We start from the raw sequence: 117,149 nt of genomic DNA on the forward strand, positions 1-117,149 counted from the left end.
CTACGTTCCTCAGGGAGCAATCCTTCAGGCACAGCCTGCTCTATCGTGGGACACTCATGGGGTTACAAATCCTGCCAGGAAACCTGTTCTAGTGTGAGCTCCTCTCTGCCAGGAGACACAGGTCCTGCCAGGACCCTGCTCCAGTGTGGAATTCCCATGGTGTTGGAGCACCTTTGGGCATCCACCTGCTCCAGCATGGGCTTCTCAGTGGGTTGCAGCTGGATCTCTGCTCTTCCATGGACCCTCCATGGGTGCAGGGGCCCAGCTGCTTTGCTGTGGTCTGCACCAGGAGCTGCAGGGAAATCTCAGCTCCAGCATGTGGAGCATCTCCTGCCCCTCCTTCTTAACTGGCCCAGTACCCACTGAGCTGTCTCTCATAGTCTCACAGTCCTCTCTTCTCTGGCTGTAGCTGCTGTTGCTCAGTATGGGTTTTTCCCTTTATTAAATGCGTTATCCCAGAGGTGCTCTCATCATCACTGTTGGGCTCAGCCTTATCCAGCAGCAAGATCATCTTGGAGCTGGCTGGCACAGGCTCTACCAGACATGTTGGGAAGTTCCTGGCATCTTCTCAGAGAATCCACCCCCATCCTCCTCCTTGAAACTTGCCAAGGACTTTCCTACTTGAGAAATTGTCTCATACAAAGTTTTGTGGTTTTTGCTTTCTCTGTTTTCTAAAACAGAGATTGGTATTATAAAGATGAGTATCCCTTAGCCATAGAAAATTAAGCAGTTTTGTTGCTCTGAAGAAACAGGAGTGGGATAGAGTGCGTAACTGTCAGCTTGAAACACTAAACAGCACTGGGGTACTTTGAGTACAGATTTACTGCATCTCAGTAAGAGATCACATTGTTCTGAAGTATCACTTCTGTGAGTGGAGATTATCACCACCAAGAACAACCCAGGTTTTGTAAAAACATTGAGTTAAAACAGATATTATACCTGAGATAAAACTCAAGGTCACACTGAAAACATACATTAGTGTGCCACATATGCTCCACATTTGCTGCCCAACTACTAGTTTTCTCATGTTTATACATTCTGATTTAACTGCCATAGTAACGACATTGTAGTAACAGAGATACTCAACAGGCCAAGTCTGTTTTAATTACAATTACAGATTAGATGTCTAATTCCTAGTCTTTCCTTTCACATCCTTTTATTCCCATGACAAAGAAAATACATAGTGAGGCATTTATGTTTGTATATACTATTCTCCAGATTACATGTCTAGCCGAATAAATTCATTAACAAGACAAGTAGTACAAATGTTGCCTCTGCATCTCTTTCACTAAAGCTCATTATTTCCTTTTCTTCCTTACTTAATTTGTCTGTGTTGGAATGCATTCAGCATTTTTCTGTATATAGACACTAATAAAATGGTGAGCTGGACATGTACACCAGTGCTGACACCAGGAAGAGAATTATTGCTCTGCTTATGCATCCTTCCTGAATGGGAAAACTAGGTCAACTGATAGTCCAGATTCTCCTCCATGTGGCTAGCACAGGGCAGGGTGGGTGGAAGAGGGCTAGCACAGTGCTTCTTCAGCAGAACAAATACAGAAGAAACCAATATGTGTAAATATATGTGTACTTCAAAATTGTGAAATAACATAAAAAGGGAATCTCTCAGAAGTGAGGAAAAGAATGAAGAGGAAAAAGGAAATCTTAGTTTTACTAAGGAAAACAGAATAAAATCAACAAAGAAAACACCAAAAAAGCCCCAACAAACCATGTGAGAGCAGGTAAGTGGCTGTAAGCTAAGTTTCAGCTGAAATAAAATTTACTTGTTTTGCCATAAACTAGGTTCAGCCACTTTCCTCACAGAAAGTTTCTGTATCATGGCTTGGGTCCAGCAATGGCAGGCCTACCTGTGTAAAGAGTAGTGATGATGAAGATGTTACCCAGCCCTGTAGTCTAATCACTTAACTGTGATACAGGCATCATTATGGCAACACTGCTGAATGCAAAGCCAAAAAGCAGAGAGAAAACTATTCAAAAGTTAAGACACTTATATTTTGACTCTTCTTTTCTTTGGAAACAATGGAAAATATTCCTCCTTCCTTAGAGATCTGAAAGAGTCCCTGGAAAACCCAAGAAACGCAGCTCAAATTCAGTGTTGATCCTGTTGTGAGCAAGAGGCTGGACTAGAGGATCTTCCAGCCTCATAAATCCAATGACTGATTTTTGTGAACTGCCTTTCTACAATCCTGAATAGCCTTTAAAGTTACTTTCAGAGAGCAGAAATACCCAGAATTCATTAGGAAACCAGCACTTCATAAAGCTGCAGCTCTGTCTGTACCCCTCCACGTCCCCATCTAGCAGACACACTGCGGGGATGGCTGATGCTGCCTCACACTCTGCCACCTCAGAAGAACAAGGTGCCTTCTTCCAAACTAGTTAGATGACAGGCACCATTCAACCCAATTCAATTAAAATATCACAAAGTTGCATGTTGATTAAAATTAGATACTTCAATGAAGTTTAATGCGCTGGTGGGGTTTTTTTATAAATTTATGTCAGATCAAACAACTACAATTAAACCCAAACGGGTATATGTGTACATACATACATAAAGCCAGTTTAAATAAATACAAAATTTTGAATATATCATTAAGCATCAATTTATATGTACAGAAGGCTATAGCTTGGCCCTCTGGGATCCTAACATTCTCTTTTATTAACCTTTTTGCCACACGAGGACTCTATTTAATATGCAAGTAGTAATATATGAATCTGTAAATAATATCAATATTTAATTTTCTATAAAGTATTTATAAATTACATCAAGTCAGGACAACCTTGGGCAGACATGGCATATCACCGAAGTAAGCAACACAGATTTTAAAAATAATCCCCATTTATTTCAGAAACAGTACATTTAAGAAATACTTGACCTGTGCAGCCACAGACTCCATAAATAGTTTTGTGGATAGTAAATTATCCACAAAATAAGTTAATACTAAATAATTAGTATTGTGCAACCAAACCCACAACACCCACAGGTTTCAAAGTGCTTAGCAAGACAATAGAAGATTATGGTTCCCATTTTACAATGGGAACAGCTGAAACAGAAAACTCAGGTGGCTTGTCTGAGGTTTTGCTTGAAACTCAGTGTCTCGAATGTGGAAAAAGGCCTGAGAATCCTGACTCTCAAACCAGTCTTGAGCCACAGATGACTTCACTGTGACTAAATTTATAAACTTAAATTTACTTTAAATATAGAAACTGAGTCCAAAAAGCCACTTGAACAAAGATTTCTTATTGATATGAGATATGGTCATTACTTCAGCAATCTGTAGATCTGTAAGACCAGATACAGATATCACAAATTCACTCATGGGAAAAGACTCCCCTAATAAAAGACAGATGAAAGAAGACTGTGGCATGGAGAAAGCTAAACCCTGGGATCCACTGGAATCATCAAATCTGAACTTGTGGCAGGGCAACACTCCAGGGAAACTCCCAAAATGCCAAGCAGCATTTCTGAGTTTCAGGAGTTTCTGCAGAGACCCCTGCACTTGCAAACACTTCCCTCATGCTGGATTGTGGGGACCCCAGCTGCGAAAAGGCTCCTGAGCCACTTCCCTACCAGGAGCTGGCAGGGCCATGGCAAGCAGGGGCTGTTGGAGAACCCTTGCTCTACAGCTGAACTTGTCAGCCTGGGGTCATGGTAGTGCACAGCCAGGGGACTTGCACAGAAAGACACTTCATGCGGTCTTCATTTCTGCAATATGGCTATTCTTATGATTACTGCTCAACTTTGTGTGTTCTACACTGCAGCAAAGCACCACACTGCTGAACACCAAGTAGAAACAGCACTTGTTATCCACTGTGTGTAGACATACTGTGTCAAGAGGACTGGGATTTCACAGAAAGATATTCCTACAGGCAGAGAGAAGAATGAAGATTGACCTCTTTTGGCACAGATACCTCCCCCAGGTGGCTGCAGGGACTGCCATTAGGGCGGGCATGTACTCTGCCTTTGGAGAACATACAGCTGCGTGTACTCAACAGTGCACAGCTGCTTCAATCAACTTCCACTGTTTGTGAAACCAATGGTGTTGGCACAGCACCTGATCACACGCTTCGTACAAGGAAAAGCAACGCACAGGTTAGCGGGCAGAAGAGAACAACGGCACACACAGCGTAGGATATGGGATCTTCTTTCTCTTATGTCATCCAGTCATATTCACATTGCAAAGATCTGTGCAGTTCCCACAGATGAGAAGTGTGGAACTTCAGGTGAGGTCACATGGCTCATTTGGTGTCATGCTGATCTCTTGGTTTTTTCTGTGAGATGGGCACTTGCAGTTTTGCTGAGGTAGCAGATACAGAGGTCTTCCCTTTATTCCCTTAAGAAAAGCAAAAGTGAAGGAAAAGAGGATAGGCAGACAGAAATGCTGGAGTTTCTTATAAAAGATACAAACACACTTGAAGTAAAATACATTTCTGAAATACTCCACTGGGACAGACAGGACGAGAGCCTCCAAGAGCAAACTTCACCATCTCAGAATCACCCTGAAGACAATTACAGGTTTATTGTGGCAAAGCAGTTAATCAGAGAGAAATGAATTTTCATAAATAAATAGCCAGGCACCTGGCTCTGCAGGGCCCTGGACATTATGTAGAATGGACATTTTTCTCATTGTCATCCTGGAGCAGGTCAAGGCAGCAGAACTCCAGGTGCTGAGCACACAGCACTGACAGTAGAGAACACAGCACTGCTATGTCAAGGCATTTGTAGAACTTAAGTGCAGAAAATGTTCATCAGAGGACAAATGTACCCACTCCTCCTGTTGTTCTGCCACTTTTTCTGCCAAACATTTTACCAGGACAGGATCTACTTTGGAGTCAATCTTGTTGGCGAACCAGTGTCCATAATTCAGAAGCCATCTTAATTCTCCAGCCCCATAGATGCAGACACTGCGAAGGTGGGTACCAGTGCATGGAGGATACAAATAGTCTTCCAGATAATTCCATTTCACCAGACGAGTTTTGCTTTGTAAGTCTGTTACATCCTGGGATGACCTTGGAACTTCCCCAGGGACCCCGGGGACACGAACAAGAGTGGCCCAGAAATGTTCATCTGGAGAGTATGTGTCCCTTGACCACTCAAAAAAATCTTTTGCAAGTGAGCTTTCAAGGGTATATTGAATAAATTCTCGGCTTAAAACAAAATAGGCACTGCCTACAAATATCTCAATATCATGAGGTGGCGGATTCTTGGAAATGTTGGTTTTAACAGGCATCTGCATGTACTCATAAGGCACTTTCATAAGCTCATAGTGATAAGTAAATCGTTCTCTTTTGCTGCTGCTTGGCTTTGAAGTTTCCAGCATGTTTCCTCCACCGAGTTTCTTCAGTTCAGCAACCAACTCAAAATTTGATCTCAAAGGGAAATCTTGGCCACACAAATTGATAGCATACTTCCAAGGAACTGGAGACTCTATCAAATCAGACAAACAATTGAAATCTGCTTGCAGACGTGAAATATGTGCATAGTCCACTGTCTCCAATTTTGATGCAATGAAAATATTTGGGAAACATTTAGCTAGATTGTTCAAAGCAGATTTGAAACTCTTTGCTGCTTTTTGGTCATAATGGATGCAGTAAATGTTTTGATGACTGTACAATGAATGTATGAGCCTTTCTACCATTGCAGCATCTTTGTGAACAACCAAAGAATAGGCAATTGGAAAACTCTCCTCCTCTGGAGAAACAAGTTTTAGCTGGTATTTCCTAAGTGAACGATACACATGACAGTCACTTGTCATTGCTACAACATCTTCATCAGTTAAATCAACTATTTCTTTTCTTCTTATCTCTAAACTCTTGCCAATTTCATGAGGATCTTGTTCATATATAGACGAACAATTAATTTCATACTGGAACTCATTTCTAGGGTATGAGTATCTGTTTCTAACATAAGAAGAAGTGCTCAAGAAGTGCTCAACTAAGTAAATGCCTTTAGAGGGAAAAAGGTGTCTTTCGACATGGAGGAGCTTCAGCAGTGCAATCAGCCACCCAGTAACACACAGAATCAAGATCTTCCTTTGTGAGGGACATTTGTAGGACCACTTACGTCTCTTCATTCTACAAGATAAAAGAGACATGGTGTTATTTTAAATCAGAAATCATCAGAGACCATTCCAACCTCTAAGATAGATACGTGCACACCAGTCTGCCTACAACATAAACACCACCTTATTAGGAAGGGCACTGGTAATCTCTACTTTCTTACTAATCATAATTTTAAAATTTCATTCCCCTGAATTAGCTGAGTGAAGGCAATAAACCAGACGATTTCCAGTCAAATAAGAGTATCAGAACAAGACTCCCACTGTTTTTTTTTCCAAACCTTTTTAAAATTTCTAATGAGCTACTGAAGTACAGCAACCTCTGGACTGGCAAAAGCATTACTGTCATCCACATGAGTAGGAAGGATTATTTATTTTTCTGAGTAACTACAAAACATTCAATGGGAGCAGCACAGTAATGTCTAGTAAGTCTGCAAAGAATGAGTTTCTAGTGTTAGATATTACTATTGTTTTTTAAAAAGGCATGAAATAGAAAGTTTTAGAATTCAAACACTGCGTTCTCATTATCACTAACACTGGAGCTGGCTCATAAAGACATCCAGGAAATTAATTTCCTTCCTGTTCTGTGCCAACAGGATCTGAAAAGCCCAAAGTCCTTTCTCTCTTCAGATTTCTTCTGGGAAATACTTCTAACTTGCCCTGAAGACAGAGGTGGATGAAGACATAGCACTTTCATCCACTGGTGTGAACATATAAGGAATGTACCCTTCTGAAGGCAGAAGGGGTAGTAGTAAGCAATAGCTCATCCATCCTGCTCTCTGTCAAGTGACATAACCTCGGACGTGACCACAAAAATACATGTGGCCCCTTTTTTATACAGCATGTTATTTAATAACATTCCTGTGTAGCACATCAACAACTGAGGTATTACCACAACAAAATCTAAATACAGAGATCTTCTTTCATATAGCTTTGCTTTACTGGCTGAGGGTAATCAGCATTCTTACTATCCCTGAATTAAAATTGGACCAGAACCACATACAAGTGCAGCAGTAAACTTAGCTCTACTTAGCTTAAACCAAGCTCTTCTTTGTCTTGAAATTGAACAGCTCCTGGTATTTTCTTTTGAGTAGAAGCTGTTTCAGAGTGCTTCCAGAGCCAATAAAATGGTGGGGCCAGCAGATGTGGCTCAGATGCCTGCACATCTCACATACGCATGTAAAATCAAGTACTGAGATGTGCATTCAAATATACTGCAAGACTAACTTGGGCATCTTTAGCATTCCCTTAAATGTCAAGTCTTGCAAGCTGTAGCTACATTTAAATTGAAGCGTGTCAAGGCAGAGCTTTTTCATTTGTCTGTTCTCCCTTGCCTTTGCCTTTCTGTGTGCATCTTTGCCCTCAATATTTCTATTCTAGGGCAACAAGAAAGAAGGAAATGTTATCTCCTTGTTTCACCTGGAGGTTGCCAGGTGCAGACTAGGGTAAGCCAATACATACCTATTTCGTAGAAACCAAAGCTGAGCAACTCTCTGCAGGTTTTAGAAACAATCTTCAGGTATGCTAACAAAGAAAGAGAAAAAACAGATCTTACGGAATCATAGAATAGTTTGAATTGGAAGGGACCTTAAAAATAATCTCATTCCAAAATCCCTGCTATGAGCAGGAAACCTTCCACCAGGCCTTGAAAAATTCCAGGGATGGGGAATCCACAATTTCTCTGGGCAACTTGTTGCAGTGCCTCATCATCCTCAGAATGAAGTGAGGCATTCATATCCCTATGAAGCCAAAAATCCCATGTTCCCTCATAGCAAGTAGGTGCTTTCCTTCATCTCTTCTTCAAATTAATCCTAGCCCAATGTCTAATCTGGGTTTCCCCTTTATGTATCTGTGTTCCCGGAGAAAAATCACTTTTAAAAGCTGCTCCTAACCAAATGCAGGTTTTCAGCCATATGAAAAAAGCCCTGTAGGGGGGAAGACAGATAACCTGCCCTGGTATTTCTTTGGAGGGAGAAGACTTCTGTGGTGTGGCCTTTCTGTGAAGCCCACCCCATGCCTCTGCTCATTGTCTCCCTGGCTACCAAGGACAACACCTACCACCCCTGGTTGAAAAGGGATTGCTTAAACCAAGGAGTGAATCTTCTCTTACTCTCTCCTTCAAAAAGGCAAAAGAAAAAGGAGGAGAAAAAACCAACACTTTCCAAAGTTCTCCCAAACCTCTCTATCTGTGTCAGCTCTGGCCAGCTTCTACCCAGTGCCAAACATTCTGTTGCTATGAAACCAAACAAAGCCATAGAATGTTAGAATGTCCTGAGTTGGAAGGGGCCCACAGAATCACTGAACTACAACTCCTGGCCCAGCACAGGATACCCCAAGAGTCATACCATGTGCCTGAGAGCATGGTCCACCTCAGAGGGAACTGAACTCTGTCAGGCTGGTGCTGTTTCCCATTCCCTGGGGGGCTTCTTCCAGTGCCCAGCCACACTCTGAATGAAGACCCTTTTCCTTACACTTAAACCTCCCACACAACTGCAGACTGTTCCCTTGGGTCCTGCCACTGTTCATCACAGAGAAGAGATCAGTGCTTGTCCATACACTTCCCCTCACAAGGAAGTTGTAGGTCACTATGAAGTCTCCTCTCAGTGTCCTCCAGGCTGAACAGACCAAGTGACCTCAGTCTCTCCACATACAGCTTCCCCTCAAGGCCCTTCAGCATCCTCGTGGTCCTCCTTCGGACACTCCCCAATAGCTTCATGTCTCTCTTATTCTGCACCTCCCAGAACTGTCCCCAGCACTCGAGGTGAGGCTGCCCCAGTGCAGAGCAGAGCAGGACAATCCCTTCCCTTGCCTGGCTGGTGATGCTGTGCCTGATGTCCCCCAGGACACAGGTGGCCCTCCTGGCTGCCAGGGCACTGCTGACTCATGTTCAACTTGCCACAGACCAGGACCTGCTGGTCTGCTTCCACAGGGCTGCTCTTCCAACCAGTCTGTCCATACATCCAGGCTTGCCCTGCCCCAGGAGCAGAATCCAGCACCTGTTTTTGTTAAACTTCACATGATTCGTGATTGTCCAGCCCACTAATTAGTTGAGATCTCTCCTCAGGGTGTCCCTGCTTTCAACAGCTCCTCCCAATTTAGTGTCCCAGTCTATAGCTTTGAGTTTATCTTGAGTTCTATATCCAAGACATTAGTGAAGACGTTGAAGAGCACTGGCCCTAAGGAGCAGCCTTGTGGAACCCCACTGGTGACAGGTCACCAGCCTGATGCCACCCCATTCACTGTAACACTTTGTGTCTGACCTGTCAGCCAGCTGTTGACCCATCACGACCTATCCAGAAGGATCCTGTGAGAGACAGGATCAGAAGATTTACTGAAACCCGAAAAGATCACATCACATCACATCACATCATCAACTAGATGAGCTACCTTGTAATAAAAAAGAATTAGTTTGTCAAGCAGGACCTTCCCCTCGTGAAGCCACGCAGGCTATGACCAATGACTGCATTTTCCTTCAGAAGTTTTTGAATAACTCCCAGAGTAATCTTCTCCAAATTTAACCAGGCACTGGAGTGAGACTGACAGTACTGTAGTTAGCAGGGTCATCCCTCTTGCTCTAAAGGAATTATTCCTCATATCCAACCTGAACCTGCCATGGTGCAGCTCAAGGCCATTTCTTATCCTGTTGCTGGTTGCCTGGGAGTAGAGGTTGACCCTCACCTTGCTACAACCTTCTTTCAGGTAGTTGTAGAGAGCAGTAAGGTCCCCTCTAAGCCTCCTTTTCTCCAGGCTAAAAAAACTCAGCTGCCTCAGTCACTCCTCATATGACCCTTCATCACCTTTGTTTCCCTTCTAAATCATTTATCAGTATAAAGTTAATTTCAGCAACTGGGATTTCTTGATGAACAGTGTGAGACCGGAGAATTAAATCTCTTGGGACAAAAAGGCTATCATAAACCTCATCAGGTTTTGACTCAGCTGCAAAACTTTATATTTTACCACATGCAGACTTAAAGCCCTACTCAGAGGTGTGGTGTACCCACAATCCTCTCCAGAGGAGCACAGAACGCATGAACATGGCAGATGAGAACAGCAACCTATTGCTGACCAAAGCACCTATCTTGGGTAGAACTGACCAGATGCTAACTCTGATTATCTTGCTCACAAAAACCTTTTCCTCAGGTGATGCCATGCACTACACAGGCAAGATTCCATCTTTTGTATCAAGATTTTATTTTTATATTATGAGCTTGGCTTTGACATCTTGCTTTGTTCTGTAGAATGTGTTACTTGTCTTTTCTACATGTGAGAAGATTCCTGAGGCACATTTGCTTGTAGCAGGACCTGAGGAGGGCAAGAGCCCCAGGTCTTCACCCAGTCTAAGACTTCTGTTGAGATGCTCCCCAGGTTATACAACCCTTTAATGAACCTGGGCTCCCAGGGAAATCCTCTTCTCCTGCCTCTGCACCACTTTATTAATAAACTTTCCAGATTTTACCCTCTCCATGTTGGCCAAAAATAAACACATGCACTTGTATCTGATTAACAGACCCATTATCAATTTATTATGTCAAAAAATCTGCATTTCCCTTATCACTAGCACTGTAATGCAGAACACAAAAAATAATTTTATTAAAGTCTGGGAATTGTCTCTCCACAGCTGCTGCTCACATTCAGTCAGAGAAGATGGATGAAGGTAAAGCATCTATCCCTCGAGACCAACTACAGCTCAGTGTCACAAAGATAATGTCCTGAACTGCAAGGACTGCTGTGTCAAATGTTTCTGAATTCATAAAGCCATCATGCCCACTGCTCAGGATTCAATCCCAAAATTAATATGGGTGATGTTGACAGGAAAGGGAAGAAATCCTCTCTCCAGTTCCCCAGGCTTCACATGGGAGGACTCTGACTTCAGGAGTGTGGTAACTGGGAAGTGGCCCAGCTAAAAGCTTCCAGTCATGAACCTCAGGCATTAATTGCAACTCTTCTGACTGACAGCAAGGCTCTAAGTGTGTCTTCTGTGATACTGAAGTTTAAAAATGTTAGGCAAGAATAAGGTGTGCTGCTAACATCAGATGTAATGTAGCTGGAAAACCCTGAACATGCTGTTCTCTGAACCATGTGAACAACTGAATGATTTTGCATTCCACTAGCACTCCTAAAAACTGCACATCGCCTCAATTCAATGTATGTCTTAGAAACTCAACAGAAGTATTTCCTGTTTCAGGATTTTCTGTTTGAACTGAATTGAGCTCTAAAAGAAATTCAGTTATGAATGAGAAAAAATACTGCAGAGGGCAACAATCCATATTTTGGCTTGTTTTACAGATTAGAGTATTTTCACCAAAATTAGGATAGATTAGAAAAATGTTTGCTTCTTCATTTGTATATTTTAATAACTAAAAAAAATTCTGTAAAAATTTGTAAAAGGAGAAGTGGGACTTCTGGCCTCCAAGGCCTAAGAAGGAGTGATCATCTGCCTACCTGAAAAACTGTTCTGCTGTTTCACCTGAGTGCTGTGTAATTTTTTCTGCATTCTGATCTTAAATATTCTGTCTAAGGCCACTGTGCACTATCATATATCAGGTATCAAGGTTATTTCAAGATTGAAGTTTATGACTCCTATGTTATTTAATTTTATAGTTCCATAATATTATATCTAAGATGCTATCTAAGATAATATCTAAGATGTTGTGGAAACAATACCAACCAGTGTAAGCAAGCTTTAAATTGTTTTTTGAGTGTGCCCACCAGAATTTTCTCTGTATTTGCCAAATCAGTGAAAAGTGAACTTAGCTAACTTTGCATCTTCTCAGTGCTATGCAAAGAAATTGTTGTGGGCCAGCTGGAGAACTGCATATCTAGGTAGCACTGGATGCCTCACACCAGTCCACATCTTTTCCCTGGAGGGAAGCAGACCACACATACAGAAAGTGGCACAAAGTCTTATCTACCTCCTTGTAAACACACAGCCCTTAAAAAAAAAAAATATAGGAACTGCTGTTGCTTTTAATTGGAAGAAGAGCACAGCGATCAGGTGAAACTGTACATTATGAGATGTGGTGGTCCAAATTGAACCACCACTTGTGAGCACATACATTAATTCATTGGGAATAACATTTTTTACAAAATATACCTCCATTCCTTCAGGATAAAATCAAGTTTAAACAATCACTCCTACTGAGAAAACTGTATCACCACAAAGAACCTGGCAGGCTTTGGGCTCACACTTGTCTCTGAAGACAAGTTTTCACTTTAGTAAGATTCTAATAATATACATATGGATACTTGGTTCCTGTGAGAGACCAGGGCTTCTCACACTATTATTTTTGTTTTTTCCACAAACCAATGTACCCAGACTCTCAGTCTGTGCAACTTTGTGATGCCAATGTCATTCTTGCACAGGAGGAGTATACAGCTCCCTTCACCCTGAGCAGGAACAAATTACCTACTCTCACATTCCTCTTGCTCGGCATGGCAAGTCTCCCCTGCCATCCACACAGTGCAGAGGTGTTCCCAGTTTGTCCAGTTTGTATTCAGAGCATACTGAATTAACAGCTGCTGAGCTACCTTGTTTAAGAAAATACAGAATTTTTCAACTCCCTAGCATTCCATTCCCTTTCCTCATCGTCTTTTCTGATATAGCCTGTGCTGCATTTAACTCATGTGCTTCAGTGATTAAAAGTAAAAGCTTCCAGGTGGATCTACATTGCCCACAGGCTCCCTGGATGTTGCCTGCAGGTTGGAGACATTATGAATCATCCATCATCACTCCATCCTGTGAGGTCCATCACAGGAAGCACATAGCCTTGTGGAGCTAAGGTATCAGATGTACCTCCAGGTAGAAGAATAAAACTCCTGCTTTGAAGGCTGGGTTTTGCTCAGGGGAAAAAAAAAGAGATGTCTGCTCAAAGAGAGCTGACAACACAGAGAGGGAAAGACATTCCTTTGGTGTTGGAAGCAACTGGCTTAGCAGCAGGCATGCAGGCAGGACTACCTGAGGAAGTCTGTAACCCGCCTGCAACAACCAACGCATCACAACTTTCCTGAGGAACACAAGTATGTATCAATGTCCACTGGCCCTCCTGCTCTGCCCCGCCCTCTGCCAGTCCTTCCTGAAGGACCTGCTCAGCAGGCAAGCAAAAGTCCAATCTCAACCTCCAGCTACACACAGCTACAGAAAACAAAAGCCAGGATCTCTCCTAATGCATATCATTATCAAATTTATAATACTTCTTTTGTACTTAAGCAATACCAATCAAAGAGGCCTGTGACTCTTCTACAGATGCCACAAATTGCTTTTGGTGTCATGCAAGACAACCAGCTGGCGGGAACCATCTCTTGTCTGTTGTCACATCTGCTTGGGACTGGTTTACCCAGAGCATAGACTGAAAAGACATGTTGACTGGAATAGAGATTCTTGGAAAGTTCAGGCTGCAAGCAGGCAGTGCTCTCTCCTCAGTGGATCTGAAATACACAGTGCTCGCTGTGAAAGCCATTGTGAGGCAGCCTGCTTCTGTGCTTGCCACAGAGCAAGAGTTAAGTGAAAAGGTCAATTTTGAGTGCAAGTCTGTGGAAGGAGATGAAAGAGGGAGAGCAGATGTAGGGGAACAGGAGTGCTTTTACCCCAACATGTGATTCTTTCTTGCATGAAGAAACCCTTCTGTGTACATAAAGCATGAATCAAGCCCCTTGCTGTCACCTAGGTTAAAAAAAATAAAAAAAATTAATAAAATAAAAAAATAAAAAGGGAATGAGTGCTGAGAAGAGCAGGAGCAGCAGAGGTTGGGAAATTACAAAAGAGGACAATGGCCAGAGAGATTGATAAGGGTAAGTACTTTCATGTAGGTAGCATTAACGACAACAACAAAAATCAGAGTAGCAGAACAAAGTGCTTTCTCTAACCCGTTACTCCCCCATCACTCAAAGGCGTCTGAGGTAAAAACGGTGTCTACACCTCTCCTTGGAAACCAGGTCATAGTGTATTTCAGCAGCCAACACCATTACTACATAAAGCAGGAACTATGGGAACAATTCCCTCTCTGCCAAGTAAAAACACTTCAGTAAAGTTCTCCCTGATAAAATATCTCTGTTTAAAGCACACCTGCTCACACAGCAATGGAAACTTGGTGGTTTGAACAAACAACTCTGTGCAAAAATTTAGTTAGCTCCTCCTGGTTTTCCCTCTGGTTTATACAAATGAAGTCTGGGTCTTGATAGGTCTATGGGAAAGACAGAGGAAATTATGTTCCTCGGAAACTAAGGAAGAGGAAAAGTAATCATGTGCTTTCCTAAGCTATTTATTTTACTTTTTTGTAAACTATCTGCCTGAATTAAACTTTTAACATTACTTAACTATTCAATGCAGCTAACTGGAAAAGTTAATTTATTAATGTGCTTTTTTTTTATTACCAGCTGCTAGCTGGTTATTTCCATTGCAAAATTATTTATTGATAGAGATCATGGGATTTCTGTAGGAAAATTGGCATTAAATCTCGATCAGTTATTCAGTTATTAATATTAATTATATTAACTGATATTAATATCAGTTATTATCAGTTGATTCTATCAAGTTTGTCTGGTTTTCTACCCACTTGCCCTGCACAGGAGACTCAGCCTGTGCCCCTCTAACACAGTCACACTTTAGCACCAGCTTCATTCTGCACATCTCACCCCCTTGTTTTGGCTCGCCCGTCTGACCTAAGATTACTTACGTTTTCTCTGAATGATGGACAACTAAAGAGCTAAGTAACTTTCAACTACTTAAACACTTAATTGCAAGATGTGGGAAAATATGTCATTACTTTCAAAGGTAATTAGATGATAAACCTGCCAATTTTAAGACCCTGAAGACTTAAGACAACAGTGTCCCAATGAAAAACAGTAAGAAACTACTACAGTTTATCATGGTGTGGTTTTTGCTTCTGGAAGTGGAAAGACGGGTTCTTGCCACACACCAGGGAAACACAGGTTCAGCAAAGATCTGGCAGTTAGGATATCACACTCTACTTTGTCTCAGTACTAATCATGAGGACTCTTTGTGGCACAGGATCTGTATTTCCTAGCAGAACTTCCTGTGCAGACAGTAGGTTGTTTTGCTTGTCTGTACAGCTCTCTCTATGCTCTTTAGAGCATACATTTCCCATAGCGGGGAAACTATCCCCATAGTTTCAGTAAAATACCTTACATCAATTTCAGCATATTTTTGAACTAGACATACCTTAAGGTAAAGAAAGTCAATGTCTCAGCTCTTAGGCCAGGAAAAGAGGGAAGCAACTTCTGCAGGGTCATATAAGCAGCACAAGAGAGAACATGGTTCCTCTGCAACCCTAAATAATCTGAATTGCTCCATAGTAACTTTTCATGAAAGCTCTTGCTGGAGGCCTGAAAAGTCTCTCAACAAATCACTTGGTACATCTCATACTACTATGTCATGGCAGTCAGAAGATTTGCAGCCTTCTTATAGCAAGAAAGTGATAAGAAGGCCCAGAGAGTCAGTCATGACAATTCCCAAGCCTGGCGGGTATACATTGAGAATTTAAATTCTCTGACTTTGTGACATGGGGTTATCTGTGCTTGGCAAGGACAGAGTGTACTATAAAGGCCGGAGTCAAGAAAACAAACAAACAAAATCCCACTAATAAACACATACTCCAACAAATAGAGTTTAGCCCCTTCTAATTTGTGACAATCCAGCTTTTTTCCACCTCATATGGGAGTTTAAAGCAACAGTACTACAGTGGAGAGAGGGTTAACCTTTAAACTATAGTATAACATAAAAAATTAGACCCAAAGGGACAGAATTTGTGTTCATTGGCAAGGAGAAGCACTGTAAAAGAGGGTGGAAATTTCCTGTTAGACAGGGAAGCAGGAGAAACTGCACCGCACTGCAGAAAAGCTCCCATTAACAACTCAAAATATTTCTCCATTTCGTTCACCCACCAAGCTGCCTGCAGACTCTTGTCTGCAAACCCCCACTGTAAATCAAGCTGTTTAAGTAATTTCTGCCCCCCAAAAACACAGCTTGTCACATCAGCAAGATCACATCAAAGAGAGCTGCAGACCTACCTCCTGGACTTTGCTGTGGTCTCTTCTCCTCTTTAGGATGCTCTGTCCCAGGACATCAATATGGTTACAGCCAGCTCGGTGGGCAAACAAAGTCCTAGTGTCTGCTCCATCCTGCCACTGCCAGCAGCCTCCATCAGTATCAGTGCTTCAAGTGCATATGAAGTCGGACATACAGAAGCGGTAGGGATGACATTATTTCTTGTACAAATTAAAAAAGAAAATTGTAAAATGTTAGCTCAAAAATAGTGAACATGGAGGCTTGGCATGGTAAGTCCCAGGGGTGGCTATGGCTGCAGTTCTGAACTAATAAGACTCTGCTTTTTAGCAGGTTGGTTGGGAAAGTTTTATTGTTATTATTAAGCTGTGGAAGGCATTATCTGTATAAGAAGCATATATTTTTGTTTACTCACATAGCATTTCTAAGCACCAAGAAGGCAGAGAGAAAGGAACACCATAAAAAGAACAGATCACATCAAGGCAACCTAATTTCCTTCCCTTGCAGCGTAAAGAGGACTGGGGGAGAGGCAGGAAAACACTAGGACACAAGGACTCTGTCAAAAGCCTCACCAAGTTTAAGATGCACACAATACTTCGGGTATCAGGACTCCAGGTCTCAGAGGCCTTGCTCCCTCCAAAAATAAAACACTAAGCCGAGGCCAGAAGTTTGGGCTACTGTAATGAGATCTGCAATCCTCATGATGCATCCCGAAATCCTCTTTAGATATGACAACAAGATATGACTTGCATTGCAAGTTCACCTATACATAAATACTTTGTATGGTATATGAAGTCTGCATGGCAAGAAATACATTTCTGGGCTATTATACCTAACCTTTCTGTGCGTAATGCTTAGAAAGAAATTTGAGGAACTAAACACTGTACTATTTGCATAAACCACAAACAACTATCATGGTATTTTCCCTCTAGGAAAGCACTGCAGCAGTATTCCTAAGGCATATGTAGCATTCTCTTCCTCTCTATCCACATTTTGACCAAAATACACACACCAGCTTCCTGTTCATCACCAGTCTCCCAGCTGATACAAAATTATAAACTGCACTTTCATGACTGAAGTAGGCTGAGTGTCATAAGTCCCAAAGAGGGCCCTTGGTGTCACAGATTCAAGGGATCCTGCAGTCCTGCCTTAGCTCATTGTCCCCAGCATTGCAAAATTATACAGAGATAACAGTATCCAGATTCCTTAATATGGAATATTAATACTTAATATTGGCACTCTCTGTTTGCATAAGATGCAATGTGGCAAGATAGCAGTTGAGTCAACTTTACCTCTTTTCAGTATGATGGGAGGGTACAGTGGCCAATTATATAATGTGTTATAAATTGATAAAAAAAGTAAGGAAATGGGACATTTTCTATGAGACAAAATCTCCCAGCACATGCAAAACTGGAAAAGGTCTGCAGATAGCTAAGAATCTTTTGAGTAAGATTTAGGATGCTGACTTTTCCCAGCCTGCAAATGCAGAAAGACCTCGCCCAGAAACAACAAAGCACCACAAAAACACACACAGGCCACTCCACAGTCAATCAAAAGGAAAAGGTCTTTGATTGGCAGCAGGGAGTCCTGAATAGGCCACAGGCTAGCCACTTGACCCAACAGACAAGCCACGCAGTAGTTAGATAACACAGCAGAGCCTGTTGCAGGAGGATGGGTGGGTCTCCGACAGGCTGGTATCTACCCCATTACTACCTTTACCTGGGTGTGGTGCAATCACATCTATCTCTCTTGTACTAAATGCAGAGTGACCTTTGCCTCACACTTGGTCACATCACATTACAAACCCTAGAGAAGCCTTCTTCATTTCTGAGTGTTTCAGGGAGACATCTGATAAGGCTTGACTTGTTGACAATTATGCAAAATGTATTCCCTTGCCGGATTCAGCACCCTGCTGTTTATGTTGCAGAAATGAGCTTTTTATGACTCATCTGGTACATTTCTTAGTTCCTTTATCAATATTTCTTGGAAGACCTCAAGAGCTGGAGTCACCATATGACTCCTGATGACTCTTTCTGTAGCTGTAACTGCTATGTAAATGCTTTAAGCTTAATTTCTCTGAACTTACCCGGACTACGTATTTCAGATACAGTCTCTTGCCTCTCAGCAAGGTATTTATAGGATAGTCACAGCCAGACTGTTGACTGACTGGAATAATTTGCATATATTGAGCCATAAAATAGCACGCATGGTACAGGTTATGAAGCACAAAACCTACAGAACCTGTTAAACAAGCAGTTTTCAGTGTGTTGACCCCTTTCTTGGAGGTCAGGATACCCCGTGTAATATCACACAGAGGTGGTGCCAACCCAAGCAACTGAAACCTGAATGTATTCCTTATCATCATTACTGCTTTTCAAAAAGTTATAATCCTTAGGAATTATTAATTTATATTTTACATATGTCAAAAAGCATTAGCCAGGTTTGTTGGTAATCTTTAAATGCCCTTACAGCTGGGCAGCATACACAAAAATACATGAGAACTGGGCCAAAACCTATCACTATCAGATTTATAAAACCAGAAAACACAGTTGCACAACTGTAGTAGCATTTCACTTCCCTTTCTATGACTATCTCAGAAAAGTTACATGCATGAAAGAACAATCACATCATATCCATGGAGCCCATCCAGCCCAGGATGTTGTGTCATAGTAGTCAAAAGCTGATGCTTGGAAACAGGAGAAAGAACAAGTACTCTTGAACACCTTCTCCACACGTCCTTTCCAGTTCCATTTCCTTACAGCTTAGAAGTTTTTCAAAGGCAGGTTACAAATGTCTTCTTCTTATGAAATTTTGAGTTCTTTCATCCAGTCATTTTTGGACGTTTTTAAGCTTTCTGACACACAGAAACTAGGGAGTGTGGGGGTGGGGGGCAACACGCTACAGCTCACTTGAGCATAGTGTAAAAACCCACTTTCTTATACTTGCTTTCAATCTTTTGCCTCCCAGTGTCACTTGACTGTTGTAATTCCCTGGATGAAAGAAGCAAGCAGCTCTTTCTTGTTAATCACTTCTATTTCAGTTGCAAGTTTATCTACCATATTCTACCCCTCAGCAGTTTCTCTCACAAGCAAGCAGATGTGAAAGGACTACTACTAAGGAAATTTATTTTTGCAAAAAGGCTACTATTAAGGAAACATGCCTATCTCAAAATGAAACAGGTTTGTTTATGGTTTAGATATTTGGAATGAGTTAGAGGATGTTCACTGGAGCAGATTCCCAGGTAGGACATAGGGGAGGCTCCCCGTAAGGTCTTCTATTTCTAAGTCTTAACTCTGGCACTAATAAATCTGTTCACCCAATAATCAGAGACAAGACGCTACCGTCTCTCTTCGATGAAACAAAGAAAAAAAGTTCTGACAGATTCTTGCTGTTGTTACTTTTTGTTTCCTCACAAGGAAAAAGAGCCTCTTTCTATACTAAAGAAATGATTAAGAGCACTTGGCAAATCTGAACACAGTTACATGAACGTTTTGAACAATATAGTGAGAAACGAAAGAATGCCAACATCACAGCAACTCTGATTCCTCTCACCAAACCTTACTCTAAGTTGGTGTAACTGTTGCTTCTGGAGAGAATCGTATGAGACTACAACATCTGGGCACACCGCCTACCAGCCGGGCTGCGGGCAGGTGTCCGCCCCGGCTCCGGACACGTGCACCCTGCTACCGAGACACAAAATCCCCCTGTAACTAACTTTCAAGACAAACGGCACCTTCTTACCTGAGCTCTCCCTCAGCGCTGGCACCGACCCTCCTCTTCTTCTTCTTCCTCCTCCTCCTCCTGCTCCGGCCACCTCCAGCGCCGCGCCCGGCCCGGCCCTCTCTCCCCCGCGCAGCACCGCCCCGCTGCGCTCCCGCGGAGTTACACAGTGCCGCCCTTTCCTCCTCCTCCTCCTCCTCCTCCTCCTCTCAAACTCCGCCGCCACGGCCGACAATCCCAATCTGCGCTTAGGGCGAAGCCTCCGGGAGAAGGACGGGAGCTGCTGCCACCGCAGCGCGCCGCTCCCCGAACTTAGGGTTTAGCTTCGCGGGCCGGGACCCCTCGCTGCCGCTGTCCCGGGATGTCCCCGCCGGCCGCGCACTCACCCGAGCGGATCGCGGCCGTCCCGGGCCGGCGCCCTGCTCGGCTCCAAGGGGCGCTCGTGTGTGCGCGGGGCGTGTGATGAGTGTGCGGCACAGCATTTTCCTCCATGACGTGGAGGAAAAAAGAAGGGCAGCCGCCCGCCCCGAAACCTGGCGGGCAGGAGGAGAAGGACGAGTGGGAGGTGACGGCGAGGTGCCCCGCCAGCACCTGGGAGCGGGAGGAACCCGCCGCCTCCACGCTGACCCTCCGGCGAACGCGACAACGACTTCCCCACGGCTGCACCTCGGGGGCGGAGCGGCCGAGGAGCTTCCCGAACACTACGGGCGGCTCGACCGGGCGGCAAGGCGGGGCTGGGGCTGGGGACGGGGACGAGCCCCGGGCTAGGCTCCTTGTGTTCTGGTCGGCTGTCCCGGGAGCGCACAGCCGTGAAGAGGGATGGGCTGCTGCGGTCCCGGGGCGGGCGGGCACGAGGCGCGGCGATAGCTGCAGCTCTGAACTCATAAGCTGCAGCCTGGCGTTAAGCCTCTGCTTTTTAGCAAGTTGGTTGGGGACATTTTACTATTTTTATTTAGCGGTGAAATAACCTGCCGCTGCACTGGAATACTGCAGCTCCCCAGCCACTTCCAGGCTAAGGCCGGTGTTTTAAGGTCAGGCCGAGCTGTTGGCTCTGCTCGCAGAGAGCCTGGGGCCCTGGTACACCAGCTCGGTGAGAAATGTGGAAGACGCCACCGCACCGGAGAGCATCTGTCTGCTGCTGTAGCACTGACCCTGCAGCTGAGCACCGCTGTGACAGCTCGGCTTAAGGCTGGTAATTGCATAAGCCACTGTGACCACGTTATATGTAACTGAGTGAGTTCTCACCACAGCAATGTGTAAGGGAAATCAAAAGGCCACAGATGCTGGAAAACTCACCTGTGGGTTACTCTGCTACAGCAGTATTGGTGTAAGTGGTAAAACCTCCTGCCACAGACAAAGACAAAGCCTTAGGAAAAACAAACAAACACCAGAACAAAAAAAAACCCCATATCCATAAATCAGAAAAACATACAGATATAAACATCACAAAAAAGTTCTTTGAATCCTGTTCCAAAGTCCCATTCCTTAGAAATGTTTTACCCCCTTCCTGTGTCATGTTTTTCTAGATATGGCCAGTAAATTAGCAGTTCAAATTTCAGATCACCTACATAATTTCCTACCCAACTAGTTAAATGACTACTGGTGATAATAATAAATATTGGGCCCAAGTCTCATGTAGGCAGTTGCTCATTCTATTGATTTAAACGGACTATTTTCCCCCAGTTTAGTATTAAGGTTTAAAGACCAGGAAAAAAGTCTTTGTGTTATCATGACAAAAAACTCAGCAACTGCAACTGCTTCAAGAATTTATCCAAACTCCTATGGCAACATTATTTATCCCTCTCCCTCCTCCTCCTCCTGCATTTCCACCATTAAAAATCCAAGGAGTATTTGTGCCTCAGAGTACTGTAAATACCTTTCCCAAGTTGGCTTTCATTCTCATTATTCTCTTCTCTGACCTGCTCTGCTTTGCTTGGCAAGAAGGTGCAATGTTTTGTGTTGATCCTCTGCTTAGAATTTTAGCTCTCTCTGCACCTGCCTTTACTTCTTCTCTCTCCTGTCCATGTGTTTCCCTTGCTTACAGAGCTTCATGACCTCTGACCTGTGTTACTCAGGAGGTCACATTGGTTCCTGATGGCCTTAAAATCTATAGATCTTATGTTGTACTGTCTGCCTCCCAGCTGCTTTTCCTCCTCCTCACTCATTCTTTTGTTTTGAGTCTTGCATTCTTCCTTACTGGTATTAATCTCCCTATTGATTTTTTTCAATTCCATGACAGCAATAAATAAATAAATAAATAAATCAGTGGAAATATGAATCTGAATTTGTGGCTTTTGTTCACTGCATCACCTTTTTCTCCTTTTATTCCACACGTGAATATTAACAGCAGTCAGAATGCCAGAATGTCTTACTATTTGCAGTTTTTATCCTTTTTTACTTTAGCTTGCACACATAAAGTAAGTGCTAATTCACAGCCTAGGAATGGAGAAGAGGGCTACTAAATAAAAGAAACTGAATTATGAAAGCAGCAGAAGTGGCACTTGTGAGCCAAAGCTTTGTTACTCTACTGCAGTTAGCATCACTAACGCTGCCTATCTTTGACCAGTGACAACCACTTACATTTTTTATGCAAAAGAGAACTTAAAAAGCATAAATTTAAACTAAGAAAACATGATGGTGTAAGGTTTTTTTCTATCTCTTAATGGATATTTACATTAAGATCAAAGGATTCCAGCAGGAAGATTAGAGAATATTCACATTTTTAAGATTTGGGGAGCAGAATCCTACCTACATTTGTTAGTCATATTAAGCAATACGTTGACAAACTAATACCTTTCTCAAGATGCTTATATACAATTTAAAAACTGAAAAAAGCCTCACTTTTATATGCAGCATCTCTAAGAGACAGTGGCTTTCATATAGCACTTTGCATTTTTACCTCTTTGCCCAGCTTGCTCATTCAATTTTCTGTCACTATATCTTAGGATTGCCTTAGGTCATGTAATCCCATTAATATAATGGACCAAAATATTACTGTCAAATTCTTCCAGGCTTTGTACATTAATTTTATTAGACATCTTGCAACAAAGAAAAACGTCAAACAAACATGTAATTTGGAGGTCATTTTAACAGTCAAATACCTTTTACTTTTCAGTGAGAGTGCAGTATGTGAATGAGCACTTCCTTTGAAACAATATGCCTTCAGGTTTGTTTTGCTACAGCAGTTGTGAGAACACTCCATTTTCTTTCTTTGCGAAACTGATTTTACAAAATACCTGTCAAACAGCAGCTTTTACCTTTTTTGATTTCCAGGCCACTGGCATTTCTTTATTCTTATCAGCCCATCAGGCTATGATTGCTCATGCATCCTAGGGCACAGTACTAGCTCTCTACACATCAGACCCCTCTCACTTCTCTAAACCACCTTCTGTTTAAGACACTAATCAGATGTTTGCAGAAGAGCTCTTCACACTCCAAATAGCTTCCTGACATTATGTATTAACGGGAGATACTTCCCATCCTATTCACTGGAGTTAGGAGTAGCAGGGACTATTATTCCATCTCTTTTTATAATCCAAAGCACAAAAGACCAAGAATACGACTTGAATGCAAGTAACGCTTGTAACAGTCAAATGTGTACAAATATGCTGCTAAAGCAGATTCAAACATTGTAAAATTAAAACAAATCGAAATCCCCCAGAGATTGGGATGAATATCTAAGACACTGTTACCTGGAAAAATTGTTCTGCAACAGGCTAATTGCATTTCCTGTCACATGCCAGCACATTTTCTGCCTACCAGAGAGATCTGTCTGGAACATGAATGGAATTTTCCTGAGCATTTCCAATAGCTAAGATTCCTCCATGAGCACATGCCCCCTTCTGATATATCTATATATCTATATATAGATATATAGATATGCCATATAAAGCAAAGCTGATGATGATTTTCAAGGCTGCTCATCTTGATTTTTTGCCTAACCTCACAGTTTATGTTATTACACAAACACACACTGCCATTTTTGATAGCTCATGCTCAGCCACAGCAGTTCCAGATTTAGGTGTAAGAAGTGACTGTGAGTGTTGATGCCTGTCTGCTTTTGTCCTGCCCCACCAAGCATGAGCAATTATTTTAATCTTAAATTAAAACTTAAAAGTTCAAACCTAGCAATCAACCTGAAATATAATTCACAATGAGCATCGAAGTCCTATCTACTTCCCCATTTCTTAATCTTGCAGCACAAAATTAAATATCAACAGTTATTCTTACCTTCTACTAAGTACTTCCCTGCTCCTCACTTACCTGAACAATCTTTCCATCATCCCATGTGCTGGAAAAATGATTTCTCAAAATGACAGTAGCAAACTACTTAATTCTAAAAGCTCAAATATTTACTTCTAAGTGATGGCAAAGGAAAATGTATTAGCACTCAAGAAGTCTTTAGAATCCAAAATCTTTGCATTCTTTGTAGAAACTCCAGTGCTTTTCCATTGCAGAGCATGGTAGAAACTCCTCTTTATGTGCCATTACTATCTCATGGAATTGAAGAAAATGTGTCAGACTTTCCACTGAGTTGAACTGAACAGAAGAGCCTGTTGAAAATGCAAATTATTACAGAGTGTAAATTAAATTAATGGAAAGCAGTCACTGGCACAATTACCTTAAAAGGTGTTTGCAGTTTGTCAGAACCTTGTAAGCCTTAGTGATCCCTAGGAATCTTGTGGGGTAAGACTTGTGACATCTTACCAGTATATCTCACTCAGACCCAGTCTTCAATGAGGCAAGGGCCACACTACACCTCCTGGTGCCCAGCCCGAAAGGACAGCCATCCGAGACATTTCCAATTATATAACAGGAAAATGCAGTTCCTTGGTACTGCTTGAATTTCATGTATTATGTCTACAAAGAGGCAGGTTTAATGCACTTTCCCAAAATAAGGAATCTCACAGAGAATGCCTGTCCTGAAATGACTTTATAAAAACATGTACACCCGCACAGAAGAAACTGTGGGACTGAACTATAGGTATTTTTAATATCTGAGTATCTGCTGGACTGAATTAATTATTGCAATGCATAAATTTAAAGCACTTTTGTCAGTACAGGAGAAGCTGAATTTTTCTCACTGTTAAAAATCAGTAACAAAGTAACATTGTAAAGATCCAGCAGTAAGAACTATTAAATGGCATTGATCCATAACAGCACGGACTCCAAAAGCCACTTGAAACTTCAGATTTCAGAGTCACTTGCCTTCATATATCTTTCATCCCCACTTTCTCCCTTTGGTATTCTTTCACAAACAGAGCTGCTGAGATGCCACAACCAGCCCAACACAGAAAACTGCCAGTGAGGGCAGAACTGTCACACATATGGTGTCAAGAGAGAGAACTCTCATGAAAGTGGAGATCGCTTCTGTTTAAAAAGACAAAAAAATCCAACAACAAAACCTAAACAACAAAACACAACAAAATATTGTGTCCAAACAACATTCAAGTGTCTCAAGAGGCAAACCAGCAATCCAGAAAAAGTCAAGATAAATCCTTGTCAAAATGCAGAGAAAACATGTTTGAAGTGACATTAGTTGGCCATTTATCTTGTAATTATTACTGGGCTATCATATGCCATCCCAAGAGTCTTTCTTTGTTATCACCATTTTTCATTTGTGTCACCAACATAGATTCTAAAAAGCAAAATATAATCACTGACTGGATAAGATCATTGGTGCCTGTGCTAAAAACAACAGTGCTATTTGCTGGTGTTAGACTTTTTAATTCCATGTCTTGGTGACGATTTCCCTGCCATTTCCTGAGCTCTAGGAGCACACCACCCAAAGCCAGTGAAGCAGCAAATTGCTATTAGAAGAGAGAGGCTGGTGTTCAGAAGTGCAAACAGAGTCTTGTGTGTGAGGATGTGTGTTGTTCCACACCCATGACTCCCTCAGCAAAACTTCTGACTCCAAAGAGGACAGGATTGTATTTGGTATCTTACAAGCTCAGTGCATGTTCAGTACACATAACACAGTACATACTGTAACAAAATGTATGATCTAATGTCTGGAATACATTTGTGTCACTGACTGCAACCAAGGCTGCACACAAGACCCACGTTAAAAGTTACATCACAACACTCCTCACACTTATGAAGCAGCAGTCAGTCACACTAGCAGAAGCCAACGTGTACACTCATTTAGAAGTGATGTTTTAATGGGCACAAGGAATGCTTGGATAAAAAAAATCACAAAATAGTTTTAAAGACAACTTCAGGTAAAAATGATCTTAAAGTAGGCCTGGGATTTTTTTTTAAATAAAATAAACTGGCAGAAATTGAGATGAAATGTTTTCATTAATGCTGAGTATAGAGTGGCATGACAGGCATGACTTCAACCTGCTCTAGTTTGTTGAAAAAAAATGCTTTTTGTTTTATTCTGAAATGTCTATGTTTTGTATGCAAGTAGAGGGGAAATTCTTAGCAAACCCTGAAGTTAATTTAACATCCTGTATTGACAGATCATAATTGGAGAAAAGATGCTATTTTCTTACTTTGGAAATGCTCTTCTCTGTACTGCAATGATTTAACTTACTGACTAAAAATTCTCAACTCAACTAAAAAATACTCAACTCAAGTGTAAGAGAGATTAAGACCAAATAAATCGATTGAAGTCACTTTTTTCAGCACCAGCTAACAGCTTTCTTTGTTGATTCCTTTGTGTCAAATTTATGTTTTACCTATTGGATTCACATTTTGTCGATTAAACATCACTATTCCACCATAAATACTTTACCTGAGTGAATAATTAACATATCTAATCTCTATGTTCTCGACTTCTCAGTCAACATCTAACAAAATCACAGTAATTTATCTATCCTAAAGCTGTCTTCCTCAGTTCTGACACCAGTATTTGGTAACAAAGTTTCTATATCCACAGACAGTAATTTTTCCCCAGTGGGTATGAATCAGTATTTTGGTCCTCGTGTTTCTTCCTCTGACATCAAGGATTAATGTCCTTTGCATTTTTCATTCTTAAGTCTTTCTCTCCTTTCTCTCTCCCTTTGCTACTGTATTTAATCTTCTAATACCCACTTTGATGTTTTCTTCCTGCAATTTGCTGACTGTTAACTCTAATCCCCTTGAAAAAGACTGGCAGTTTAGAGGCTGTAAGTGGCCTCTAAACTGAAGAAAAATTCCAATACTGTTATCCAAAACTCAATGCCTCAGGTACAGAAGCGAGCTTAGTAAATTTAGACACACAGGCAGTTTCTTTCTCTGCTTTTTCCACCCTTGCTGTCCTATTCTTTCAGGTTTCTATCATCTTCATGAATTGTAAGATAAAGTATCAATATCAGAATGGGGTTTTTTTTCCATAAATATGGGGAAAACACGTTTTCTCTTGACAGCTTTTCCATCCTGCTTATCAACATCCCTTCTGTCTTTGAAGGCATCTATTTTAGTCTTATAGTTTTGAAACCACTTCAAATGTTTTCAACTTGTGTTTCCATTTTGGTGTGTCTCTACCAGACCTCGTCTGCTGTGGCTGCTCAGAATCTGAAATTTGTACTTAAGGAGAATTTCCATTAATGGTGCAACTACATGAATGTCAGATCATAATCTCCAGTTGCATAAAGGTTAGTCAGTGAAGATAAAATTGTTACTTCAGTGCAGTCACCATTTCCTGATCATTAAAATAGCTCAAAGATCAGGTCTTAAAAATCTCACTCATATCTACCTCATTTTTCCCAAGCAAGAAAGTATGGGGACTATCCAAAAATATGGTTAAGTATTTTATAACTATCTTACTGGTGTAAAAGAATTTAAATGCTCTTGTAGTTTAGGCAACATATTTGAGTAAATTTACAAGCATCAGTAAATCCAGTTTAACTGCTCCTATAAAACAGATAATTATTATTATCAGATCTGAAAGAAAGATGAACTGATTTGCAGTATCTGGCAAAGTCACAGGAGATGTTATTCTTCTGACTCGAAAGGATCTGGTTCAGCACAGCTAGTCTAGACACAGGCTAAAGATGCATAAACAAATACAAGATCTAAGAACAACACACTTAAAGATGACAGCATTTGATCTAGAGTGCCACAGAGGAATATTAATAGAACAAAAATCTGTCTTAAGTGCTTTCAAGTTCCTTGGGCCTTATCCATGCTCCCCTCAAGAACTCAGAGATCAGTCACAATCCTGAGGTTCCAACAGGTCTTGTCTATTCAGACCAAGTAAGGCCTCAGAAATGACAGCAAGCATTTCACATAAACATTTTTGGGCCTTCTGAATCTTTAAAAAAAGGCTGCTACTGGATTGAGGCACAATAATTCTGCCCATCCTAGTGATAGTTTTGAAAATATCTTTTCTTATTACACTGAACCTGGACATTAGAACCTGGATTAATATCTGAAATTTACTAACTAAGCTGAAAAGTTTACCAGAGCAGTTCAACATGGTACTGGTTCATTATATTCTACAATTATTAAGGATAAAGAAGAAATCTCAGAGAAATATAAGCTTTTGGCCAGTTTAGCCTGACACTAAAGTGTGCCTATGCCTTATTTCCCTTTAACCCAGATAAGTAGTGGCCTGGAACATATAGCTCTTTTTCTCTCCTAAGATTAGAATGCATCAATGGTTCCCATTACAGACACATCAAGAACTTATTTTACTTAATATTTTCCTGATGCTCGAGTGAAAGCAAGTAACTGCCTTTTGTGTTCTTCAGGTTTTTTAAAATTTGTATTTATGATCTATCAAATGGAAAGAAAAGCTGGTCAAGACCTGGTATTTTAGAGTAAGAGATGTGTGTGGACAGATTGCCATTGCAAGACCAGAACTTTATCTGACAAAATAAAATATTTTCCCAGTAATTTAGTAATTTTTTCCCTGTAAATGCATTCACTTTTCTTCAGGTCTCCCCACAGTTCTTGATTTACTTCACATGATATAGATGTCAATTCTTTCTTTCTCTTGTAAATGCTGCAGTCCACAATCTCTGTCCTTACAAACTAATCAGTAAAAAGACATCTTTTTCTAATTAAGAGATTAATCATGTCAGTTAGACACCTACAGTTAAGGTGGTGTCCACCCATTACAAGATACAGGCCAGCAGAGATTTTTGACTAATTCCATTGTGATCCTTTGTGTCCATCTCCATCCCAATGTTGAAAGTACCTTTTCCCCAAGAATTAATCTATCAAGTGACCTAAATCATGCACACTGCATCGTTTGCATTGGTAATTATGAACCTTTGAAAAAAATATCAAAGGTTATTTATAGCACCATAATAATAAATAAATCATTTCAGTTCGGAAGCTCCTTAATGGACAATAACGACCAGATAATTCATAAAACAGTTATAACAGTTCCAGAAGGACAAAGAGCACCTCCTGACAGTACCTTAGCCTATGTTTTTTTCTTCACATATCAGGAATGACTCATCATGGATGATCTACAGGTTCAGGTCATCATCTGCCTATAACTGAAATTTGTATAGCAGTAAAGTGGAATTTAATTCATAATTTCACAATTCATTATTTTATCCTATTCCTTCTAGATAAAATGGTATATTTGAGAAAGAAATATTTCTTTCTCCACTCAATAAAGGATAGTATTCCTCGGAAGTTCATGTTCTCTTTATGTCCTCCAGTGACATTGGCAAAAATAATGTCACAAAGCAGAAAAAAAAGATTAGGCATTTAGACTCATTCTTCTTTCGCAGTACTGCATAATACTGGCCTTTCTTTTTGCACTGTGTCTGCATGGGAAAAGGACTTGCAGGTATGATTAGAGACCAAGTATTCATGCCTTTTATTCTAAAGCATCAGTTTCAAGGTTTACGCTGAAATCTCAAATTACTTTATGTTTCATATGGTAGAAAGTGTTATTCCCACAAGTGAACCCAAACATGACATCCTTTTTCAAGAGACAGTTAATAGTTCATCTGTTTCTAAATGTCTGAAAAATGTGCAATAGAAATATTGCTTTATAGTTTTCTTTAGAGCATTACCCAGATAAGTGATATGAATATATTATTTCCATTAACCTTCTGTCTACATCATGATCTCACACCGTAACAGTTTTTTGTCTTTTCCTATGTATCCTGGGATATATGGCTGTTACACAGTAACAAATGCTTAGTATGTGACACATCCTGAATTACTATTTTTCAGGGGCCTGGGACTGGTGCATCAAGATATTGTTACATTATTCATTTAAACAGTGTGACAAAGTCAAGTCAAGTACTGTAGAAATCCAGCAACGTATCAATAGCCTCTCAGAGAAACAAAACGACAATTTAAATCTTAGTGGCTCTTTTTTTGCTATAGATGTAAAAAGATTTTTTCCTTATGGTGGGGGTTGAATTGTTCCCTTTTCTTTCTGTAGAATTCTCCCCATTGTTATGCTAAGTATTTGTGGCTACACCTTAGTAGCAACAGTTTCCTTTCGCAGGGGGTGGGGATAGGGGGAGACCAGAAAAGGAAAGGTGGGACAGGGGCCTGGGCTCTCTCTCGCCCGCGGAGTAGAAGAAAGACGGCTGGAGCTCCTATCTAGCATCCTCCCCGCCATCCCAATGCTGGGAGCCACGTTCCCTGCCACCGAACACCGCTCTGCTCCTCTCCCACTTCATCCTCCTGCCTCCGGACACTCTGCCGAGCACCACGACCGACACCGTGAGGGGGGAGCGGCTCCTCCATCCCTCTCCCCGCTGGGCGCTGCCGCCATCACCCAGCGCCTTCAGCTGCGCGGGCCCTGCCCTGCCCCCAGCACCGGGAACTGAGCGCAGGGAGAGAGGCCTTGGCCAAAGGGACTGGAACTGAGCTGCACTGCTCTGGTCTGTTGTCAGTTTTTATAGCTGGTGTTGTTTCTGCTGTGTGCCTTGTTAGATATCAGTAAAGAACTGTTATTCCTATCCCCATATCTCCTGCCTGAAAGCCTCTGATACGAAAATATAATAATTAGAAGGGAGGGGGTTGCACTCTGCATCTCAGGAAAGGGGCTCTCGCCTTTCCTTAGCAAATATCTGTCTTTCAAACCGAGACATCCTAAAAGGTGAGAGAGGTATAATTGACATACATGCCAATACTAACTGAGAACAGTGCACATTCTCCCATAAAACAATCTATCTTCAAGACTGAATTTATAAAGAAATAAAGTAAGTACTTCTAAAATAAAACAAAATATCTGGTTTCATTTTTCTCCCAAAAAATATTTTTTCACAGCTGTCCAGACGACCTTTCAGTTTCTCAATTAAGTGAATCACTCTATTTAAATACCAATATTACAGAATTTGCGCTCAACATAAACAAAGGCATATATTAGTATCCTTTCTTAAAAGACCCTAAGATTGCTTTAAAAATAATTGTAGGATACTATTTCTTGGTACGACTAGAAGGTTGTGGATTATGAATCTTTCTTTTTAACCTATTATAATACTGTTGTAGATTTGATTATATAATGATTCGCTTGTATACTCACTTGAAAGGAAAATGATTCTCTAAAATTATTTCTAATCATTTTAGAAATCCTGAAATTAATGTGCCAAGATAGTACAATAAAAGTTCCAGCTCCAAACTTGGGCAATTAAAATCAGAAAACTTTAAAATTCTTGTAGTTTATAGCAGACTGAAATGCAGGTTGGAAGAGCACAGAAGGTAAGTTATTAATCAAGTTCCAGTTCCGGTCAGAACATCCCTTTGAAAAACCAACATCTCCTTTTTTTCATACACTGGCAAAATCTACAGTGGCTGTGATTCATTTGTTGAGTTTTATGTACAAACTCAGAACAGCTTCTAGAGCCTTCTCCTACACTGTTATCATATGGTGATTGAAAGACTAAATTGTTTTGTTTAAAAGCTTTGTTGTAACTTCGTTAAAAGTGATTCCTGAAAAAGAGCAAGACAAGAATGTGATAAAATGTGAACACTTCCCAAGGTAAAATCGCCAGGTAATCACATAAATATTTTCACCTCATGTTGCCAATGTGATGTCAAAATAGTCTGTCTTGTCTATCTAAAGCAAAGCAGCAGGTGAGTCCCTCTTGAGGGTCGATGTGTATCACACTACCTTGCATTCATTGCTTTCATAAGTAAGACAAGAAAAGACGTTCCAGAAATATAATCTACAACAGTTCTGTTTGTCTCAGTCTTTTCTCAGTCTCCATGGGACCACCAAAGCAGATGAAAATGTTATAGTGCACCTAATTAATTAAAAAGATGGGTCAGTTATCAAAGGATTTTTTTAGCACTTGTTTCACAAAGTAAAAAGGCCAGAAAGCCAATGTTCAAAGCACTCAACTTGGAGTCAGTTTTAACTACTGTTAGCTGGACTTCTCAGGGCAACATAGTTTCTGTATCAAGAAAAGGGAGGAAATTTTTAACAAGCAAGTTTCCAACTAGATAGATGTTGGGGGAAAATTAATCTTGACCATGGTTAAGCATAGGAATATCCATCCTGAAAATATGCAGAATTAGACTGGACAAGGCATCAAGCAACCTTATCTAACTCGGAAACTGGTTCTACTTTGAAGAGAAGGTTGAACTAAAGACCTCCAAAGGTCCCACTGAACTTATGTTAGCCTATGATTCTGTGCAATCACAGTATCATCTGGTTTCTTCTGCAGTAATTTTTCAAGTTCAGAAAAATCTGGGTTACAGATAAGAAATACAGACATTAGATATTTATAATTGCCTTCCATGGCATGCAGTCCCTGATAATTGTTTCTTCCTCCACCCCCCTCCACCTACACACAATTTTTGGCTCTCTGAAAAGTGATTTTTGTTTGGCTCTTGCTGGCCACATACTCAAGTCTGAATCAATCATGTGACATTTTAGCTCCTACATTTACCTCCTCCTGCTGACAGTCAAATAACAGCAGGTACAGGATTTTGGAAAGTAAGACGAAGGAAGCCTATACCTAAGCCACAGTATGCAGTTACTGGAAAAGACAGCTTTGTAAATTCTGCAGACAGAACTGTGTACTTTTTTGTAAAGCATGTAATCACATAAAGCAAATGCTGGATCTTTACAGTACTGGAAAGTACTTTCAAGTATTTTGTCTGTAAGCCATAAAGAAGAGAGAACACTGTAATAGTTGCACCTTGAAATACCCCAGAGACTGAAAAATGTTATGGATAGGCATTTTTGGCCACAATCTCACTTTTCTTCCAAAGTACAAAATACAAAGAATATATAGTTTATCTCTCTGTCTTTTAGAGTCACATAAATGGGGGCATAGTGTAGTTGGTGAATATTCTACTATAGGTGAGGAGGAAAAAAATATATATTAGTTGTCAGGGTTTTGTTTTTGCTTGTATGTGGTTTGTTCGCTGGGGAGGTTTAAAGATTTCAATTACTATCTTTCGCATCACTGTTGCCATTATTGATGGTATGATAAACTACTACTTCAATAGCACCCAGACCAAAGAAACCAGATATACAGAATCAAGTTCCTTAAGACATGCTATTTTTGTTAGAAATAATAAACTTGGGGTTCTCAGTTTACATCTTGACTTTTCAACCACTAACGTTATTCATCATGTTTTCCTGCTTTCCTCCAAAAACATGAAGAAGAGATTAGTAAAATTCTCTAGTGAAAGCAGTTTCTGACATAATTGTCTGAACCTAACCAGAAACAAGGATGTGGAGTATAGTACAGCACAAAATATATTTTTGTATAATGGGCTAGATTTTTGTTTGGATTATGTCACAACATATCTCCAACAGTTCAAATATGCATATGAGATCCCTGTCATGAAAAGTTTACAATTTAAAGTATAATGGAAGACTGTTGCAAATATGCATATGCAGTGTTTTCCAGTAGCTTGATTTTACACTAGTTTAGGATGGTACTGACAAATACAATAGCTAAGTTTCATTTTACTGGAATGGTTCACATGGATTTAAATACTCTCCTGTTAATTCAGCCATTTCAGCATCACAACTTTGTACTTGTTAAGAAGACAGGACAACTGACTATGAAGAAAACTGAAATTAATTACCCTCCTATCATTTTCCAGGAACAGAAAAGCCTACAAAGTAAACTAGTTTAAAGCCAATTTATACAGCTGAGCTTTACATTCAGATTTTATTTAGAATAAAGCAAACATTGTGTACGTGCCTAGCTCTTTGGAAATAGAACTAAAGGGCAAACCAATGCAGTAAATCCATCTATGGGTTATGGGCCTTCTCACAGCACTTACAAAATTTCATTTAAGAGACTTATTGAAGTACTAATCCTGAGATGCTTGCAAAGAAATTTCCTTCTGAAATAGGAGTTTCCTTTTTACAGTTTATTTTTTAACATTTGGTCAGACAGTGAAACTTGAGAAGCTTCTACTCAGACCTCTACACAAAAGATTTGAGATCCACAAGGCAGAGATGTCAAAACTGAGATGGTTATATTCTTACATATTGTACTGCATGTTCAGCAGCTGTTTTTCTTCAATTGACAGAGTAATTATAGTATTCATACATATAATAGGTATGAACAAAAATTTATATATGGAACATTCCTGTAAATTTCCGTGTTACTAACTTTCATTATAACATATATCTTTAATTTTGCATCATCTCCACTGTCTGTTAATGGTTAGTTTTGCTACAGAATTACTCTACACTGTTACGGTAACTGCTTCCATTCAGGACTGAGCACGCAGATGGTAGGGTGACAATGACCACACATGCTACAAGACCATTATTTTGGCAAGTAGAATATAAATAGTAGCCATATCTGAGAAAATTTCAATGTGGCTTTTCATTTGTTCAGCAGAGAAACATAACTCCTGTAAACCATAATCTTTGTTACCTTTCAATTAATACTAAAGAGCAGTTCAATCTGTGATTTTTATATAAATAAGTAGCAATCTAGTACACAATATATTTTTTGTAACTTTGAAGAGCACCTGCCTCCAAATATTCTGCCCTGTCATTTAAGATACTAAGCCTATTTGCTTCTATTTAAAAACAAACAAATAAACAAACAAACAAACAGGGGTAACAAAGCATTTTCTGCAGAGGTTTCTCAGCTTAATTCTTTGCAAGGCAGGGCCTATGTACAGAAGCATTAAGAATTGCTTTAATACGTGGATGCACTTTTAGTTTACAATGACCAACAAAGACTAGATTCACTTCTGTTTTCTGTCTTACTGCCTCCCACAGCAGACCTGACTCGGCACTGTTACCCACACCAGTGCAGCGTTATCTGGCACTGGGGTTTGAACTGATCACTCTAACTTTGCACTGTGGTCAGTCAGGGTCGTCTCCTTGTAGTGCAATCACAGGCAGTACAGGCAAAAATAGCAGATCAAGTGCAATAGCACCGTTCAAATCATACAAGTACTACAGATAGGATTCAATGAGCAATCGATGTAAAACTGCAATATTGAAAACACAAAATTACAAGCTTGGTCAAATACACAAAGGTCAGAGCATCTTCAGGAGCATTTCCACACCACCCTTTAAATTAGATAACACAAGATTATTTAGCAATGCTTATGTATTTTGTTTCTCCATCTAAATCTAGAAGACATTTCTCTATGCTATTAATTTTTTGAGATATTTAATGGATTACTCAAAATGATATGAAGTTATTTTGTTAACTATACCAAGATAGCAAAATGTTTCTAATTTGGACACAGGAGAGTTGACCATATTGAGCTCTGAAAAGCATTGCTATTGGGTCATTTAGATCAATCCAAAACCTCAGCAGCATCATCATTTTTCCCCAGCACTCCTTCCCTCCCACACACAAATCAATTCCATGCCACCTACTTTTCTTTTTTGTATCATATCTCTTGCTTAGCCCTTGAATCCACCATTAGCTTTTTTGACTGCTAAGAAAGCACTTACTCATAAATTCCCTGGCAACAGCTGTTTCTCCTTCAGCACACAGCTCTCACAACTTGTGTTTGTGGCAAGGACGTAGTGTTTGGCTGCATATTACTCAGGTCAAAGCTCCTAAGAGGCTAAGCAATGGAACCACTACTAGGACTCTGATTGTGCTGGTGTCCCTTCTGATAAATTTTTTTCCTAGGAGCATGAAAAGATACTTTTGTTCAAAGAACAAAAAAGCGTCACTTAATACTGATGGTTTAATGCACAGAGAACTTACGCTTTTTATTTTTCTTGATTTGTTTCTCTACATTTTCACTTAGCCTTACACCACCTAACACATGTAAGGGCAGACTTTCCTTTGCTCCTTCACCAGCCCAACAGTTGCTGCTGTAAGATGACTGGGGCTTGGTGTTTTGGTTTTTTTTTTATCTATATCTTCCTTGGAAAAATTATAATAGGCATCACAAAACTCTAACTTGAAAAATAGAGTACTAAATGTAAGTGTTTCATTGCTTGCCTCAAAGAAAACAGAAACATACCATATCACATACGATCATAGCACAACTTTCTTACTTGCTTTCAAGCATTCCTACTGAGTTCCACTGAAAATTTAATACTCCATACCTGAAATAACACTAACATAAACCTTTCAAAACAGCTTATGGTTCAGCCATTAAGAAATCACTTGGATTCCCTTGAAAACACTCTTCTTCCACAAAACTTTGTGACCTTTCATGAACTAAAGGTGAAAAAGAGCTGTTTTAATCTTTACAGGTGGGCTAATGGTATTAAGGCAGTAAGGGATTGCCTGAACACAAGAATTGGACAAGTCAAGCTGTTTTTCAAAGGCTGGCTTCCCTGCAAAATGAATGTGCATATCACACTTACTGTAACAACTGAATAAGCTTTCCTTTTAAGCCACTTTGCTGGAATTTCAATGCGAAATATTTAACACCAACATTGCTCTGCAACTTATAACTGTTCTTCAGTTGACATCTGATTCTGAATCTTTGTTATTCTTGGTCATTTTTAGCAAACATTATGTCATCATTTCAAGTATCAGAAAGCACAGAGAAATTCTAAGCTGTTTTTTTCTGTTTTCCTATATTCTGTTTTCCTAGATACTCTAAAAGTACTGCTTATTTGCTCAATGTTTACTTTTCACTCAGGCTTGAATACAGTAATTCTTGCTTTCTGCTAGCATGATCCTAGAAGAGAGTAAAGACTCAGACTTAAAGAAGACAAACACACTGAAATTTAGCTAGGATTTAGATGACCAATTCAAAAATTGCAGTCTCTAATGCTTCTATTAAATTGGTCTGTGACTGCTTTACTTCATGGGCTCATCAAGTTTTCTGTACTAACACCCCTAAGGTGTGGCCATGGGCCCAGAGAAACCTCTTGTGAGAGTTTTCCCAGTTCGTGTTTCTCAGGCTTAGCCAGAGTTCTTTCCCAAAGCCAGCCACTTTATCTATTGTAAACATAACAGAAAAATTAATAATAGAAATAATACACCTGTTAGGTACGTGTGAGAAGAATGAGAAGAAGTGTCATTCTCTCTGCACCAATCAGCTTTATCCTGTCTTTGAAGTTTCAGGAGACTGTACTGAAGCAGTGTGTTTTAGAATAAATTTGTCTCTCTTTCCTATCCTGAGAAGGACCATGTAGCTGTGTCTTATTTCCGCTGCACCTAAAGGGTGAAATAACACTTCCTACAGCTACACTAAGGTAGCTTGAAGGCTGATGCTATATAAAACTTGAAGTACCTTAAAATCAACCAAGTTGAAAAAATGGATTATTTCTTATGTTGGCTGCCACAAAACAGCAAATACTTCTCTCCTTGCCAAGGGACCTTAATTTGGTCGAGGTTCTTAGGACACACTTCCTAAACTTGGCAACAAAAAGTTCGTTGGTAGCTGCTTCTCTCTATTACAAGATGGTATATATATATAATTTTCTTCCCACTTCTCCATGCTCTTCATAGAGTATCTCAGTGAACACTGGGCCAAGGGATGGGTAGCTACAAGAAAAGTGAGGAAGGGGTATTTAAAATAATAATATTTTCTCCAAAATCGCTCAAATTCCCAGGCCTTGTCTTCTTTTTTAACATTGATCTGGGACGCACAGAAAAAGAAAAAATCATTAATACAGTAAGAAAAAAAGAAGTTTGGTTCACTAAAAAGCAGAAAAAACTTCTACTATATAATATGCACAGGCCCTAAGTATATTAGAAAGATAAAAGAGTGCCTGGGAATGTCTCCACGCAAGTGGTACAGAATAGTTCACATCCATATCAGCAGATTTTCCTCTGCTTTTGAGCAGGCTGGCTGCACACAAAGTGCCTCTTGGAAAAAGCACTTGGAACAAGCTAACTCATGAACTGAGCTTGGAAACCATTTGAGGGTTGCCTAATGACCAGAACCATACTCACAAAACAACAGTGCAGATTAATCCTCTTCTGAAACAACTTAAGACACTGTTTTATATCCTACATATCTGGCCATGAAGTATCTGAAATGGAACTGAAATAGAGAACACTTTGACTTTCCCTCCCTCAACTTCTCACCTAAGACTAATGGTTAGGCAGTGGTTACCGTCATCTTAAATCACACGTCACAAAAAAACTTCCTTACTTTTTTCCAGATGACTTTGGACTACCTGGGAAAAACACTTACTTATCGTCAGACTGATTTCTGTTTGTCAGGAGTAGTTTTAAAATAAATTGATTCCTCTGTTCTAGAACTTACAATGTTTATCATAAATTTTTCACAATACAAATAATTCAGAAGAACTTGTGAAATTTTCAAAGGCCTATCAAAAAGTTTGGAAACTAAATCCAGTTCTAAGTCACTTACACCTGGTAGAAAGTGAAGTTACTGAAATAAGGAAAAATAAACTCATCATCTGGAAGCTCTCAGCCTGAAGCAAATACCAGTAGAATACAGTAGGTTGAATACCAAGTCAGTCCTTTTAAACTATTATCTTTAAATTTGCTTTCAGTATGTTAAAAACTACCAACCCTGGTATCCCAGTTCACATGAAGTGCAATGCGTTATCAAATTAACAGAGCCAATCCCAAAAGCCCAAAACCTTTATGGACTCAAAGCTGGCTGTCAAAGAGACTTGTGTTTCCCTGAGAATACATTGCTTATTAAAATTAGATTGAAGTTCTTAAGTTTGCTAGGCAGTTCTGAAAAAATTGCTTAGTGCCATTTTGTCATATCATGCACTTTGTTTCTTTTCACTATTTATTTTAGAGAATAAAATATCCACCTAGTTATTAGTGTTGCCTGGGCACACTGGGATTTTCCATCACACATATAATTCAATATGATTTGAAGATGTGCATGAGATTAAAGCTTATGCTAGAGTATCTGTTTGCAATAGAATAAAAAATATTAAAATAGCTGACTCAGAACTTCACTTTATAGTAAATACTTTAATATAAAGTGTTACATAGAATTTTTTTACATAGCAATCAAATCATATTGTCTTCACACAACAAATTTATGTGTACTTTTTTAGACTTCATGTACAAGTTCTGGCACTATTTACATTTCAAGATCAAGATCCACGATAACCATATACCCCAGGAAAAAATCAGAAAGCAATAGAGGAATTTTGAGCTTTAAGTTCTTTAGAAATCACTTTCTGCTGCTTTCTGTTATGAAGAATATTAGATTTTAAGTGGTACGTACTCAAAGGGTTTCCTTTCTGCGTTGGTAACTCCAGGTCACTGGAAACTGACGCTTCACCAACACTGAATTTTGACAACTCTGTCCCAAGATACGTAACCTGTAAAAAGAAATCTAAGTGGGTAACTGATTGTCTTAATTTTTTTTTTCTGATCGATGTAGAAACTTCACTTTTCTTTTAAAATCTAGTTTACACACTTGAAAACCTAACCTAGATCTGTCAAGATCAAGGAGAAATTATGCCAATTTGAATTCTAATTGAAAAAAAAGTCCAAGCATAATATAGCCCATCTGTAATGCCCTTTAAACTCTGTCAGTGTTTTTGCAAGAGTTGTGCATGAATAAGTTTGCTCCTTTTTATTCAAACTACCTTACAGCTTTCTCTATCAGTCTTAATAATCTTTAAAGCTCCTCTTTCAATTTCCTGGTACCTTAGAGTGTGAGCATTCTTTCAACACTCATGACTTGTTCATCACAGTACAGCCATAGCTATGTAGCTCTTTCATTGCTGCTCATTCATTCAAAGTAAGAAGGAATTTAAAATTAAGGCTTGTAACCTCTTTTGCTTTACAAAGAGTAAGGACACCTAGATTAGTGAAACTTATTACAGCCATTCATTATTGCTAACTTCAGGAATCAAATGAGGCCTACCTTATTCCACACATAATTCCGTGTCACAGAAATACCACTTCCTAGTAGATCTTTAACCCACTGAACTGGATTCTGTAGTATTTGTCCTCTACTGGTTCTGATCTTGCCATTCTTTAAGAGTGTAGCTTTATGACTAAATTCCTAAACAACGAATAAGAAATCATTTCAATTAATAAATTAACATACATGAAATAAGATCCTTGAAGGATGAAAAATGCCAAGGAACAATACAGCTGAAAAGTTGCAGATACTTCTGCTTTTCCCTGAGAAAAAGTTAAGTAATTTAATGTCATTATCAAAAACTGTATAAAATAAGACCATTTATTCCACCAGAATAAGATGCTTTAGCCAATCAGAGGACAAATCTCCCTATGTGTATTTGTCAGAACTGTATTTGAATCTTAGTTTGTCATTCACATAACAAGGCCTTGAATAAATTAATTTGCAATAGTGAACTCAGGCACTTACACAAGGCAAATGTGTGCAACAAGAAACTGCTACACAAGGTACACATATGTGAGAGTGAAGTTTCAGCAATTATTCAAACATGAACCATATTTGCACAAAAATTTCACTTATATCAAGGGGTATCACTTGCATGTCTTAGGAGAAACCTTACAGCCTTACCTTATGCAAAATTAAGTACAAAAGAACTTATTGTTAATACTTCCTTCATAAAGTTAATACAGTCCAGTTCTGCAAACATTTACACCTCTCCAGAAGCACAAATTATAGCTGTTTATAGTTGAGTAATGCTTTTGTCATATTGGCCACAGTTGGACTAACACAGCTAAATAATGCAGCAATTAGCTCTCGATCAACTCTATTAGAACTCAGTAAGGTTACTTGTCATTCATAAGTTTAAACAACCCGAGTAAGAGAATGATGCACCAGCAAATACTGAACCATCTCCTACCATATCCACTGGCTTGGGGTTGCTTTAAGAGTTAAATTAAGACGATTAACCCAAATATTTCTATGACCACTCAACTGAGTTCACAGTTTCACAACCTAAGTGTTTCAACAACTACATTTTGCCTGCCCAAAGCTAACCTTAATAAGTACTATGTACAAATGTACTACGTACTATATGTTGTTATCAAGTACATCTCTAAAATGATAAAGAAGGGAAATTTACTGATTATCTCTTTGCAATGCAACAGACACTGACTTCTAAATTTTGATTTCTATGGCACTGTCTTCCAAGACATAAATGTCATTTTCATCCTAGTAAAGATCACTGACTTCTCTATATGTTGAACACTAGTACTTGCAGCACTGGGCTATAATTCCTTAGGATCCACGTGCATCAAGCTGCTATCACAGACAACTCTCCTAAAAAATTACAATAGGCATACTGAATATTTCATCCTTCTACTTAGTTATCATGCAGTTCAAAGGAATATTACATGTTCTTCAAAAAAAAGAGGCATGTCTCCATATTCATCACATGGTCTGATGTACAGCCTTGTGACTTACACTGCCCTACGTTCCAGACAACAGGACCAGAAATGGCAGCTCTCAGCAGAAAAGCATTCCTGAGATTATAGGTGTAGGAAAAGGAGTTCTTTCTACATTAACTAAGCTGGTGAGTTGGCTGAAAAGAGCTTTTCATGTTTTTATCAATATGCTGCCCTGGAAATTAACTAGCTGTGTTGGTTTTGCACGGCCTGGTTTTTGGTAATGGGGCAGGGGCACAGAAGTGGCTTCTGTGAGAAGCTGCTGGAAGCTTCCACCATGTCTGGCAGAGCCAATCCCTGATGGCTCTGAGGATGGACATGCTGCTGGCCAAGCCCGGGTTTATTACAGATGTTGGTAACACCTCTGTGATAGCATATTTAAGAAGAAAATCACAATAAAGTAAGCACAGTTTTTCCCAGTCAGAGAAGAGGAGGAGGTGAGAATGTGTGAGGGAAACACCATGGAGACACCAAGGTCAGTGCAGAAGGAGGGGAGGAGGTGCTCCAGGCACTGGAGCTGAGATTCTCTGCAGGCCATGGTGAGACCATGGTGAAGCAGCTGTGCCCTGCTGCCCATGGGGATCCATGGGGGATGCAGAGATCCACCCACAGCCCGTGGGGATCCACGGGGGATGCAGAGATCCACCCAAAGCCCACGTGGGAGGTGCCCATGCCAGAGCAAGTGGATACCTGGAGGAGGCTGTGATCCTGTGGGAGACCCAGGAGAGAGAGGGGGCCCTGCTTCCAGGCTGGAGCAGCCTGTCCTTGGAGGACTGCACCCTGTGGAAGAGTGACCCAGGCCACAGCAGTTTTGGGAGGAGTGCTGCTCATGAGATTGGAACCATGCTGGGAAGTTCATGGAGATCTGTGTCTTGTGGTCCGTGGTCTTACAGGGGAGGACTCCTCTGCTTGAGCAGCAGAAGAAAACCACGGGCAAGGAACTGACCAAAATCCCCACACCCTGTCTCCCTGTGCTGTTGGTGGGAAGGAAGGAGGGTACTGGAGGAAGGTGTTTTAAAGACTCATTTTTTTTCTCATTGTCCTTCTCTGATTTTGATAGTAATAAATTTACTTTATTCTGCATCTCTAAGTTGAGCCTGTTTTGCCCTTGGAGTGTTTTCTCCTGGTCCTTATCTCTATCTTTGAAGCTTTCATTAAATTTTTCTCTCTCCTCTGCCCAGCTGAGCAACTTTTGTGGGTGCCTGGCATTTGGCCAGTGCCAAATCACGACACTAGCTCACATCTGGGAGCTCAGTTAATGAGTCTCTCATATGCTCAATACTAAGCCAGGCCTCTGGCAGCTGCTGTGCAAATCTGCTCTGTATTTGGAGGGACAGCGAAATGCTTTTGTATTAAAAAAGGGTTTTCTTTTTTTTTTTCAAATTTGGTTCATACCATACTGTATGTTTATAGAACCAGCAAGCATGCAATCAAATAATTTTGCATATATTCATGCCTATTACAGCACTACAAAATCCTTGATGTCACATTTTTTGAGGGACTTGAAAGTTGTTTCCAAGAATAACATTAAGTCATAACAACAATTACATTCCTGCTCCTTTCAGTACAAAACCTACGTATTACACAATGTAGATCAGCCAAAGATTCAACTCTGGTTCCAGCAATAAGAAATATTAGTAAACTGGTAACACAAATTTAAACATAAATTTTACTTATGCAATATTCCGGGTCTTAAAATTACAGGCTAACAGAAGACTTCATCTCATTTTTCTTTTAAACTGATGAAGAGTTATCTATAACCAATGAATAAAAATATTCATTAGAAAGTGATGAAGATGCAGACTAAACCGTGCGACCTGCTGTTTCCCCATTTTCATGTGTGGATTATTTCCATTATCCACTAATATTAATATTTCTCAACAATTACCTGCAGCTTGAATTCTAGAACATTTTCTCCGGGCTTTATCCTTCCTAATTCAAGCAGATCGATCAACTCATGCTTTTTCTTACTCTTCCATCCATATGTCACTTGTTTTTGTTCCCATTCCTGGTTAGCATAACTCTGTGAAGATTTCTTACTGGTATTTGCTGAAGAGTCTGTATTTGAGGTAAGATTAGTAAGCATCGGGTTGGCATTAAATGAATTCTCACCACTCTGAAAGACCATTTGCTGCAAAGTATTAGAGAAGTTCTTTGTAGATGCTAACAAAATTGCTTGCTGCGGCTGCTGCTGTAAAGATTCTTTCTTATTCACATATCTGTGCAGATCTTCATGTGAAAGAACCTGCTTGCAGTCACTACTTGTCTGATAGACATTCCTATTGCCAACAGTGCTTCGGGGTTCTACAATATTTAATGTGTTGGAAGTGGGATTTAAAGACTTGTTTCTTTGTCCTACAATTGCTACACAATCAATGTCTTTTTGCTGTGAGCACTTTGTTTTAGCAGCGGAAATAATAGGTTCTGAAGGCAATGTCATCACTTCTGCAGCATTTGTCAGCTTTGACATGTTGTCAAAGGGACGGTCTCTTACCCAGTTTTCAGATGCCAAAGCACAATCAGAAGCCTCTTTCCTTGCAATTGCTTCTTTATTTGCTCCTGTCTCATCCAAGCAGATGTGTGGATGCTGGATGCACTCCCGAGCTGAAAATCTATTTTCTAAAGAGACATGTGCTTCAACTCTGTTTCCATTAGGCGTGCTGGCATCAAGCCCCATACTAAATGTTACTGCATTAGGACATATGATTTCATTAGCAGTTAAACTTTGTCTTGCATCACTTCCATGAAAAATAACTAAGTCTGAGATTTGCTTCTCTGATGATGAATTGAACGTCTGCTTTGTTTTTCTGAAATTTTGTATTTTCTGCACTAATTTTTCCTGGTTTTGGGCAACAGTCAACAGGCTCTTTTGCCTAGAAGCAAGGTAAACTAATTGTTTCCTTAGTGCACCTTTTTTAAATGATTCCACTGAAGCCCTATAGAAAATGAAAAATAAGGATATTGGAGTTACTGTAAATACAAAATTAAAACAGTTTGATAGACATAACTCACAAAGAACAAGAATATGTTCCAAAGAACTCATCCAACATTTAAAATTTGAACAATATTTTTATCATGTATGGCGTTTAATGTTCAAATCCCAGGTTTATGGACAACAAAGTGCAGAATCCCATAGTAGGATACAGAATAAAGCAAGTGGGAATCCCATAGAATTAAAATGTTAATCATCAAAACTTCAGAAATAGCCTTGCCTATACCACTCCCTAATTCACAGGATATATACTCCTATACCACCCTTAATTCAAAGAATCAAAACTGTGCCTGCAGTATCACCAACTGCTTTTATCACCACAAATCATAGTAGCACATTGAATTCCATGTATTGAAGGTCTGCTTTGTAGCCTTTTAAAATTAGTTCAGTATAAGCTCCTGAAGGATACTGTATGATACTGTAAGGATTTTTTTATGGTGTACATAACAAAAGATTTCATAAAGCTACCATTGTAATAATGCCACATGACCTTTAAGTAAAGAGGACAGAACAGTTCAGGATGTTGCATGTGTAATCTAGGAATGCTGCACCCTTCATCAGATCCTGTTCCCAGACTGAGCCTCCTTCCTGTCAGACCCCTTCCCTGGGGGACTTTACCTCCTTTCTGGTGGAAGGGAATTCTTTATTTAACCCACTTTTTTCAGTACAAGAGCCATCAACTCAGCATAACACTCTTTTCTCCTAATTTCCCTTCATGGGATAAGTGGTATCACTACCACTGTGGCACAATTTTAGGAAGATAGAGAAGTAACACAAGTTGTGGGGAAAGAAGCTGCAGTATGGTTTGCTTTTAAGGCCACCCATTGCAGAGGTGCCATGCAGGTAACACCATTCCAGTCTCAAAAGAGACTGTTGAGGGGATCAGGACAAAGATACACTAAGACTAGATGGCTCAGAACAAGGACAGAAAAAACACAGTTTGACAGTATAGCTGTCTGTAGTGTGGTACTGCTTGGTATCTCATGCGCTTATACATGTACCATCAGCATATCACTGAGTAATCCATGACAGCTCTGGACTTCTACACAGGCCAGTGAAACTTTCACACACTCTTCTAGCAGTTTTTGCTCTGGGAAGTTTTATTGTTCTATTGCTATACAAGTACAGAAAAAGCTGCAACTGAAGAGGCAAAGACAGTGTGACTAAAAGGACAAAGTAACTTTCATCCACTAACAAATACAATACTTCTTTTTTTGCTAATTTTTCTCAAGTAGAAGATATATCTTAGTACCTTAGTACACAAGATGCTAATACCTACATCTTAGTACAGAAAAAGAACAATGGAAGTAGCATCTCTCTCTGAGACAACTAACTGAACAACTGGAAGATGGAAAATGTGATGATCTTCCATGGCTTGTGTGACAAAAGTTATAAGCCAATTAATTTAAAATAAGATGTTCAGTATTTTTTATTATTTTTTAAATTATCTGTGTAATCTTACATTTTATAGCTGGCAAAATGGCTCGTGACAGAAATATTTCAGTCTCTTTTCTCAACAACCTTTTATATTTTGCCATGGGACTACCTGAAAGCTTTATGCTGCTGCTTTTACATGACCAACCAAATCCTGCCCACACAAGCAAGAATGGAAACATCCTCATCAGCTGGCCTAGAGGAATCTGTTGAAGAGGATGCTGCATTGTTAGGTAGGCTCTCACCACATGACCAACCTTGAGTCCTTCTCAAAAGGAAGTAAAAAGAAGCCTTGTGAGAGCTAGCATCATGAAGCTTCTAATTCACACAGTCCATGCTCACACTAAGATGAGCAATCCTATCTCACTTTTCAATTTTTCTCACAAAAAGAATGAATATCTGCAAGCATGCTTCAAGCCATTTCTCTAAATGGCTCAGCCATTTCTCTAAATGGCTCTTGTTGGCCATTGGTAGAACACTCCATTCGAGGAGTCCTAAAGAAATAAATCAGAGGCAGAGACCCTCCAAGTAACATCTTGAGTTGCTACTACTTTCTTCCATGATACTGCAAAATGAATGTAATTGCTCAATATCCCCATTTTCTAACTTCTGCTTATGTATCATGGCTCCATGAGGGAAGAAGTCCTGCTTATCAAACCCGATTTCCTTTTACAACAAGGTAAGCCATCTAGCTGATCAAGGGAAGGCAGGTGATGTAATCTTTTTAGATTTCAGTAAAGCTTTTGGTACTGTCTTTCACAGGATCCTTCTGAACAAAATGTCTGGCACACAGTTGAATAAACCTATCACACAATGAGTGAGCAACTAGCTCATAGGTTGGGCTCAGAGGCTCCTAGTGAAAGGGGTAACATCAGACTGGTGACTTGCCACAGGGCTCCATCTCGGGCTCTGTGCTATTCAACAATCTTCACTAATGACTTGGATGCAGAACTGGAAGGGATACTAGTCAAGTTCACTAACAAGACAAAACTGAGAGGAGCTGTTGACTCTCTCTGGAGAAGGAAGGCCTTGCAGAGAGGCCCTGTTGCATCTCAACAAATCATAAGATTGGGCAATCACCAACCATGTGAAGTTCAATAAGGAAGTGATGGATTCTGCACCTGGGATGGGGCAATCCTGGACATATGGACAGACTGGGGAATGACAGACTGGAAAGCAGCAACATGGAAAGGGACCTGGAGGTCCTGGTCTGTGGCAAGTTGAACATGAGTCAGCAGTGCCCTGGCAGCCAGGAGGGCCACCTGTGTCCTGGGGGACATCAGGCACAGCATCACCAGCCAGGCAAGGGAAGGGATTGTCCTGCTCTGCTCTGCACTGGGGCAGCCTCACCTCGAGTGCTGGGGACAGTTCTGGCTGCCACAATAGCCTAAGGTAAGGCTACAGAGGGTCCAGAGGAGAGCAATGAGGATGCTGAAGGGCCTTGAGGGGAAGCTGTATGAGGAGTGGCTGAGGTCACTTCATCTGTTCAGCCTGGAGGACACTGAGAGGAGACCCCATGGCAGTCTACATCCTCTCCTTGTGAGGGGAAGGGGAGGGGCAGGCACTGATCTCTTCTTTGTGGTGACCAGTGACAAGATCGGAAGGAATGACCTGAGGTTATGTCAGGGGAGGTGTAGGTTGAAGGTTCTTCACACAGAAGTAGCTGGGCACTGGAACAGTCTCTCCAGGGCAGTGGTCACAGCACCAAGCCTGCTAGAGTTCAAGAAGTGTTTGGACATTGCTCTCAGGCACGTGGTGGATGTGGATAGCGCTGTGCAGGGTAGGAGTTGGACTCGATGATCCTTGTGAGTCACTTCCAACGCAGCATATTCTGTGATTCTGTGTTTTTCAAACATTTTGTATTGTTCACTACCTCATTTCAATGCTCACTATGAGCACAACAATTGATTAGTATGCATTAGCTAAATTCTGAAGTTCTTTCATGTAACTGAGGTAACTGAAGCCAGTACTGATCATGCTTCCAAAAAGTCTGAATGAAAATCACACAGATTTACTTTTATGCCACTATACCCTGATCTCCTAACAACTTCTATCACTACTACTGCAAAGAATAGCTTTCTATGAATACAACCCTTGTATTCTACTTACCTGTATTTTTTAGCAAGGGTATCCCTCTCTGTTTTCTGGTTTGCAAGTATTTCATTCAAATTATCTTGTATCTGAGACAGCCTTCGTATATACACATCTGTTCAATATTTTGAAATAATCAAACTTATAATGGCAATAAGAAGTAGAAAATAATTACATTAATAGCATTTTCAGTGTAGCAAATACACAGCCAAAGAATGAAGACACTGTTAGAGCAGTTCCTTATACTGTAATTCATGCTGGTAGCTCCTTACAATTGGAGTACTTATAACGAAATTATTATAGAAAGAATTAAATACAAGTTTCACTTTAGAAAAATTAGCTGAAGTACTGAAATATTTTGAAGTGCAAACACCTTGTTCAGGAAATTACTAAGAGAAGAAAGAAGAAATTAAAGAACTGGTAAACTCTGAAAATTTTTAAGCTCTTTGTGTCGCAAGTAGCTACATAATGTAACAGTTATACTGAGGCTACCTGCAGAAGTTACACAATCTTAACAAGGTGCCTAAAACTTTCATTTGAAGTAATATGAAATAGCTTAATCAATTTCGTAATGAAGCAATAGCTAGACTGTTTCAAGTGATATACAAAGGTAAAAGCATATCTATCCCAGTTTTACATAGTTTCTAAGTCATATAATAAAGTTAAATGATAAAGGAGACAATTATACATTCTTCTTTATATACCGTATATCTTAGACATATAACATGAGGGTTAGAAGTCACAACCAGTGGATACCACTGGGATAATTTGCTAAAATTGTAACCTAATTCCTGAAATTCTAAAAGTCTATGTAAGCTTTACATAATCAGGAAAAATGAGAAATTACTGTATTAAATTGAAATTAATAATATGCTTCCCCACACCTTTTTCATGGTACCTACCAGTATTTGCCTACTTAATAATACGAAATATTGCTCTTATTAAGGCAGTTTAATAGAAAATTTGAATCTGTTATTTATAGCAGATTTTACTGCATGGAAATACCTTGAGGTTTTACTTTACTTTTTAGTTTGTCAGTGTATTCTAAATACTTACTTAGTCTTGTGCCTCATCAATAGTGATGACTACGACTTAGTTTAAGAGGTGCTACATTACTAATGCTTTTGTCAGTATCGGAAACAGATCACCATGTCAATTTCTCTCATACCCTTGAACAGGAGAAGCCTGACTAGCCCTGAAAAGGAGAAGTCTGATAGTTCCTTTTGCTCATTCATGAAATTGCACTCATGTCTGCACACAGGCATCTGTCTATTGTATCATCTACCAATATGTCAAACATTTTTCAAGAAAATATCTATTTTAACTAACAGTCCATACACGATAAATTTGAGTTTTCAATCCACATAATTCCATATTTCACATTTATTTTTGAAGGGCTAGATTTACTTGTAAATACCATTTGAAAGTTCTAGTCTCTATTTAGGAATATAAATTTAAAAACAAAGCCTTTCTTTCTGTCAGGAAGCAAAACCATTTTATAAGTATGAGATGCTCCAATTAAACAGCCCTGCCTAGATAGGGAAGGGCAGCTGAGGAGAGAGAACTTGGTCAAAGGCATTCTGGCAGCAAGCTACGCCTCTTGAAGCATTGTGGCACGGGTACAATAGACTCCAACAGCTACACAGGAGCAGCATCATGACCGCCTAGGAAGTCACTGTTGCTTAGTAAATTCTTGAGATTAATCTGAACTGAGATTTGATAGCCTAAGACAAATTACACCCCTGGGAATCAGCATTTCTGAAACTGCCCATCATTCACACTGTCTGCTGTAAAGAATTCTCTTTTTTCCTCTCATAAATTATTTCAGGGTCCTGGAAAGTCCAGCCACACCAGAATGAAAATGCTGCATCTGCTACTTTACATACAGACATAGCTGCTCTTGATCATGCAGGGGCTCACGTGCTCATGACTGAATAATGCTATCAGAAGTATGCTTTCTTAATTAATGATCCCTTTTTATATGATTAGGTTGACTTGAGACACATGCCTCCAAGTGGCATGCCTCTCTTTTTTGTCATAATATTCACTCCTGTGCAATAGAATTCCTTCTCAGGAAGTGCCCACACCTGAGAAGTGTTATTAAAATCTTATTCTCTGAAGCTGTATTTTCCAGAGGAGATATTCAAATATATTATGCGCAATAATGTTTTAAAAACAGTTATATTGCCAAAGCTATTTATCCACTAAAAATAGGTGAAACACTTCAATTATGTCTACCTGCATCTTTGGAAGTTCTCAACTCAAACAGCAAGAGTTCTTCCTGCTTCTTTTCTGTATCCTGTACAGCAGCAACAGACTCCTGTTAACAAACACAGAAATTACTGTAAGAATTAGAGACAAGTGCACCGTACAAAACAAGCCATGGTACATGGCCTGCAGTTTAGATATTGGTGGACTCAAGTCATTCCAGGCTGGGAATTACTGTGTAAAGGCAATGGGGCCCTGGTAGGACAGAAGTACATAGTGTCAAGAACATTGCTCTGCAAGGGGCTGTCACAGCCCGGGTTTGCTGTGGCATTCAAACTAGTCCGTGCTCGGAGTCCTCCAGAAACCTCTGAATGCACAGCAAAGATTGGACAGTGAATTTCATCATGACAGAATCATCCAGACAATGTAAACATAGGTTACAGACACCAGGAAGAGCTAACAACTTGTGCAAAAATCTTCCTTGTTGTTTTAAGAGAAACAGTATCTGAATACCTTCATCATTTTGATGACAATTCATTACTGTTTCAAAAAGAGCCATTCTGGAAACATGCTTAAAGCTTCAGAACTCAAGACCTTTTTTCTATTTTTATAAGCAATAAGAAATGTGTGTCAGTATTGACTACTGTTTGCACAATAAATTTAAATGCACAGGAATAATGAACAGAGAGAGGTGACAATAAACATATTAATATATGTAAACCACAACTTATCTACTATAACTCTCTGCATGATGCTGTTTTTATTTCTATTTAATGGTTTCTTTTTAAATTATATTATATACTACATTTTTCAGTAAGCAAATGTCTCTATGCAGTCGTACACCACAGAGCAGTTTAACAAAACTGTTATCTATACTTACCACACTATAGTTCTCATGTTGTGTCTCCAAAGCTGCATCATCGTTTTTATGACAGTCATAACAATGATGTTTTGACTTCACCTCTCCACAATTAAGAAAAAATAAATAAAATTTAAAATTAATTTGCAGGAGCATCATAGGGTGGATTAGCTAATATAGGTTGCAAAGACGTTATGGCAGATCAACTACTGAAAAGTATCGAGTATATGCAAAAGAGATCAAATTTAGGTAACGTACAGAAATGAAAGATACCACTTTCTAAATTACTTATTTCCCTTCCTGTGAAGGGAAATATGGATAATAGCAAAAATCTGAACAGCCAAGTATGTTATTTTACTTCATTCTCTCAGAAAAAAACAAAACCCATTCATGCATCTTATTTTCTGTAAATAAATAAATAAATAGCATTCAGTAGTTAATAAAATTAAAAAATATCAGTGTCATACTTTGAATGTATGATTTTTGCCTTAAGACTACTGGATAATCCTATGATTTATATTACAAAACTAACATACCAGAAACTTCAACAGTTTGAATAGGAACAGAGTCCATAGCACCATAAGACTTCAGCAGTTCTTTCATTTCTTCACTACAAGCTTGATTCAAAGCACTCTCTCCTGAACCATTCCTCTCATTGGGATTTGCTCCATGCTGCAGCAGAATCCTGGCTGCCTAATATGCATTTTTGTTATTTGTATAGTGCTAATTCTTGTTTCAGACTTACACAAGTAATACATACATAAGACATACAAATAATACAGGTTCAAGTAAGATACTCTACAATTGTTATATTTGCAATCCAAATTAAACAAAACAGATAATTGGCTATTATCAACACAGATTTCTATCTTATATTTCTTCATTAAAATATACAAATAATTCACAAATTTTCACAACATGTAATTTTTATGATTTCATGATCATACAGAACAATTACAAAACACCAGGTATCTAAATTAAAAGGAACTGGCCAATTGCATTAAGACCAAAGTGCAGAATAGAAGTGCATTATCTTTCTTTAATACTGTTTTTGGTTTCGTGAACCGATAATTTTTTTCCTAATTCCAAAAAACTTGCAAGTTTGCTTCATTGTAAAACGTGGAAATGAGACTAGCGGCATCAGTGGAATCATCTACCCCCTAAATTCAGATCGTATAAAAGTACTGATGAGGTCAGAGCTTGGATGATAAAAGAATTTTCATATGTATGATTTCTCAGCTTTAGCATTTCTTCTTATTTCTTACACTTAGAGTGCAGTTAAGTAGGAAAAGGCATCAGAACAACATTGTTCTGATATTGAGGATGTTCTCTGTTGATTCTCCCCCAAAATACTGAATAATACACTTACATCTTTGCAAGAACCCTACTGATAATTTGGCTCCAAGCCTGTGAAAGCATCCCTCTTGTTTTACCCTTGCTCACAGAAAAAGATAAATGTGACGAAACATGAATTGTCCTGACAGAAGTAGAACTATGTTTGAGCCAATCTGGCATCACCTTTACACTTCAGTTCCCCAAAACTCACTCTGTCAAAAGAACATTTTATTTATTTCTGTGCAGTGCTGGGCACCACAAGTTAGGAAGAATGTGAAGCTCCTTGAATGTGTCCAGAGGAGGGCAACAAAGCTTGTGAGAGTGTCGGGAGAGGTGTCCTGTGAGGAGCCACTAAGGGCTTTGGGCTTGTCTAGTTTGGACAAAAGGAGACTGAGGGGTGACCTCACCGCTTTCTACAGCTTCCTGAGCAGAGAAAGTGGGGAGGGAGATATTCATCTTCTCTCCCTGGGATCCAGTTATAAATGAGTGGGAATGGGTCTAAGCTGTGCTAGAAGAGTTTCCTAGAGAGGTGCTCAGTGTCCAAAGTCTGTCAATGTTTAAGGAACACCTGGACAATGTTAACATGATTTAACTTCTGGTTGGCCCCAAAGGGATCAGGCAGTTGGACTAGATGATCATTGTAGGTCCCTTCTAACTGAAATAATCTGTTTTCTAAAACCACAGAATGGTTTGAGTTTGAAGGGACAAGTTAATAAAAAATTGTTTATTTTTAAACAACGGCCTAGGATATGTTCTTCTCAAAAATAATTTTTTTACAGTGAAGGTAGTGAGACACTGAAAGAGATTAGCCAAAGAAGTTGTGGTTACCCCATCTCAAGAAATGTTTGAAGTTCGATAGGACAGGGCTTTGGGCAAGTTGAGCTAGTGAAAAATGTCCCATCCATAACTGGGGGCTTTATGGCTACGTGCTACTCTCCTCTCCTGCTTCAGCCACAACCAGCAGGGGCAGCAGTGATATTTGCATCCAGCCTACTCTGGGAGCGGTGGGGGGGGACAAAGGGCATTGTCAACATTGAGCCAGGCATCTTATTAGTATGCAAATACGACCATAAATCAATCACCTTACTTCATAAACAGTGCACAGCCCAGGGCCCCTTGAGCTCTCTCACACAGCAATGGGCTGTCCCTTGAGTAGAGACACATCTCAGCGTTACTCCTCAAGACAGAGAAATTCCTTGTCACAACAGATTTTCAGTAATTGACACTAAACTTTGAAATCTTAGCTAAGTGATAGAAAGGATTGATTGTGCACTTATAGTCCTTTATGACTGTGCACATATAGCCCTTTACACATGAACTGCTGACTGAGTCTGGCATGAAGTCTGGATCTAGCCATCTGAGGAGTTTAGAAAGCAAGGGGGTCCTTTCTGAACATCACGACTTAGCAGGAGGTCCCTCCTTACAGTTGGGACCCTGTTCTCTATGCAGTAAACAATATAACTGTCACATCAGTAAACTTTGTTAATTCACTATTTTATATCAATATTTTATATCAATAAAGTGTATTATTGCTTCTCTCATAAGTGTGAAATGCATCATTCCCATCTGTGGCAGCACTGAACTATCAATAAATTGAGAATGTTCAACTTTAATACTGTTTGTAAGAAGCCCAAACCTGACACAGAACGGCAGAGGGTTACTGAACTTTTATGATTTGTCTGTTGTATTAAAGAAGTCAACCAACTGTACAATTTCAACCATCACTCTGAAGAATATTTTTCTCTAATTTTTGACCACTTTAAAGAACACTGGTTTACTTCCTAAATGCAAACCTACCCTAAAATTTTGTTACTAACTTTAAAGAAATGAGGATTTTGCTTTGCTGACCCTCTGTTGGAAATTGGTGTTAGGAAATCTTATGTAAAAGAAAAATATACCTCCAAATAATTGCCAGAAACAGCATCGTGTATTGGTAAAACACCACAGAGACTTCTGCTGTTAACATCAGCACCTGCTTTCAGTAATTCTAAGATCACATCAGTAAATCCTCCATTAGAGGCTTCATGAATTGCTGTCCAACCTAATAAAAGCAAGATAACACATGCGGTATGCATCTGATTTGGAAAGTTCCAAAGTTCACTAATTAGTAACTGTACATTTTGCTGCATTTAAGATAAATCTGACACAAGCAATCATTTTGAAATGCCAAGGTAAACTATTTTGTGTGTAATTCAGTTTACATCAAAGAAAAACACCCAGTATTAAAGAGAAAGACATGGCTTTCTTTTCTACTGCAGTATTAAAAATAATAGAAGAAACGAAACATTGGAGAAGAAAAACTTTAAAAACTCAGAAGCACAATATTAATAATCTGATTTCTAATACCAGTAGCATTTTATAATATCAAGTCTGCCAGACATCTAATATAGAATAGTATCCATTTTGAGACTATGAAAACAGAAGCATGTTATATATTTAGGTAAGAAAAATGAAAACATATTCTTGTCATCTGGTTTTTGTTCTTATTTCCCAAGGAAATAAGATCTGTCTGAATGTGCTTCACACATGCATATACTGATGCACATAAACTCCATCAAACTTTCAAGGTCCTTTCTGTACACATCTCTGAAAACGTGCTCTTCAGCAGAGTAACAAGACTCTGCTGAGAAACAGTCTGCATTACCTCCATGCTGACACAATAACCTGTATTCATACAGTGTACTTGCACTTGTTTAATGGCTTCCTTTCCTCCTCAAAATTTTAAGCCAAGAATCTGTAATTTTATCAAAATCACGCAAATTATATAATATAGACATATAATATGTCTATATTATGGATTATATAAAACTGTAGTTCAAAACAAGCCTGTAACAGAGGAATTTTCAAACCTGCATAGTCCTGTTCATTGACACAAATTCCAGATGATATTAGAGTTTTCACCAAAGACACATCTCCTCTCTTAGCAGCAATGTGCAGCCGAGTTTCCCCTGTTGCATTTCTCCTAATTTTCGTCTTTCTCCCAGCTCTTTTCTTATGGGTACCATGAACAATTACAGCTTCTTCCCTGGTAGATTCTAAACATTAGGTGTTCATTAGAAATTATTTTCACAAAGAATGCATAAGTATAAACAGAAAATTAAACTCCATAATTCAATTGAATTACTGTAAATGTGTGTAACACTGTCACTCAAATTATTCAATAACATTGACTGTCTATAACAAAAAGTTAAAAGGAACTGTAGAAGGTCCTGTGCAACAGGTCAGATAACAAGCAGATTCTATACTTAAGAATTTCCAGTTAAAACCTAGATTATTCAACAAGGGTACAACAAAACAGGAAGCCACAAGAAAGGTTAAAAGGTTGAAATTTTATATTGTATAGAGGTAGAGAATATGTCAGGTTTCTCCATGGACTGGTTTCAGGTCACCAGGCTGCTAAATATATAAACTACATACATATAGATACTTTAAAAACTATTTAAAAAGTGGAGACTTGAGCACCACTCCTTATCAGTTCCTAATTCTGTATCAGGAAAAATACAGGTGTGTGATTGATACACATAAATATATAGATAGATATAGATAGGTATGTATATGCAGCTTGATAAATATATATATACACACACAGAGAAGTTTTTTTTACAACTGTGATGTGAAAAACTACTGTACACTGATTATAAGTCTTTAAGTAATGTTTAGTGGCATAGATAATCTGTCATTTAAACCTGCGCACAACTAGACCCATAATTGCAAATAAACTTGATTTAATCCTTATTGGTTCACAAAGCAAACAACATTCCCTTTAATGATAGTATGTGGTCATCAGAGAGGTTCTAATTCTGAAGTTTCAGATAATAAATCTACTAAATTCTATGAGATGCAACAGAAAAAAGAGATTAACAAAGTACTTATGATGTGTACAGAGTAAGGGCAACCCCCTCCTCAAAATGCTACCAACGAGACAGGATATATAAATTTTCTAAAGATCTATCTATCTATCTATCTATCTAATCTATCTATCTATCTATCTTTTAAACTCCTGTTCCTTCTTTTACATTATCATCCAGATATATTTTAAAACTTTGCAGTGTTCTTTGTCTGATTTCTTGAAAACATGTAATTTATTCAAAGAAGTTTAAGGTTTTAAATTAGCATTCTGCAACTCTTATCCATGGTTTTTGGGGTTTTTTTCCTTTTATTCCTCTGAACAATTAGTTGCTGCATCTTCCTCGTCTCATCAAACAAGCTCTTTTCTCAAATATTTCCAGTCAGCATTATCCATTAGTATCAAACGTCTTCTGTACTTGACAGCTGCCTTTCTTCAGGTACCTCCTGGCTTCCAGAAAATTGGCTTTTCCAATGTTTCCTTCAAAGTACACTACGGATCTTGTTGTACAAGACTATTTGGAAGAATATGAAAGACTATTGGTTTTAAACGAGCTTGTTCACTGTAGCCTGTTCAAACCTGTGAGAAAGCATTCAGGCAAATCTCTTTGCACTGATGCTGCTTGGTCTACACTATACTGGCAACAAAAATACTCAAGAGTTCCTTTTTTAAATGAAAACTTGAGATTCTAGAGCACACAAAGGCATCATATTATTAAAACAGTCCTCCAATTTGAGACCTGCTTTACCATAATGTATTGTCTTTTGTCTAAAAGCTTCTGAGTCTGAACTCCCAAAGCAATCATCTGCTTTCAGATTTTTCCTTTTCTTCCCTTTTAATTCATGAGTGAATGTCCTAGGGACTTTTTAGAAACGTTGAAGAAAAGAAAGGGTATACAACAGCCCATTAAGCTAATGAACCTTAGCAATACTGGCTGCAAGTGAACAGAAATAATTGCAAAGTTTTCCAGTTAAATTGTCATGCACAACGGTTTGCTTCATGGCTGTTAGGAAACACTTGCAGAAGCATGATGGGACAATGATGTGAAATACAAAATACTGGTTCTCTGTGGGATGCATTGCCAGGTGGGTCATACGAAGGAAACATCCAGATCTTGGCAAATATGAAGTCCAGTCAGCACAGTACAAAGATAAAATGAAGAGATTACCATAACCAGTAATCAAGTTGGATTAGGTTGACATACCTCAGCAACTTCAAGGACATTGTCCTTCAATACCTCCACATGGGTCTATGAGCAATTATTTCCACAGGTTGAACTATAAGAGAAGAAGCAAGCTGTTTGTACCTTCCTTCTATATAAGCAGAATGGAAACGTTGGGAGCCTAGTAAACAACTGACTGTAGATGAAAGTGATACTGTGTCACTTATGAAGAAAATATTTTTATTCAATAATAGAAGGAAGGAAAATAGAAGGAATATAAGGAAGACCAGTGGGACATAGAAACAATCAGATGAGATAAAAAGGCCAGTTAATGACAAAAAATGTAGGACAGCAAAAAATCTGAAAACTCACAAGTCAGAAAACATCATCTCATTTTCCAGCTTTATTTCTACATCAATCTGAATGCCATTGTCCTGGACTCCAAATTGATTAAGGCCTTCAACTGTACGAAGGTGGCTTCCACCACCATTGAAATGGCAACACTCTCCTGGTATGAAGGAAATAACTAATTTTATCAAATAAAATATTACCTGAAGAATCTCTTACGTGGAAAAAAGTAGCCTTGGACATGCTATCCCAGAGGAGACCAAAATATAAGACACGTTTGAAACAAAGCTTTTTAAAATCATAACAGCAAAAAATCATAGGAGGAAAAACAGATTTTAAGAGATGAGGGATGCTATCAGAACTACAGGTTTTTGTTTTAGGAAGTCTTGAGTACCATGGTTCTCTGGTTCCAGAAAGAACCAAAGTACACACCATGAGTGCCAGCTTTATCAAAAAAATCAGTAAGTGAAAATCTATAGAGATTAAGATGAGTTGGAGTAGGGCTCTATTGTGATGCTAAGGCTACAAGATAAATGCAAATCTTAGACATGGGACGAAAATGCTAAACAAAAAGCTGCATGTGCAGGCAGAAGAGAATACAACTACTGGAGGATGTTAGATCCTTACTCTCATGGAATTAGGTTTGTATCTAAACTAACCCAGAGGCACCAGTAAAATCAGGGTTCATGCTGATTTGTGCCTGATGAGGATATATCCTATATATTATTATATTCCATAAAATGTAAGTGGATCTTAGTGTGCCAAATATATGGAGGGCCCTGTTCTTTGATCTGTGACACGTAAAACAAATAAAGACCGATCTAATGTTATTTTAAACTGCTGTTTATGTAAGATACTTAAGTAAGGCTGAACTTGAAGCTTTCACTTAAAATCCTGCATTCCCTCAACCACAATGCTGAAAGACTGATGAACATAAACAAAATGTGCATTCTGTAAAATGGAGCACAAATATTTCTGGAACTATTTAGGTATTCACTAGAGTATTTGCTCAACATGCTATATATTTCTTGTCAAACTTCCCCTCACACATTTCAAAAAGCATTCCTTATGTATATTTTGAAAAAAACTCCACTGGTTTATAAAGCATTAACTTTTCACCTGACTTCTTAGATGTTTGCTGTTCTGATGCTTGACTTAATTGTGATTGATTAGATGAAACCTTGTTGTTGCTGCTACTGAAATACGAGGCTGCTTTTGCTTTTTGGCTTGTCTTCTGAGGATTGGCACATACTTGTTCTGACTCCCCTGTCTGTAAGGAACTCTATCAAAACAAAGGCAAAGAGAGTTTTAAACTTAGGACTGATCCATTAGTTTTATTTCCATTAGTATCAGATTACACTTGATTTGTCAAATTTTGCAAAAATCATTCTGAAGGTGTTCTCATATCGGTATTTAGTCTCCTGTCACTCAAACTACTACTGTTATTCTGCAGGAGACTATGTTGACCCCTGTCACATCCTGTTGCAACTTTAAAACAGACACATTGTGAGAGGAAGTCAAAGCAAATCAGTATTGACTGCGAACCAAGTGCTCTTAAATAGGCAGTCTGAAAATCTTGTACACACTTTTTCTCCAGAAACCATAGATGTGAGACAACACAAACTAGTCATCTCTTCCCCTTTACAAAGAAGGTGCTGAGCTTCCACCAGTGCTACGTTTTTATTCTGCAAATGAATTTTCACTGTACTATTGCTGAATTACATTCCTGTTGTAATACCACCTGATAGCTCAGTTTCCTACAACATAAAGTGGGACACAACAATTAGGAGCAGATATAGCAATAGTCCGTGCCATTTCATTAGGTCCATCATGAGGGAAACATGTTTTCTGTAAAGCTCCTTGGATTGTAACTGGAACTAAATTTGATGTCCATAAAATATGAGATGTTATTTCTTATTAGTTTTACTCTTCATTGTAGCCTTTGCTAGAAGAATAGCCTTCTTCGAACTTGCTTCTGGTTTTTTTTTTTAATTTTTCTGCCTTCAGAGAAAGGTTCCTAAGAGCCTTATTACTGTGGTTTTCACCAGGTTTGTTTTTCTGCTTTGTTCATGCCTGGCAAGACTTCTTTTGATGCTCCAGTATTATCATGTTGAAGTACACCTGCATTTGATTCTATCTCCAAAATAGGCCATACAATTAACTTCATTTTCTGATAAATTCCTTTATTATATAGTAAAAGAAAACTGTGCTGCTCTAAAATTAACTGATTTCCTCAGTGCTGCTTTTTTGCAGGACCAAGAAAATAAGGAACTAAGAAATATGTGTATAATAATGTAAAAATTCATGGGCAAAATCCAACAATAAATATTATTGAAATGCTTTAAACTTGTATTTATTTTTGAAAATTGAACGAGTTTGAATTATTGATCTGCCTTTTAAACTGCTTCACTTCTGTGGTCATAAACCAGAGCTCTAGTTTTACATTTCTGACAAGCCTGTCTGCAATTATTCCAGGAAATGAAAAAGAAGTGTAAATAACACATCAAAACCACACAGAATTAACTCCTGGTAATATCAAAACATAGCTGGTCCAAAGGCCAGTGACTAACTAGCATTATCCTTCTGATTACTTTATATCTGGAGACAAAACCAGAACACACACTACAACATCTGACACAATTATTGAAATTATCAGTTACAAATCTACAGTAATAGGTTTACGTAATTAAATGTTTACAGCACCATCTTTATATCAATCATTTCATGTTTTAAAGCATATTCTAAGACTACACACCATGGATGCAGTTACACCATTACATTTCAAAGGACACATAGACTGCACAACTGTGAGTAACAAGGATAGTAATCATCATCGCATAAAACTTCAAAAGCTCCAAAAGATGTATCAATGCACACTACAGTTTACAACTCAGATATTATCTGTTATCATTGTTGAAAGGAGGAAAACAGAAGGAGAAAATGCAGCTCTTAATGCTAAAAGCTGTTGCACTACATGCAAACACCGGTCTAAGTGACTCATCATGGTGTCCGTCTTCACACGAGGCACCAGCTCCCCCACCCTGCTGAGACCTCACAGCATAACTGTGCAACCCCTGTGCAAGACAGTGTCTTCCCAACCCTTTGCTCTCAAAACCCAACACAACTTACTCTACCCAGAGGCAAGAGATAATTATCCTACTGCTACAAGACAGGCAAAAAAATGGCAGTTTCAGTAAGGTTTCTGCAAGTACAAACAGGCACTAATGTACCATGTTCTCTGTAATTAGCTCTGCAGCATTTGCAAAATCAGCAAGAACCACCATCCATGAGACACTTGCCTCTGTCTGGCATACTCATGAGGTTGTACCTTATTCCAAGCACTAGTAAGGATGAGCTTTACACTATTACTCTCAGTCTCTGCTGGATATATCTAGTACATTGTGTGTTGGAACTGAATCATAATTCAGAAATAGTCATCTGCTTTAGTTCAGTGAAGACTGTCACCAAGCCCTTAACAGTTTATGATCAAATCAGATTTCTTTATAAAGATGTACCTGGTGCTGGTTTGTTTCTTCTACACACTGAGTATTCAACATGCTCTTTGAATCACCTGCACCTGAATGAAAAGGAAATATGGAAAGAAACCAGAACTGAAAAGATTAATAATTTACTTAACATATATACCATCTTATGTCTACAATACTGCATGTAACATTACTTACAATATTTAGCTTTCAAGAAAAATTATCAAGCCCTTAAGAGTTTTATTGGAATCTAAAACATATCAATATATAAAACATTGATCAAATTTTGGAGTCTAATCTTTGTTGCAAATAGCATCTTGTTCAAACTTGTTTGGTGAGAGTAAAGAATGGCATCATACTTTCAAATTTTCTTGATGATTAGTGATCTGAGCAATTATTTTTGAAACCTAGTGTAACCTCTGTCTCCTCTCTGTAAGTGTGTTCAGGTACCCAAAGAATCTCAGAGCAGCAGGCTGAGAGCCCTCACTAGTACCCCATCCATCCCATCTTCATGTCACCTGACAGCTCCTCATGGGCAAGTCGGATATTATCTCAGTCTCCCTTCAAGTCTAGTTTTGAGCTTTGTCAATGAGCCCTGCTAACTTATGAGCAAAGATCGTCTTCCTTCTCTGAGAAAGGTGAATTCCATCTGACACCAGAAGGCCTGGGGACATCCTGACCACCCCTTTACTGAAAAACCAGAACTGTGACAGTGACATTAGCTACGGAGTCATGCATTAATAGACTGGGTTTGTCTGGTTCTTCCAATGTCCCTGCTCACAACAGGAAGAGAGGAAAAAACTACCTGTTTACCAGATTCCCTTACCAACTAACCTGAGGCCCTGAAGTTTCTTTTGATTATCCCTGGACTACATGTTACAGCTTTATTACCATCCATGTGGAAAACTAATAATGGGTAATAGTCCGAGGGATTGAGAATCCTTCTGACTTAAACATACTACAGCTCACACTGGCCTATGGGTGTCCATGGTCTTAATCCTAGCTCTAATCAAGGCTTACTTTGTACCTGCTCCTGATCAAATAGCCTCCTCCAAACTTTCTTCACAACTTAGTTCCCAAGACAGTACAAGACCCTACTCTCTCCTTCGCCAATTGCTAGCTCTAATCCAACTTTCTCCTTACAAACTCACTAGCTGTTACCTACAGGTAATATTTTCCAGTACCCAGCCCTAACAACAATTAAGGCTTGGCAACCCCTAAGATCCAGATCTAATCCTAGTTTCCCATTTTTTATCTTATGGATCCTTTGAAATTTAGACTTTAGCCAGTTTAAAGCCAAATTTTATCTCTACTTCTAAACCATACCTCATCCATCAGCAAGTCAAGCAATGCTGCATCATCCATTTAGATAGACAACTGGTGTGTTTCACATCTTCATTTCAAATTGAAACTCCAGCCCCCCAAAAAGCTGGACATCATTACCTTTTACACTTTGTCAACATATAGCAACTGTGGAGTGTAAGGAGTGGTCACTGGTAACATAAGGTGTCATAAGGTCATAGAAGTACTAGCAGCAATTAAGGAAACATTCAACAGATGTTCTAAATTTCTCCATTTAGCAGTGATGCTGTGTCAGAGTAATTCTTTCCTACCTGCTACTGAGCGTCTTCTAGATTTTGCTACATAACTTTTAAGAAGTTTCATCATAGATGGGTTAGAAGCTTCGTCTAATGCACACCTTCCCACGTGATTTTTTAATAAGGGATCAGCTCCATACCAAAGTAATAAGTTTGCCACCTAGAAAAATAAGTTTTTCAGATAATTTATTTTCTGACAGTATTTTTCAGGATCCTCATACGGGCTTCTTTCTCTTGTACTTGACAACATGAACAACTAAAAACCAAATCCCTCTTTATTCTAGTTCATACATACCAACCATCCCCCTAGATGCATCATTATCCTATAGTCCTTTTATTTTTATAAATTGTTCCAATTATTAACCTGGTGCCATTAAAACAAGGTCTCTCAAATTACAGGGTGGATTCATCCACCCACAGGTCTTAATTGGCAGAAAATAACAGGTGATTTTAGGGTTCGTCAGCTTATCCATCTAGGATATCTACTTTAGGAGAAAATAAATTGTGCTCTAGATGTGTCTTTTGTGACTCCTGTGACTGCAAGGGAAGTTTTGACAGCTATTTCTGATGTACAACATATATATCTGCTCAAATAAAACACATTCAGATGGTCTTGCTACCAACATTATGATTTTTATATAAATATAAAACCTGGATTCTGTGGTTACTCAAGAAATTAACACTTTAACAAAATATTCCTTCAACGTTTGCAAAATACTTTTTTAAGATATGGGAAATTTACAGTCTGATTATTTCATTTCTGCGGGTAACTCTGCAATCTTATTCCAGGATTAGCATGATTTTACTAGTACCTCTGCATTTCTTTCCTGACCATCTGTTATCATTTCAGACGGAACTTGACTCACATCCTTCACCTGTGTGTTCAAGGCCCTCATTACTTCTAACCAGATTGTTAATGAGAAAATTCTTAATGAAGTTTTCCATATTCATACATTCTCCTAACAACAGAGTAAAATAAAAAGGGTTCGGCTGGGAGCAAAAGGCCTTTTGGGTTTCACAAGTTGTCCCAAGTCTTTAGATTTTTTTCAACCAGTAATATTGAGAACACTTCTTTCATAATAGGATCACTGAGAGCATCACCACATATGTATGCTCTCCCCTTTAACCAGACTACTAGAAAATCTTTCCTACACTTAGCATTTTTTCTGAAATAAATTGATTTTGCATATTGCAAGTACAGAAAACGATAACATAGTCAAAAGTTGTGTTTCCAATCTACTTCACACAGAGAAGATAGCTTTGAAAAACACCATTCCAAATACCATGTTAATTAAAGTCATATTACTGAATCACTATCAGTATTTCGTTGCTAGTCAAAAAACAACAAAATGAAATCTGACAGCCCACTACAGTATGACAACTTTACTGCTACTGAGTAAACAGAGCAATGAGTAAATACAGTACCACCATGTAGTACCGTTCACCCCGGATATACCAGCTTGCATAACTTTAACTCAGCTGTGTGCTGAATGACCTTGGTGTGTCTCAAGTGACATAGCTGAGATCAGTGCTCTTCCAATATCATTCAAGTTGCTGGAGCCTAAGTATTACTTGAAGAGATACAAAGTCCTTCATCCACAACTGTCTTAGGTAAAGTCACAAAACTCAGAAATATTTAATGAACCTGCAACAGTCTTTATGCACATGATGCAATTATTCTTGGGGCTTTCAAGTGTCAGAAAAAATATTAACCAAAAGTCCACCCTTCCTCTTTGCCCCAGAAAGACTCTTTCAGGAGAAACAGAGTAGTTCTCATCGTCAGTTGTGAAGAAGACCAAATGTTCAGGAACAAAATTTATTAGCCATCCAAAAAAAAAAAAAAAATCTTTACAATCTTGGATGTCAGTAAGAATTAGGCAGCATATATGCAGGTCTATAAAAAAACCCCTGCCAGCAGATAAAGGGGACACACAGAACTCCTACATAAATTTGAGACACCCTAGGAATATGTACAGACAGTGGAAGTGACCACTACCACACTTAAAGAGGATTTAAAGAGGATCTGCAATTAGACACAGGCTTATGAAACCACTGCATTTGGCAAGAAATTTTGCCTTTAATTCAGACTGATTATTCAGTTAGCATTCAGTTTAAGACCCTACAAGATATAAGGCTATTTCTTCATAATCCTCCGTGTTCTGTGTGCATGACTGTGATAACATGCCATATAACCATGACTCCTAAATTATGACCAAAATCTCATTAATAGAAGATTCCTCAAGTCAAAAATTACTCTGCAGGGTGATTACAAAATCCGTGAATGAAATAGTATTAAACGGTAGCAATCTACTCCTCAGTAGTATAGCCATTGTCCAGAACAATTAGAAAAAACTTCTCCTTTCAGACAAATCTTGTTAAGCACAGAGTGGTTTGAATAGCAATCAGGCAGAGAAGACTTGCAAGCTCTTGAATTTACCTACAATCTAAAAAGACCAGCCCCATACAAAAACATTATGTGACATTCTGGACTCAACAATAATAATTTCTATTCCTGAATCATTCTTTGTGTTCAGCTAAGAATATACCTCATAGTGGCCTTCTTTAACTGCATCTTGCAAGGGTGTTATTTGTTCCTTTTGTGTAGCATTAACATCAGCTCCTGCTTTCAAAAGCAGATTTGCTATCCCATAATAGCCTTCCATACTTGCTATATGTAGTGCAGTCAAGCCTAAAAAAAAGAAAAACATGTATTTCACATTTGGGTGAAAAACATTCTAGACATTTATGTCCATTTCAGGTTGTGTCTCTGATGAACACTTCACAGAGTATATTGAAATGGTAAAAACGGATGCATTCCAGTAAGATGTATGAAGAAATATTTATGAGAACATCACAAGGGTTGGGAGATCTCATGCTTTAGACAAAATTAGCACCTACTGAGGAAGTAAATGCTGCTGTAACAACATTAGTTTTAGATTTGCTAGTTCTGTTATGAAAGCCGAGTATAACAATTATTTATCCCATATTTTACTCATTTCTCCTGGAGTAAACCATATATGCTATTTTAAGGACAAGGTGATTTTTCACTGCACTGCTTTATTTACATGGCTATGCTGAAGAGGGTAAGTAAGAAAGTGGCAAAAATGAAGACATTAATTATTTACTACCAAACAAAAATGTTTCTAAGACCATTCAAATAAATGAATGTTAAAATAAATGAAAAATCTCTCATGAAATTCCACATTCACATCCAGGTATATGCAAAAAAAGCCAGTATCACACGAATTCCACTCTATGAAGGAACTGTTTAGGAAAAATATGGAATCTAGGTCTTTGAACTGAGTTTGGCATAACCATGCATCAGGTCCTCAAACATGCAGGGTAAGAGACATAAGGGAAAAACACAGAGGATTTTCCACTTCCTAACTTCCAGCTCTGAAATTAACATGGCCTCCAGAATGTTATAATAACATCCTCCACTTTGATGGATAGTCTTACTCTTCAACAATTTTCCATTATCAGAAAGTTGTCAGGGCTTAATTCACATACTAAATATGTGACTTAATAAGGCTTAATAAGATTGTTTCAATCCCATTAAGCAAAATTATCTTAATTTCACTAGAGAGAGATACTCTCGAGGCTTTTTTATAAGCACCCCAACCCTGACTATTGTATATTCCTAGTAATCAGGTTTGTTATGAAATCCGTCAAGGAGATAATAAAACTTTGCATTTAGGGGAATGTACTCGTTTCTCCGTCAGTAAAGGGTATCCTCTACCTGATGTAATAATAAGACCTAGGAAAACTGCACCTGCAACACATTCAATTAACAATCACTAGAGAGTAGCAACATGAGTCTGCAAGGACACTGTGCATGCCTCAAATCAAGGAGAAACACAAGTTTCAATGCAACTGTTTCTCAGATCCCTCTGACACTGTGAGTCAAGACTCAAAACACAAGACAGTATCTCTAATATGCTGGCCATATCCTACATGCTGATGTCCAGAATTAAAAAGGAGGAAAAAAAACCCCAAAATTCAACAAACAACAGCAGATCCCAATAACTCAGTAAACTGAAGCAGAGTACCATAGCATAGGAATAATGAAAAAAGACTAGGCTAAGATATGGATAATCATTGGGGGGAAAGCTTTAAAGGATGAGAACAGACACAGAGGCAGAATATAATATTCAGAATTCAAAGAGACCAAGATGAAAGTGTGTGCCAAAATGACACAAGTCTGTTCAAAGTGTACTTCTTTCTGATTACACCTGCCATACTGAAAATGAAAGAAGCAGGGCCAGGTCAACCTCTCATCTCTTCAAGGAGTACAATTAAAATATATTTTGTGCAGCTCTGCTCCTTTTGCACCAAAAAAACAGCAGCCAGAGTCTGGGGGATGAAAAAAATGGTGGCCTAGCAAAATATGCAAAGGCAGAAAAAGGAAGCAGCTGTGACCCCAAAAGGCAGAAAAAGGAAGCAGCTGTGACCCCAAAATCTAGAGCCACTGCACTTTAGTACACTCGCCTACTGTGGCTGCAGCTGAATCCACATTATCGGCACTTCTCAGTTGTCAACACAGGGCTTTGAATCCCATCAACAAAATATTTTCTCATCTGCCTCCAGCACACATTAGTATATATTATAAGTCACTCTGTTAGCTCAAATGACTGTGCTGTCAAAGTATGAGACTGCTGCTGACCCAATCTATCTCTCAATATATTCTGGAAGACAGAGAATTTCAACCTTAATTCTGGTCCATTATATGCCTGCGTTATGCAATAGCCTATAACTGCATGATGTGTTTTTTTCTTTCCTATAGGACAGTTGTGAAATCCTAGCTGCTAGCACAACATGGAAAGACTGCAAGAATGAAGTTTTCTAGCAGAAGAGCCAGCTGTCTGAAACAATTTTCTTTTTTTGTTACAGAAATTTTTCAGAAACTAATGGATGAGACAGCAAAGTGAGGATTAGGAACAGTCTTATATCTGAAAAACTAAACAGTAATTAAGGTGTAGTGAAGTCTTTACCACAGAGTAACACCCACGAAGCTAGGTAAGGCAAATTTCTTGAACCAAAACATTAACAGATAGCTACTCTTTTGTCAAGTTTTTTTTTTCCCTGACCAAGTCAAAGAAAAAATGGAAAATACCAAGTAATAACAACTTCAAAAATTCAAAACAGTGCTCAACTTCTCTCAAGATGTAAAGGGTGAAATGAAAGTTCCTGAAAAAATTAGCCAAAATCTTGACATCTCAAGTTGGCCACTGAAATGGACAAAAAATATCCTCCAGCTTTAAGACCTCTGAAGTTGATTATTTTATCAGGGACATTTTTGTGATAAGCATGCATGGAATCATTGAACTAAGGCACCTAAACCTAATTACATCACTTTGTAACTTTTTCAAGTGCTTAACTTCTCCTTCAAAATTTCCTTTCTTGTATACTTTTATAACAAGATCTACATGTTTTCCCATGAACAAGTGCTAAGTTAAACCAATGAAAATTTAATAATCAATTGACTAGTCACAAACTTACAGTCTTGTCCACTGCACAAACTCATAATATATGTTTTTATTAATTATAGGCAGGTACTTGTACTGAAAACAGTATTTTAGTACAATTACAACTTACCAGCATAATCCTGAGCATTTACATTTCCACCGGCTTTTATTATCCTACGTACAAGGTTTATGTCTTGATGAGTAACAGCTCTATGCAGTAAGTTCTCACCATACGCATTCCTCCTGTGGATTGTTGAAAGTGAAAGGGGGCGAGTTGGATTTATGGAATTCCTACCAAAGGCTTCTCGTCCTGAAAAATAATGTAAAAGATTTGTTACACAGAGAAGTATCTTTTCTCTCTTATCTTGGCCTCACTTTATATCAAAGTTAGTAAATAAGCTACCTGAAGAAGCAAATGTTGATTCAATCTAGTAAAAATGAAAATCTCAAAAAACACATCACAAATTGAATAATAATGCCATTTAATAAAGGATGTCATAGTACATTTCATAACAAAACCCCAACTGAAATTCAAGACACAGAAATATGACTGTGTAGAAGTGTTTTAACTTCAGGCTTCTTTTCTAAAGACATGTTTGCAATGTGCATTGTTTCCCCATGGATAATAAAAAAACACTCTTTTGCATTAAAATCATTATAAGGTCACCACTTCAATAACTAGTCAGTTATTCAATAATTAAACATTTCTTAAAAGTCAAATCTATCCACCATTCTTCTTTACTCATCTATTTTTTAAAAGTTTTGCTTTGTGAGCAAGTATTTACACTAGGATAGTGATTGAGACTATCTCCCTTAGGTTATCTTTTCTCAGTACTTCACAACCAGCTTAGTCATTTCTGCAATGAGTGAAAGGTGAATATGAGGTCTAAATGTAAGAAGCAAAACTTAAAACAGACTGGTTTTAATGTCCATTTTATTATTTTACAAAACAAACACTTTCTCCCATTATGCAGTCATCAGCTTGGCTTAAATTATTTCCAGTACAGATGAGCTGTTACCAGCACTGCCATTCCAACATCCATTAAAACCATGTGAAAGAGCATCCTGGCTACTGCCTCTGATGAAAAACAAGAAGGGAAGTAAGAAGAAAGAAAGGAAGAAAGAAAGAACAGGAGAATCGCTTGAAGATAAACATAGTGCAGGCCTAGGCCATTAATTCATCTACTAATGAGAACTCTTAGGACAGCAGGTTACATACATTGCTCCTCTCTACAAGCTGTAGCAGATATGCCTCACAGGTCCTAAAACTCCACTCAGGCACCAGTGATGCCTTAAAGATCCTAAAAATGAAACTACAGACTTTTGAGGCAGTATTAGTATAGGAACTAACATAAAAGTTGGTGTTTATTGGAGGCCTCTGGGGTCAGATATGGATAATGCACAACCCCGCACAGGATGAATACAGTTTAATAAGTCTAGCGAATTAACATAACTGACAAAAAACCCCAAATAGAGACATAAGTGGTGAGGTAATTCTCCCCTAGTTCAGCCCTTTTCTGAATCCTCCCCCCTTAGACAGGAATTAAACTTTATTTACAAAGCGTGTGTCAAAGAGCTGGTTTCAACCTTGGCTCATAAGAAGAACTAACATAGGACAGAGCCCCAGCTGTGAGTGTCTGGAATATGTTTTATGTTTCTGCCTATCAGGGTAGGGAAAAGGAGGGGAGAAGTATTGGGGCTAACTACAAATACATTTATGGGCTACGAAGTTACAAATATATGTGTAAAGAATATAAAGAATATATAAAAGCAAAAAAGGCAAAAATCAATTTGGCATCTCCAGAAATAGACCTTAAAACCCATAGTTTTTCTAGAGCTGTGACTCACACAGCCTGAAGTTTTGTGCATTGTGATACACTGTGATCTCGGACTATTTCCAAACATTCTTAAATTCTTGCCTCTGCGTAGATTTTTACAATCTAATAGATAGGGTTCCTCAGCTGAGCACACAGTCCCTCTCTGCTGTCCAGCCTCGTAAGACATCAATCATTTAAGACATGCAGTAACTAGTCAAAGCTTGTCTAAACCAGTCAAGCAGTTCAGGAGGGATTAAACTGCACAGACATAAACAGAATCATGTGCAGTTTTATGTTACACTATACCTCATTAAAATCTTCCTTGAAGGGATCTATTTCCCATTACTTCCACTTGCCTTCCCTAGAGCTTTCCATGCGCCTGACCTCGTGCAGAACAAGTGACAAATGCAGACCCCAACCAAAACTTATCATGGGGTGGTTTTTCGAGTGAATTACCAAACTAAGATTACTCATGGGCCCTTGACAGGTCTGATTGAAAGGGAGGTAAGCTTGCTAGATTGATTTACCATGAAGCTACCTCTATGGGCAGTGCAACTCTTTCTGCAGAAACCATGCCAAAGAATCAGTAACTTATTTATTGAATGGGAACTAACAAGTCGATTTGAAATAGATGAGCAGTTAGTCATTCAACTTTAAACCTCATAAAAATGGTTCTTCCATTGTGAATAATTAAAATCCTACAAAAGAGAATTAAATCCTATTAACTGGAGGTAGACTTCTCTATGATTTTTAAGATCTAAAACGTAGCTGTTGCAATTCAAATACTGAAAAACTTTGTAAGATTTTTAAATTATTGTAGGTAAATGGAAAAACCCTGTCTGAGTCGACTTAAACAGAAAAAACCCCAACATATAAGAACTAATCATAAAGGTGCTGGACTGAACACTTAAGTGCAGAAATTCTTTAATCTCCCACAAAATTCCTCTGCAAGAATTTTGCAAGAAAGTCAAGAATTTTTCTGCATGTACTTTCAAAGGAAAAATAGCAATCGTTTTCTCTAACAAAGCATATTGCAAATAAAAATACTTCAAAAGACTGCTCTGTGGTATTAAAGGCCCTATAGTCCTGTTGACAGGGTAACAACAAAAGGCATTCAAAATAAAAGAAACTGTTTTATATAGGCCAATTCTTGAAGATGGCACTGCTCTGACAATGATTTTGTACACAGAATACTAAACGGCAGGAGCATAAATGTAGCTCAGGATCTAACTTTTCACTCTGCAAAAAAACAATTCTCCTTTTCAGAACACACCATAATTTTTTCATATAAAACACTGTAATAAAAATTGCATCCTAAAAATATCTCATGATTCTTAAGGAGGAGTTTATGCAAACAAGTTAACTGTTAGGTGGCTAATACATGGGTTTTCAGAAGAAGGTAAATTATCAATAACTTTAGTTATTAAAATGAATGTTTATATCATATTTTTAAAAGAAAACCATGGCACAATATATTGGAAAAATTATGAATTATATTTGATTCAGTATAGTTGTTCAAATAATAATCTGTATGATAAGAACATAGAGTATCTTACTCTGTTTGATGTCAATTCTCTTGCTTCTTCTCCTCTGATTAGCTTCTGCATACTCGTTCAGAATTATTTCTTGCCAAATGATGGCTTCTAGATCCTGCTTGTCTTCAGAAGTAGACTTCTGAATTTTACTGATAAGAAATTTGCTTAGAATCAACAAAAATATTTTCTATATAAATCATTGTTTACAGTAGAGCTAAGAATACGAATACATTTGATTTCAAAAGAAATGTTGTAATAGTAGGCTAACTTAGGTAGTACTAAATAAGGAGTAAATCAGGAGAGAAACTAACTCCCAGATCTTTAAATAGAAGGTAAAATATTTCTTTTTGATCATTTGAAGTCATTCACATGACAAATAAGTACTCCAAATGCATTGTATCTATTAGATTAATATAATTTTAAAATTAAGAATTATTATGCATAGATTTCTCATACTCAAAATATTAGGTTTGTTTCTTGTTATACTGCCACTGTGAGCCATTCCCTGCTCTTTCTTCTAGTATTTGGTGATGAGAGGAAACAATCTCTGTACTTTCCTGAGGAGATCTCACTTACCTTGACGTTGTTTGAGCTGTTTCTGCACACACTGCAGGCTCCACTGAATACGAATGTAGCTCACCAGTTTGTCTTTCACTAAAAGTGGCATCCAAGTAATGTGAAATTACTTCTTTCTCTGCCTGCTGACCACCCACAGGCTATGACAAAAAGAAGAAATATTAGAAGCAACTGGTAGGCATGAAGTTAAAACAAAGGTTGTATATAAAAGAGCTCCAAGAACACTGGTTTTTAAATTGTATGCCCACAGAGAATTGAAGGATTTCTTAAGTGAATAACTGTGATTCTACAGGTATGAAAGACAGAGGCTGCCACAGGAGAGGCAATCCTAAAGTTGTATGCCATGCAATGTGTTCGTGGCAGAATTAGCCAAGAGAATTAGGCTACTGAGTCACAACTTAAAACATTAATCTAAGCTGGATGACTGCAAACAAAAGTTGTTCTATCTGAAAGTTATTTGACTGGACATTTGAAATGACAACAGATTCATTTCAGTCTCCTATGGACATGAGCCCCTGTTCTAAAAAATAAGATGATGCTTGAGATGTCTTAAAACAGCCCATCCCATCTCATTGTTGCAGAAGCCTAAAACTTTACACAAAGTGAGATCCATGTTTCACATGAACTCCAGTAACTCCAAGATGAGCAGTTATTTCTAAAGATTTTACTTACCTTCAACCTTCTAAAAGCCAGACATGTAGATGACACTAGGCATCCTCATAACCCTACCACTTGCAAAGAGGAAGAACTACTCTGAGGTGATAGAGATTTACCTCATCCTAAATTGTGCAAAGGGGAACCTAAATGATTCATATATAACAGAGACTTAACTCTAATCCCACCCTAAAGACAGGTCACCACATGGAAGTTAATTTGAGCTGCTTGACTTTATTCACTGTTCTAGCCATGTGACTGTGACATGCTGCTGTGTATCACTCAAGCTCCTGAAATCTGGGTACTCATTACTTCATTACATACTTGAGTAATGCTGAAAGCTTTTGGGACACACCCCCGCACACATGCATAGAAATTCACAATGATGTGGGAGAACTGGTTAGCCCTTTCTTGCAATAAAAACAGAAATGGAGAACGCGCTGATTAATTTTTTGAATTGACATTTAGCAGAGAGGTTATTAAAGAGGGAAACTGCCTTCTTAAAAGTGGTCCCTCTAGGTCTTAGTAATGCCCTTATTGCTCTCTACAACTACCTGAAAAGAGTTCGTATGAGGTGGGGGCTAGTCTCTTCTTCCAGGTAAAAAACAATAGGATAAGGGGAAGTGGCTTCTAGTTGTGACAGAGAAGGCTTAGATTGGGTATGAGGAAAGCTTTTTTCACTGGAAGCGTGGTCAGGCACTGGAACAGGCTGAACTAGGGAAGTGGTGGAAGTGATGGAATCACCATGCCTGGAAACGCTCAAAGGACATGTGGATGTGGCGCTTGGGGACATGGCTTAGTGGTAACCACAGTGGTTTATGGTTGGACAATAGGATTTGATGACCCCAAAGCTCTTCTCCAACCTTAATGATTGTATGGCAGCTGGGGAAAATCAAACGTATTAGCTTAGAAAACTATCATAACAGGACTTTCCATGGATCCACATCTGTGATGGGAGCAGGGTTAGAGAAGGAGAAGAAAACATTTCAAAGAAAAAAATCCCGCACTTGCTTTATAAGAGACCATATACTAAAATACATGGGATATCCAGCATCCTGATAGCATCTACAAGTCAGTACAGACACTCCTCTTTTGGATACTTGTTTCCCAAAAGAATACTCTGGAGAAAGAAGGGTGAGAAAATACCAAGGTGAACAATATACTGTTACAATTCAACAGTTACTAACAAATTAACTGGGGTTTTCTCCTTAGTAATTTGCCTCCTTACCTTCTGCCTTTAAGAACACCAGATAAAGGCACAAAAAAGATAAAGTTGATTGTTCTTTTACAAGAGGTTAGAGAGCTCCATTTCACAAAACTCTGCTTCTCAATTTTAACCGTAATTTCGATTAAATCTATACATTAATCTTCAAACAGCTGTGCTAAATTTCAGAAATCAATACTTCAGTGAAAAAGCTTTGTACAGTGCTATGGTTCTGATTCTACAGACCTTTCAGCACCTTGAAATTACCTATTTCTGTGACACATTCAATTACATGCTTATACATTCAGTTAATACTACTAGGAAAAGACAGAATTAACTTATAGTTTTCGGATGCTTTATGCCATTGTGGGCTGTAAAACTACCTTAAATAGCCAGCTTTACATGACTGAACATTGATTTGCAGCTCCCGATTATTCGAATACAACACAGCAGAGAAAAAGGTTGCAGGTTTACAAGAAATGCTTAATATACTCTGCAGCATAAATCTGTCTCCTATCTGTCCTTCTCTTTCCCTTATTATAATCTAAACAGGAAGAAACTATGGCTTTCCTTTCATGCTCCTCTCCATACTTTTGAGTTAGTGTTGTTGGATTGAAATGATGTGTCACAGAACACCTTCACAGCACAAGAAGCAACAAGAAGGACCACACGCTGTATCCACACATACTGGTTTCTTCAGGAGAGGATAGGAACTATATAAATGCATGCCTCAGTTTTTTCAGTATGTCTTGTATGGGCAGAACAATAAGCACAATAAATACACTTCTAAATACACGTGTAAAAAATCCCCACTGAATAATATTCCTAGTCTATAGAAAATTATTAAATTATTTAAACATGCAAATTACTGATGCTAGTTTATTCTTTACTAGATTGAAAATTCCCATCTTCAAGTAATTTGGCTACTTTCTATAATACTTTATGATAGATATAAAATTTCAAATATGAATTAAAGTGTGGTTATACTTGCTCATTTGCTGCGCTCTGCAAATTAGATCCTGTGAAGGCATTTATTTCTTCCATCTGAATGGAAGAGGCTCTGTTCTGAGGAGGCTCCATCACGTTTGTTATTTGAGTACAGTCATCATCTACCTGCAGAACACTGGCTTCTGAATTTAGCTGCTCTTCCTTGGCATTAAGCTGTCTCTCATTTGCAACTGCAGGAGTGGCAGCTTGTACCATTGATCCTGACAAGGCATTCAGAGGCACCACAGGCTCCACTGGCAGGGCATCACTGCTCTCAGCTGCTGATGGATTGATGGAACTGGCATGACCCTGACACTCCAACTTGTCAGGCAATGGGTTTTTGACTTTAAGACTCTCAGAATCACTAGGGTATCTCAACAAATTACTGATGTCAACCTCACTAGTCTCTATATTCTGTTCAGTGAGTTCACCCATGAAAATCTTCCCTAGGGATGACAGTGAAAGATCTGCATCATTATTAAGGGAATGCTCTTTTGCTCTGTTATCTGTGTCAATAATGGTCATGCAGGTTTTGCGGCAATTATCTAAAACATGTGGAAATGTATCTTCTGGTATCTGCTCCTTTTGAACTGTTATTACATCTTCCACAGGATCATGTAGACAGAGGCTTTCTTCTGGAAAGCAATCTTTATTACTTAATCTTCGTGGCATCTAAAAATTAGATATAAAAAGTTTACAAAAAAAGAATGGAGCAACTCTTTCTAAAAAGCATTGAACTAAAATTCACTGTAGAAGTTCTTTCTATATGTGAATGTACCTTATACAAAATGTAAAATGTATTTTTGCAAAATCTACAAGACACAAAGCCTTCCTTCATACAATATTTTAACAAGAGTTAGACTGAGCTCTCAGTTTCAAAAGAAGTTTAACTTCAGCTGTTGACTTCCATAGCAGTGAAAATCCAGGGAAAAGAGACTAAATCTGTTTTAGCCAAAGACACTATGCCATTGCCAATGGCAAATAACCTGAGAGTGTTATAAGGCTTTAAAAGAAAGTCATTAAAAATTTGTCACACAGGAATAATGAAAGTAAACATATTCACAATATCTTAAAATACATAGTTAGTAAAACGCAATATAGGAGTTTTGATTACATGTTTATGTGGATCCAATACGGGTAAGGAGAATTTGTGTCTCAAAAACTTCAGTTCAAAACCTTAGAATTTTGAGGAGTTTGCATGGTGTGGTTTCCACAGTGAGTACAGAACACCAAATCATTATTGTTCTTGGAAAAGTAATACTGCTGTTTTTCTAATCACTTTTAGCTACTTTCAACAGAATCACCCATTCTTACAAGAATATATTGCTTTTCTATCTTTTCCTCTATCCTTGTTTTAAGTGCTCTGCAGAAAAAAACATGATGCCTCTAGAGACCTAAACCATGGGGTTTTTTCTATGTAACATTTGTATACAATAGCACTTGTACTTAATAATACTGGATCTAAGAAAATCTCTTTCAATGCATTTTTGGAGTCTTGCTGCCAGCAAGTGGCAATATCAGGTAATGCAAGAAACCTTTAACCATTGGTGACACTATTTAGATAAAGCTCACACACAATAAAGCAGAAAGGGCAGATGTCTGACAGCATACACTCAGGTTCAGTTTGCAAGCTAGTATAAATCTCTGATTCTTTCTTGAAAAGTATTCACCTGTTATCTGTTCCTATCTTTTACACGTGCATCAAATTGTTTCTAAATACTGATTACTTCTCACTTTGATTTATTGAATTACACTTTATTTTTACACCACTTCTCTAATTCATCCGGACATTAAACAACTGAGGAAAAAGAAAACTTCACTGGTGTAACTTTCTCTACTTGAAGAACAGCATGTATATGTATTACAAATTTCCCATGAAAAAGACTCAGTGCATTTGTTGAAAACTGGGTGAAATTTTGCAAGATCCTGAAGACCCCAAAGTCATCTGAAATTCAACCCTTAAATGTGACAAATTCACAAAACTCCAGACAGAGTAGTCCAGGTGGGGTCTCACAAGAGCAGAGTAGAGGGTCCACCAGGATTCCAAAGTCCTTCTCTGGCAGAGCTATTTTCCTGTCAGCTAGTCTCTATGTGTACTGGTGCCTGAAGTTACTTCTCCCCAGATGCAGAACTTCACATTTCCCCTTGATGAATTTAATGAGATTGCCCTCCTCCCAGTTTTCCCATCTGTTCAGGTCCCTATGAATGACAACACAACTATCTGTTCTATCATTCATTCCTCCAGGTACCACCTCTGAACCTGCTGAGGGCGCAGTGTGTTCTATTTCCCAGGCCACAAAAGAAGACACTGAACATACTGGCCCCACTACTGACAAACTAACCACAACAGAAATCAATGCTGCTACCTTATCAAAACCAAGGAAATTCAGCAAGACTAATTGTGACGTGTCAGAATTCTATGCATAGAGAAATTATAGATATATTTTGTATTTTCAGAAATACACAAAACTAAGATATTCAGTGACTCACTGCTGGTTGTCAAGGTCTCTGTCCTGACCTTGCTTCAAATCAGTACATAGAAGCCTGTGATGGCCATTGGTTCATCTCACTAAAGATTCTTCTGCAGGACTCAGACCTTGCTAGTGGCAACATCAGCCAATATCCAAAAAGTAAAATCCACTGTAGTGACTATTTCCAGCTTCTTAGTCCAGGCTCCTAAAATATCTTCTCTGGAGATACTCTCAATGCATTCAGACTGCCTATACTTCAGAGGCTATTAATAATAGGCAATCTGTTTCATGGCATTTAGAATTTGTTCTATGAGACTAATCATGTACAATGAGAATATTTCATTTAATAAACTAATAGTTTTATATTAATAGTTGTATATTTTTCAGGAAAGAATATCCTAGGATATTGCATTTTTTCGCTTTGTTCTGAGATGGAATATCACTCATATTTGCTGTAAGATATGAACAGTAAGGATGGTAGAACAGAACAGCATTTTACTCTGATAAAGACAGTAGAATGAACAGCACAGCCTTGGAAAAACAGATAAAGGATGAAACTTAGGCAAATAGAAGCCATGCAAAATGCAAGCAGGATGCCAGCTTGCCAGTTCTGCAAGACTGACAAAGCAGAAGTTATGCAAAACAATGATATGGTGCTTACTCAAAAGTAGGGGTCAAGGACCCCTAAAAAGGACATGGGACATTGAAAACAGCCAAAGAAGACCCCAAAGAACCATATGGGAACTTCTGATAAGGGATGCAACTATGTAAAATAAAGTAATAGATATACATCAAGGGGGGATAGGTAGTTAATGAATGTGTGATTGGTGTATATGATAAATGCTGTTCACTGGATGCTAGGGGCACTCAATTGGATGAAGGATCCTCCAAGTGACCACTGCTGCATTCAAGAATGCTTGCTCTCAAATACTCAAAACCATGTTAGAAAGCTCCTATCTGGCCAATTTCAGTATCAATACCTGTCTCAGATTTGCCTTTGGTGAATTCTACCAAGAACTGCTTTTTCCCTGACATAAACCTCAATCAGGATCCGTGAAAAAAGCCAAGTAAAACTGACTTTTTTTTATTTGTAGGTACAAATCAATGGGACTAGATGGTACAATCATAAAGATATGATACCTGCATTAAGCAGAGTCTTTCACTCTGTTACTTCCTATTTCTAGCCACAAGTAAGAATCTCCCAGGAAAATGGATAGTTACAGAACCTCTTCCTTCTCAGAAACCTTCCAAATGCACTGCCTGTCTCATAGTTTTCATGGGTGAGAAATATTTTAAGCTGCTAAGTGTGTTCATTACTTTAGCTTAAGTAGCAGCCCTTACAGATTCTGTCTCATCATGATGACGTCTTTCCCACCTCACTTTCACTGCTATGCTTTTATCCTTGTGTACTGCAAGCTTAGCAACTACAGTTCTTACCAAAAAACCCCAGAAAATAAAGCTTATCTTTAAAATTGTTTTCAGTGTGCTCAGTGTCAGTGTCAGCAGCTATGTACTTGCTTACCTCTTCTGAATCCTTCTGAAATCCATTCAATTTGATATCTAAATTTAGGAGAATAGAAAAAGACTTCAGTTTTACTTTCAACTTCTAAAAGTTCTTATCGTCTCTTTAAAAAGGGTATAATTTCCTAATTAAGGCTTAAGTTTCAAACCTTAAAAATTACTATAGTACTGTTCTTTAAGTGGAACGGACAATTAAAAAATTTCTGGTTAGGCTCTGTTAGTCACCAAATAATATGCCAGAGCTATTTTGTCACATTTCTTCACGGTAGTTACAGGCCTGTGTTTCCAAAGACTATCAGCAGATTGAACTGCCACCCATTTCACATGACGAGACCTAGCCTCTGCCATCTCTAATTACAGTGCAGTTAGACAATACTGCTGAAACAATCCAATAACTTCCCGCCTCTGGATGGCAATGATCCCAAACCCCCTGATCTCATCACCCTGTTTCAACATTCATGTGAATCTCTGGCAATTTCCTAATCAGAAATAAAGTGAATGTTTTTCTGCTGGATTACCAAAAATAAGCTCAAATGGAAGACAGAAAAATAGGTAGGGCAGCCCTGCACTTTTCAGAACACTGAGGAATGGAAGTACAACTTAAGTAGCAGCACATGCCATATAGACCTGGGGAATAGCAGCATTTTTGTTTCTCTTTTCTTACAGATGCCTCTGACTTTTGGGTATGTTACAAAAAACCAAGTAGGAACCCTCCATGACCTGCTTACCTTACACATCTACAAGGCATTTAAGCACCATGTGGCCTGTAACCTTTGTCAGAAAATTCCACAGCACTGAAATAATTTTAAACTGGATACATATCACTGGCTTGAGAAAAAAGCTACTTCTTCAAACAGTCCTAACAGAGTACTTATCAAAGCAGAACTTGCAGCCCATGACTATAAAAACTGAACAACTGCTGTAAAAAACACGTATAGTCATATTCTATATAAACCTATATGGATACTCATCTTCAGCTTATCAAATTATTTTCTCAAATGATTTTGCCACAGCTAGAGCAACTACTAGTTTTGTATAAATACAACATACCTATAGAATTATTTTGCTGTTCTTCTGCTGCAGAAGTTAGTGAAAAACCAGGCTTAGAAATATTTTCAGTAGGTGATGAATGGTTTATCCAATCCCTAGAATTAAATAATACAATAAAAAAATCATGAAGAACTGTAATCTGTAATCTTAGGAACATTTTTACAGTACTTTGCATTGGCCGCTATTTGTGGGAACAGCTGCAGTTATTTTAGAGGTATACTTTTCTTTACAAGGACATGCAATAAATAAGACATTTGGACTTCCTACATGTACCTAGCCATGTTTGCACATTTGTTCTCAAACTGAAAAAAATATGGCCTTTTCTATTCTTTATTACTTCTTTCTATATTTCTGTTATAAATCTTTTACTGAAATCTTTCCATAGTTTTCAGGAACAGAAAGCCTAATATGATTTATTAAAAGTTTTTATTTTCTAATGGTTTTCCCGAAATTCATTATTTTTGTTGGTTATGTTCTTAAACCATTTAAGGTAGTATCATCAACAAAAATAAATCCAAGTACATCTTGATCCATATTGGACATTGAACTACTGCCAACATAAATACAGATCCTTCACTAAGCAAACAAGAAAAATGTTTCTCAATAGAACACTGGGAATAAAATAACATACAAATGGAAGTATAACAATTATTTAATTACATTTTGTCTGACTGGAATTCCTATGCAAATTATACTCACTTCAGTAGGGACTGAGACTGGTCAGATATGTATGCCTCTTGAAGTACCTGAAAGAAGAAAAAACTTTAAAAGTTAGTGAACAAAGTAATTAATTGTTCATTTTCTCAGTTTTATTGCAGGCTTATCTTCTTCCTTCTGTAATTTAGTTGGGAAATGGAATTCTTAGATCCAATTATAACATACATTATTACTAAGATACAAAAGCATTCCACTTAAACCTTTTTCTTTACTTGTACTATTTGACAAAAATGTTGAAAAATAAATCAAGCCTATAGAAGAAAACATTCACCCATAAGGAAAACAAACTGTTGCAAGAAAGATACAATTGCTTCAAACTTAAGATGTTTTATATATCAAAGAACCAAAACACAAGGCATTTTAATTTCAACTCACGGTTTTAATCTTTTTTTGATAACTTTTTTTCTTTAAATAAGACAAGGTGCTATTCCAAAGACTGTGATGTTTAGTATACTGCTCTCAATATCCCTATAAATATCATATTTAAGGAACTCCAAGACTTGCACATCAGCCAGTTTTGAGTGGCAGGGCTGCCACAAGCCAACATAGCAGGTGGGTAAGGTGGGTAAGGACAGCACTGATATCACAACAGGAGCCAAATTTCAACTCCTTATTACAAAGACCTTGTAGTCTGCTTTTTTGTGCCTTTGACAATAATGCAGAGAGTTCCTTCAGTATGGAAAAAGGACCCTTTATACAAAGTCTAAGGCAAACTAGGAATGATTAAGAACTTCAGAATGGCTCTCTCACCAAAGAGCTAAGACTGAGCATTACTAGTGGACTATCCACACACTGGCTGCAATTTCAAACAAATCATTGACTTACAGTGGGCAACATTAGCAGCATGAGAGGACTCTAAGAAAGAACACCTTGGTGTGGACGCTGATTAACAACTTCTCTGGTTTACATAAGGTACTAGCCACACAGTAAGAACAAACATCTTAACAATGGCTTCAAGAGCAAGAGGTAGAAATTTCCCAATAGCAAGGACTGCTAAGAGGCTCCCTGGAACAGAACAGATTCTTTAGTTTGTGTAACAATTACTGACTGATGTAATTCCAAAACACGACAATGAGATAGTTAGCAGAAAGTTACTTATTTTGCTTAAATGGACCCTTCAGGTGAGTCAGCCAGCATATTTACACGGAACATTATCCGGACACCAAGCAAGGTCAGGAGAATAATAGAACAACTACTAAAACGCTCTAACTGGCTAACATTGCCCAGAGAGATGCTTTAAAATCTCAGCAAACTACCATTATAACTCAGAAGAAGACATTGTTTTGTCTGCTAAAAAAAATTGCTGCTAAGCAAAATCAGTATATTGCTGACTGGTTAAGACATCTTCTCAAACCATATACCTTACACAAATAGTATTTTTGGACACTGATTGACATACTGGGAACAGCTTTTCATTCTGCCCTCATTTTTGGTGAAGAAATTCCTGCAAAATCTCAGTAATTTTTCTCACTTGAATACTTATTTATACAGACAACTATATGAGGGGAGACTCCAGGTGTTTTCCAAAAAAAGACTAATGCTTAAAAGCTGTTAGGTGTTACCTCACAACTTTTGGTGCACTTCACCAAACAATATAAGAAAAAAAAATATAAAAAACGGGAAAGCACAAACTTACTATTATTACACCTGTCTGAACGTGCTATAGAATATCATGTTAACAGATAATGAAAATGACTCGTTGAAAAGAACTTGGATCCTACAAAATCTGTATATATGTCTTCTGCACCTCTGGTAGATGAAAATTCTTAATTACAATTTTGTACATGATGGAAGAATCAAAGACAGGACTGCATATCCAAGGTCTCCCACAATCCATTTGAAGTACAAAGAAAGCTATGACTCTCTGGAACAACTGGAACAGATGTTACTTTTCCTAAAAACATTCACAGTTATCTACTCTGCATGAACCTTGTGTCACATCACATCTACGTGCTGTATTTATATATTATAATTTCTGAGGACAAACTAGAAGGAAAGCTTATATGAAAGTACATTCCATGTTGGCTCTTGAAGTGGTTGAAGAGCCACATTGGTGCAATGTACATATGTGGGTAGCAAAGATAACAGGCGAAGACTATTCCTTACAGTGCTCAGTAAAAACTTAAAATTTTATACTGTCTCCAAGCTGTGCATGACCAAGGTGCAAGTGTCCTGCTATACAGGTCTGCTAAAACAAAAAATACTAAGAATTACCCAAACTATTTGGTGAAAATCCTAGGTTTCTTTTCTCACTTTTTCTTTAGTGGACTGAGCAGTTGTCCTTAGATTTGGGATTGGCTAATCTGGTGAAAACCACGAAGTCAAAGGCTAAGGTCAAGAAGAAGATAATCAGACCATCTCCCAGAGAGGAAAGGGAAAGAGCAAATGTGCACTTCTCTCATTCACTCCATCCTTAGAAAATCATGAAAACTTCAGTCAAGATAGCCCTCAGACATGCAAGGAGCAAAATTAAGTTATGGAGAAAAATTGTTGAAATAACAGCATCTTTTGGATTTTGTTCACTGTTTCCCACACTGCCAGTTGAGAGAAATTTATTTGCAATTCTAGAATGAGCTGTAAAACATCCACTTCAGTAGAAAGCACGTCTTTTTTCAATGTACTTTTGTCATCTAGGAAGCAGACTAGCTCTTTTTAGAAAAACTCGCTTTTTTGGGAATAAGGATACACAGACTGTGGGCCTTGGACTGGTGAATCATGGCTAAATACAGTGTAACAGAAGTCACAATTAAAAGCAGAGAACCTATTTGTCTCTAATTGCTTCATGAGCCTGCCTTATGCAGGTGGAAAACTACTTGCTCAACCGAATAGAAGTTTATGGGCTAGCTACCAACCCCATGGTAAATACATTAAAAGGTACACTAATTAGCAGATTAGAGAATGAGAATTATCCACCAAGTAAAATAAATACCCCACCATCATGCAAGCGGACATTTTATTCTGGATTTTGGATTATTATCTCTTTCCTTTTGAAAGAAACGATCAATCTTTGGATCACAGCTAATCTCATAATGAGTAACCCAGGGTGTATTCTGGCACAGTCAACCCAGATGATTACCCTTCAGCTCCTGAAAGAAACATATTTAAAAGTACGTGTTCCACAACTTCTTCATTTTTGTCCTGGGTTTGTTCCTCAAATTTGAAAGATATTAATCTCATGAAATACCAGAGAAGACACTTTGATACATTCCTGCAGACTATGTGCTACTTAGGTGACAAGTACTACAATTCAGTTGTAATACTCCCTCAGGGGGAGGCCCAGTGGGTTTTTTAATAAATAATTATTAGATATGCTTAGGGAAGACATTATCATTGCTGTACTTACTGGATTTATCAGTTCTGCCCTGTGATAATGTGTGTGGATACCAGTTTTTAGTGTAAAACCAATTTCTGGAGAAAAAGCTCCTAGAAAAAAACGAAAAAAAAAATTCCCAGTAATTAAAATTTTGATCATCTTAATTTTTATGTAATTTTTCATAATTCCATAACTTTTTACATGACTCAGTAACTGAGCTATATGCATCAAAACTTCTGATATGCAATGGATTGATCTGGCTAAATACCTATTACACTAGATTTTCAAACTACGTGAAAGAAATAGAAATTAATAAAACCAGCCAGCAGTGGAAATTTATTTCAATTAGTGTTACAGGACCATCCTTGATTTTGGATTGGAGGTCTTTCTTCTTACTTTTTAAACCAATTACTGCAATTTTTGTAACCTGCCTTATCCATACGACTAAAACACACTTGTACTCCTAGATGGCATCATTTCTTTAATGACTATACAAATTAAGACCTTCTCTCAAAAAAAATTAAAAAGACAGAAACCCTTAAGGTTGGACCCTATGCTTGAAAACTGAGATGTTGTTACTGACACTAATAAAACACGAATCAAATTAACATTTACACTATGTATCAATATATCACTATACCACTAAATTACTACTACACGGGTATACACAAAACCATGAATGAAATTCTAATTCCGGCTTACTAAATATAATATGATGCAGGCAGAATGCTAAAAATATCACAATCTATTACAGTTGCAGAGACAAAAACTCCCCACTCAAGTCTAAGACAAATGCCTACTCCACGAACTGAACAGTCAAACAGACATGCCTCAAACTATGTATGTTGAAAGTTGCAAGGATTTAACTCCAGTGGACAACCACAGGTAAGTTAAAAATGGGATGATGCTTCTCTCCTCACTTAAGACTATTAAGCAACTATAAAAGGTTCAGCATTAGGAAATCACAGCTATTGGAGCTTCTGCAGGCTTCAATGGGCTGAAGATAAGATTTGTATTGACTCAAAGAAGGTTGATAAAAAATTATGGTCCACTCAGATCCTTAAACTGGCAAAAAGATAAACACAAATAAATCTGGAAGAACAGCATGTGTCATTTAAAGACTAGCCAGTCAGAAATATCACTGAAATAAAATCTATAGAATGGAAGTCAAATGGAACATATAAAAATGTCAAGGAAGTAATGCGAAACTATTATGTAACTAAAACATGCTTGCTCATGCAGTCTGCTCTATGGGAGTTATTAGGGAATATTTTAAGACCTTAAATGAGTGTGCATTCATTTATGCTGAAAGTATGTAATGATACACTAAACATAATGCACTGAAACATCCCTACTCAAACTTTTTATGTTAAAGAGAATGTATATGCTACCAATATCAATGGGGTTTTTAAAATATCATAAGCTGGTAGAGTTACATACAACTGTTTTGTGTATAGAATCCATTTATTTTATTCTTCACAAACACAAAAATACATACATATAAAAAAAAAGGATATCCCTATATATAGCTCAGACACTTCCCAAGCCAGTCACAGTGCCCAAGAAGAACAGAAAAATCAAGAGCAAACTTAATCAGGTATTAAAAATGTACTGAAGAATCTTATAAAATATGAGCTAAAATTAAAAATGTAATCAAAGTACACACAGTTCCTAAGCATGAACTTAATGCAACACACAAGTTTAAACATGGACTCAGACAAAATCCAAAGCAACAGTTCAAGGGGAAAAAAACAACAGAGATTGAAAAAAGAATCTGTCCTACCTTTATCAATATTTATCTCAGTTGTTAAAGCCATGTCCTTGTTAAGAAAAGCCAACCTTTGCCAAATAAATAAAACACAAGGTCGTTAAGGAGTTGTAAGCATTACAGTCCCATAAACTCAAAGGGCATCTGAAAGCACCAGTCCCAGCTCCTGTAGTGGGGACGCACCTGGGCGAGCAGTGACACAAACAGTAAAAAACCCCAGACTCTAGGGATGTATGTGCTTTTCTGCATTGAAAACCATAACTACGGAGGCGCCTTGCTACTTTAAGTATTTCCAAGAACTACCGTGCCACAAATCATCAGAAAGATGTGTGCGTGGTTTCAAATCCTTGCTTATATCTTAAAGGATACAAGAGATTAAGTAATGAAAATGACATCAAGGCAAAGTTGCAGGGAAATAGAATTAGCACGAACTGTATTTAACAAGTGTTTATTTTCTCCGAGTTGTTTCCTGGGGCATTTAACTTCTGCTGACTAAAATGTTACTAAAATGGTGGGTCCGGAGGCATAAGCTCCGAGGCACACAAGGTGTCTGAAAATAAACGGAGTTTTTTGCAGGGCTAATAATACTGGGTCTCGGAGCATATAAAACGGCTCTGAGCAGAGCTGATAAAAACAAAAACAAAACAAAATAAGCAAAACAAAACAAAAACAATCAAAATAACAAAATTTAAAAAAAAAAAAAAAAAGGAAAGGAAAGAAAAGAAAAGAAAAGAAAAGAAAAGAAAAGAAAAGAAAAGAAAAGAAAAGAAAAGAAAAGAAAAGAAAAGAAAAGAAAAGAAAAGAAAAGAAAAGAAAAGAAAAGAAAAGAAAAGAAAAGAAAAGAAAAGAAAAGAAAAAGAAAAACTCTCAGCTCTGGAGCGGCCCCCTCAGCCGCCGCCGCCCTCACACAGGCAGGTGGGCAGGTGCCGCTCGCAGCCACACCGTATTACCACCTCTTCCTACGGAACTCCTCTTCCTCCACATCACTCTCCGCCACAGAGCCCTCCACGACAGTCTCGTCGCCGCTGTCCGTGTCGGTGTCGCTGTGGCCGCCGCTGCCCTGGCGCTCCATGGTGCGGCCGCTCCGCTCCGCCGGAGCCCCCTCGGGCAGCAGCGCGCCCCCCTCAGCGGCGGCCGCCATCTTGTGGCCGGGCCTGGCTGCCCCTCGCGCGGCGCCGGGCTCGCAGCGCTCAGCAGAGCCGCAGTGCCAACAAACACCGTGCTGTGTGGGCTCCGATGGGCCCGCTGCTCCGGCTTCGTGCGCTTCTCTGCGCTCCTGACGCAGCCATCTCAAGAGTCAGACGGTCATCTGCCCGGAGAGTTACAGAAGAGTGAGAAGGGGGTTGTGAAACAGTGTTTTATTTGTGAAAAAGGCCAGACAGCTTCAAAAGGGGGGACCCTGAATGAAGGATTACTTGGGCTTTGACTCCATAGTCTGGGGTCTTCGAATCAAAGAATGTTAAGGGGTTGAAGGGACCTTAAAATTCATTTAGGCCCACACCCCTCTGCCAAGGGCAAGGACACCTTCCACTAGACTGGGTTGCTCAAGGCCTTGTCCAGCCTGGCTTTGAACACAGCCAGGGCTGGAGCATCCATAGCCTCCCTGGGCAACCTGTTCCAATGTCTCACCACCTTCACAGGAACTATTTCTTCCTAATACCTAACCTAAATTCCCCTTCCATCAATTTGTACATATTACTCCTTGTCCTATCACTACAGGTCCTCCAACAAAAAGTTCCTGTTGAGTTGTTAGCTCCTGCTGTGCCTCTTGCCACCTGGCTGGATCCACAGGTTCCTGTGCTGTTTGTATGAAATGGATCGGTGCCAATTCACTGGCTCTTAAGTCTCAAAGTGAGAGACTTAGACCATAACTCAGGGACCATCTCAAGAAACCCACCTACTTGAGAATGGGTAAGCATGCAAACACATTAGCATGAGAAACAAGAGAACAATTCAACCAACAGTATGTAAAATACTAAGAGAACTAAGTGACTTGTATCCAATGAACTGTGATTTCTTTGTTTGCTAAAACATATATATAGTGCAAAGTTCCAAAGATTTGTGCTTTATTTGTGGAGAACTCCGCCTTGCATCCTGCACGGAATAAACAATGTCTCCTTTCTAAATAAGGCTCTTTTAGAGTCCCTAAATTGGCAACACTTCTCTGCCATGGTTAAGTTGCTACCAATGAACGGTTCATGAGCTCATGAGTGGGAACAGGTTGAAATAACGACATTATTAGTTGACAGTATTTTCAGCATTTGGAGTAGCACTCTTCAGTGGTCGCCTGTTAATTACAACGTTTTCCTCAGGGAGAGCCGTTCTGGCTCAGCTTTGCCTGCCATCTCCCGGGCAGTGGGGCAGTGCTGACCTCAAGGCCACTCTGAGCACGGCCAGGCTGCAGGCAGGCCACCACCAGAGCTGCAGATGCGAGAACTCAGGGTCAGTGCACCTAGTGTCATGTATGTGCAGAGACTACAGACCCCAAATGACCATGACTCCTGCTCCAGTAACCTTGATAGATTAGCATTTTTAGTATTTGCCAAATCATGTCCATGGAAAAAGTGGAAAACAGAGCAGAGATACTAAAGGTCATCTTAAATGATATGTGAATTACATATAATTGTTGATACTGTATGGATTGCTTTTTTTGCTTTGTCTTAGTCGTATGCATATGCAGTTACAGCAATTGCTGCACATATTAGCAAATGAGTCCGGAAATCTCACTGCTAATACTTCACGATTTTGAGCTAATGAAGGTGAGATACTGAAAAAATGCACTACTGTTAAGAAACAAGCTATTAGAGGAGATGGATATGCAGCAGCAAATTATTAAGATTTATAAACATCATATCGAAGATGAGAATGCAAAGTGTATTTACATGTTAAAAGATTGAGCTGGCACGATTTCATCACCCAAAACAACTACTTTGGGTGGAGTTCTTCGAAGACGATTTCATCAGCACTTCCTTTTTGGAGGATCACATTAATGCTTCACGGCACAGTACCATGTGGAGCTACTGGAAACACTTTCAAGTGAGGTAGCACATGTAAGATGCAGTTTGGGGAAAGCCGAGACGCCGATCATCCAGTGCAAAAACCGCTGCAGGTATTTGTATTGCAGTTGACCATGCTCAGCCCCAGAGACACGGAACGGCCCTGCCATCCCGCAGTGCTGTTTTGCAGCTGTGTGACTCGGAGCCACGATCGCTAGGGATGGAAGGGGCCCTCAGATCATCTAAAGATCACCTAGCACAAGTTACACAGGAACGCGTCCTGGTGGGGCTCTCAGAGCTTCCTGTGCTTCATGAACCAAAAATTGCACTTCCTCTCTGGTCGAAAGCCACAAATTCATATATTACTTTGCCTTTGCCTTCCCTCCTCCCCCTCTCCCCAGGAGTCAGGGGCATCGCTGCCTCCCACAGGCAGGAACTGGGAATTTCCACGCTTTTAACGGTGGGCAAAGCGCGGTATCACCGGGCGGTATCGGAGGCGCGCAGCAGAGCTCTCCCCAGCCGCAGCCCAAACCCGAGCGCAGCAGCGCGGCGCGCCCTCAGCACGGCCCGGGGCGGGCGCGGGAGGCGGCGGCAGCGCTCCATCAGCGCATGCAAAGGAGCGGCTTCCGCCGCCCAATCAGCGGCTGCGGGGCGGGGAGCGCGGCGTCCCATTGGCGGGCGGCCCATGGCGCGATGGCGTGTTCTCCGCTGCCGATGGCGCGGGGGCCGCGCGGCGCTCGCCGGGCCGTTGCCGCGGCGACTCGGCAGCTGACGCGAGCCGGCGGGGCGTGCCGCGCGCTCGCCATTGGCCGCGCGATCGGGCGATGGCGGCGCCGGCGTGTCCTTGCGCGACGGGGCGGGGCCGGCGGGACGGAGAGGGGTTGCCGGTGCAGTCCGGGGTGCGGCGGGACGGAGCGGGGAGCGCGGCTGGAGCGCGGTGGTAAGCGAGGACTGGGGGCTGGGGACCGGTGGGGTTGCGGGCGGGGGGACGTACGACTGGCAACACGCGACCGCCGTTCTCGGCGGGCGAGTCCCGGCTTCGGGCCCCGAGTGCCTGTTCGGAAAGGTGGCGTCGCCATCGCCGCGCGTAGGGAGTGGCGGCCTCCCCGCTTCACCGCCGCCCGGGGTGGCGTGCGGGGGATGCCCGTGTGGCCGTCCCGTTACCTTGTGCTGCAGGGCTGAGCTCCCTCCCCGCGGTTCGCGCGGGGGCTGCAGCGCTGGGCCTGCGGGGGGCTGGGAGAGGACTTCCCCCTGCCCGGAGAAAATGCCTCCCTGGCAGTGTGTCGGGGTCCTTGCGCTGTCGTGTGCGTTCAGGGTGAGCTCTGCACAGGTTTTCGCTCGGCTGTTATCGCCGCTTGATTCCTGTCGGTATTGCTGAGTCAGAAAGCAGGAGATGGGAAATTAGTGCTGATCTAATAGATGGTGTTGCAGAGGATTGAGGTTCATGAGAGCTGTGTAACAAACCTTAAGAATTTAAGAGGCAAGTCGTACTGTTACGTGGATGGTGATTGCTGTAAACGATTACGTACAACCGGTCCAGTTTGCTTTTTCCGTTCTGGTTAATATTTGAAGGGATCACATTTGGGATTTATTCGTATTTTACATTCTGTTTTGATTTCCAAAATGGATTGCTTTATTTTCTAACCTCGTAGAAATTTTTGATTGAAAACAAACAGTATTTATAAAGCATCCCTTCAGAGCCACCATTTTGAAACTCTACAGAATTACATAAATGTTAAATTTTAGCTTTATATTTAATGTTATGTCTCGCTATTTCCAAGGTACAAGTCAGTGTCTGTATATAAATATTTTAATCAGAAATATCAGCTGATGTTATGTATTGAAAATTTTTTCCAACACTCTAATGCAGAATCAGTGTGTGAAATCATCAATATTTTCCAGAAGAGTGAACTGTGTAGCAAAAAACTATCTTTTTTTTTTTTTTGGGGGGGGCAGGTTAAATAAACGCAAAAACTTTAAAGAATACTTTGAGGTTAGGACTTAGTATCACTCAGTTAACCCCAAGATGTGTGATGAGGCATCCTGTATCTCAGGATAGCAGCAGTTAATAATATGAGTAAGATCCTGTGGATCATTATTTTAATCAGTGAATGAATGCATTTCCCCCCAGTTGACTATGTGAAGCCATTTTTACCATTTTTGCTTAGAAATGGGAAAAACAATTTCTCAATACAAGATTTTAAAACCTTCCTTGCCCTCCTAATTGTTTTTTTGATTGTCAGATAGTCATTCCAACTTGCTGAAGTAGTTGTATTAGCAGTATTACTAGGTTCAGGACTGGTAGAACTCTGTAAAGTCATGTAGTAACTGCTAGTTATGATTTTCCTGAAATAGAGTGGGTTTCAAAATTATTTGTATTTTCAGAGGATGATGGGATACCTTTTCGATTTTTTTGTATTGTTTCAAAATCTTCAGCACAGGTATTCTTCTTTCTGGGTTTTATTTTAGTTTTCCTAATTAAAAGATACCTTCCATTGTGCTGAGGAGAAGTGATAATACCAGTGTGGAACAGCTTTGCAAGAACATAAATTTACAGAACAGAATGATGATTATATGTTATAGGGGAAAAAAAAGGGGATAATATTAGCTTTAAAAGGAGGGGTTTGTTTTTTAATTTTATTTTTAAAAATCATTCAATCAGGAAATGAAATAATTTGCTCATAAAAAAGGCAATCTTCTCAATTACTTTCCCAATTTGGTTCCATGAGCCACAAACATCCTGCCACACCTTCACTGTGGAAGGATAAAGAAAAATAAATAATTGCTCTTGTTGCTAATGTGATTCGGATTGGTATTGGTAGGAAACCAAGATGATTCTGGTATCTTTAGGAGCACTTAGGCAGATAGATTTGCCGGTCTATTATTTTCTCTATTGAATGTCAGCTTCATTTTTGTTGTCCAAGCAAAAGAAATAATACTAGAAGCCTTATGGATGGATTGTTACATTTAGGACAACACAAAGGGATTTTTTTAATCCACTTTGAAGTAGTAGTATGTAGAACCTTCAGGCCTCCATGGAAATCTTACAGTGCTAGATCGGTACATGTAAATTACAGATTGTCCCTGTTAGCCAGGCTATTAAGCATTTTTTTAACTTTACAGTACAGTTTTATAAGGTGTTGGTTTTGTGCAGTGAGTAAAGGAAAGTCCAGTTCCTAATGTACGTAAGATAGACTGTTATGTCATTTTGTTTCTATGCCATAAAACACAAGTAAGGATCTCTGATAAACTTGCATGAACATACAACACAGAGCAGATAGACCAGGATGTGGTTAAAGGATGTGTTGAACATTCATGTTGTTAGTTATGTGAAAGACAGCTGTGCAAATTTCTGGTAAACGTTTGTTACCTGTTGGAAGCAAAGGGATGATGAAATGCACCAGTAACCAGGGAATAGTAAAATGTAGAAGAGAACTGCCACAATATTGTTATGTGAGGATTTGCATGCTTTAGATGAAGAAGGAATATTTTTGAATGTAACTAGTTTGTATCACAGAATAATATTGAACAAAAAGTAGAGAAGACACGTCAGAAGTATAACATTGCAATTCCTGCTGTTGAGCATTACCAGTAATGGTTAATGGATAATTTTTATGGCTCATTTTATAGAATTTTTGGCAGGAAGAATGAGTACAGAGAAATTACAGAATTTGGTGAGTGCTTACATAGGTGGTAAAAACAAGCATTTGGAGTCAAAGCAGTATCAAAATTATATGATAGGAAGATGTTGAGAGATCTTGGGAGAGTATTAAAGTAGCCTTACTATTAGAATCACGGAATCTTCTGGTTTGAAGGGACCCACAAAAGTCATTGACTTCAGCTGTTAAGTCAATGGTGTATATTGGGATTGAACCGTCAACTTTGACATTATTAGTGCCGTACTCAAATGGATGGCCTAATCCCAGTGGCAAAAACCATGAAGAAACCAGGATGATGTGTATTACAAAAAAAAAAAAAAATAAAAGATTGAGAAGACAGGAGCAGATCATATAATATTTTGGAATATTAGAAATAGATGTGTTTTACATGGAAGATTGAAGGAAAGGTAAATATTAGTTTACTTACTCATCTCTGACTTAAGTGGTTTTGCTTTTATTTCCTGAAGGATGTCTTCATCCTTCAGGAAAGTGTAAGTGCTGTCTTTTTTCAGCAAATCTTGTACTTATATAAAATATTCCTTTGTTGCAGGTTTGCTAAATATAGAAAAACAGGCTTGAAAATGCTGTCCAGACTCTTCCGAATGCATGGCCTTTTCGTGGCCTCTCATCCATGGGAAGTCATTGTGGGAACAGTGACTCTCACTATCTGCATGATGTCTATGAAGATGTTCACTGGGAATGATAAGATCTGTGGCTGGAATTATGAATGCCCCAAACTTGAAGAAGTAAGAATTTAAATTGATTCTATAGTACTTGCTGTTAATCAGTAGATACAGGGTTTTCTATAGAATATGATTAAGCTGTGATGCATTAGAAGTGAAGTAGCCATGCAGAAGCTTCTTTGCGGCCTTTTTCTCATTTTGGATATTAAAGCTGTATGTAAACAGTGATGCAGAAATGACCAAGTATTTTAGTATTTTAGTTTTTACAGCAAGACTAGGAGTGATATTTATTATATTCTGGAACTTCACTTTTAATGCAGCTTCACAATGGATTTTTTTATTACTGAAACTTAACGAGTTATTCCTTAGTGTAAAAGCTAACTAAATTGCTTTGTATTTCATACAGGATGTTCTAAGCAGTGACATCATCATCCTGACAATCACACGCTGCATAGCAATTCTTTATATATATTTCCAGTTTCAGAACCTAAGACAGCTTGGATCAAAATATATTTTAGGTATTGTATCTGATTTTTGTATTTGCTGAATGTGTTTTAATTGGGGTGGGTGGTTTACATAAATTGGTAAAAAATACTAACCTTTTAATCCTTACAATCACAACAGCATTATTTTAATTATTTTCTAGATAGCAGAAAAAATGTTTAGCATGTATCAAAATGCCTTATATTTAGTGAAAGGCTGTGTAGGATTATACAAACACTGAAAATGTCATTCTTGAAATAACTGTTTATTGTATGAAATATTTAAAATTATGAGCTGTTTAAGCCAGTTTTAATTTTATTTAAAATAAATAGAGATTTATGGCTTTTATTTCTGAGTCTTACTTTGCATTACAAATTTTTGATTTTAGTATCTACAAAAATAGCATCTACTTCAGTTTGTATCTCAACTGCTGTTAATGCACCGAGAGGAATTCTCAGTTGTTATGATTGTTCTAAAAGTGGGGGCATTTTGGTTTTTTTTCCTTTTTGTATTCCAGTATATATACACAAAAAAACATCCCATTCTCTTTTTTTTTTTTAAGGTATTGCTGGCCTCTTCACAATCTTCTCAAGTTTTGTTTTTAGTACAGTGGTAATTCACTTCTTGGATAAAGAACTGACAGGTTTAAAGTAAGTAATGAATTGTTATTCTGAATTTCATGCTTACATTTTTTTTCCTGTACCATAAACCTTGAATTTTAACATATGCCTTTTTTTTTTTTTTCAGCGAAGCTTTACCATTCTTCCTGCTTCTGATTGATTTGTCAAGAGCAAGTGCACTAGCTAAATTTGCGCTCAGTTCCAACTCACAGGTCAGAGGAGTTATTATGGAGGATTTTTGTGTTGGTTGGTGTTTTACTTTGGGTTTTTTGTTTGTCTTGCAATGCAGATTTTTAATTTAATGTTCAGAATTGGACATTGGCTCACGGTAGGGGATTCGAACCTAGGTGAGCTTTAAGGCCCTCTTCAGGAGAAGCAGTTTCATAAATTGTATGAGTAATCCAGGTGGAGAGACATACAGGCAAATATTGTCTTGGGGATACATAAATAACAAAAGGATTGGATTCGAGACAGATTATCTTCAAGCCAGATCACTGTTCAAGTAAAGAGTGATATAGTAAAACTAGTGTGCACAGCTGTGTACACTGTTAATTGTATATATGAGCATGGCTTCATTAAATTCGAACTTTAAACTAGAAATGCTTACAGCTCTTCCAAGGAGGCTAGAGCTTCTAGACAGTCTTCCTTAAAATAGTTATTGACAGAAAAAAAGTTAATATCTAGGACTCAGGCACAGTATATAAAGACACATCAAATATTAGCGTTGCTACTGACAAAAGCATATTTCTAGGACAAATGTTAGCAGAATGAATGTAGCATATGTGCAGACTGGAACATCCATGCTCTAATACATTTAACACAACACACTAGGAAAGATTGACAGGACATCTTGCTTGTCGTACGTGGTAATGTTTGTTTCCTAATAGTCCGAATTCTGAAATAAAAGTATATTGAGTGGGATTAATTTGTACTTACAAAATACTGAACATGGCATTTGCGCATACTAACTGTGACAAAATATTACCTATTATATTTTAATTTCGTGTATATTGCACTGTATGGTTTCTATACATGCAATATAATGTGTTCTGTACTATTTTATGATAACTGCAAGTACAGAATTTTTTACTAATTTTCAAGGAAATAACTTACAAATAGGTTTCCTGTACAGTTTTTTTTTTCCCTCTTCTGCCCCAAAAATATCATCATCAGGAAAACTGTAGCAAACTCTGGAGTGTATCATGCCTGCTTTCTGGAGGAAATCCGTTTTTCCCCAGCAGAAAGTTTTTGTGCCTTTTTTGACCTCTTTTCTATCAGCCGAGTCTACAGAGTAAAATATAAAACACTAAAGTAAAAGTAAAGCTAAAATAAAGATATGTGATTGTAAGAAATTTTGAAAGGCCATTATACAAGTGCCTTCTATTTCATGTCTTCAAATTCAGAAGTGTTGTTCTTTTGAATTTATTGTAATTAGTGTCTCTGCCTATCAGTGTTGTAGAAGCTTAGAATACTGATGAAGCAAAGGTAGAGAAATTAATCAAAATTAAATAATTTTGTGTCAACAGATTGTGAAAGTATAATAAGTTAGAGGAAGTAGAATACAGTCTCTGTATGCTTTCTCATAATAGTTCATTTTCAGTAAATGTTTTACAAGGCTTTACCACCATACTACTCCTCAGTTTAGTAATCTTGTCTAACTTAATTTGGTTTTTGTCTTCATGGTAATGGACAGAAATTTTTCTTTTTAGGATGAAGTAAGAGAAAATATTTCACGTGGGATGGCAATATTAGGCCCTACATTTACCCTGGATGCACTTGTGGAGTGTCTTGTAATTGGTGTTGGTACCATGTCAGGTGAGCCATACAGTCTAAGGGTCTAAATATTTCAGGTTAAAAAAGGCTTTTTATTAGGATTTGGAGAGTTTCAAATAGTAGGTGTTACCCATGAGAGTGGAATGACTTTATTTATCTGTCTCCTAATTAGCTTATTTTACTGGATTCTTGCAAATATAAATAATACGTACATGTTGAACCAAAGTTCGAAATACAAATAATGGCTTTCCTTGAGCACTGTGTAGTAGGAATGAACTTCTGTGCAGTGACTTTTCCTAACATTTGGTTTGGACTTTTTTCTAACTATATTGCATACCTTAACAGCATCTTCCAGAGCACTTGCTCTTCAAATAATTTTGGTTCTTCCAGGGTATTCTGTATTAATAAGCTGTTTCCTTCTTTATATCTTAGGGACAAAAACTCATTTTAGTGTTGCGTATAGGTTTTTTTAAAATAATTTATACTGGTAGAGCTTTCATCCTTACCAAGGCAGTTGTGTAATGCATGTGCAGTATGCATATGTTAGTATGACTAACACGGCTTCTTCTGGTACTTGTGAAGGAGTAGGTGGAGTGTATACTGTTACTTCTTCCAGGAGCATCGCATCTTTGAAAAGGGAGTTCAATGCATAATGTTGGCTGATTTTTTTTTTCCCTCAAATAAATAAGGGGTTTCAAGCTTTCATTGTGAAGTTTTAAAATCTTGGTGAACTTTATTTGTATTCACTTAGAATTGCACCTTAAAATACTTTTCTGTCAATACATATATACGTACTGTGCTTAGAATAGGCCAGTGCACAATGAGTAGAGTTTAAGATGCTTGTTTTTAATTAATCTCAATAGTTCCTTCTGTAATCTGTAATGTCAGCTTAATGATTTCTTTCCCAGTTCTGCAGCACTTCTTCAATTACAGCTAATTGCATATTCAAATTTAAAAACTGTCTTTTTATTTAGGTGTACGACAGCTTGAAATTATGTGCTGCTTTGGCTGTATGTCTGTTCTTGCCAACTACTTTGTCTTCATGACCTTCTTTCCAGCTTGTGTGTCCTTGGTATTAGAGGTAAGACCAACTTCAAGACAATCTCAAGTTTAGTATTCTGCCCTGTGCTTCTGTAGGCTATGCTTTTCATCATGGAGTTACATGCCAGCACATTCATCTTCCTTTCAAAGTAAACTGGTGACAGTAACTTGTAAATATCACTGTAAATGAGTCAAACTCAGTAGTAGTTCTGATCTAAAGCAGAGTAAACAGATGATACTGTAACTTACTGTCTGTCCAGGGTTTTTCACAATTGAAAGTCTACCTATAGACTCCTGGTAATTTCTCAATGATCAAGTGAAAATGCAATGTGGAATCTTATTTGTTGGTTTTTCTAATAGGTACTATTTATGACCTATTTTTAAGTTTCGTTATTTTTTTGCAGCTTTCAAGAGAGAGTCGTGAAGGACGCCCTATATGGCAGCTTAGTCATTTTGCTCGTGTTCTGGAAGAAGAAGAGAATAAACCAAATCCTGTAACACAGAGGGTCAAAATGATTATGGTTTGTGGCTTTTTCACCTGTGGTTATGCAAATAGTGAGGTGTCCTGGTGCAAAAGTCAGGCTTTTGCTTCCTATAGACTTGTATTCTGCAGCCCATTAGTTGGACTTACAGTGGTAGTTTTTAATTCTCCTGTATCTACACCTGTCATTTTCCTCCCTATGCCATTTCTGTGCCAAGCACTCAGGGCTCTTTCATGTGTACTAATCCCCTCTCTCTGAGGGTACCCCTGCAGTACCCTCAGCTTCCTTTGCTTCTTTCTTGATTGAGACTAAAAATGTGTGTGGGATACATCCAAAGCTACTATACAAGGGTTTCAGAGTGGGCCAAAAAGGGGGTAAATTAGAAGTGTGGAAAATCGGCTTTTAGACTTCAGAGGCGTGGGAAGTGTGGGGAAAAAACAGCAAAAAAACCCCATACTAAAAGAGGACAATACTTACACTTAGTAGGTTACATACCAAGTAACATTTGAAACATTAATATTTGTTTTGTGTTTTTGATACAGTCACTGGGTTTGGTTCTTGTTCACGCCCATAGTCGTTGGATAGCAGAACCAGCTGCTCAAAACAGTACTGTTGAAAATTCGGTGGGATTGGATGAGAATGCACCAAAGAGAATTGAACCTAATGTTTCACTGTGGCAGTTTTACCTTTCTCGGTAGGTGGCTTCACAGAAGTGTGATCCTGCTTTATTTCTATTGCTGCCAAGCTAGAAGCTTGTTGTCCTAGATCACTGTACTTGTAGACTTGCAGATCTGACCACTATAGGACTTCTTGGAACCAGAGGTGACATTTCAGAAAAAATGTCAATATTATGCCATTTGTCCAAGGCCTTGAAGTAGTCAAGAACATGATCAAGAGCTAGCTGTCCTGTATACATCAAAATATTGTCTTTCCCACTAGCATCTTTCACAGCATACTGGGAAATAATTTTAAGACTGTGCTAGAGTAATTATTTACACAGAGGTTCTGACCATTCACCCCATAGAGCAAAAGGTGCAAAACCCATTTTGTGCTATGGCTTTTCCTTCAGCTCAATTCAAGTTAGTGTCACCTGTAGTTTCATGTTATTTCTGAGAACTCAGAACTTTCTGGTTTATGCAGGGGATTTTTGTCCCCTCTTAGCAGTTCATCTTGCATCACAGTAATTGGTAGAGGATGATAAATGAAACTTTGTCTTGTCATTGGGACAGGTGTCAAATCAATTTGATGTAACTATCAGTGAATCTTTTATAATAATTTTTCATAATGGGGCTGCTTTTTAGCCAGATTTAGCTAACTATTTAATGACATCTGAAGATTTTTGTGTTGATAACAGTATGAAGAATTTTTCCACCCTAGCCTAGCTCCTGATAGAACATACCTTTTGACTGGAATTTCTGTAACTATAAGTGATGATGGAATTACTACCCTTTCTGAAGCAAGAAGTGTCAGAATATTGTTATAAGCAACAAATTGTATATACAGTATATTTACTATATTTATATTTTAAATTTTTTTTAGAATGGCCAGTATGGATATTGAGCAAGTAATTACGCTTGGATTAGCCCTTCTCCTTGCTGTCAAATATATTTTCTTTGAGCAAGCAGAGACTGAATCTACTCTCTCATTGAAGAATCCCATAACATCTCCTGTGATGGTACAGAAAAAGGTCCCTGAAAATTGTTGCAGGAAGCAGACTGGACTTCTGAAAAACAATCAGAAATCTAACACAGCAGAAGAAGCTTTCATTGCCAAAGATGAAAGTGGTAGGTAATTTTTAAGTCTTAAGTTCTTAAGTCTGGACCTATTAATGAGTATTTGGAACAAATTTTGCAATCTTTGGTAGCATATTATATTTGGTATCAGAACTTCATCATTTTGTGAACTGGAGTTAATTTTGATTATCTTTGTGCAGCTGAAGTCATAAAACCTGTATTAGCAGAGTCATCAACCAAGGCTACATTTGTGGTTGGCAATTCCAGCCCTGTGGAAACTTTTTCAAATCCCAGTGGAAAGGAGGAAGAGATTGAGTTACCTAAAGAACCACGTTCTATTGAGGAATGTGTTCGTATACTTGGAAATGCACAGGTATGGAAAAATAATTTTTTAGTTTAATCTCTAAGGCAACATCTGATTTAAGAATTGTTATAGTTCTTTTCCCAGCTTTTAGATAATCCCATTGGCTGTAGTATCAGCCTTCAGAAAACTACATGGCTTTAATAACATGTGGGGGTACAGAGTTCACAACTAAAGCAAAACCCTTTAATGAGTACTTCTCAGGTCAGTCGAGAAGGGTGGGAGGAGGGATCAGCTTCATCATTCATAACACACGAAATCTTTGGAGTTTCATCATGTACATGCACAAGTGGGTGTCTGATTATGAAAGTTTTTGATCATATATTGGCCTGCTGTAAAACCTGACATTGGCAGTTGACTCCTTTAGCAAAGTTGTTACTCTTTTTCTTTGGGAAAGATTTTAAAGGATTTTCACCAGGACAGTCTGTATTTTCACTCTCTACTCTTTGTGTTTCCAGGAAGGAGCAAAATTTCTTACTGATGCTGAGGTTATCAGTTTAGTTAATGCTAAGCATATTCCTGCATACAAACTGGAAACCCTGATGGAAACCCAGGAGCGAGGTGTATCCATTCGCAGACAGATGTTATCTAAGAAACTTCCTGAACCTTCATCTTTGCAGTATCTTCCTTACAGGAATTATAATTATTCTTTGGTAAGTACAAAGTAGACAAGTAGAACTCACTGTAAAACTGTTTTCCAAACAGATGAAGATGGAAAATATGGTCCTGTTGGAACGAGTCCAGAGGAGGCACTGAGTTGATCAGGGGCTTGTAATACCTCACCTGTGAGGACATGCAGACAGAGTTGGGGTTTTTCATCCTGGAAAAGGAAGCTTTGGGAAAACCTTATAGGACTTTCCAGTACCTGAAGGGGGCTTACAAGAGAGCAGGAGAGGAACTTTGCACAAGGACATGTATTGAAAGAAAAGGGGGAACAGCCTAAAGCTGAGGAAGGGCAGATTTAGGTGTTAGGAAGAAATTCTTCACTGTGACTGTGGTGAGACACTGGGACAGGTTGCCCAGAGAAGCTGTGGATGTCCCATCCCTGGAAGTGTTCAAGGCCAGGTTGGATGGGGCTCTGACTAACCTGGTCTAGTGAAAGGTGTCTGTGTCCTTGGCAGGGGCATTGGAACTAGACGGTCTTTATGGTCCCTTCCAACCCAAACAAGTCTATGGTTCTGTGAAATAAATCCATAGTCATGTATGTGAGTTAACAATGAGCTTGGTCAAAACTGGTGTAGAGGGAGAAAAATAAAAGGCAAATATAAGGCACCACCTTTAATTGGTCTTGATATTTTTAAACTTAGGGCGGTGTGTGAGTTCTGTAAGTTATCAAAAAAATATTTCCTATCAAAGTTTGCAGCTGACTTATCTAAGAAATGCAGAGCTCTGCTAATACTGAGCCACAGTTCAGCTGAATAATATGACCTTGAGCTCAAGTTAAAATTGAAAATTATTTAAAATTAATTTTAAAATTTTGGTGTTGTTTAAGTAACATGTATTACTGTACAGGATTCAATACATCTGCCTAATGTTGAATAATGTTAGCTGTTGATAGCTGTAGCTGTTAACTTTTTGAGGTGGCAATGAGTTGCTTTATAGGTAAATTTGTGGGTTTTTTACTAAGTGCACCACTGCCTTGGTGTAGTCACAGGCATAGTATGTAGCATGCTATACTGTACCACTGGAGAATAACCTTAGTGATTTTTTTTTTTATTATTTCTGTAAGGTGATGGGAGCTTGCTGTGAAAATGTGATTGGATATATGCCTATTCCTGTAGGCGTAGCAGGACCGCTGTTTCTGGATAACAAAGAGTTTCAGGTGCCAATGGCAACAACAGAAGGATGTCTTGTAGCAAGCACAAACAGAGGATGTAGAGCAATATGTGTAAGTATTGTATGACTTGAAAAGCTAAAAAACTTCCTGTTGTATAAACACGTAAACATAATGCATACGAATAAGCATTATATAAACTTGCACATATTCAGGTTTATATAATGCATATTTTTGACTTCTTGAAAAACAAAATTTCAGTAATCTTACATTGTCCCCCATCTGCTTTGGTTTTTAGCTTGGTGGAGGAGCAAGTAGCCGCATTCTGGCAGATGGGATGACTCGAGGACCTGTTGTAAGGTTACCCACTGCTTGCCAAGCTGCAGAGGTCAAAGTCTGGCTTGAAAGCCCTGAAGGTTTTAAAATAATGAAGGAAGCTTTTGACAGCACAAGTAGGTTAGTACAATGACTGTTCCAGCTTCATTTCCAGACATAAGACTTCTGTGGATGGTAGAAAGATCTCAGTTGTGTTTTGGAGTATTCAATAGAGGAAATCACATCCCATGTTGTGAGTATCTAAGAGGACAAAAGTCACTTTGGCTGCGTACCAAGGCCAGCAATAAACCGTTTTAAAGTTTGGTCTTTAGCCTTTCAGGTGATATTATTAATATTAATAATTAGTCTATGAGGTCTCAGAGAATACAATGTAAACTAATGCTAGAACTGAAATGCTAAAAAAATTAAAAACAGCCCTAGAGTTTTCTCTAGGGCTTATGATTACCTTCTAGCTTTACAAAGATTCAGAGAGAATTTCCTTGCCTGTTGTGTTTCTAAACAAGTGTCAGCCAAAGATACATCTGTATTTTGGCCAGAATCAGCTCATGCTGGTCTTTAAATGCAGTATTTTCTGTGTTTTCAGTGACTTGTGCAGCTTACACTGTTGAAGATAGCATGCTTTTTGCCTTGCTGTAAAACTTGTATCAGAATTTCCAAAGGCCTCATTATTACTTTGTATCTGGTAGTGAGATGTTTTAAGGAATACAAATTAATAAAATTTATGTTAGCAGTTCAGTATACTTAATTTCTTGAAGTTCGGGGATAGAAAACATAAAAAGGCAGTGAACGCTTTTACAGTGAATATTTTTAAAGTGCTTATTCAAGAAAATACCATACCTGGAATTGTTCAAGAAATGACTGGATGTAGCACTTGGTGCTGTGGTCCTACTGAAAAGATGACTGTCTGTCAAAGACTGGGCTCGTTAATCTTGCAGGTATTTTCCAAAGGATTTGTAAAGGAATCTATGGTTCTGTATTTAGCAATGCAATTTGCAAAGATTTACTGTAATTTTGCCACTTAAATCTAATTTTCCCATGAGGATTGTAAGTAATAATTACATTTTCTTGCAGGTTTGCCCGCCTACAAAAACTTCTCATCAGTTTGGCTGGTCGTAACCTTTATATCCGTTTTCAGTCTGGAACAGGGGATGCAATGGGAATGAACATGATTTCAAAAGTAAGGACCAGTCCCCTTAAGTATTTTTAAAGAATGGATATTGCTTTTTAAAAATAAAGATAGCCCAATAACCTGTGACTACCTGAAATCTGAATGACAGAAAGATAAGACACAGTCCTCTTTGCACAAAATAATAAAAATGTTTGATTTTGTCAAGTGTAGACAATAATAGTATGATGAAAGAAAAAAGTAATTTTTTATTTTGATATTTTTGATTTTTGATAATTATTTAAAGAAAATATTTTTGATAATAGGAGAAGCTAAGCTGTTTGCACTGTTGCTTTGAGCCAAAGATTTTATTCAGCAATAATTATTCTGTTATTGTGCTTATCATTTCCTAGTAAATAAAGAAGTAGGAGTAGCAGAGGGAGAGGTGTTCTCTAGTTTTGTTTGTTTTTATGCAAACATGTGGAAGAACTTGAGATGTGATCTTTAGATTGCTGGGAATGCCTTATGCTGTAGGAAATGTATAGTCTCAGACTTAAACTTCATATAGAATAGGTGGTCAGAACCCTTATAAAAGTGGATCTGATCATAGACAAGTCCTGATATAGCAGATTTTCTAGTCTGATTTCCTGGTGTAGAGAAGCTCTTTCCACTACATCCAAAATTAATTTATTCCATGTCTGCAATGTTTCAGTTGGTTCCTGTTGTATCTTCAGTATGCTAACCCTATGTCCATGCACCTAGAATGGATCCAGGGAGTCTATGTGTACTAGGGAAAAAGAGTTATTACCCAATATAATTCCCAAAGCGGTTAGAAAAAACATAGTTATAATTGTTTGGGGTTTTCCATCCTGTTTCTTGTTTCTTGATACTGTGTTCTTTTCTTACACTGTAATTTCCACTGTCTTTGAATAGCTTGTTTTACACCTATAATGATAAACTTGCTTCTCTCTAACAGGGTACTGAAAAGGCACTGGCGAGGCTGAATGAAGAGTTTCCTGACCTTCAAGTTATAGCAATCAGTGGTAACTACTGTACAGACAAAAAACCTGCTGCTATAAACTGGATAGAAGGAAGAGGAAAATCTGTTGTCTGTGAAGCCGTCATTCCAGCTAAGGTTGTTAGAGAAGTAAGTGTCTGCTCTCCTTTATAAAAATACATACATTTTGTAAAACAGGTGCTTACTTTATGTTGCAAGTATGAACAGAAAGTTGTTTTCCAGGTAAGGATTCTTCTGTACTTTTGTAGGATAAGCCATTTCTCTGAGTCAGCAGACACTTTTTCATTGTGTCTAGTGTGAAATAACGGGTATGTGTTTAATGATGCATACCTAGTTAAAGGCATTAGGATTTTCACGGTTTACCTTTGAAAAATTATGCCACATATTGACAGACATTTACATGTGGTGTTTTGTCTGTCATTAAACCCAGTGTTTTAACTCTCATTCATTTCTTCACTCACATCCATCTGGCTTTCTCTTCAGTATTTATATGCTTCCTACTACAATGGAAACAGATAATCAGGTGGTTTACTTACTCCAAAGCTGTCTAGGCATCTTGCATCACCAACGGTAACCTTTATAAGCAATGCCAGATGTATTCTCTGGCTGGCTTGTCCTCCATTATAACAGTGTCTTAGATTCTCTTCCACCTGAGTTCAGAAGATAGCTTCTGTGTGTCAGATAAAATCCATTGCCTGTTACCTGGTTTTTAGCACTTGCCGTGGGAGACAGTATCTAGGGAGGAATTCACTATATTGTTAACACTTGTTTAAGATCTTATAAGTGGGTGTTTGCATATTGTTTGGGGCTTTTTTTGTTTGTTTCCCCCTAGGGATTTGTCCAGTCCCTTCTGGGAAACTAAGTGGACTTCTAAAACCAGTATTCTTGGGCAGTATTCCACAGTCCAGCTTCACCTTCTGTGAGAACTACCTTCATGTTGATTCTATTTGATGATGCCCCAGTTTTTTACTGGGAGAGATCCTTAAGACTTCTATCTTCACTGTACTGCTCAAGATTTTACAGCTCTGACACAGTACTTCCACCTTCCCAGCTAGTCTCATTTTCAGACTGAAAAATACTAGTTTCTCTATCATCAATGAGTAAACAGACTTCTAGTATGTCTTTGAGCATCATTATCTCTTCATCTCACTATTCTAATGTTTCTAAAATTCTGGGTACGGAGTTTCACACAGGATTCTAACAGTGTGTGTGGAATGGATTTATACATTGACATGACATGACATGACATGACATGACATGACATAGTTCATGTCTTCTGGGGTAGTTTACTGTTTTTCAAATTTTTGGCATTTTGTAGCTGAGTCACTGGCAATAACTATGGTAACCTCAAGATTTCATTCCAGGGTAGTAATGGGGAGATAGTCCTTTCATAATGGGCATTGATAACTTTCCCAGATTTACCTAAAAATTTTCCTCAAACCCCAGCCCTATATGTCACTACATGTACTTATATTGAGCTCTTAATACATAACTTATATTTTTTGTCAGTGTTGCAGACTTGGTGCAGATGTCTGTAAACACTCACTATGCCTGCTGTGCAGGAATATCTTAAATTTTGCTCAACAACGGTATCTTTTTACTATCTTTGAATTTTTGTATTACATTTAGGATACATCTCTTACTTGAAAGTTTCAAAATACAGTCAATATAGTATAAATGTGCCACTTAATTTTATATTACTGTGCATAGTTTTTATTTACCTATGTAGCAGAGTGGTTTGGGTTGGAACTTTTCATTTTAGCTCCATATTTGTATGCAAAACAAATGTGGGAAGAGTTTAGTGTCTGGAACAACTTGACAGGAATGTTACAATCATGTCAGGGTAAATTTACTGGGATATTTCTGCCAATTCTGCCAAGATGATTTTGCTTGTTCCATTCCAAATGTAAGGGAGACTTTGAAATGGAGTACTCAGCTGTGAGCTTTTCTTAAAGGCCTGTGCAAGTCCAAACCCTTTGTACTGATTTTTCCATTCTTACTTGGACATCCTATATTTGAAAGTCTCCTTTGGAACAAAAATAAAAGGTATCTAGGACAATGACTGAGGCAAATTCCATATAGAAGCAAACAAGGGATGAGGGCCATGAATAACCATAAATAGAGTTTTCCTACTCCTGCCTGGGAAAAGGAGTAGTAAAAGTGTATCTATCACCATGTACAGGTATTGAAAACGACTACGGAAGATCTAGTTGAAGTCAATATAAACAAAAATTTGGTGGGTTCTGCGATGGCTGGTAGCATAGGTGGCTACAACGCACATGCAGCAAACATTGTGACAGCGATCTACATTGCCTGTGGTCAGGTAGGTTTGTTTTTCACCAGTTCACATTTTCTTTAGTTCAGTAATTCTTAATCAAACACCGATTTAAGTGTCTGGATTGTTGTTTCTCCTCTTTGATCTGAAGGATGCCGCGCAGAATGTGGGCAGCTCCAACTGCATCACTTTGATGGAAAGAACTGGTTCCACCAACGAAGACCTGTACATCAGCTGCACGATGCCTTCTATAGAAATAGGGACTGTTGGTGGAGGCACCAACTTGCTCCCACAGCAGGCCTGTTTGCAGGTATAGTTCTGAAAGCTGAAAGCAACTTCTCTTTTTAAATCAAACATTGCTTTCATTGTGCAAGCAATGTTGTGGGAAGGGGGCTGCTTGAAACGTGGTGTATTTTACATGAAAATGTTAGAAATGTATAATGAATTGTTTTCGTATTTAAGCTTAAGACATTTACAATATTAAAGAGACTCATTGATTGGATAAATTGGAAATACTTTAATACAAAATACATCATAAATTGACTTAGATTTCATAGCATAATACTGCCTTGTATTTTTCTCCAGATGTTAGGGGTTCAAGGAGCAAGCCAAGATAACCCTGGTGAAAATGCCCGTCAGCTTGCTAAAATAGTTTGTGCTACAGTGATGGCAGGGGAATTATCTCTAATGGCTGCTCTTGCAGCAGGACATCTAGTTAAAAGCCACATGATCCACAACAGGTAAAAAAATTGAAAAATTCATGTATTTCTCTGCTGTTTTGATCCTCTTACAAGTACAGGAGAGCCAATAATGATTATGTGACTAATTGCAACACATAGGAGCAGTGTAACATTTTAACTATCTAATGTAGTTATCTTGCTGTTTTATTAGGTCAAAGATAAATCTACAGGATCTTCAAGGAACCTGCACTAAAAAGGCAGCTTGAATACTAAAATGGCTTTGAAATGAAGAATTGTTCTAGTAACTGACCAGGTGCACAAGGAAAAAAAAACCAAAATGTATGAAGTTTAAAATAAAGATCGCCTTCAACTCAATAATGTCTCTGTAAGAGAAACTAAGAGATCAAGACTTGAGGCTAGTTATGCTTGACCTTCTTCAGTGGTTAGAGACTGTGAAAGAAGTCCTGTCAGACGTCTTGAACATGGCTTTCAAATTCTTACTCTTACACATCATTTTCTAAAGAGTCAGTCATGTTTTTACAGGTTGAGATCATTTTACCTAACAAGGTCCTGGTAACTACTAAACTGAAAAGTAATGTAATGTACTTTGTATGTTTCAAGTAACAAAACAAAAGAAGTTGGTGTAAACTTGGATTGAATGCACTGGTCCTTGCCATCTTTATTTTCTGGTTAGACAAGCATGTTTTTTAAAGTGATGGCAAGCCTAATCACTTTTTATGAACTCCCAGTTTTAATTTGTTCACATGTGAAACAGGTGTTAGGCTATCAGACAGTTTAATTGAATTATATTAGTTTAATAGAAATCTCTGTCTGTATATAGTACTTAATTTGCTGCTACTTCAGCTAAGCAGTGTTCAGTGTTTAACTCCACAATTTAGGTTATTCCTTTATGTAAAACTTGTGATCTGTAAAGTTCTGAACTGTTAAATATAATCTGTACTGAAGTAGGGAAGAACAATATCTTCAACTGTTTTGTTACTTTGTAGAAAAAATGAAATGGTAACTTCAAAAGTTATGTGTCAGACACGTATTTAATGTAGTTTCTCAAACATTATTTGATAGGAGTGCATTCAAACAAACGAGTCAAGAACAGATGTTTACACTTACCTAACAAGAAGTCTCTTTAGGAATATACATACACATTGTGTACCTTATGTTGGGGATTTTTTATAAGGTGTTTGACACTTACTCTCCAAGAATAGGTGTTTATCCACCGTTTAAGCTGAGATAAAGCAAAGCCAGAAAACCACACTGTTCTTAAAATAGAAAGGAGGGGATTTTTTTCTTTTCATTTCCTTTTGAGTCGAGTATTTATTTTAAGAAGAAATCTTTTTTGTCAATGAAAAGTACTAATTAAGGGGATTCAATGAAATGACATGTTAATGTAAGAAGCAGTTTTTGTAATAAAATACTGTACTTGGACCAGTGAAGCAGTCTCAGGTGTTCTTACTGTAATTAAGAAAATCCAGGTTTATTCTGGTTTGATTCACCTTTGGGAATACTGCTAAATTCATAGCCCTGCCTAGCTAATCACAGGAGGAAAATAATTAATATGCTTGATGATTTATTTGTTTGGTTGGTGTGGGCTTTTCTTGTTTGACTTTTTGTGGGGGGAATCAGTGGATTGGGCTGGGTTTCCTGCAGCATCATTCCTAAAGGGGTGACTAGTAGAGGTGCTCTTCTAATGTGCAGATTTGATATACATCATGGTGGATTGCTTTGTAGTACATTTACACATTAATATCCATTGTAATGAGCTCATAAATGTATTGTGCAAGCATGAAGACATACTACATGCTAGATGTTATGATGGCCTGTAAATGGCAAATACCATGAATGTTTATCTTCCTGCAGTATTGTTGCTAATCGCTACTATTTTTATTTAAGGAAACTTGGAATTACTTTGTTTCTATGTTCATTCAATGATTTTATTTAACACTGGTCTGGCAATAAATGATGGCTCAGTGTTCATTTTGGTGGATTTAACTGACATTCTGTCTGGCAGAATTAACTTTTTGTATTATTACTAAACTGTGTACATTTTGGTACAGAACTACTTTTTCAGTTTCAGTAAAACTATGGAAAACATATTGGCTTAATTGTGATATTTTGAACTTACCTTATGACTTAGTGATTTATATTTGTAGATAGCCTAAATTAGGAGAGTTAATGAAGAGACACTCACAAGCAGTGCTAAACACAGCCAGAGCTGTGACACCAGCTTTTCTCTTTGTTTGCAGAAGCCTGTTGGCACTCATTTATTATCAAAGCTTAATTAGGCAGTTTGCCCAAGGGGGAAAACTAACTCACTGCAGTGTTAGAGATACCTTCTGCTGGAGTCTGTTTGGCAAAATCAAACCAGTCTAGAATCAAATTTCTAGAGTTACTATAACTTCAGTGCTGTACTTTTACCACTGATAATGGTTTTCCAAATATTTTAAAACCTCAGGGAAAAAAAAAAAAACATTAAAAATAGTGTATTTGACTCCGGTACCACCTTGCTTCTCCCTTTACCTTCTTTCTTATCTGTGTCCTGAATCTATTTTACCGGTAGCACACCACTCCCCTTCTGCTGCCTGGTGTGGAATTTTCTGTGCTGTGAGGCATTCAAGCACTGCAGCTCCAGCTGCCTCTAACCACACAGTTGTTGCCCACTTTGATTTCCCCAGTTGCTGCAAGGCCCTGTCAGTGAACTGAGCATTACTGAACCTTCCTGATGCGGGGAGTAGCTCCAGCACAGGGATGCACACCACCACCACATGCACCCCGAAGCACAGCTGTGATACCAGAAGCCTGGTATAACAGGTGCTGACCTGGGGGAAGTGGCTCTGCCAGGCTCCAGCATAGGCATTCCCGGGTAGTCACCCTTATTCCTGGAAAAGATCACAGCTGGAAGACTACTTGCTTTCTCACAGGAGTGTACAAATACACTGAGTGTGTCAGTGCACAGACACGGGACAGTTTTCATCCTTGATGTAAGCCTTGCTCATAAGGTGAAGAAAGTCCTGAGAAAAGCTGTGGTAGACGGCCTGTCCTCCTGCCAGCTGCCTTTTGGGGTGCAGTAAGAGCTCTGACTACTACTCAGAGTGTTTTTCAAAAACATGATCCTCTCTGTCTCCTTTAGGGCATGGCTTACCATTTTCAAGGTCGTCTCCTCTTTCTCTCTTTAACTTTGGTTAGGGAAGGCTTACATTGCACAATGATGCTTGTTGAAACAAGATGATGGTTTGGGATTCTCTCTTGCCTCAGAGCAAGAGTGTATTCCTGTCAGGTCCACCTTGTCCTGCATGCAGTGCAGTGACACTGGTGTGCATCCAGCAACACCTCTAGCACTGACAATTCCATGCCTTGTCCTCCTGCCTGGAGATGACTGCTGGCTCCAGGCTCACCTTGCTTACCAGCCTGTGGAAGGGGGAAGGCCTGCTTCCAAAGTTAACCTCATCTCAGTGCTCCAGGGCTTTTGCAGTCTATTACACACGATTACTTAGCATCCTATCTTCACCACCAGTTTAACTCCAGTCTGCTCTTAGGGGACTCCAAGAGCTTTAGCCCCATGTTTCATAGGTTGTTCCCATTCCGTTCCCATTCCTTTACCATTAGGACTCAGGCCTTCTAGAAGAATACAGTGGGTTGACCTTGTTTTTGTTCACCTCCACTTGAGCAGGATAGGAAAGAGAAGTTGTAAAGGCAAAAATGAGAAGACAGATTGAGATAGAGGCTGTTTAACAGGTAAAGTGAAATTACACGTGGAAAGCAAAAAAATATTCATAATTCACAGCAAGCAGAGTTTTGGCACACTAACAGTTTCTTGGGAAGACAAATGCCATAACCACAAATGTCCCCATTTTCTGATCTCTTTTGCAGAGCTTTTGGTGCCGGGCACAATGCCATCTGGTATGGAATATTGCTGTGGTTAGTTGGGATCAGATGTGACACCCTGCGTTCCTTCAGAGCCTCTCACCCACCTCCAGCCTACTCACTGGCAGTAGATGCAGGAGAGAAGGAAGGGCAAAAAGAAAAGCTTGATGCTGGCAAACCCTGCTCAGCAACAGCCAAAACACTGCTGTGTAACCAATGTTCTTAGTCACAAATCCAGAATGCAGCCTCATACGGGCTGCTATGGAGACAACTAATTTCATGTCAGCCAGAGCCTGTTCAAAAATAGAAAATCTGGATCTTGGCACCAATACCCACAATAAGTGAGATCCACAACAGCCAAGACCAGCTCTTAGAATCACAGAAGGTTTTTGGTTGGAAAGGACTTTAAAGAGCATTAATTCCCAAATCCCCTACTATAGGCAGCACACCTTCACTAGACCAGAGAATCACAGAACTGTTTAGTTTGGAAAAGAATTTTAGAATCATGGAGTCCAGCCCTAAACCTAACATTGCCAAGTTCACAGGCTAAAAAGGCATCAGCCTGATGGACCTGACATGTTTCAGGTTTTTCCTTCCTGTTGTGTGGCCTGATGGCATGCAGTGAAACAGACATGATGTAGTTCTCATCTCCCTATATCTTCCTGGAGGCTTCTCCCATTGACACAGTGCATCAGATACAACCTAGGTGTCAACAGGAGCCAGCCATGTTTCCTTTTTCCTCCTTGCAGTGATAAAACTCCAGTTCATACCAGATAGCAGTAGCAGAATGGAAAAAATTACCTGTTTCCACCACCAGAAACATAAGGTCAGGTTGTTCAAAGCCCCATCCATCCTGACCTTGAACACTTCCAGTCATGGTCTAGCCACAACTTCCCTGTTCCACCATCTCAGCACCTTCACAAGAAATAATTTCTCCCTTACCCACCTTATTCTTCTGGAGAAGAATTTTACAAGGTCAGTACATTTTCACAAGCTGGAACACCAGGATGAAATTAACCATTGCATAAAAATGATGTGAATTACCAATCTCTCCCAGGATAATTGAGTGAAGGACCATAATTAGGCAGGTCTATCATGTTCAGCACAAGGCAAGGCACACTAGTCTAGCTTCTAGCTCTGCATGGTTTGCCAAATTGGTTCCTACTTCCCCTTAATGAACCACTGGGCCCTAAGAGCAAATGGAAGGCAATACCATATATGTGTACACCATAGACTGCATCATCCTCAATACGCAGTCTCAGACGTGGTTTTCCAAGGAGGCAGTCACTGCATAAAGCTGCCCTAAAAACATTCCCTCATCCTCAAAACAACTGGCAAAACTTTATTTTGCACAGTACTGACTGCCCCATCAGTGTTTCACCCACAGGCCACACCCACCCAATGCACAGATTTATGCACAAGTATAACAATGCTGCTAAGGGTGAAAACTTTTTTTAAAAGGTACTTGAAGCAAGCCACATAAAAATGTAATGGTACATAGAGCAGTCCATCTCACTCCCCATCTTTTCTATGAGAGAGCTGGCATAGCTCTGTGTGAGCTAGTCCAGGTTAACAACACAAGAGGTTAAAATTAGTTAAACTTTTGGGAATACTGGCTCAAAAATACGCTTCATTAGTGAAAAAAAATGGGCAGGTCTATAAGGCGCATGGAGTGACACCACTGTTGGCAGAGTTTCTGGATAAAGAGAATTGTACTTTTTGTAGGATAGTCTTGGTTTTCCTTTATGAAAATTGTTCCTGGGTAAGTCTGAAGAGCTGAGAATTCTAAGTTAATTCTTCATAACAGCTTCTTTTAATATCTAAAAATGCACTCTACATTTGACATTTAAAATCCAGGGAAAACAGGCACATAGCATAGAAAACTACATCCAACTTTAATTTTTGCTTTGGTGATACAAGCTTAGGAATGGGGCCAAGTCTCAAGCCACCAGGCTGGCCACCTCACTGAAACGTCTCACTTGGAAACTGCTCCTCCTTTGCGAGGTGGGGAGAAAAAAAATCATAATGTGCATTACAATGAGGCTCATACTACGTCATCAATTACCTGATATTTATCATGGTTTTCCCTGTCTGTGCTGTAACATAATGTAGTCCATTATTTATGATGGTCCTTCAACTATTGACAGACAACTCAGCCCCTGAATTAACTGTTAACACACAAAATCACTTCATGAGTCATTCCACCCTTGAAATTCTCTCAACAACTTTTGAAAATGGAGATTACGTAACAAAATCATGATGTAAATTGCCTGTTACATAACTGGGTGGAGTAGCTGCCCATCACTATGAGAACGACATAGAGCTACTGGAGTGAGTCCAGAGAAGAGCAATGGAGCTGATGAAGGGTCTGGAGCACAAGTCCTAGGAGGAGTGGCTGAGGCAGCTGGGGGTGTCTAGTCTGGAAAAAAGGAGGCTCAGGGAGGATGTCATTGCTCTCTACAACTGCCTGAAAGGAGGCTGTAGACACGTGGGGTTGGTCTTTTCTCCCAGGTAACAAGCACAAGGAGAAGAGGAGATGGTCTCAAATTGCAGCAGGGGAGGACTAGATTGGATATTAGGAAAAAGTTCTTCACTGGAAGGGCAGACAAGCATTGGAACAACTGCCCTGCTCTGGCAAGTGGTGGTATCACTGACCCTGACAATGTTAAAAAAGGTGTAGATGTGGCACTCGCAGGCATGGTTTAGTGGTAGACCTGGAAGGGTTAGCTTAACCATTGGACTTGATGAGGTATGAGGTCTTTTCCAACCTTAATGATTTTATGATTCTAGGTAGAAGAGCCTAAAGGGAAGGAATGAAGTTGAGCTCAGGCCAAGGAGCAAGAAAGCTGTCCTAGTGTTTGTTCTCCCATTTAGTTCACATTATTTTAGATCAGCAACAAATTGATTTTCCACATGTCAAGACTGTTCTGCCCTGACTCCTGTCCCATGAGCTTTCTCATTCTATTTTTCTCTCTAATCCTGCTGAATAGGTGGTGAGCATTTCACTCTTTGCCAAGGCTATCCCACCACAAATCTAGTTATTTCATTCAATAAAAAAATCTCCTCTTCCAAAAGGCGAGCAAAGAGAGAAATACAAAGTAATGACTTCAGGTACTAATTAAGGTACCACGACTGTCCTCTAAACCCCAGAAAGTGTCAATGACAAATGGGCCTTTTTCAAAGTTGCAAGTCTGCCAAAACAGAGCAAGTTGAAAACTCTGAGGTTTCAGGTGCTTTTGACCTTTTAATTCCTGGGAAAAGAAGTTGAAAGAAGTTTGTGAGCCCCTTTAAAATGTACTTACTCTTGGGGTCCCACGAGACCCCAAGTGAAATTCAGGTTTGATTTTGTTAATCACTTGCATCTTACACAAGTGCTTTAAAGTTAGTCCACAGGCTCAGGAGAGACTTTATCATTCTCTACAACTGCCTGAAAGGATTTTGTAGAAAGATACAGATCAGTCTCTGCTCACAGGCAACAAGTGACAGGACAAGGGGAAATGGCCTCAAGCTGCACCTGGGCAGATTCAGGCTGGACATTGGGAAGCATTTCTTCACTGAAAGGGTTGCCAAGCATTGAAATGAGCTGCCCAGGATGGTAGAGTCATCATCAACTGAGGTGTTTAAGGAAAAAATAGATGCAGCACTCATCGAAATGGTCCAATTGACAAGGTGTTCAGTCATAGGTTGGACTTGATGACTTTGTTTTCCAGCCTAAATGATTGTGTGATTCATTGCATTAATTTCAAGAAGCTAACACACAGATTTGTGGGGTGGAAGACTTTTTGCTGTTAATCTACCATGAGTGAATGGACCGTGCTATATGCTTAATCTGAAAGCATCTTTGAACAATAGAAATAACAAAATCAGATTTGGACCTCAAGTCTGTGAGATGAGTGAGACAAAATTTTGACTTTTAATAACCTTTCATCCAGTTTACACCTAGGTGACCCTCCCTTCTGCTGGTGTTATTTCAATGTCATCATGGCCGGATCACTCATTTCACCTGAAGTTTCCCTGTAGCTCTGGTCTGAGCACTTGAGATAAAGGCCTGGTCCCACATGGACATCCCATTTCCCTGACACAGACAGGTGAGTGAGATGGATTTTCAGAGAGCTGAACAGAATGTAGGTGGGTGGCTGGGAATAACATGTTTTTACCCTTCATTTCTATCTTTGTTTCTCTCCACCTCCTCCATCTGTCTGACCACCTGTTGTCAGTGTCTTGTGCGTCTTATCTTCAACAGCTGCAGAAAAAGGCTCTTTAGGATACCCTTAAGATATGTAGGTGCACCACAGATCTTCCAAGCCCACTGTGAGAAGCAGCTCAGCAGATGTAGGACTATGTAGTCTTTTACACTGCTGGTGAGGGTATTTGGAGATGCTGTGGCTGTGGGGCCACATTTGCTCACCTATTTTTTCTTGAACTACAGAGGCATGACCACTCTGGGACAACATTTATTTTCTAGACTGCACTACCACATAGCTTCTCAGACTGTGGAGCAAAACTGCTCAGACTAGCTCCAGCTGTGGAATTTGAAATAATTTTTACTTCATACAGAAAACTGACATCCTCTTAGGTTTTATGAGGCACCTGTAGTAACACTATTAAGCACCTCAACTAGACAGAAAATTTGTATCATCACAGAGAGAAGTGAACCTCAGAAATGACCCCTTTTGAAATGCTAAAACACTTTTTTACTCATTTTTACTTTTCTTAGGTATCTTTCTCAATATTATTTTTTCCATGCTAACTGTACAATAACCACACCAATTAAAGGTGATTCATGTATAAGAGAAAACCCATTTTTTTGATCCTTGAAGCTTAGGAATGCTTTTAAAATCATTACTCAAACCTTTTGTTGACTATTTTCTTATGAATTTCAACACAGGCCTCTTATCTGCAATCTGGGGAGTATGTACAGTGTGTGTCCACCGTGACAGCTCCCTGGGGCGTGGTTCCCTCCTATGTAAATATACATATTCCCCTCATGGATTGCACTGCACCCCTAAGGTCACTCCTGCTTTTCAGTACTCCAGATACCTCTGATACATCAGGGGTGATACAAACCATTACTGCCCTGGGAGGGCACAATTATGCCATTTCTCATTTGCACGTTTTTGGCTTGTACCAGTATTTATGTATTTTTGGGGGCGTGGCAGGGGATAGCGCTGCTGTGTAGGTACTGATAAAGGAAAGACAGATATACTTCTGTGTGGCACGAATGTCTGTTACACAAAAAACTGCTAAGAGAAAAGTCACATTTATAACTCTATTTTGGATACTGACAGGAACAAATTCAGCTGGTACATACTGGGCATTTCCATCACTCTGTGAAAACAGAGGCTTTTCTGCCTAGAATTGGTGCACACCCTACCACGCCCAGATGAGATTTCTGCCTCTCCAACCCAATGAATCATACACGTTGCACTGCTAAACAACTGCTGCAGGAGCTGAAGCCTGGCCTGCAACACTCCAGAGCATCGGCCTGTTTCCTGTTGCTGTGAGAGACATTTGTGGAATATTTCTGGTGGAGATTATACACAGAATTAATTGCATGTGCAATTAGTTAATCTGTTGCTGGGTAAGCGTGTGAGTGCAGCCAGGATGAGCCCTGATGGCTGGTCCTGCCTGCTGGCCTCCCACTCTCCTCCATTGTGCCCCCTGCATTGGTGAGGGGTGAGGCTGGCAGTGAGCACTTTGAGATTTGGGCCCCTCGAGATTAGAGTTCCTCAAGATTTGAACCAAACTTTGCAATGTTGTTTGTTGTTTTGTTTTTGGTTTTTGTTGTTGTTGTTAATCAGTAGCTGTAGCTGAACAGCTGTGATTAAGCAATTGCACTGTGAATGTTGCACGCTTTTGTTTTGAGGAAAAGACAATCCCAAGATGGACGGACTCTCTGGATGAGATCTGCCAGGATCGAGGTCAGCAGGACTGGGCAGTAACTGAGGGAAGGTAATTCCAGGAGTGGATGACCGTGACCACTGCCTCATTGACCACCAAACCCCCACTCAAAGGCAGGGAAAAACCACGCTTGCAGACTAGTACTTATCTTGGAGAAGCAAGAGATACAACTAGCAAATAGGAGTTTGAGTACTAATTAGGAGAAAAGTTTTACAACTTACAGCCAACAAATGCTGATGCCTTTGTTTGTTAAAAGGTGTAGAGGTCTGATGGTCACACAGCCAGCCTTTCGTGGGTTACTTCCTGAGTCCCTGCTTTGAGCAAACTAGAATAACAGACAGAATATACAGCGTCACAGACTCGTTAGGGTTGGAGGGGGCTTTTGGAGACCATCCAGTCCAACACCCCTGCTCTCAGCAGGGTCACCCAGAGCAGGTGACACAGGAACATATCTAGTTGAGTTCTGAATGGCTCCAGAGAGGGGCACTCCACAACCTCCTCC

At 38.9% G+C, this 117,149-nt stretch overlaps 3 protein-coding genes across 6 annotated transcripts; 1 reads left to right on the top strand and 2 right to left on the bottom strand.

The window, feature by feature from the left end:
- Positions 1–2,452: 2,452 nt before the first annotated feature.
- On the bottom strand, positions 2,453–19,946 carry GCNT4 (glucosaminyl (N-acetyl) transferase 4). Of its 3 annotated transcripts, none has more exons than XM_014886930.2 (4): positions 19,840–19,946; positions 16,104–16,301; positions 7,539–7,601; positions 2,453–6,093 (listed from the first exon to the last, which is right to left on the bottom strand). In XM_014886930.2, exon 4 carries the CDS (start codon positions 6,090–6,092, stop codon positions 4,725–4,727), a length of 1,368 nt encoding a protein of 455 aa, XP_014742416.1. In that variant the 5' UTR covers position 6,093; positions 7,539–7,601; positions 16,104–16,301; positions 19,840–19,946; the 3' UTR covers positions 2,453–4,724. The 3 variants fall into 3 exon arrangements, with proteins under 3 accessions (XP_014742416.1, XP_088012295.1, XP_088012294.1); XM_088156169.1 differs by lacking the exon at positions 19,840–19,946 and having other exon boundaries at positions 2,453–4,349; positions 4,787–6,093; positions 16,104–19,767; XM_088156168.1 differs by lacking the exon at positions 19,840–19,946 and adding an exon at positions 13,662–13,737 and having other exon boundaries at positions 16,104–19,763.
- A 2,570-nt stretch (positions 19,947–22,516) lies between these two features.
- ANKRD31 (ankyrin repeat domain 31) lies at positions 22,517–87,765 on the bottom strand. 2 transcript variants are annotated; one of them, XM_088156558.1, is made up of 24 exons: positions 86,802–87,765; positions 85,864–85,919; positions 84,111–84,190; positions 80,750–80,796; positions 80,051–80,145; positions 79,002–79,039; positions 75,009–75,680; positions 72,164–72,303; positions 71,609–71,736; positions 68,366–68,545; positions 65,317–65,459; positions 62,786–62,930; positions 61,203–61,264; positions 58,807–58,969; positions 55,180–55,365; positions 54,229–54,371; positions 51,532–51,688; positions 51,017–51,099; positions 50,167–50,248; positions 47,947–48,043; positions 43,300–44,347; positions 39,952–40,092; positions 39,304–39,400; positions 22,517–24,371 (listed from the first exon to the last, which is right to left on the bottom strand). In XM_088156558.1, the coding sequence occupies exons 1-24, from the start codon at positions 86,987–86,989 to the stop codon at positions 24,220–24,222; spliced, it is 4,323 nt and encodes a 1,440-aa protein (XP_088012684.1). In that variant the 5' UTR covers positions 86,990–87,765; the 3' UTR covers positions 22,517–24,219. The 2 variants fall into 2 exon arrangements, with proteins under 2 accessions (XP_088012684.1, XP_088012685.1); XM_088156559.1 differs by lacking the exon at positions 75,009–75,680 and having other exon boundaries at positions 86,802–87,761.
- A 1,923-nt stretch (positions 87,766–89,688) lies between these two features.
- Positions 89,689–108,976, top strand: HMGCR (3-hydroxy-3-methylglutaryl-CoA reductase). Its single transcript, XM_014887425.2, has 20 exons — positions 89,689–89,784; positions 93,054–93,249; positions 93,593–93,704; positions 94,232–94,319; positions 94,417–94,501; positions 95,999–96,104; positions 97,037–97,143; positions 97,508–97,624; positions 98,128–98,279; positions 99,125–99,369; positions 99,519–99,691; positions 100,138–100,332; positions 101,409–101,567; positions 101,752–101,909; positions 102,861–102,966; positions 103,871–104,041; positions 106,095–106,235; positions 106,339–106,497; positions 106,773–106,927; positions 107,079–108,976. The coding sequence occupies exons 2-20, from the start codon at positions 93,085–93,087 to the stop codon at positions 107,131–107,133; spliced, it is 2,649 nt and encodes an 882-aa protein (XP_014742911.1). The 5' UTR covers positions 89,689–89,784; positions 93,054–93,084; the 3' UTR covers positions 107,134–108,976.
- The last annotated feature ends 8,173 nt before the right edge of the window (positions 108,977–117,149 follow it).

The sequence above is a fragment of the Sturnus vulgaris genome, chromosome Z (genome assembly GCF_052056855.1).
Source record: "Sturnus vulgaris isolate bStuVul1 chromosome Z, bStuVul1.hap1, whole genome shotgun sequence".
NCBI lineage: Eukaryota > Metazoa > Chordata > Aves > Passeriformes > Sturnidae > Sturnus > Sturnus vulgaris.

Excerpts from the sequence above, each read along its gene's own strand:
- ANKRD31 (XM_088156558.1), bottom strand. The coding sequence starts at position 86,989 with ATGGCGGCCGCCGCTGAGGGGGGCGCGCTGCTGCCCGAGGGGGCTCCG. Across the intron at positions 84,191-85,863 it reads TGAGATAAATATTGATAAAG|GAGCTTTTTCTCCAGAAATT; the intron begins GTAGGACAGATT and ends GTTTTTTTCTAG. Across the intron at positions 50,249-51,016 it reads AACATGAGAACTATAGTGTG|GAGTCTGTTGCTGCTGTACA; the intron begins GTAAGTATAGAT and ends GTTTGTTAACAG.
- GCNT4 (XM_088156169.1), bottom strand. The coding sequence starts at position 6,092 with ATGAAGAGACGTAAGTGGTCCTACAAATGTCCCTCACAAAGGAAGATC. Across the intron at positions 4,350-4,786 it reads GGCAGAACAACAGGAGGAGT|ATAAAGGGAAGACCTCTGTA; the intron begins GGGTACATTTGT and ends TTTCTTAAGGGA.
- HMGCR (XM_014887425.2), top strand. The coding sequence starts at position 93,085 with ATGCTGTCCAGACTCTTCCGAATGCATGGCCTTTTCGTGGCCTCTCAT. Across the intron at positions 93,705-94,231 it reads TGGATCAAAATATATTTTAG|GTATTGCTGGCCTCTTCACA; the intron begins GTATTGTATCTG and ends TTTTTTTTTAAG. Across the intron at positions 104,042-106,094 it reads CAGCTAAGGTTGTTAGAGAA|GTATTGAAAACGACTACGGA; the intron begins GTAAGTGTCTGC and ends CACCATGTACAG.